The sequence below is a fragment of the Balaenoptera borealis genome, assembly GCF_965194805.1.
Source record: "Balaenoptera borealis genome assembly, chromosome: 3".
Taxonomy (NCBI): Eukaryota; Metazoa; Chordata; class Mammalia; order Artiodactyla; family Balaenopteridae; genus Balaenoptera; species Balaenoptera borealis.
This window is the reverse complement of record NC_138866.1, coordinates 82,426,850-82,571,028: the sequence shown is the minus strand read 5'-3', so window position 1 is coordinate 82,571,028 and position 144,179 is coordinate 82,426,850. Positions and strand designations below refer to the sequence as shown.

The following is a 144,179-nucleotide window of genomic DNA, read 5'->3' as shown; positions in this document are numbered from 1 at the left end:
TGTGTGAGCTTCCAAAATGCCTTCTACTCTGACACAGTTCTATCTGGAGGATAAGCGTCAATGGGGCAGGACACATGGACAGCATTTCCCAGAAAACACACTGCAGATTCACTGTCTTTGTCAAAGGTGGCGGCACGTGTGAAAACCGTGATGACACATGTGGCAGGCTTTGGCAGTTGCTTAAAAATAGCTGAGGGTTTGGTTAACCGCAGGAAAGTCAGGGTGGGGGGGCGGTCCCTCCCCTCTCATGTTCCCTCCCAGATGATTCAGGGTGGTCCTGAACTCGTCAGAAAGCCAGATCTCTGCAGGCCACCTGTTGCCAAGTAACAAGAATCATTTGACACAAGTCACGCGAGTCAAGGACAGTGACTTGAGAAGGCAGGGCAGGGAGGTGGAGCCTGGAGGACTCAAGGAAACTGCCGCAGCCTCATGTGCACAGCCTGACGCTAGAGCTTTGTCCCTGATGATCCAAAGAGGCATATGGTTGACAGATGCTATTTACAGCCAGCACCAAACCAACTCAGAGAAGCAGAATTCTGTGTAGTACAGTGAGAAAGAAAACATTTGAAAACACCAGCAATTACCAGGCTCACGCCATTTACACATTTGTGTTTGGGGTTCACTTCTGAAATTCACTTTTCCCCGTGCGCTGGTGAGTGTGAGAAATGGAAGCGAGCTTGGGTCACTTTCACCTCGTCTGCCTCAATGTGAGCAACTTTGACAGCATGATTTGTAGTGCGGTTAATAGAGAGGCCTCTGCCCCACCACATACCCTTGAAATGCAAGCTCCTGGAGGGCACCAGCTTGATGAGTCTCTTTTAGGTCTCACCCACCCCACTCCTCCCCGCATCCCTCCCCGGACCCCGTCCACACACACTTTGTCCAGCACAACACTGGGTATTTTCCGTGTTTGGTGAATGTTTGCTGGACTGAAAAGCCTTTTTTGCTTGTTTGTTTGTTACCGTTTTTACTTGTCTTCTGCTGTCGCTGCTCTGTATCTTGTGTTTTTATAGGGGAGTTTTTCTCCCCTTCTCCTCCTAGGTGTACACGTGGCACACGGAGCTGGCCTTCTGTTCAGGGTGGTCCCAATCTTGGCATTAGGAGGTACTTTCGTGAGAGGAGTTACTGGCACTAGCCACAGAGAGGGACGAGAACAAAGACAGAGGGGCTGGGGTCCTGATCCCAAGAGTGTGGACGCTGCTCTCCGGGTTGTGGTCCTTCAAGCAGACGTTCCCCACAGTCCTTCCTCTGACTCCACCGGCATCTCTGGCGGCCCGGTCAGCCTGCAGGAGTGGAAAGGGTAGGACCAGAATCGGGATCCCCAGGGCCTAGCTGGGGCTCTGCTCTGTGACTGTGCAAGCCCCATCACATCTTTGGGCTTCAATTTCTTCAATTATGAAAGGAAGGCACGTTGATGACCATGGGGTCATCAAAGGGGTTGATGACCATGATGGTACTTGGTAGCTCAGTACCGAGTCTACCATCCCCTATCCAGTACTATGCTTCCTCCTTGGATGAGTGTCTGCCTGCCCGAAGCCCTCTGGCACAGTGACCTCCTGTAACAACTGTGGTGACTTTTAGAATTGTCTAGCACATAACATGATTCTCTTCCTCTTGTGTCTCTCAGGCAAGATCCAAGCTTACAAACGTAGGGGCTTGGGGTCGGGAGAGGATCTAGGGGGTAGGAAGAGAGTCTTACGCAGCATGATGTGCCCTTCCTGTGGGAAGAGCTGTCACCCAGCAGAACAGCTTCCAGAATTCTCAGGGCTGCCCTCTTTCAGCTTCAGAATCTGGATGTACAGAATCTGACTGGGGCCTGTGATGCTGGCATGAAACAGACTGATGTACGAGATGGCAATTCATAGGAACAATAAGGTAGAGACTTTGAATCCACATGACTATTTCCTCTTGTTAGGCTTAGAAAAATAAGCCCAAGGGGATTTAAAATAATACAGCCTTACAAATGCAGACTCTAATTATTCTGTGCGTGACCATGATTTGCAATTTTATTTCAATATGTCCATCAGGGTCTTCTGCAGTTGGTATTTCCCCAGGGACTGGTCAGTCCACCCCATGCTCTCCTCCTGCGTAACTGCCCTATCATCCTCCATCTGACAAATGGAAATGCAGTTGAGGGTGAAGACCCAGAGACTGGCAGCTTTCCTTTTCCCTGGGCCTCACCCTATTCACCTGGGGAGGAGGGGTAGATAAAATTCCTTCCCTCCATGACTCTTGTTGTGAGTAGTTTACTCAAAGCCTGCAAGGCAATTGGCTGTGATCCAGAGCTTTAATCTGCCCATTTTGACTAGTAAGGACCATTGCCAAGAAGCACCCATGATTTGAAATATTTCAATGCCAATGCAGAATGGCTCATCAGAGAACCCACGTGGATGGCTGGATCAGGTCCACGTGTGCAGAAAGGTTTAGTGCTCATTCCCCTTCTCCAGCGGCATTCCTGGCTCACCAAGAGAGAGAATGTGCATTGTCACTGAATTGTGAGTGAGGGGCTGAATGTGCTGTGGCGTGGGGGGGAGGGTGGGGTTCCTGTGCAAGGTAAGAGTCATTCCAGGTACTGCTTTCCATATTAAGTACCATGAAGCTCAGCATTTGATTCCATAATTCTCTTTGCTCCATTAGGACACCTGGCAGGGATGTAGTGAATGATCGTCTTATTTTGAGTTGATTAATTCCATAAGCCTCAGTTTATAAATGTTTGCAATAAAGAGCAAGCAGATAAAAGTGAGAATTGACAGATGGAGCATCAATCTTTTGATGTCAAGGGCCGAACAGCCAAGTCCTCGTGAGTGACTTTCCAAATGAGCCCTGCCATGCCTGGTGGAGCTGGGCACTGGGCGTTTAGACGGGACCACTGGCCTGTTTTGCAGGTCCCCACCCAGGCCTGACTCATATCCAATCTCTGGAGACCTATTGGAAAGTTCAGACTTGGCAATCACTTAGACATAAGGTTGGGGTCTGTTTTAGACTCTTCTGGAAGTCAAGGTGGGTTTCTTGGTTTTTGAAATATTAACTTTTTAGAGAAATGAGAAGTTATGCAACTTTAACATACACACACACACACACACACACACACACACACAATCTGGAAACTATATCTAGGTTGGCAGAAGAAACTTGCTGTCTCATCTTTGAGGTGTGGTCTGCCTCTGCATCTGGAGGTTTTTAATTTCTTGCAAGGAATTCTTGTTAGGTGCTTGAGAAAGCCATCTGTTCATTTTGTTTGTGCCTCGTCTTCCCATCTAGACAAGAGCCTTCTTGAAGAACAGTGATTTTATCAGATGTTGATTTGCACGCTCCATTGTACTGAGCGTAGTGCTTGCCAGAAATGGTGCTCCGTGATGTTTGAATTGATGCACAATAAACCTCCTGTTTCTCAGTATCCCAGTGGGTCCGGGCAGATGCACGAAATGGATGACTAGAAGACATCTTTGACACTCTGTGTGAGTTGAATTCCCTGGGAAGCAGATGCTGAGATAGAGTTAGAAGTGCAGGAGGTCTAGGGAGTGGAGGGATAATGCCTGTAAAAGATATAAGCGGGGAGGAACAGGATTGGGCAGGGAAAGCATTCTGAGACCAGTGCACATCTCACATCTGTGTAAGGAAACGTGGGGGAGGCAGGATGGAGCAAGGGCAAGTCTCAAACTACAACGCAGATCTGACAGAGTCTTGGAAAATCCAAAAGGGAGTTCCCTAGAAAGAGATGGCCATTGCAGGAGTCCCGTATTGGGCAGAAAGGAGCAGACCCTGGAATCCCTGCCGTGTGCCATCGTGGCTGAGGGCTGCCTGCGAACATTGGGGGCTTCAGCACAGAAGTGGAAGCACAGGCCCTGAAGGTGCCAACAGTTGGAGGCTGTCAGCTTCCCGCACTTCTTACAGCTGAATCCTTCCTTGAAGGGAGGTCCAGGCAGATAGACCTCCACAGGTGCACACTTTCTGTCCCTTGACAGAATGGAATGGTTATGAATTTGGTCTGGATGGGTAGAAGGGCACACCTTGCCGCATCCTACCCATCCCGACCAAATTCATAACCAACTGCCGTTAAATTTATCTCGAAGATATTTTAAAGGTTGGTTTACTTCTGCATGACTCCTCAACTGGACCAGGTAGCGTCCTCTCTCTTAATCTCATGGCCAGTTTCATGAACACGTGACCAGTCACACAGGATCCCACACTCTAAAGAACCCTTCACTTGGGGTTTAATGCTCTGCATTAGCTGTCTTGAAATTCTTAGCAATAATTTTATATTTGAATTTGTATTTTGTAAGTGAAGTCCAGTGGGAGAGTGGAGCAGGTGCTGGGGGCTTGGAGTCTTGGCTTACACGTGATCCCATCTCCTGCTGCCTCCCTGCCTCCTCAGACAATTATTGGCTACTAACTCCCTGGTCCCTGGCACCCCAGACTCTGCCTAGTCTCTTCACCACCTTCTGCCTCTGATAGGGACCTGGGCACGTGTGGGGAGGTTTGGGATTGAGTGTGGGATCTCAAGACAGGGAATGGAGATGCCCATTTCTGTCCAGGGCTGGCAGTGCCAAGGTGCATTTGGCAGGTGACTCAGCGAGGGTGAGCCTACCCACCCCCAGTCCGGGTACCTAGAATGGCCTGGCACGGAGGTTGCAATATTTTTGAAGGTCACCCTTTGCTATGGGTTGGGAGATAGGCCTATGAAAAGGGGAGATACCTGGCTCACTTCCCCATTCCTAGCTGAGGTATAGCACTTTAGTCTGGAAGATGGCAGGACAGGACCCCCAGGCACCTGTGAGGGTCGCCCCATGCTATCCCCATGCCCAAGGGAGCACGACACTGAACAGGAAATACAAACCACCAGCACAGATTGAGAGAGAGAGAGGCTGAAGAAGAAAGGAAACAGCTTTGTACCTTTAAAAGCACTTAAAATACATATCTTTAGAAGCACTTTTATCCTGCTTTGTGAACAAGGGGCCTCACAGTGTCATTTTGCACTGATTCCTACAAATTAAGTAGCCGGTCCTGCCTGGACCACTACGGTAACTTCCTAGCTGTCTCATGACATCCACCTAGGCTCCCTCCAACCTGTTCTCCACATCACAGAGAGTCAGTGCTCCAAACCCAGATCTGATTAGGTTGCCGCCTCCCCCAGTGAGGGCCCCTGACTAGCTCCCCAGGGTCACAGGGTGGAGTCCTGTGGGGCCTGAAGCAGATGCTGGCCCTGCTCTGCCCGTTTACTACACCTGGGGTGGTTCCTCTCCCTGCAAACAGCGCCCTGCTCTCTCTCTCCCTGGAGGCACTGCCAGGTCCCCAGGAGCACCCTGAACCAGTGGGGGGTCAGGGATCAATGGTTCGGTTCGCCTTTCTTTCCCCGCAGAGGGGCAAATCTGAGGTAGGTTCTGTACGGTCTCTCGGGGGTCCTGGTTGAACTGGGCTCACAGCAGAAAGTCACTCATTACTGCCCTATTATTGCTTTCCTCCCTTCTCTCTCTCTCTCTTTCTTCCTCCCTCACTGAGTGCTCTGGAATCATCTCTTAATTAAACAACCTGAACCCAATCCTTGCCTCCAAATCTGGTTCTCTGGAACCCAAACTAGACCGGCCCCATCTACCCTCATCCTGTTCTGCTCTCCCACTACTCCGTTAAGTTTGCTGACTGTGCCATGCTCCTTCCCTTCATGGCCTCCGTACTCACTGTTCTTTTTGAAATGCTTCCCACCCATTCTCCATCCCAGTTCCCCAATCCTAATTAACTCCTATCCATCCTTCTTCAGACCTCAGCTGAAAAAGCTTCCATAGGGAAGACTTTCCAGACTCAGAGTCCTAGGTAGGTTCTTTAAATATACATTCTCAGACCCTCTGTTTCTTTTGCATCTGACAACTTAGCTTGGTTTGTTAATTTGTGTCAATTATAACGATAATTTCATTAATACCTATCTTTTTCTGTAGTCTATAAGCTTCCTGAGAGGAATGATCGCATCCCTTATTGCTTTCCATTTTTTTAATCCAAGGCCTGGCTCATTGTTGGTACCCAACAAATATTTACTAAAAGCCAAATGAGTTTAAAGATATCTTAAAATTGTTACAGAGGCCACGCACACTGACAAGAATGCTGAGTCATTTAAGATGTGAGAACTTGGGCCAGTTTCTCAAACTCTCTGAGCCTCAATTTCCTAATGTGAAAATGTGGGTATTAATAGCCCATATGTTTGGGGATTTTTGTAAGAAGTAGATGAGATAATGTATGTAAAGTGCTTAGGAGGGTGTCTGACATACAATAAGTGCTAATTAAAATGTTAGATTTGTTTCTACCCATATAATTTGTGAGGACTAGGGATTACGTGGAAGGATGATTATGAGGCGGAAAATAGAACCTATGAGAAAAGGTAAAAATGATGGAATCTGTGTGTCTGGAACAAGAAAGATGAAGGATTATGAAATGCCACATCGAGAATAGAGGGAGTCTGCAGGACATTATGAGGGGCTATAGATTTCCATCTTCACTCAGTATGGGATGTGAGAAAATTTTGATAAATATCAACATGTTAGATATGTCAGCTGTTAGGGACCCAAGTTTAATGCTGTCTCCCTCTCATTTCTTAACTATTGTCATGATGATTTGGTCACAGTTACTCTACTTATTGGTATCTCTGTGTTGCAAGAGGTTGATAACACGTCACTAAAAACTGAAATCAGTGTTTCAGGGCAATGTAGTGGTTTCTATTCAGGCATAGGCAGCCAACGGCACATCCCGTCTTTGCGTGTTTTCTGTTTCATGTGTTCTCCAGATGAGCAATTAACATTTCAATGTGCATTTCAGTGCTTTTTAAAGAGGAGGAAATGTAAGACATTGGAACATACTTGTGACATGAATTCTCTGATATAATTAAAACTTGAGATGGGTGAACTCTTGCCTAGGACTTAAATTTCTGCAGCCTGAAACTTATTTCATTTTTGCCAATTTATTTCAGTTATGTGTTTATTTAATATATACTGTATTTATTTTTTTGCATTTAAGCATTTAATATTTCTATCCAAATATGTGTGTACTTATTAATTATTCAGACATTTAGTGAATATTTATTAAGCATCTTCCAGGTGGAAGGGGTAATGCAAGGATTCAGGGAAGAACTGGAGATGTTCATTCTGATCGGAGAGCGAAAAACCTAGAGCATAGATAATTCCTTCTTTGATTAAGTGTTATTTAGCATTTGCTCTATTCCAGGCACCGTTCTAGGCACTGGTGATACGGCCTTCAAAAAATACGGTCCTTTCTTGGAGCCTACAGTATATAATTCCAGATTATATGTGGTAAATTTCATAAAAGAGGACTACCAAAGCACTCTTCAAATTTAGAAAAGAAAGAGCACATCCATCCAGGAATCTTTCAAGGAGGAGGTGGACCTTAGAGAAAAGATAGGTATCTGCCAGCAGACTAAAAGGCCTGGGGCTCTCCAGGTGGAGAGAGGGCATAGAGGGGATAAGACTCTGATTCTCAGTTCCACCAAGAAATTCTCTGATGCTAGCTGAGTATCCTACAGTTCAACTCAATTCTGACACTGTCGACCTGGAGGTAACATCAGACCCCACAGGTTAAGGGCTCAATCTCACAAGACTGCTCCCACTTCAGATGCCAATAGCAAGTCCAGGTTGTTACCTGTGCTTCTGACCAACTGGCTATAAATCAGAGGTTCCCCTGAACCCTTCCTTGGGTTTGATTGATTTGCTAGAATGGCTCACTGAACTCAGGACACCCCTTTACTCACTAGATTACCAAGGATATTGGTAATCCTTGGTATTTATTACAAAGGATATTAAAGGATACGAAGCAACAGCCAGATGAAAGAATACATAGGGTGAGGTGCGAAGCAAATGAACTTCTGTCCTGTGAGGTTTGGGTCCAGCATGGTGGCACATGGAGGTGTTCTGTTTCCCCAACCTGGAAGCTCTCTGAACCCTGTCCTTTTTGGGTTTTTATGGAGGCTTCATTACACAGTCATGACTAAGTCATTGGCCATTGGCTATTGATTCAACCTCCAGCTAACCCACCCCCACCCCCCCCAACCCCCCCCCAACCCCCCCCCCCTCCCGCCCAAGTCACTGGGGAGGGACTGAAAATTCCAACCTTCTAATCACAAGGTTGGGTCCCCTGGCAACCAAACCCCATCCTTAGGTGTTTTCCAAGAGTCACCTTATTAACATAACAAAAGACAGCTTTATAGTTCTTTTCACTTTGAAAATTCCAAGAGTTTTTAGAGCCCTGTGCCAGGAGTGAGATGGAAGACCATGTGTGTGTGTGTGTGTATATATAAAATAATATATCACAGCAAGCTGGAGGGTTTGAACACATGAGCCACATCTAGGAGATTGCAAGTCATCTATTAAAGAGTTGGACTGCAAAAAAAAAGAGAAAAAAAGTGGAGAGAAAGCTACAGAGCAGGGTCTCTCATCCTCTGCAGTACTGACGTGGGCTGGATAAATTTTTGTTGTAGGGGGCTGTCTTGGGCAGAGAATGTTTAGCAGCAGATGCCAGTAAAATGCCTCCTCCAGTTGTGACAAACAGAAATGTCTGCAGACATGGCCAAATCTGCCCCCAACCCTTGAGGACCACCATAGTCCAGTGAGATCAGGTTGTGGGGGAACTTAACTACCGCAGTAGGAAGGACTGATTTCAAGTGGATATCAAGGGCCCAACAATATCAACTAAAGAATTAAGTTGTTGGATTTATGTATCAGATTGAAATCAGGAGATATTGAAAGGGTGGGTGATGGGGAGGTTATTGAAGAAGAGCTGGTAATAAGGGATTAACAAAGTCGTGAAAGGAAGAGAAAAAAAAGGAAAGAAGATGGTAGAAGTTATGTTAGTTGTCTACATTTCCTCAGTTGTTTCCAAGTCTTTTACATCTGTTGTTTGTTTGATTGATTTTTCTGATTGTTGAATGCTGAATGCTAAAATTTGTTCTTTTTGTAAAAAAAAATTTATTTATTTATTTATTTTTGGCTGCATTGAATCTTCGTTGCTGGGCACGGGCTTTTCTCTAGTTGCGGTGAGTGGGGGCTACTCTTCGTTGCAGTGCGTGAGCTTCCCATTGCGGTGGCTTCTCTTGTTGTGGAGCACGGGCTCTAGGTGCGTGGGCTTCAGTAGTTGTGGCTCACGGGCTTAGTACTTGTGGCTTGTGGGCTGTAGAGCGCAGGCTCAGTAGTTGTGGCGCACTGGCTTAGTTGCTCCGCGGCATGTGGGATCTTCCCGGACCAGGGATCGAATCTGTGTCCCCTGCATTGGCAGGCGGATTCTTTATCACTGCACCACCAGGGAAGTCCCTAAAATTTGCTGTTTGAGGAGAGATACTACACAATGTTATAAAGGTCACCTCAAATCATTTTTTTATTGTAGGTGGAGCAGGTTTCTTAAGGGACACTTCTGCCTTGGAGAAGTGAAGGACAGAAAATTGTATAATCATCCGGGTTGTCTTGAGATTATAGGAAATTGAATAGCAAGTGATTCAGTCCCTTCCGGGCTCCCTGGTGGTAGTTCCAGGCTGGCAAGAGCTGAAAAGATGTGTTTATCTTTCCAACTGTAAATTCAGCCATCTTTATAGAAAACTTGGGAAGGGCAACTCTACATCCATTCCATAGTATGTGGGGTCAGTGTGTACGCATGCGTGCGTGCATGTGTGCGTGCATGTGTGCGTGTGTGTTTGTGTGTGTGTTTCCTTCCTCCAGCCTTACACCAGTAGGGCTTGAACTTACTGTGTGTGCCCCTTGCAGGGTTCTCTGTTTCAGAGTGGTCGTAAGCAGGAAATATGGAAACCTGGTCGTTTCCAAGACCCGTACTTCTGCTGATATACTGTAGGATGTTGGGCAAACCACTTAACCTCTCTGTGCCCTTGCTTTAGGTCACTGAGAACGAGGAAGCATGATTGATTCCATGAAACATGTAACTTTCAAAATTGGTTGTGTTCAAAGAGATTGAGTGTCCTGGCTACTTGGCTCTCCCTTAGTTAATCTCACATTTCTAAATCATGATCAAAGCAGACAATTAGTGCCTCTCTGTGAATTTACCACAAATCTGATCTTGAACCTGGACATGAAGGTCCAAATCTTAGCCTTTAATATGCTTTCTCAAGTCCTTCTCAAGGCTCTGTTAGTGTGGAACAAAGTGCCAGATGATAGGAAAAAAAGAAAACACCTGAACAATCTGGAGGGTAGGACCAATATTGAGAAATAAGACAATGGATCTCTGGACTTAAAAGCAACTTGATTTGTCTTATACTTTTTGTGGGGTTTTAACTCAACATATACTGATTAAGTGCTTCCTAACTGCCAAGACCTGGGCAATCAGCAGAAAACAAAAAGCATGTGAAGTTCCTATTGTCATGGATATTACTTCTAGTGGGAGGAGACAAATTAAACAAATATTTGTGGGGTTTTTGGTTGGGATAGGTGATAAAAATAAATTATGGTAGAGGAGAAAGGATGGAGAGATTTAATAGTTTAGATAGGGTGGTTAGAGGATGCATTTCTGATAAGGTGATATTTGAGCAGCAACCAGAAGGCAGTGGGAGAAGGAAGCTCACAGCCGTGGAGGAAAGGCACCCCAGGCAGAGGGGAACGCCATACGAAGGTTTTGAGGAGGAGGGAGCCTGGTGTATTTGCAGACCACAGGAGAGTCTTTGCTTGAGGCTCAGACTATGACCTTGAACAGGCTGAGGAACATCCTGTGTTTCTGGGTTACAAGCAAAGGGGCCCAGCTATTTTGCTGTCCCTTTCTGCTTTTTCCATTCCCCGCTCGGAAATGTGCAAAAACACCAGTTGTCCTATAGCCCACTGGAGAAAGCTGGATTGTGGTTCTAAGTAGGTCATCCAATTTGAAATGAGAAATTCATGGAGAAAATTCTTGGAATGATGCAGCATTGTACCTACTGGAATGGGAGCCAATACAAATGGATTGGGGGTGAAGAACTGATGACTGAAAGAAATTTGAGACTTATGGTTACCATCTGTGAATATCAGCGCCAAGACCCTGTGAGGCTTTGGAGGATCCATGGACTCCAGAGAAAGTTGACAGTAAATAACACGTGTCTCCAAGTCCATGATGTTTAATTTCCTCTTAGACCAGGGGGACCATATCTTCACTTACTATCACCTCTCACTGCATAGAGCACAGTACTAGGCAAGTCATCAGCACATATTCAGTGATTATTGAATGAATGTGTTGTAATTGCATCATATACCCAGGAATCTTGGGAAGCTGGGAGAATCTTTGGGGAGCTTCAGGTTCTGGCTTTTGCTTGTTAAAATATGACTTTGCTTTAAGGCCAATATGAAAAATATCTTCTAAACTCATGTCAGGATGAACTCAGTAAGCATAAACCAAACATTTACTATAAACTGAGATTTTGTCCTGAAGGAGATTTGTTACCAGAGCTGCAGTAGTCACAGGATTCTGGTCTCATATTAACAGTGACATTTTGATGACCACATCCATGAAACATCTGTATACTTGCCAAAATTGAGAAACACATTAGAGAACATGGTTAACTCCTATGCTTGTATAGCCTGTAAGATCTCACTATCTGGTGGAATATTCCAGCTGCCTTTCTTGGGAGATGAATATATTTTACATTTATCTATCTCTCTTGGAAGATCTCAAGTGAAGGGGGTTCCACAAAAACACATGGAAAAAGTCTAAGAAATTACTAGCTCTTCTTTATTTTCCTTAATTCTTGTTGCTATCATTACACTACCATCATCATCATTATCATCGTCATCACTACTGCTATTTTGATTTTTTAATTGTTTATAGTGACCTTTAGTTCTTTTTCTTCCAGATATGTTACTGAATATCCTTTGCCATAGGGTAAGTTAATGGATTGCTAGTTTAGTTTCAAGGAAGATTAATGATTCAAATTTTTGTTTATAGGAGTAATAGTCCATAGTCATACAGAACTGATACTACAATTCTCTACCGTTCTGCAAAAGTAACATTGCATTTGTTTGCCATTGTCTGAAATCTCTTATATGTTTTGTGACCTTGGGCATGCTACTTAGCCTTTCTGAACCTCATTTTTGGTTCAGTCATGTAAAATGGGGAACATAATAGTAACCATGTCAGAGTTGTTCTTAAAATTGCCTAAGATGATATTTGCATACCTCCAAGTCCTGTGCCTGGCACAATCTGAGGTTCAGTAATCAAGATCTGGAATCGTTAGCTATGATAATAAATAGAACTGGAAAAAAAAGAGAAACTGTAAGATGCAGTATACCAACATTAATTACACTGCTTAAACGTGCATGAATTCAAAGAGCTCCTAAGTAGATAAGGTCTGAAGAAATAAGATTGATCTCCACATGTTTAGACGACTGCAGGCTAAGTAGCTTAAAAAAAAATTTTTTTTTAAGCCTTCTAAACACTCCTCACATCTGATATCCTGGTTACTCATTTAGCCTTCCCTTAGCATTATCACCCAGGTTTTGGTTTTAAAACTCTACATAAGGAGGAATGATCTCTGCAAGTATAATTAGAAGGTTGTACTGGAGAATTTAAAGACCTCACTTAACTCTGAGATTCCATGACCCTCAACCCTTATGTGGTACTCTTGGTTGGTATATTGAATCATCCCTATCATTGTACCCATTTTATAGAAGAGCACACTGATATGTAGAGGTAAAATAGTCTCTCAGTTTAAGTTCACACACTTCATAGGTGGTATTCACACTCAGATTTACGTGACAACAATGTTGGTTTCCTTAAATACTACATTATACTGCCCATAACAGAAAAAATTGTAACCTCTCAAAATTTCACAAGTTTTATTTTAAAATATCAATATAGTATCAAGTCATAAAATAATGGAGATTTAAAATAAAGCAACAACTATCTTATATAATATCTGGGGATATGGGTGTAGGATTGGATATTAGACAAATCAAATAACATCAAGGTTTCTTAACTACTGTGGTCTTTTATTACTTTAGATACAATCTGACAACCACGAGTCACAAGCTAAGAAGACTGAGAAGTTCAGCTTAGCATTACTACACAGTAAAAGCTACAATAAATTTGACCACATTAAGATATACATAATTTCTATTGTATTTGCTCCATAATTGGCCATACATTCATGGATATATGGTTACATTTAGTATTCCAATGATTACGTTTAGTATTGCCTTTACAGGAAAAGTATAACTTTTCTTCTCCCATTGCTTAGTTCATCAGTACTAAGAATTGGTCTCATCATGAATAGTTTTTCCTGGTGCTGTGGTTTGTTTTTGTTTTGTTTTTTGTTTTCTTTTCCACTGTTACCATCATTGCCATACATATAATCACACTCAGATCTTAGATCTTACTCTCTGGTAAGGGTCTCTTGTGCTGGGCAGTGCTGGGCTTTTCTGTACACCAACCTAATGCTTCAAGCTGCCTGTGCTTCTATCCTGTTGGAGCATCTCCAATGTTATGATGCAGGTCAAATTTCAAATACTTGTTTATTTTTTTTTTTTTTCCAGATTATGGGTCAGTCCCTGGATCTTGTTCAGAAAAATAGAGTTACTATATAAGGTTGGGGTTAGTCTTAAAGAAGTGGGTGATCAGGAACCCTAGAAACTGAGGTTGCCTGGGGGGGGCAAGGTTGGGAAGAAAATAGCCCATGACTCTTTTTGAGGAAATTGAGACTATCCTGTATTGTACTGGCCTCAGGAAGGGGAGAGGGCTCAGTCAGAGGGATCCCTGGACCCTGACCCTGGACGTGTGTGGCAGGAAGATGGGAATAGGTCAGACACCTCCCTATTCCTAAGTGTTCTGCCACCTTTCACTCCACCTCAACCCCCAGACCACCAGGCAACCAAAAAGTTCCCATAGGAAGTTTAGGTTTAAGATCAGTTTTAGGTGTAGTGGAGCGTGAGAGGTATGAAGATCTCCCTGCCTTCCACTGAACCCTCCTGCCAAAGATCTCCCCATCTGTTTTCTATTGCCCCAAATTCCTTTAACATATGTCTTTAATTGCACAATAAGAGACTAAAGTCTTAAACTTGCAATTACGATAAATAATGAGTCCTTTGTTGAATTCGGGGAAGGGGTTAGAAAAGGGACTTTGGAAATACAGAAAAAATGCCTGACCTTCAGAATTTTCTTGTGCCAGCCCTGTCTATTTTTATCTTTGGAAGAACTCTGTGTAACAGGTTGTCTTTTGTTTTTCCTTTTTTGCAGAATGGTTCTTCATGTTCTGAACCTAATCACAAGTCATCACTGGCTATCTCAAAGGTTTTTTCAGTGACTTACTTTGTCATCAGCGAATAAGTCTGATGCATTGGATTATTCACAGATTTTTTTCCTAAAAGTTCTTGTTGGAGGATTTATGTTACCTCTGGTAGGTGACAATGCTATTCAATGCACCAGCTAAGTAAATCTAGTAAGGGGGCTATTTAGGGTCTCATCTAGGAAACTGAGATAAAAATGAAAGGGATTTTAGTCTTCGAGGGAAAAGAGGGGTGTTTTGCTCTGAATTATATGAACCAGCTGCATATTTTGGATTGAATTCAGCATTGTATTTGAGTGTTCATACATTAAAAAAAAATACCCATTCGACACCTGTTATGTTCTAGAAACGTACTCAGTGCTGGAGTTAAAGTGGTGAACAATGAAGATGTGGTTCCTCTTTGCACAGAGCCATCAACTAGTAGCTTGAAGTGGAGCCAAAGGAGACCCTGAGATCATCTGGTCTAAACCTCCTCATTTTTCAGATTAGAAAATGGAAGCACCAAGAGGTGAAGGAAATTGCCCTTTGTCCCAGCTGGTTAGTGGCAGAGCCATTAATTTGACTCTTGGAACTTCCAGCTCGATTTTCTGGTTAAACTAACCGAGTGAGTTAGGACAGGCCCACAGTCTTGTGGCAACAATCTGCTCCCACTTCCCTGTGGCCTGAAAGGGTCCCTGCCCTTCTGCAAGTCTCATGGATGCCCAGAAAGGGACTTGACTATTGGGGTGAACTTTGTTCATGACATTAGCGCATGTTGGGTTGTGATGAGGAAGCTGAGCCACGGAGTATTGTTCACTTTGGGGGGAAAGTCATCTCCCCGCCCCCCGCCTCCCCCACCCCCACCGCCGCCTCCCCCGGGGAATTTCTGGGTCTGCCCGAGCAGAGGAGTTTGGCCAACTACTGGATTGTTATTAATATGATAATTAAAGAGGTAATAGGAAGGGAGCGCGTTCCAATACCATACAGAAGAGTCAGCACTTTCACTGGATAATGAATTCTTTATACCTCAGGTTATTACTCAACTGAAGGGAACCTGCGATGCCGTTGTGTCTGGAATCAATAAAAATATGTTGCAGGAAGGGGGACCCCTTCCAAGGCCCAAGAGCGGGCTCTTTTCTAACACTCGGAAATGAATTGTCCGAGGAGACACACGTGCTGACAAAGCAAAAGACTTTATTGGGAAGGGGCGCCCGGGTGGAGAGCAGCAGGGTAAGGGAACCCAGGAGAACTGCTCTGCCATGTGGCTGGCAGTCTCAGGTTTTATGGTAATGGGGTTAGTTTCCGGGTTGTCTCTGGCCAATCATCTTGCTTGGCCCATATTAGGTGACTCAGAGTCCTTCCTGGTGGCGCGTGCATCTCTCAGCCAAGATGGATTCCAGCGTGAGGGTTTCTGGGAGGTCGGCAGGACATATGTCTCCTCCCTCCTCTTTTGCCCCTCCTGAATTCCTCCAGATTAGTTTTACAAGACATACTATCGGCTGGTGTGTCCTCCCTCCTTTCGGTCCCTCTCAAATTCTCTCGGTTAGTTTTTGGTGGCAGCACCTCGTTCTTCATCGGGACCTCCTGTTGTGAGACAACTCATGATAACATGAGACATGATGATAACAGGCAAGTGGTTATCCTTATGTTTGGCCAAAGCTGGCAGTTTCGGTCAGTGGTTCCCTAACAGGTATATTCTCAACCAGTGAATTTAATAACTGACTTGTCGCTTATAAAACTATATCTTAGAACAATAGGAAGGTAGGTGATGGTCTTGAATCCTCATACAATACAATCATATTGTATCTGCTGCTGCTATTTTTCAAGGTTTTTGCAGGCAACTTTCAACCTTTTTAAGAAAAATAGTCTTTTAGAGACATCCATATTTCTGGAATTTTCCTGGAAAACAGGAGTTTGAAGAGTTTGTTGGGAGTTTTCTGACTTGTTTCATATGGCACCAAAAATGCATTTTAATATGGAGGGTTGGGGGTTGCTCCTGCAAGCCACCCAAAGTCACCAGGAGGGAGGGTCCTTCCCTGAGTGGCCCTGACACATTTCATGGATGACCTTCGCTTGTGTGTGCTGCCCACTCCAGGGGGTGAGTCCAGGGTCCATGTGATCACTGGACTGAGGCAGTCATTCCCTCCTTTCTCTCCCACTCAAGCAAGCATACTCAAATGACTTTCCCAAACTCACTTGACTTCTGAATCCTTGTTTTCAGGGATTTCCTATTAATAATTCAATGGAATCATGATTCTGTAGAACAAAACTAGGGAAACAGTAACAAATAGACCTGAGACTGGGTGAATGTGATGATGTCGCAAGATTAACCTTGCAACGGTTTAGTTTTTAAATGAAATATGTAATTCATAAAATTCTGCACTTTAATTATTACTGTCAGTCCAGCATTGGCGCTGGCACAGACCTCACAGGTGAACGAAGGTGTTAGGTCTACCCCTTTTAGTTCTGAAGACCAGAAACAATGGTGAGCCCCCTAGGCTGAGGGCAGTGTCAACTTCTCCTCCACAGGACTTGCCCCAGGGAGGATGTCTCTCATATTATCAGGGCTTCCTCAATTCTGTGCATTCCCTGATGCCTCATTTCCCATCAGCATGAGGGGCAAAGCAGGCAAAAATATAGTCACTCAATAAGTTAGTCATGTCGGGAAACTTATCTGTTTCAGCCAGTGGTTCCTCTCAAGCGAGGGGTGGTAGATGTGTGGTCCAGCTTACAGACTAAAGCCATTTCCCGTTACTATCACTAATACTCAGTGTGTGCTATTTCCAGCTTGTCATTTGTCCATTGGCTTGCGAAACTACCATCTAAGAGAGCAAAAGCATTTCTACTCCCTTGGGCCATTTCCTCCTGACATTCTTTGCTGATTACCTCTGAAGCAGCTGTGATCACTTCTTTGCATGGTCAAAGCATCAGCCGATGGCTCTTTGTCTCACCAGAAACAGACCAGCCTTGGCTGGTCCCAGCAACAGGCCTGTGGGTGAAGTTCAGAGATACAGGCTCATGGTCTGCCTCCCAGCTAGGCTGTGCTTTACACAATACCTTTACATACCCTCCTAAGTGCTTTTTACATGTGTTTAATCATTAAAATATAACACTATAAGGAAGAAAGAGGAGAAAACTGAGGCATAAAGAGTTTAAGGAACTTGTCCAAGGTCACACAGCTAGTTAATGGTGGGGCTGGATTTAAATGGAAAGCAGAACCATTTTTTTTTTTTTTTTTTTAGATTCCATATATATGTGTTAGCATACAGTATTTGTTTTTCTCTTTCTGACTTACTTCATTCTGTATGACACACTCTAGGTCCATCCACCTCACTACAAATAACTCCATTTCGTTTCTTTTTATGGCTGAGTAATATTCCATTGTATACATGTGCCACACCTTCTTTATCCATTCATCTATCGATGGACACTTAGGTTACTTCCATGTACTGGCTATTGTAAATAGAGCTGCAATGAACATTGTGGTACATGACTCTTTTTGAATTATGGTTTTCTCAGAGTATATGCCCTGAAGATCTTAGGGGCAGGACACGAATAAAGATGCAGACGTAGAGAATGGACTTGAGGACACGGGGAGGGGGAAGGGTAAGTTGGGACGAAGTGAGAGAGTGGCATGGACATATATACATTACCAAATGTCAAATAGATAGCTAATGGGAAGCAGCCGCATAGCACAGGGAGATCAGCTCGGTGCTATGTGACCACCTAGAGGGGTGGGATAGGGAGGGTGGCAGGGAGACGTAAGAGGGAGGGGATATGGGGATGTATGTATACGTATGGCTGGTTTGCTTTGTTATACAGCGGAAACTAACACAACATTGTGGAGCAATTATACTCCAATAAAGATGTTAAAAAAAATAAAAATAAAATAAAATTAAAATAAAATGTTTACCAAAAAAAAAAAAACAAAAAAAGGAAAGCAGTTTGATTGCAAAGTCCCAGCTCCTAGAGGGATTTTAGTCTGAGCAGAGAAGAGTGAGGCATTTGGTGATGGGGGACCCTGGTCAGCAGAGCAGTGGTGGCTGCAGTGTTTAAGTGGAAAAGGCCTGGCTGGGGGGGTGCTCAGTGTAATGATTGGCATGATCCTGGAAGAGAGTAAGTGCTTCATAAATGTTTGTTGAGTTATTGACTGCATGGTTAGAGAGAGAATGCTGGGGAAAGTAGGCTGTTATCAGACTGTGTAGAGTTTTGAATTACAGTCTAAGTGGTTTAAACTTAGTACCGTGGATAATATCTTCTCTAGAATGCATGGATTTCTGGAGAGGCCAACATACTAGTTCATAAACATGTGTCATTCTAATCTGTATTTTCTCTTCTTCAGTGCTTTCTGTAGAATGTCAAGGAAAAAATAAATCGAAACTATGTCAATGAAGCCTATTACAAAATCATGTTTTCTATGTTTGGTTGAGCCTTCACTGCAAAAGTAAGATGCTAGCTAGACTTGCCAGGTCAGTCTTTGCTGTTATGCCCTTACTCCCTTTTAAATGCATGTCAGTGAGTAAATCCTCAGGAAGCCAAATTATATCAATATATATGTTGTGACCCCCCTCTCCCTGGCTGTAGATGACTGGATTTCTGGTGGGTATTGTGACATGACAATGCACTGTCTTAGGAAATATCAAGAGTACAAAGCATTTAGCAGAGGGTGTAGGAACCGAAAGATCATGTTGGAGAGAAGAGCCAAAGAAGATGCAACAAACTCCATATGTACTAAAATTATTAGGGAGCAGGAATAATACATAAGCAGAAAGTATGATGTAAAGAGAAATTATTTTATGCATGCCTTGAGCCCAAATCTTTGGATTTCAAATTCAGTTCTGGATACTTTCTGAAATTTCCCATAAAATGAAAAATCCTACCGCCCTTTCCCAATAGTCATTCTCATTGATTTTTCTGCTACATTTTATGTAATTGCTCATTCACTCTATTCTCAGACTCTTTCCACTGAATGCAGTCCTCTCCTGGGTCTCTTCCTCCTTCTCCTACCACTCCTTTTGTCTTCTTTAGTTCCTCTTCCTCTATAACCAAGGCTTTTCTGAAACATATTTCTCTTCTGTTTTTCTGTCCATGTGATTTTATCCATCCTCAGGCTTTAAACTTATATCACTTTGCATATGGTGCCTCCAAATACGTACACAATCTGGACATCTTTTCTGAGCTCTCACAGGGCTCACAGTTCCAGTTGTTTGCCCCATACCTCCAACCGGCTGACACTCAACCAATTAGAAAAGGTTCCATGCAGTCCCATGGTCATGCCTTGCTGCCAGACTTTATTACCTCTTCGCTGACATCTCCATGTCCAATGGATTTTACATGCCGCTGCAAAAATAATCCCTAACACAGCTCTACCCCTAAATCTTCATTGACTCCTTTTCATCTACCAGGAAAAATTCACATTCCTTAGCTTGCCATTTTTGCCCATCTTTAATATGATCCCAGTAGGTGATTACAGAATATTTACATGCCTTTTAGGCTTTTGCAAAGTAGAATTCTTTCTATACCTCCTCTAGTTTTCAAAATTCTATCCATTTCCCCTAAATTTCCCAAAGTGCTGCCTCTTTCACAAAGCACCAGCAATTCTAAATTAAATTGTTATCTATTTTCTCTAAATTTTCATGAATTTTTGTTTGTAGCTTTGTTAAGGCAATTATTGAACAGTTATTTTACTTTTCCTGTGATATTGCTAATTTGTATTTGCTATTACACAGGTGTCAAAGCTTGATATGTATGGTCTGCTTGCTCTCAGATCCATTCTTTGCCTTTTCCTGCTCTGCCCTTTATCACAGAGGCTGAACATGTGGGCTGTGCAGCCCACACTCCTGGGTCAACTGGCTTCATACTGGGTGGTTTCATAATGGGTGGGTTTCATACTAGGTGATACTGGCGTGGAAACTAGGGTCTTCTCCCCACCCCCATGCCTTGGGAGATGTCTCCAGGAGAGCTGTATTTCCTTTGAGGCTCCAACTCCCACCTGATAGTTCCAGATTTTGATGGGTGGTCCTTGCCCTTGGGCTCTGGGAACACAACCTCCTTGTTTTTCCTGCTTAGGGATGGTGGTGGTGCCTGCTACTGTTTATTTCTGGATTGCTTCACCATCCCCTGATGGGCTTCTGGTTCTTCTATCACCTGCGTAACCTATTCCCATATATTAAATTCATTTTATTTGAAGTACAAATGGTTTCTGTTTTCCCAGGATGGATGATGATAGATGTACTCCATCCTAATTTTTACAGTAGACTATGTCTTATCCTTATATCCTCCATAGTGTCTGGCTCAGTGACTTGCACACTGCACGTGCCAAATAAACGTTAACTGAATAAATGCATAAATTAAGGAAGAATTTTGCTTTGTTTAAAGGTAGCATAGTTAATTTTTAGAGAAATTACAGTACTCAGAAAAATTTAGGAGGCACTAACTATATTAGTCCTCAAGACATACCTGAAACCAAAAGTTGAGGACAGTATCCTTGCTGTTAAGAATTAAAAAGGCTACTGGGAGACTTAACAAGGGCACTGAATTTTGTGTTAGAAAATTTAGTGGACTGGAAAAATACCTACTTAAAATATTTCTTTTTCACTTTTTCTTCTCCTGCACTTTGAGGAATGCTTATAAAGTAAAGGAGCTCAAATTGTTCTTAAAATTAGCCATCCAGTCTCTTTTCCAATCCCAATGTTGATATTCTCCACCTCAGCCCTAGGAGGTGTTAAGAAGAAGATGTTATAATAGTTGGCATGTTAATTGCTGTGTTGATTTTGAATATTTTCTTCTTTGAGGTTCTGAGACCCAGAAGAACTCATAGGTTCTTTGAGTCCCTGTCCCTGTTCCTGCGTGTTAGGGCTCCCACTCCTGAGGGCTGAAGTAACATGGATCAGTATGTGGGAACATGGTGGACACAGCTGGAGTGATGAGCCAGTGCTTTTGGAACTACGCCCACTGCCAAGGAAAGTGAACTTGTGGTTTAAGTTCTTAATAGAACTCCCTACTCTGCCTCTGGATTGATACAGGGCCTTGAACTTTCTCTCCCAGCCTTAACCTCATTCATCAGAAAGTAGCTCAGGTGATAGAAGGAATTCTGTGGAGAAATGACTTGATAAAGTGAAGGATGAGCTGGAAGCATGAGATAATTGAACCATTGCCTTAGATGGACCCTGCCACACAAAGTCATGAAAACTAATGAATTTCTTTAAATTTCATTTTTATCAGCAATTTCTATTGGAGGCCTATTATGTTACTGGAACTGTGGTCAGCATGAGAAATTAAAAAGAATTTTCTGGCAATCTTCTGCATTTCTTATAGGAAAATAGTATCACGCCTGGTTTCCCCTGTTAATCTCCATAGACCGAAGATCGGAATAACTGCTTTGTTTGTTCATACTCTTGGAGTTGAAAGCAAGGGGAGAAAGCACACATTCTGCCTCCTGAAGTTAGTATTTCTTACTGCTTTGCCTGCAGAGATGGCCAACTTTTTAATCCTTGTAACAATGCAGGTTGTCTAAAGTCTGTTTAAGATGTCTCCCTGCATCAACAGGGAACATAGACATTTAAAAATAATTTTATTTCATCTGGAAAGAGGGTACCTTGGGAGGGAAGTCAAGACCTCTGCCTGGAGGGCTGGCCCAGCAATAATTTGTTCATTGCTGAGTGCATCTGGAAATCTGCTGAGGCTTTAGTTTTAATAGGATTTTTTTTGTTTTTCCCCCCAAAGGAGATTGGGTCCATGGCTGTTCACCTTAAAGGCATATGGCTTTGATATTAGATATTTCAGAAGGCTTGCTATTCCCCACAGCTGAGGAATCTCACTGCCCTCATCATCATGATAACAGTAGGCTCAGCTCAGCAGCCTGGGACTTCATACCTTGCTTGGAATCTCTGGTTTTCCCCCAGCGACTTCGGAATGGGTCTGATTCCATATCTACAACAAGATACAGGTTGCATGTGCTTATGCAGAATTGCTTATGTTGAGATCACTGGATCTTCATGGCACTCCCAGCTCAAGGGAGGAGACCAAAGGTCTCCAAGACACCCAGGCAGGGCTTGGCTTTTCCTCTGTCATATCATCCATTTAATGAACACCTCCTGAGTACCTGCTATATACCAGGCCAGCACTGCCATTAAAGACAAGTAAGTCAGAGGATGTAGACTCAAGGAATTGTGACAATTATATGAAACTGTCTTTAAATTATAATTAATTAAATTACATAGCCTGATCAGGCTAACAGTTTATAATTTTCAGCATATGCTACAGGATAATGGGTTTAGAAATCTACCCTGTAAATAATACTCTTCACATGGTAAGGTAAACTTTATGAAGAGCTTAAAGAGGTAACCCCCATGGTGGGGCAAGGGTACGTGTCATTGGTGAAAGACCCTTTTCCCAGAAGTGTCTCCTTTCACCCCTCACATTCCCACAATACTTTTTCAATTTCTATTTCAGGCAATAAAAATATTTAACTTTGCAGATTTTTTATTTTCTTTTTTTGGAGTGGCCAATTCATTAAGCTTATTAAAATGGCAGGTCAAACCACTTTATCATCCTAAAGCCCTTTAATTTCATCCTAAAGCTCTAGAATTTTCCTTTATGAGCCTGGAAAAGTTTTCTTCTTCCTTCCTATCATGTGGTTCTGCTTCCCTTAGGCTCCTACTTTCTGCTATGTAAGGGAACAAAAAACTAGAGGTGGTGGGTGGGAGCTTCCCAAATCCTAAGTGGAAGGGGAGAGAGTTGAGACAGTTCGTAGGGTGGATTCAGTTCCCTGATTTCAGAGCTGAGGAAATTGGAATCAAGAGATATTGAGGTGACTTGCTCAAGGCCATGCAAGCAGCTCATGGCTAAATGAGGACCACGGAGACGGCATCTTGATTCCATGACTAGTGCCCCCTCCTCTCCACTGCCGTCCATCAGTGAGCACTGGTCCATCTCATTCTTCTCATCTCATGTGTCTGTTCCTCATCATATTTATCTCAGCTGTTTCAGTTCTTCCTGAATTCTTTACCTTACTCTCACATCTGGAACAGTTTTCTCCCTTTCCTAAGTCACACATCTTACTGAGCACACATCATCCTTCAGATAATGCACTCAGTCCAGACCTTACCAACATGAGTAAGACCATGCCCTTCTCCAGGCTCTTTCCACAGCCACTGGCCATTCCTATCTTTGGAACGTAATTCATCTCTGTGACCTCCTGGCCAACTCCTCTCTTACATTCACAGTTCTACTCTCATGCCACCTCTTCTGAGAAGTAGCCTCATCCACTCCCTCTTTTCTGGCACTTAAATTTAACTCATGGCACTGCTAGTATCTGTGTACGTTCATCACTTAAAGATGAACGCTCAACCTCTAGCATGATTCCTATCACATTGTAGGTTTTATTTTAATAAATGCTTGGTGAGTGATCGAATAAGGGATGGTAAAGGAATGAATCCATTGTGTGGCTGCATTTGAGGTTGTTTGCTTCCCTCTCTCCTGGAGTTACCTCCCAGCCACTTTCAGAAAATCAACACATTTACTACTGCTTCTGGAGTGCCTATGACTTGCCAAAAGCTAATTTAACCCCCATTTGACAGGTGAAGAACCTCAGCTACAGAATAAACTAACTTGCCCAAGGTCACATGGCCAGCAGATTTGTGCTGAAATTTGACCTCAAGACTGCCAACTCTAAGTGGGTGAACTATGCTGCATTACCTCACATGTCTTATGCTTATATGAATATATTCATTTATTACTTGTAAAATTGAGATGTTTAATTAAAATTCTATATGAAAGACATTTTCTTCTCCAAGTCATACTCATCCCTTCTGCTGTAAATGTAATCACTGCCTTTCACTTTATTTTTTTATGGTACTTAGATGTTCACCATGCTCCTTATGCTATATGACTTTCAAAGATTAAGGTAAATATCATGTTTTATATTTTCTGAAATGTATATGCATACAATGAACAGTTTTTATGATAGCGTGACATTGGAAAAAGATTGAAATCTCTGTTTTTGAAAGAGAGCCAAGTTGAACTCTGTGCAGTTAGGTAATCCACCCAAGGTCTCACAAAGTACGGTGGCATAATTTTGACCACAACTAGGAAAAAAATGGGAAGTAAACATGATTGTTTCTTGACTTACTTATCTCAGTATCAGATCTTTCTGGATCTTAAATATTGAATTATATAATCTAATGGAGCTGTAAACTGTAGTCTCTCCTAAGACAAACTGCATTTTTAAAAGGGTATCTTTAAGATCAAAGAAACTTTAAAACTCAACTGTTAAACCACAATGGTAGTATGACAGGTAATCCCATCAGTAATTTGGGCAGCAAGAAACCACTTGTACTGAGAAGTGATAAAATCAGGCTCATCCAAGAGTGAGATCTAAGTTTCTCCCATTATCTGACTTCTTAGTAACATCCAATGGGATGTTGATGCCAGTTTCCACTCTTGATTTTCAATTTTTATTTCCTTATCTACGAAAGAGCTCTGAGGTGACCACTGAAGTAGACCCAGGGCTGTCCAAGTCTAGCAAAGAGAGCTAGACTGACATGGAAGTTGTGAAGCATGGTCCTGTTGGAGGAAACCACAGTGCAGACAAAGTTTAACTTAAATATTTGGATCCTAAGAGTGACTCATATTTTATGTGGAAGACAAACCCAGAGATAAGGCATTTGAGGAGAATTTGCTTTGATAGATCCCCAAACTGTAGCTGGTCACATGATTCCAGGAAAAGCACGGAAACTCTTCAGGTCTTTAAATGTGTGTGTCCAACAGGGAGAGGGAGAGAGACAGAGAGAGAGCTGTTTTTTGTTTGTTTGTTTGTTTTTAATTGTTAAATGGATTAAACCTTGGTGCTTGACAACGTATGGAAATAATTGTAGTTTGGCTAATGCAACGTAAAATATTCCCTAATTAAATCTTATGTGAATGAATCTATAAATCATTTGTAAATATTGCTGAAGAATATACTCCCTTTTTGTGCCAGAATTCTTTTTTGTCTATTTATTTATTTATTTATTTTTTATTGAAGTGTAGTTGATTTACACTATTGTGTTAGTTTCATGTATACAGCAAAGTGGTTTGGTTATACATATATATGTATTGTATACATATATATGTATATTGTATATATCTATATTCTTTTTTTGATTCTTTTCCATCATAGCTTATTACAAGATATTGAATATAGTTCTCTGTGCTCTACAGTACATCCTTGTTGTTTATTTAGAGAGAACTGTTTCAATCAGTACCTTTCTGGTGTCCAACACTAAGGTACTGTTATTGTTGTCATTTTGGTGGGTGTTTCAGTTGACTCCATCAGATGCGAGGTCAGCAGGTTCTAAACAAGGATGATACATCTGTGAATACTAACAGAGGGGCCTCCTGGCTGTGGTCCCGGAGTGGAGTGGTGGACACTCAGCAATGGTTGCTGAGTGGGGAGGACCAGGGGGTCTGAGTTCCCTGGAGGCATTGGGGCTGGAGGGTTATATGCAGGATCTGGGCATTATTAACTTTCTAGCCTATGTGTGCTCCATGTGTGTAAGTGCACATGAGCATGTGTGGGCTTTGTCTTTCTTCCTTTTAATATTTTAAATGGCCTTTTGCATTCTGTCCCTGGAATTGTCATAATCGCTGAACTTATTCATCGGTTACCTGCACTTTAGATCATTGGGTGCTAGAACAGGATGAAGATTGGGGTGTTTGTGTATCATCTGCCCAGTTAGATTACTGCTTTAACTCCTTTAGGGGCTTGTCCTTCACTTATTTGCAGTTTTTCCTGTCATTTTATGTCATTGCTTGAGCATCTGGCAATTAAGTGCAGGATTGGGAAATACTTTCATGATATATACTAAGGAACTAGTAACTTTGCTCTTAATTGCTGTTTTCATATTTCAGTGCTGTCCCTCCATTGTTGCATTGCAATGATATATCTGTAGACTCTGCCACGGTTACCACTAAGTACACAAACAGTGCAGAGAGCTGTGGGCTAGAAGCCTATTTGCAACACTGCCTACACCTTACAGCCTTCTCTGGGGCTCCAGATTCCTGGGATAGAAATAGAAGTTTTTGCCCCATAAAAATAGGTTAAATCTCTCAGAGTGCCGTTCTGTTTTGTCTTGTTTTTTCATTTGGGAGAGTAGAGGTAGATTCTAACTAAGATCATGGTATTTTCTCTCTCTCTCTTTTTTTTTTTTTTTTTGCATTTTTTTTCTTTTTTATAAACTTATTTATTTATGGCTGCGTTGGGTCTTTGTTGCTGCATGCAGGCTTTCTCTAGTTGTGGTGAGCGGGGGCTACTCTTTGTTGCGGTGCATGGGCTTTTCATTGCGGTGGCTTCTCTTGTTGTGGAGCATGGGCTCTAGGCATGCGGGCTTCAGTAGTTGTGGCACGTGGGCTCAGTAGTTGTAGCTCGTGGGCTCTAGAGCACAGGCTCAGTAGTTGTGGCGCACGGGCTTAATTGCTCCGTGGCATGTGGGATCTTCCCGGACCAGGGATCAAACTCGTGTCTCCTGCACTGGCAGGCGGATTCTTAACCACTGTGCCACCATGGAAGTCCCTGTTTTGCATTTTACTTTATTTTATTTTTTAAATTTTTTCATGGTATTTTCTTAATCAACAAATGAAACATGGGTTTCCCTGGTGGAGCAGTGGTTGAGAATCTGCCTGCCAATGCAGAGGATACGGGTTCGAGCCCTGGTCTGGGAAGATCCCACATGCCGCGGAGCAACTGGGCCCGTGAGCCACAATTACTGAGCCTGCGCGTCTGGAGCCTGTGCTCCGCAACAAGAGAGGCCACGATAATGAGAGGCCCGCGCACCGCGATGAAGAATGGCCCCCACTTGCCGCAACTAGAGAAAGCCCTCACACAGAAACGAAGACCCAACACAGCCATAAAAATAAATAAATCAACCCAAAGTTTAAAAAAAAAAAAAAATTAAAAAAAAAAAAACAAATGAAACATGCTTGGCAAATATACATACTCCTGTGTGAAGGATGGATTTCAATATTTGAAATCATGAACTAAGCTTTTAGATATAAAATGTGGGGCTTTTTCATAGGTCTTGTTCAACACTCAGATTCCAATGCAACAAATGTTTATTAAATGGCTAATTTTGTGCAAGGCAAGAAATTTGCCTCTTATGGTCTGGTGTCATGTGCTGAGGACATGAGTTCTGTGCTTATAACCCAGACTGTGGCTAGTGCCATGAGACCCATCTTGCAGATGAGAGGCTATGACACCAGACTGGCAGTGGCAGGGAGCACCTGCTTGGGCGCAATGGGTCATCCTGTGACCCAGGAGAGATAATTTGATGTGCAGGGACAGGCCCTCAGTTTGAAAGGAAACCTGTTTTGGATTATCTCTAGATTATTAGAGAACAGAGTGTTTCAGGAAAAGAGTACCCATGTTCATTCATTCTTTCATTTGTTCAACAAATATTGAATGAACAACTTAATGTAGAAGGCACTTAGGAATAGAAATGAATGAGTCATTTTCCTGTGCTCTCCTGGAGTTTACATTCTAGTAGGAAAAACAGACTTTAACAAAGACTTAAATACTTAATTGCTACATTCAAACTGTGATTGTCCTGAAAGCAGAACAGTAGGGTGCTATGAGAAAAATATAAGAGGAGACACTTAATTTGGATATTCTGAAAATGTGACATTTAGGCAGAAATATGAGGAATGAAATTAGCCTGGTTAAGGTGGTGGGCTGGGGGTGGGGAGAAAGGTCATGATTCAGACCAGGACAAGGCATGTGGTAAAGTCCTGAGGCAGGCAGGTGTGGTTAGGAAACTAAAAGAAGGACAAAATAGAGATTGGTGGGTATGAGAGAGAGTGGGTATGATCAGGCTGAGGAGGTTGGCTGGCTATGGTCACGAATTAAGTAACTTTATACTAAGAACAATGGAAAGGTTTTGAGCAGGGACACAACAAAATCAGATCTATGTGTTTCAAGAAGAGGGTCTGGCTGCTGGTGGGAAGTGGGTTGAAACATGGTGAGGAATGCAGGGATAGCAGGAACAAGGCCATTTCAACAGTTCTAGGTATGTTCATCGAAAGCCTCTTTGCCTCAAGCATTTTTGCCTAAACATACTTGCTGCATAACTCATTGGCCATAAGGCAATTCTGCCATAAAAGATAAAATAGCAAAAAATAAAAGAGGGGCATGGAAAAGGACATAATGAAACATGAACAATGAATTATAAAATTAAAAAGAAATTATTGCAATATACAAATTATTTGAATACATTTAAAATGTGCATAGATTCATGGCAATACTGCACAAATAACTGATTTTATTTTATGGATTGTACCTAAATACTTGTCTTCAGAGTTTTTCAATCATAGTATTTTATACATTGTTTTGCTTGTTAATTCATCTCTTTGTTTGGCATCACACATTTTCTTTTTTTTTTTTCCTTTTTTTCTTTTTCCACTAGTCTTTATTTTTTATTTATTTAATTTTTACATCTTTATTGGAGTATAATTGCTTTACAATGGTGTGTTAGTTGCTGCTGTATAACAAAGTGAATCAGCTATATATATACATATATCCCCATATCTCCTCCCTCTTGCGTCTCCCTCCCACCCTCCCTATCCCACGCCTCTAGGTGGTCACAAAGCACTGAGCTGATCTTCCTGTGCTATGCAGCTGCTTCCCACTAGCTCTCTATTTTACATTTGGTAGTGTATATATGTCCATGCTACTCTCTCACTTTGCACACTTTTTCTTTTTCACTAAAATTTCCTCCTTCATTAAGAGAGGTAACAGCTCCAAAGGAGACATGCAGATGGCCAACAGACACGTGAAAAGATGCTCAATATCACTAATTGTTAGAGAAATGCAAATCAAAACTACAATGAGGTATCACCTCACACCAGTCAGAATGGCCATCATTAAAAAGTCAACAAATAATAAATGCTGGAGAGGGTGTGGAGAAAAAGGAAACCTCTTACACTCTTGGTGGGAATGTAAACTGGTGCGGTCCCTATGGAAAACAGTGTGGAGTTTCCTTAAAAAACTAAAAATAGAGTATGATCCTGCATTCCACTCCTGCGTGTATATCTGGAGAAAACCATAATTCGAAAAAACACATGTACCCCAATGTTCAAAGCAGCATGGTTTACAATAGCCAAGACACGGAAGCAACCTAAATGTCCATCAACAGATAAATGGAGAAAGAAGATGTGGTATATTGTATATGTATACCGTATGTGGTATACTGTATATGTATATGTATACTGTATATGTATATGTATATGTATACTACTCAGCCATAAAAACGAATGAAATAATGTCCTTTGCAGCAACATGGATGGACCTAAAGATTATCATATTAAGTAAAGTAAGTCACACAAAGACAAGTACCATAGGATATCACTTACATGTGGAATCTCAAAAAATGATACAAATGAACTTATTTACAAAACAGAAATAGACTCACAGACATAGAAAACAAACTTATAGTTACCAAAGGGGATGGGTTGGGGGACAATAAATTAGGAGCTTGGGATTAACATATACACACTACTATATATAAAACAGGTAAACAACAAGGACCTACTGTATAGCACAGGGAACTATATTCAATATCTTGTAATAACCTATAATGGAAAAGAATGTGAAAAAGAATATATATATTAGAATATAAAGAATATAATATATATATTAGAATATATATATATTAGAATATAAAATGTATATTAGAATATTAGAATGTGAAAAAGAATATATATTAGATATATAAAGAATATATATATTAGAATATAAAGAATATATAAAGAATATAAAATAGAATATATATATAGAATATAAACTATAAAATAGAATATATATGTATGTGTGTGTGTCTGTGTCTGTATATATATATAACTGAATCACTTTGAAAAAAAAGAGGTAACAGCTTCCAAATACTAGGATGTATATTTGTAACTGAGCTTTGACTTGTGTTGTGAAAAGCCTCTACACGGTTGTTTGTTCTGGGCATAATGTCACTTTTGGACAGACAGTCCAAAATTCTGTGGGACATATGCGTTCAATCCTGTGCCTTTGAGACCCTCAGCGTTTTTCAGGTTAATGCAATATAAAAATGGGAGTACTGCATCAATGAAGAAATGAAACCAAACTGTCAACCAGTTATTTTATCTTTTACGGCAACAATGCTTTACGGCCAATTAAGTTACGCAGGGAAAACATTTGCGGCAGAGGTGTTTGTAGCAGAGAAGCTTATGGCGGAGGAACCGTACACACATTTCAGCAGTGTAAGCTCGGGATGATGGCGGTTTCTGTGTGAGTTGATGCTTTACGTGCCTACTGTGTTTGGGGTGCTCCATCCGGATTAAATGGTACTAATTGAGCTGCAAGTTTCATGGGTGGTTTCTCAGTGTTAAAGTGAGGGGGTTAAAGGTTTGGCACTCAGTCCTCTGAACCACCTGTGCATCTCTCATTTTGGGTTGTGTTTAAGGATGGTATGTGTGGTGCTACATGTTTCCTTAGAGCTTAGCACCCTGCAAAATTTAAGGCAGCAGCTCCTATGAGCTCTGGCTTTTGTACTAGGCAGTGAAGTTTTGATTGTTTAACAGCCATCTAGCTGCCAACATTCTTACTATCTTTTTGACAGTTAGCCTGCCATGCTTTGGAAATGCCATATCCGCTGTGTAGCATCAGGACTCCCCACGCAGGGGAAACGCTCCCAGCTCTGGAGGAACATTCTACATGTGAGTGTAAGGATCAGATGCCCCCTGACTTTGCAGGTCAGGTGCCCTGTCTTCCTGCCGCTGCTCTGAGCGCTGCTGCCCATGATGTGAGCCACGCAGCTCCGCAGCCACTGACATGCCCTCCCTGAAGACAGAGCCATCTAATAGTGGGCAAGTCTTTTCACTTAGTTGCTTACTATGTTGCATCAGGTTTTTTTATACTTGGGTAGACTGTGAGAAATATAGTATAGTGGAACGACCACAAGCTTTGGAGATAGCTCTGGCTCAGTTGTGCTGTGTGGAGCTCTGTAACCTTAAGCCTATTGTTGAACCTCTCTAAGCCTGACTACCCTCACCTGTGAAAAAGGGCTAATGATACTACTATCCTTCTGGGATTCCTGTGAGGACAAAATGTGATGGCATATGCAGTGTCTTACACAGGGCTTCCCCCACTGCAGGCATCCGATAACTGTGAGTTTCCTTCCCTATGTTAATCATGTAATAACTAGCTTGCCTGATGTCACCCAGAGGCCCCAGGCCTTCTGCGGTAATGGGATCATCTCACCACATCCTCATTTTTGGTAGCTGATTTGTGAGAATTTCACTTATCTGTGCTGTTCTTTCTGAGGGCACAGATAATCAAATTTTCAGTAGAAGTATGAGGCAGATAAGACTATAAACTCTGAGGATATCTGACTATAATTTGTAGGCTGTCAGTAACATAATACAACCAGTCTGAAAAATGCACGAGAAAAGAGTGTTGCTCTCAAATAGTCGAGAGTGTATCCTTCACCTATAAATGTGTTTAAATCTCCTTCGAACCTTTGATGATCATCTACTATGGCTTCGGGTTAATAAGTCCATGTATGCATTAACTACATTCAAAGAACTGCTTTTTCATTGGGCCTAAATTTACCCTTTGCTACTCTCAAGTCATGCTTCTTGGTTCTAATATTTTCTTGGATTGAGGAATAAATTCTTACTCACTTACCCCTGTTTTCATTTTAGGCAGCTGAGCTACAGTGAAAAAACACTGGACCTGGGCTCAGGAAATCAGCTTAGAGTCTGAATTCTGCTACTTGTCATTTGGATAGAGGTGTTTCTTTGAGATCAATTTTCACACGTGTGAAATGGTGATAATTCTACGTTCTCTGCTCCGTTTCTAAGCTGGCTGTGAGGATGGAAGGATAACGTTGAAAGGTATGTGAACTGTAAAACGTCGCTCACGTGATTTTCATCACGCACCTGAACCACCACAGAGATAAAAAAATAATTCTGATGTCAGGGCCTCCCCCCCGCCCCAGTTTTACAGAGTCAGAGTCTCTAGGGGGGGACCCAGGCACCTCTATTAAAAAAATACGTCAGTATGTGCAGCAAGGATTGAAATCCACTGCCCTTTAAACATACAGGATGACATCACTATTCACAATATTATAGACTTCATTGGCTTAACAGATGAGCTGGAATCCTTTGGGCTCATCTTCAGCTGCAGCTCTTTACCCCTCCCACTTTAAGGGATTATTCTCAGACCTAGCTCCATCCATTTCCTCCATGCTCATCACCTGTATCTCCTTTCTACAGCCCAGTTCTCCAGCCACACCAGACTAGCTGCCGTTCACTGAATACCCCATTCACTTCCCTGCCTTTGTGATTCTGCTCAGTGATTCCTTGAGAGGAAGTTCTTACTGGGTGTGGGGACCTGGTCTTCTTGTAGCACTAATGGAGACATAGACGCTTCAAATAGCAAGTGATCTTATGACCATTCAATTTATATAGGAAAACCTTGTGACTAAAGAAGCTAAGTGACTTTCTTGAAGTGACAAAGCTAGTTAATGATAGGGTCAGGATTAGAATCCAGGTCTCCAGACTCCAGGGCAGAACTCTTTACACGACTTACCCTTCTAAAAATATTAATTGAACACCTATTGTATTCCAGGCACTGGCTTACAGTTGTACTATAAATATGCAGAACAGTCTCCTGTATCTATCATGCCAAATACAGAGCATTTGTCTCTAGCACTTATAATTTAAAAACATTATCCCTTTTACTATACGTAAATATACACTCAATCTTTAAATCTTTTCAGGACAGTATACTTTCTCCTAAAGTATATTCTTCTACATTTGCCTTGCCTTATGCATTTGACCTGAGTTCCATGAGGTCAGGGCCTTCTCTTCGGGGATTTCAACCACTCTCCTCAGCCAAGCTCAGATTATTAGCAGAGGTGGGGCTGCTTCTGGCCCCTTTTCCTCAATCCAGGCGCTCACGTGCCGCTGCCTCACTGTCATTCCCTTAAATTGTAGTAGTCTCTACATCTTTTAGCTTCAAGTCTTGGGTCCCGACACCAGCTCTGCAGGATTCAATTACCTGAAGTTTGTTCTCAGTATTTCACTTTGGGAGAAATTTGTCAAACAGAAAAACCAAAAAAATTTGATATAAGGATTTTGTTAGGATTTACAGAGCCTAGATTGGGCCAGCGCATACTCAGTCTAATCTTCAAAGTTATCCTGTTTACAGCTACGGAGTCATGCAATTAATCTGACTCTCAGCTCAGATTGCAACAGAAAACCATTAAGTATATAGATTAAATGTGTAGAAGGGTAAGTTCAGGAAACTGTGATTTATCTTCTCGTCCCTTCTGATTCAGTTTGGTTTAGGAACAGAGATGCAGGGGTTGGAATTGCTGATCACTAGAGAGTTCTTCCTGAAAATGGAAAGAGTGGCCTGCACTTCCGTGTTTGACAGCCCAGTATCTGAAGGACTCCATTGAGCAATGTGTACCAAGTTCATTGTCCTTTCAACATTTCCTCTGTGTCTTTGCATTTATGAGGCCCCTTTATTTCCAGCACATCAGCAACATCAGTTTAGAAAATGAGCAGTAGTGATGGATCAGTACTACATGTTAAAAGATCACTTGTTGACTAATGTCTATGGTAGTGAAGAAAAATTAGCAAACTCATGATTTCTATGTTTCTAATACCAGAGCCTAAAAAGTGTTGTGTAAAATAAGCCTGCTTTCATGAAAACCACTAGAACTAGATTGTGAGTTTTAAATCTTGAAAGATCTATATTTCCATCTAGGGGAGCAGAATTAGGCAAATACTGAAGATTGGTGTAAACAGAGGACATACTAACTTTTAAGCTGTTATTTACTTTTTCTTCTTGAAAGAAAGATCCGTGCATTTGTAGTTATTGTTTTCTGCTATGGCACTTAGTTAAAACTTGGTCTTTAGCCACATTCTCTTATGCTTTTTCCATGCAGCTTTTAAATTCAATAAATACTTAGTGAATACTTAGAGTGCTCTAGGCATGATTCTAGGTGCTGAGGAAACCACAGTGGACAAATGCGTTCCAGCCAGTGCAGGAGACAAAGGGGTGTATCTTTATTTATTTATTTTAAATTTATTTATTTATTTTTGGCTGCATTGGGCCTTCATTGCTGTGCATGGGCTTTCTCTAGTTGCGGTGAGCAGGGGCTACTCTTTGTTGCGGTGCGCGGGCTTCTCTTTGCGGTGGCTTCTCTTGTTGCAGAGCACAGGCTCTAGGCGCACGGGCTTCAGTAGTTGTAGCACATGGGCTCAGTAGTTGTGGCTCACGGGCTCTAGAGTGCAGGCTCAGTAGTTGTGGTGCATGGGCTTAGTTGCTCCACAGCATGTGGGATCTTCCCAGACCAGGACTCGAACCTGTGTCACCTGCACTGACAGGTGGATTCTTAACCACTACACCACCAGGGAAGCCCAGCAAGGGGTGTATCTTTAAAAAGACTTAATAACATTGACAAACTTATGACAGAAGTGGTGAATGGAAAACAGAGAGAACGATATTATGTCAATATTATGACATAATATGAGTGTGTTTCGTGTTTGGTGATTGCAATCATTGTTGCTTTTGTTGTGGTCATCCATTTACAATGCTTGGTGTCAGTTTATTTATCTCTTGTAAAAATAAAATAGAGTGTGTGTGTGTGTGAAAAAAAAAAAAAAGGCTGATTACACTCAAACCCTGGAATCCATAGGGCTACAAATGTGATAGTGACATTTGCAAGGTGTGTGGCTATAAAACAGTAATTTACACATTTGAATTATTTTCATGAAAACACTGAACCATCTCTCTGCTAGATTTTAAATGCTATTGTCTTAGTGTTGAGAAAGTACATGAAATAAAATTAATTACGCTCTGCCAAGAAAAAAAAAAGAAAAAATTGAATGAAAAGGGAAATATAACCACAGATTATGCATTTACTAAAAAGATAAGATGATATTTTGTAGACCTATATACCATCAGATTAGGATAAACTAGATAAGATGTATGAAGTTTTAGAGAAAAAATATATCAAAACTGGCTCAAGAAGAGTTTAAAAAGTCTAAATGATCCTGTAACTAGTAAAGGAATTTAACCCATTATTTAAAATCTTCCTGCAAAGAAAACATCAGCCCCAATAATTTTAGAGGTGAGTTCTACTAATAATCTGGGGAGCAGGTAATTCCAAACTTTCAGATAATAAAAAAGAGAGAATATTTTGTCAGTTGGTCTCACGAGGTGACTAAAAACTTGGTGCTAAAACCAGACAAGGACATATAAGAAAGGAAAATTACATGGCAGTTTCACTCATGAACATAGACAAATGAATGAAAATGCTAAATGAAAATGTTAGCAAATGGAATCTGGTGATATATTAACAAAATATAATAAATTACGACCAAATTAGATGTTTTTCAAAATGCAAAATGAGTTAAACATTAGAAACTATATTATTGTAATTCACCATTTTGAAGTTTGAAGTGAATAAAAATATGGTAACCTTGATAAATGTAGGACAAACATTTGATGAAATCCAACAACCATTTATTATAAAAATGTATAGCTAACTGAGAAAGCAAACTTTCTGAACCTATTTAAGAGTAGCCACAAAAAGACCTACAGCAAACATAATACTTAATGGCAAAATGTTAAAAATGCCATTCTGTTTAAAATCAGGAACAAGACAAAAATGCCTGGTATCACTGCTTCAAAGCAAATGGTAAATCAAGAAAAAATGATAAAATGTATAAGGATTAGAAAAAAGGAGCCAAAATATGTCATTATTTGCAGATGAAGGAAATTTTTGAATAAAAATATGAAGAATCCATAGACACCTCAGAAATATCAAGGGTTCAGTTCTAGATCAACACGATAAAGCAAATATTGCAATAAAGTGAGTCACACAAATTTTTTAGTTTCCCAGTGCATATAAAAGTTATGTTTATACTATACTTTTATTAAGTATACAGTTGCATTATATCTAAAAAAGCAATGTACATAATATAATTAAAAAATACTTTATTGCTAAAAATTGCTAGCCATCAGCGCTTTGTAATCTTTTTCCTGGTGGAGGGTCTTGCCTTGATGTTGATGGCTGCTGACTGAGCTGCGTGGTGGCAGGCAATGCTGTTTGATATCATTTTACCCAAAGAAGAACTTGCTTCAAAATTGGAGTCAATCCTCTCAAACCCTGCCACTGCCTTATTAACTAAGTGTATGTCATATTCCAAATCCTCTGTGGTCATTTCAACAATCTTCCCAGCATCTTCACCAGGAGTGGATTCCATCTCAAGAAACCAATATCATGATTGCTCATCCTTAAGAAGCAACTCCTCATCTGTTGTGATCATGAGATGGCAGCAATCCAGTCACATCTTCAGGCTCCACTTCTAATTCTTGTTCTCTTGCTATTTCCACAACATCTGCGGTTACTTCTTCCACTGAAGTCTTGAAGCCCTCAAAGTTATACAGGTTTACTGGATATTTGAGGGTTGGAATCAACTTCTTCCAAATTCATATTAATGTTCATAGTTTGACCTCTTCCCATGAATCACAAATGTTTTTAATGATATCTAGAATAATGAATCTTTTCCAGAAGGTTTTCAGTTGACTTTTCCCAGATCCATCAGAGGAATCACTGTCTATAGCAGCTATAGCCTTACAAAATGTATTTCTCAAATAATAAGACTCAGAAGTCAAAATTACTCTTTGATTCATGGGCTGCAGAATGCATGTTGTGTTATCAGGCATGATAACAATGTGAATCTTGTACATCTTCATCAGAGCTCTTGGATGACCAGGTGCATTGCCAATGAGTAGTAGCGCTCAACAGCAGGCTTAAAATATTCAGTAAACCATGTTGTAAACAGATGTGCTGTTTTCCAGACTTTGTTGTTCCATTTATAGAGCACAGGTAGAATAGATTTAGCATAATTCTTAAGGACCCTAGAATTTTGGGGATGGTAAGTAAACATTGGTTTCAACTTCAAGTCACCAGCTACATTGACCCCTAACAAGAAAGTCAGCCTGTCCTTTGAAGCTTTAAAGCTAGGCATTGACTTCTCTTTAGCTATGAAAATCCTAGATGACATCATCTTCCAATGTTTTGTTCTACATTGAAAATCTGTTGTTTAGTGTAGCCACCTTCATTACCTTAGCTAGACATTGCACTTTTATCTTATGGAGACAACTTCTTTCCTTAAACCTCATGAACCAACCTCTGCTCGCTTCAAACTTTTCTTCTGCAGCTTCCTTACCTCTCTCAGCCTTCACAGAATTGAAGAACATTAGGGATTTGTTCTAGATTAGGCTTTGGCTTAAGGGAATGTTGCAGCTGGTTTGATCTTCTATCCAGACCACTAAAACTTTCTCCATATCAGCAATAAGGCTGTTTCGCTTTCTTATCATTCATGTGTTCACTGGAGTAGCAGTTTTAATTTCCTTCAAGAACTTTTCCTTTGCATTTATAACTTGTCTAACTGGTGCACAAGACCTGGTTTTTAGCCTATTTTGGCTTTTGACATGCCTTCCTCACTAAATCATTTCTAGGTTTTGATTTAAAGTAAGAGATGTGCGACTCTTCCTTTCACTTGAACACTTAGAGGCCACTGTAGGGTTATTAATTGGCCTAATTTCAATATTATTGTGTCTTAGGGAATAGGGAGGCCTGAGGAGTGGGGAGAAAGAGGGCAATGGCGGTTGGTAGAGCAGTCAGAACACACACAACGTTTATTAAGTTTACCATCTTGTGTGAGCGCGTTTCATGGCACTCCCCCTACCCCCAATTACAATAGTAACATCAAAGATCACAGATCACCATAATAAATATAATAACAAAGGAAAAGTTTGAAATACTGTGAGAATGTGACACAGAGATGTGAAGTGAGCAAATGTTATTGGAAAACCAGCGCCGATAGACTTGCTTGATGCAGGGTTGCCACAAACCTTCAATTTGTAAAATGTGCAACATCTCTGAAGTGCATTAAGTAAAGCATAACTTTGTACAGGCATATCTGTACAAAGTTTATGGTTACATCTCAGGTATGTTAAGGTCCTTGGACTCTGAAATGTAACTTACTTGAAGGGAAAGAGAAGTTTCAGGGTTCATATATGTTGGACATTAGCCATTGGCAGGCTCAGTGCTAGGTTGTTTATTTAGAATAATAATAATGATTATTATTACTGTAGCTACCATTTATTGGACACCAACTCCCCAGCCAAGAACAGGCTAAATTTTCACAGTTAATATTTCTAATTTTCACACAAACTGCAAGTTATTATTCGAGGTAAGATTCTCCTTATTTTACAGATGAGAAAACAGATTCAGAGAAGTAAGGTAACTTACTCGAGTTCACACAGCTAGAAATGGACAGAACTAGCATTTCAAAAAGGGTTTTTTGTGGTCTGAGCCTGTCTACAGTAATACAGACAGCTTCCCTAAGGTACCAAGCTTGTGTCCTGTTGATGTCCTCAATGCTCAAGAAATATCGGTGGGGAATAAAGACGCAGACATAGAGAATGGACTTGAGGACATGGGGAGGGGGAAGGGTAAGCTGGGACAAAGTGAGAGAGTGGCATGGACATATATACACTACCAAATGTAAAATAGATAGCTAGTGGCAAGCAGCATCATAGCACAGGGAGATCAGCTCTGTGCTTTGTGTCCACCTAGAGGGGTGGGATAGGGAGGGTGGGAGGGACACGCAAGAGGGAGGAGATATGGGGATGTATGTATATGTATAGCTGATTCGTTTTGTTATACAGCAGAAACTAACACACCATTGTAAAGCAATTATACTCCAATAAAGATGTTAAAAAATAAAAAAAATAAAAATCCCTTATTTTTCAAATCCAAAAAAAAAGAAATATCTGTGGACTGTTTCACTTGGAGCCTGGATCAAAAACCTGTCTCAGAAAAGGATCAACTTGTCTTAAAAATCAGGAATATTGACTTGATTAAAGCAGCTATCACATTTCAGCATTTTTTGGTTCCTTTGCTCCTTCTCTCAGGACCAGAAGGGACTTCCTAGGTCTTTATGCTGTTTGGGTGCTAGAAAGAATAGAAGACATCAATATTAGTTTTCTAGGGCTGCCATAACAAAATAGCACAGACTGGGTGACTTAAAGAACAGAAATTTATTTTCTCACCATTCTGGGTGCTAGAAGCAGAAGATCAAGGTGTTTGCAGGATTGGTTTCTTCTGAGGTCTCTCTCCTTGGTTTGTAGAGGGCTGCCTTCTCGTTGTATCCCTCACATGGTTGTTCCTCTGCGTTGTCAGTGTGCTAACCTCCTCTTCTTATAAGGACACCAGTCATATTGGATTAGGGCTCACTCTAACAACCCATTTTAACTTAAGTATCTCCTTAAAGGCCCTAACTCCAAATACAGTCACATTCTGAGGTACTGGGCCTAGGAGTTCAACTTAAGAATTTGGCAGGGGGGACACAATTCAGCCTATAACATCTAAGGGGAATAGTAGGGCGGATTTGCAGTCTCAGAAAAATTGGATACTTTAAGGGTTTGTGTGGTAATGAGTCCTTAAGGGCATTCCTCCTTGGACAAAGAACGGCAGTAGGCAGCCCTCCAGGCTCCTAGGCAGTTAACAGGAGCGTGGGGGCTCACACTTCAGCCCCAGAAAACTACTCTCACGGGACTCACTGATGAAAGCACAAATGCAAGGTCAGCTCGGCATTGAGAACAGAAGCCACCAACAGGATATCCCTGCCTCCTTGTTTTCCCTTCATCTTTTAGGAACCTGCCAAGGCCTGGTGAGTGGGAGCTTCAAAACGCCCACCCAGCTCACCATGCATTCATCAATTCATCAACTCTGATAGGACAACAGGAATTTAGAATCAGTCCCAAATTCCCAGATGGGTTTAGAAAATAATAAATCTTGGACATTTCATGAAGAATTCTTTAAGGTCATGTTTTAGCATCAGAAGCCATACAGGGCCTACGCAGAGGAGAGCATGGGAAGAAACCTGCTAATAAAGCCACATTTGACAACATCCCTCTTGCTGCCTCTCCCCTATTCTTAGCTTCTTCCCATGTTCTTTATAAAACAGAAACAGAGCTTTCTCTTTGGAAGATAAATCTGGAGGCAGCCTTGAACCCAACCCAAGGGGAATTTTCTTAAGAGCCAGGCCACCATTTAGTCCTAGCCCAGTCCTTTAAATTGGTCAAGAGATGTGGAAACTGTCTTTTCCTGCTGAGTGAAGGCCATGGCTCTCTAGGGAGCTCCTGTAGTCTTCATTTGAATTTACATTGACCTTCAATCTCAAATTGGTAAACTTGTGCATAGTTGTATATTTGTTTATTGCAGTTTTTTTTTTTTTAATTGAAGTATAGTTGATTTATAATGTGTTAGTTTCAGGTGTACAACAAAGTGATTCAGTTATATATATATGTGTGTGTGTGTGTGTGTGTGTGTGTGTGTATATATATATATATATATATTCTTTTTTTTTATAGTTTCTTCCATTATAGCTTATTACAAGATATTGAGTATAGTTCCATAGTTCCAAAGGTTATTACAAGATATTGAGTATAGTTCCTATATAGTAGGTCCTTGTTGGTTATCTATTTTGTATATAGCAATGTGTATATTTTAATCCCAAACTCCTAAATTCATTGTTGTATATTTAAATTGCCTTAGCATTGTGCTCACAGAAAGACTCAAAGAATTGAGGAATTGGGAGTTAGGTCTCGAGGGTTTCAATGGGGAAAATATTCAGTGGTTTGAGTGATGGTTGGGTAAGGTTAAATGATGAGCATTTAAAGAATAATATTATTTTTTAACCTTACATTTCTGGAGTACACCACCTTTGTCATGATTCATTGGGTTTTTTTGGCTTAGGGCTTGGACTTAGAATATTAACTGTTCTTGAACCTTAAAATTTACTTAAAGCATCACTGTGATATTTAAAGGAAAATGGTTAAACTTTCATTTTATGGAGAGGGTGTGGAGGGCAGTTAGCATTTATCAAATATTTGCTGTATGCTTGGCACTGTGCTAGTAACTTTATATTATTTCCCCATTTAATAAAAAAATAATGTGGTGGTAGCAACATTTAGCACTAAGATAAACCTCTAGCATGGATTCAAGGCTTGGAGGGAGCCATGAGAATTGCAGGATGCCTGATCTGCTTATATCCTTTAACCTCTCCTTTTTCTCCCACCTCAATTCCCACAGGCGTGGTGGCTATACTTCATTCACTTTTATTAAACAGTGATTTGGAACAGACAGCTTTTAGGAGATGCTCTGAATTGAAAATCACCTCCAATGAAAGTCCTTACCTGACCACCCTATCTAGAGAAGCCACCCATATCACTCCATCAAATCCTTCTATTTCATTACCTTATAGCATTTCTTACAATCCTGTATTTTTCATGTTTGTTATAATCTGGATCCCCTTCTAGAATGCATTCTATCTTGTTCTCTGCTGTGTCCACAGTGCCTCAAACGTGATGGGCACAGAGTAAGTTTCAATGGTTATTTGTTGCATGATCTATTAATGAACAGATTCAGACAGATGATAGTAACCCCACTAACTGGCTGACTGGTTTGGATGAGATCATGTTGTTTGGAAGAAATCAAAGCTCTTGCTGACGGTGACAGAAATCTCAATCTTTTGCCATGAATTCACAGTAATATAAGACTGGACTTACTTCCAACATGCCATTGTCATGTCTGATGTATTACTTAGCTCACCAACATATGCTTCCATTTTCTCATAATTAATATTTCCTGAGTGGGGCACCACCACCAGACACAATGCCAGTCACTGCAGAACCTGGAGTAAAACAGTGAATGGGGCTAACATTTATTGAGCATTTTCTATATGTCTTGAACACTTGTGTAACTTGCCCTGCTATGTAGTATTTTATTGCTTGGATATTACATAATTTTTAAGTATATTAATCTTTTGTTGGACATATGGGTTGTTTCCATTTTTTTGCTATTCATACTTATGAATATTTTAATGCATGTCTCTTGGTGTACACAGAGAAGTATTTCTCTAAGGCATTGATTCTTATATTGTGGTCCTCGGACAAGGCACTTAGCCTCCATCCTAGACATACTGGTTAGAATTTCTGTGGATAGGACCCAGTAATCTGGGTTTTAACAAGCTCTCCAGATGATGATGATGCACATTAGAACCACCTGGGGAGCTTTCAAGAAAAAACCAATAGCTGAGCCCTACCGAGGAGTGGTTAAGTCATAATTGCTTAGGATGGGGCCAGGTGATTCTACTGTGTTGTCAGAGTTGAGAGCTACAGCTCTCACGTATGTAAGTAGGAGTGGGATTTTCATGTTATAGCGTACAGGTTTGTTAAATTTTACTACGTGAAATCAAAATTACTTTTCCAAAAGGGGGACTTAAAAGCTTTTGCACAGCAAAGGAAACCATCCACAAAATGAAGAGACAACCTACTGAATAGGAGAAAATATTTGCAAGTGAATTGACCGATAAAGGGTTAATACCCAACATATATAAACAACTCATACAACTCAACATCAAAAAATACCCGATTAAAAAATGGGCAGAAGACCTGAATAGACATTTTTCCAAAGAGGAAATGCAGATGGCTCACAGGCACATGAAAACATGCTCAGCATTGATGATCCTCAGAGAAATGCAAGTCAAAACCACAATGAGATATTACCTCACACCTCTCAGAATGGCTGTCATCAAAGAAACACAAATAACATGCTGGGGAGGGTGTGGAGAAAAGGGAACACTTGTGCACTGTTGTTGGGAATATAAATGGGTGCAGGCACTGTGGAAAATATTGTGGAGGTTTCTCAGAAAATTAAAAATAGAGCTACCATATGACCCAGCAATTCCATTCCTGGGTTTATATCAAGAAAAAAATCCCAAAACACTAATTTGAAAAGATACATGCACCCCAGGGTTCATAGCAGCAGTATTCACAACTGCCAAGATATGGAAGCAAGCTGAGTGTCCGTCAACAGATGATAGGATAAAGAAGGTGTGGTATATATATATACAGTGAAATACTACTTAGCCATAAAAAAGAATGAAATTTTGTCATTTATAACAACATGGATGGACTCAGAGGGTATTAATGCTAAGTGGAATAAGTCAGGCAGAGAAAGACAAATACTGTATGAAATCATTTATATGTGGAATCTAAAAAATAAAACAAACTAGTGAATATAACAAAAAGCAGCAGACTCACAGATATTGAGAACAAACTAGTGGTTACAAGTGGAGAGAGGGAAGGGGGAGGGGGCAATATAGGGGCATGGGGTTAAGAGGTATAAACTATTATGTATAAAATAAGCTACAAGGATATATTGTTCAATCAGGGGATATAGCCAATATTTTATAATAACTATAAATAGAGTATAACCTTTAAAACTTGTGAATCACTGTATTGTACACCTGTAACTTATATACTATTGTATATCAACTATAGTTTAAAAAAAAAATTTAAAACTCCAAACCACCCTCCCAAACCCAAAAATTATTGTCCCAATTTATGCTGACAGCCGCTCTTTATGAGTGTTCCTGTTGCTCCATATCTTCACTAAAATTTGTATTTTTTGATAAATAGCAAAACAGTACCATTTTGATAGGTGTGAAATATCTTATTATAATTTTAATTTGTATTTATTTGATTAGTAATGGCACTGGGCATCTTTTTATATGTTTAAAGGCCAACAATATTTTTACTTCAGTGAAATGCCTGTTCTTCTGCCATTTTTTTTTCTACTGGGTTGTCTATTTATTGATTTGTGGTAATTCTTTGTGTATTCTGGATGCTAATCCTTTGTTGGTCCTGTATATGGACCAACAATCTTCCTTCTAATTTTTGGCTTATCTTTTTATTCTCTTTAGGGAGTATTTTGATTAACAAATTCTTTTATGTCATTGAATTTCTCTCTTTTCTGTTAGGGTTTGTGTTTTGTTTTCCTGTTTGAGAAATCTTTGCCTACCCAGAATCCGAAAGATATTCTCCTGTACTTTCTTCTAAATGTTTAAAATTTTTGCCTTTCACATTAGTACTTAACCCACCTAGAATTTATTTTTTAATCAGTGGTCTAAAGTAGATACCTGTTTTTACTTATTTTCTTTGTGGATAAACAGTTGTCTAGTACCATTTGCTAATTAACCCATCCTTTCTTTACTAAACTGCCATACCAGCCTTGTTCATGTGTCTATTTTAGATAAAAGCATGGGTCTGTTTCTGGGCTATCTATTTTATCTATTGGTCAGTTTTTTTTTCATCCATGAGCCAGTGCTTCACTGTTTAATTTTTATAGTTTATAATCAGTCCTGATACATGACAGAAGAACAAGTTCCCTACCTGGTTTTTCTCTAAAAACATCTTTGGCTATTTTTAGTGCTTTTCATTTCAATGATTTAAGAATTAGCTTGTTAGGTACTCTGAAAAGTCTTGCTAGCATTTCTATTAGAAATTCATTGAATCTTTAGATCAATTTGAGCATGTATATCATCTTTAAAAATGTTGACCCTATTAATTAAGAAAGATAGTATGTCTCTTTATTTGTTATTTGTTTTTCGATGTCTTTCAACAAAGTTTTATATTTTCTACATACAGTTTTACAAAAGTTTTATTGAGTTTATTTTCTGGGTTCCTTATATTTTTCTTGTTATTATAAATAATATCTTTACTTTTTAGTTGCATTTTCTAACTGTTGATGTCTGTATATGGAAATGAAATTGATTTCTGTACATTAATCGTATGCCTGGTAACCTATCTAAATTCTTTTATTAATTCTAATAGTATTTCATAGATCATTTTTAATTTTCTAGTAAACAATTTTATCATCTATAAATAATTGTTTTCTTTTTCTAACCCTTATACTCTGTGTGTGTGTGTGTGTGTGTGTGTGTGTGTGTGTGTGTGTGTGTGTAAGCCTTATTACTTACTGGAACACTAAGTTGCATAGAAGTGTTGGTAGTGGGCATCCTTGCCTTGTTCCTGATTTTAAAGGTACTGATGTTTTCAACATTTCATCATTGAGTAATGTATTTGTGGTAGGATTTTTGTCTCCTTGTGTTTTAGCTACTCTTGAGGGGTCTAAGAAAGTTTCCTTCTATTTCTAGTTAGCGAAGAAATTTATCTTGAGTAGTTGTCAAATTTTAACACTTGCTATCTGATCTGTTTCAAAATAATTATTCAGGCCCCCCCCCCTTTAGTCAGTTAATATGGTGAATTATATTAATAGATTTCCTAATGTTGAATCAACTTTGCTTCCTAGAGTACATCCCACTGGTCATGATTCATTTTCTCTTCCTACAGTCAGCATTCCATTTTCTAATGTTCAGGATATATTTACGTCTGTTTTAGTGGGTAAAATCACATAATTTTCCTTTATACAGTCCTATCTTGTGTTGGTATCAAGGTTTTACTCACCTCACAAAATATGTTGGGTGAGTATCCCCTCTTTTCCTAGTCTATGAAAATGTTTGTATAAATGATTCTTTATAATTGCTAGGGTTTGCCTCTAAAATAATGTGGGCCTGTTACTTTCTCTTTGCAAAGATTTTGCTCTGTGCATTTTACTGACGTATAACACACATTCAGAGAAGAGGAATCCTGATGAATTATCACAAACTGAACACACCCCCTCAACCAGCACCCAGATCAAGAAGGAAAACACTGCCAGCACCACTTAAGCCCCTGCCGTGCCTCCTTCCCATCACTCCTCCTACAAGATTTTAAAAATTAGAAGTACTCCAATTTCTAATACCGATAACATGCATTATTAGTTGTGCTTATTTTTGAACTTTAGATCAGTGAAATTCTAGAGAATATAAGTCAAATGTTTTGAGAACTCATAGATTTTTTTTAATGGTTATAAAGTTATTCTCTTTATTTCTTTATATTCTTTTTGAGAATGTATATTTTTCTAAAATTTTGTCTGCATCTAAATTTTCAAATTTGTTGGTGTATACTTATTCAAAGTATTTTAAATTCTCTTTTTAATCAGTGCAATATCAGTGGTTAGGTTTCCATTTTATTATATTTCTGCCATTTATTTTACTAGATCCATCTTTTTAAGCGCTTGTCAATTTTTATTAGTCTTTTCAAAAACTAACATTTAGCTCTGTTTTCTTGGTTTAGTTTCTATTACATTACTTTATTTCATTTTTATTATATTTTCCTACTTTCTTTGGGTTTATGCTGTTATTTTCATAACAAGTTTTATTCTTATATCAGTAATTTTTAGTCTGTCTTTTTTTTAGTTTATTTATTTTCTTTATTTTTTGGGCTGTGTTGGGTCTTAGTTGTGGCATGCGGGGTCTTCGTTGCGGTATGTGGGATGTTTCGTTGCAGCACGGGCTCTTTGTTGTGGCGCATGGGCTTCTCTCTAGTTGTGGTGTGCGGGTTTTCTCTCTCTAGTTGTGGCGTGCATGTTTTTTCTCTCTAGTGGCGCGTGGGCTCCAGAGTTTGTGGGCTCTGTATTTTGTGGCATGCTGGCTCTGTCGTTGAGATGCGAGAGCTCAGTAGTTGTGGTGTGCGGGTTTAGTTGCCCCGCGGCACATGGGATCTTAGTTCCCTGACCAGGGATCAAACCCGTGTCCCCTGCATTGGAAGGTGGATTCTTAACCACTGGACCACCAGGGAAGTCCCCTTTCTTCTTTTCTTATATATGTACTTAGAGATTATTTTAAAATAATGACGTTTGTTTATCAACAAGCTAAGTATTATTTTAGCTGCATCCAATGTTTTAAGGAGCAGCATTTTCATTATAATTTAATTCTATGCTTTTTCCCCCTAAATTTCATTATATGTTCTTTGACATATGAATTATTTCAACTTTTTTTTCCAAAATCGAGTTCTCTTTTTGGTTTTGATTTCTAACTTTATTGTATTGTAGTAAAATACGTCTTCTGTCTAACACTGATTTTTGGACTTTTTGGAGACTTGCTTTGTGATGTAGAATGTATTTGATTTTTATAAATTCTTTATGTCTACATGAAAGCATATCTATTTTCCAGTTATTGGGTGCCATGTTCAAAATATATACCCTAATTTAACTTTTAATTCATGTTGCTTAATTTTTCTCTATCCTTACTGTAATGGTGAGGATGAGTTAGGTTGTAACAAACAGCCCCATAATTAAAGTTTACCTTTGGCTCATACTCACATCATCTTTATTGAGGGATCCAGCTGACAGGATCCAACTCTGTGTTTCCATGACTGCAACAGCAGGGAAAAACTCTTCTGCAATATCTCACAGTGGCCACTAAATGCTTTTGCCTGGAAGGATACACATAACTTCTGTACACATTTTGTTGGCCAAAGCAAGTCATCTGGCCAAAAAAGCCACACCTAACTTCAAGGGTCAGGAAAGTGTATTCCTACCCTGTAGTATGAGGTAGGAGAACTGGAATTTTGGTGAACAGCACTAATGACTACCACATTTTCTGTTTTATTTTGCTTGCTTTATTGATTACTGGAGAAAGGGGTTTAAATCTCTATCATGATGCTGAACTAATCCATATATCCTTATATATTCTGCTAATTTTTTCTGCATGTGGTATAACCCTATGTCCTGATTCTATATGTTAAAATTCTACTACTGTCAGGGGAATTGTACAGTGATCATCTTTGCCTTTCAAAATCTTCTTGACTTAAATCCATATTGTTTGTTATTAATAGAGATTCACAACTTAGTGTATTTGGAGAGCCTTGTATATAGTCTCCCTCTTTTGATTGTCAACCCTTTAATTTCCTTTTGTCTTAGGTATATCTCTTATCAAAAAGTAAATTTAAAAATACATATACATATGCATATATATGAAAGATATATATGGATATACATATGAATACATATATGAAAGATATCAATCCCAAGGTTCAAGAAGCCTAATAAACTGTGTGCTGATTACATATCCGTTAGAATTGTTGAACCTGGGCATTGGTGTCTTTCATCAGTTCTGGAAAGTTACTAGTCATTAAATCTTTTTTTTTTTTAAATCTACTGATTTGTTTATTTTTATTTTTTAAAATTTTTGGCTGCATTGGGTCTTCGTTGCTATGCGTGGGCTTTCTCTAGTTGCGGTGAGCAGGGGCTACTCTTCATTGCAGTGCGTGGGCTTATCACTGTGGTGGCTTCTCTTGTTGAGGAACATGGGCTCTAGGCACGTGGGCTTCAGTAGTTGTGGCATGCAGGCTCAGTAGTTGTGGCTTGCGGGCTCTAGAGCGCAGGCTCAGTAGTTGTGGTGCACGGGCTTAGTTGCTCCATGGCATGTGGGATCTTCCCGGACCAGGGCTCGAACCCATGTCCCCTGCATTGGCAGGCGGATTCTTAACTACTGCACCACCAGGGAAGTCCGTCATTAAATCTTTGAGCATTGTCTTTCCTCCACTTTTTCTCTTTTCTTCTGAAACTCTCATTATGTGTATGTTGAATCTTCTACTCTAATCACCATATCTCTTAAACTTTTATATTTTCCATCTCTTTGTGTGCAATTGCCTTCTAGGTTGTTTCTCATATCTGTCTTCTAATTCACCAGTACTCTCTTCACCTGTGTCTCCTAAATGGAGTCTATGGGTCACTCAGAAATGCAAATGCCGTCAGAGAAAATATTAGCTAAATCACTGGCTTGTTCTTCTGTAATCGCACTTTCATGTTATTTCTGGGCTATATCTTCTCTTTATGTGCCAGTTAGCCATGATTTTGAGAAATGTTTATAGTTTTTATCCAGTATTTTGATATATTCTATCCCAGGATAGAATAAACATCTACAGATCTATTTCACCATATTGCCAGAAATGGAAATCTGAATTTCTCTTAAACTTACCCTGTTTTGCCTAGTATTTTGTTTATTTTTAAAGTGTGATCTATTGTTGTTAGGTTTCATTCTTTGTCAGCAAAACTTCAAAATCTGATTTATTTTGAAGTCCCCAAATTAACTAGTGTACTTAAACCTTATTTATTGAATATATGATTTCAGTAGTTAATGGAGCCTTCTCAAATTACCCAAGACCTGACTGTGGGGAAATACCAGAAGAGGTAATGCCACGAATTTAACCATTAAGAACTCAAGCACACAGCCAGTTCAACGGGAGAAAATACCTGTTCAATTCCCAATCTTTGTTTTACTTCCTATTAGACGGTTTCTTAGGTTGAAGAAAAACAAAATATTTTCTCTAGATGCTGATGGAATTGTACAAAAATTTGTTTTCCATGAACTTTTTCACATTTAAAATTATATTTAAAGGACTATGAAGATTGTTTTCAAGTTCTAGACCACAAAAATTAAAATGCAAATAAATAATATAATCAAGGAAGACACTGAAAATGAGATGGCAAACAATCTTAGAAAATTATCTTCCCTCTTCTCTTCTATGTCATCTCATCACATAACAGCTCTTGGTCATATAAATTCCACTTGAATGTGGGCTTTCCAATTTTTCCATATTTAGTCAATTAAAGAGTGAAATTCCAAAATCTACATAATGTTTGTTCCAAATATGAAGATTTATTACAGTTAAGAAAAGACAGGGAATTCCCTGGTGGTGCAGTGGTTAACAATCTGCCTGCCAGTGCAGGGGACATGGGCTCCATCCCTGGTCCGGCAAGATCCCACATGTCATGGAACAACTAAGCACGTGCGTCACAGCTACTGAAGCCCATACGCCTAGAGCTTGTGCTCTGTAACAAGAGAAGCCACTGCAAATGAGAAGCCCACATGCCACAACGAAGAGTAGCCCCCACTCGCCGCAACTAGTGAAAGCCGGTGCACAGCAACGAAGACCCAACGCAGCCCCCCAACCCAGAAAAAAAAAAGAAAGGACAACAGATTAGCAACATCTTCTAAAGATGGCCAAGCCACTCAGAGACTAGATTAGATGCACCAGTTTCCTCATTATATGATTTACAGACCTAGGATGAGGCTTACCCCAAAATGAGTGTCCACTCTCAATCTCAAAAAACTGCCACACTTGGAGCTCTTTTCCATGTATGACAGAGCAATAAAATGTCCAAGACTATAGTTATGGCAAAAAAAAAAAAAAAAAAGAATCCCTAAGATTGGGAAGGGTTGTTACCCAGTTTAAGGATCAGCTTTTGACCTAAATGAAGCACAGGGTGAAATATTCATTACGACTTAAAAGATATCAAATTAATATTGGTGAGTCTGGTGATGATAATAATATTTATGTTTATACTTACTGCCTTCTGGCTAATTAGAACAACAAAAAAATAACCCTTCATTATGTTAAGACCGCTTAGGAAGTGTGGTTCAGGACTCAGTTGACAACATTGAATCTTCGGTATCTTCTATTCAATTTCTGCAACATTTTACAATATTGACCAGGACCAGCTCATCAAAGATACTGACTCCTCCCTTGATTTCTGTGACAGTAAACTCTCCTGGCTCTCCTCCTATCTTTCTGTCTGCATCTTTTCCCTCTCCCCTATCTCCACACCCTACCCCAGCCATTAAATGTTGGAATAATGTGAGATTTTACAGTTTGCCATGAATCATCTCATTGGATCTCATACTTGAACTAACTCCAAGTCTTTATTTTTGTTTATTTTATTTCTCTAGGTCATGTTTCTAATTGCCTACTTAATACTTCAAGCAGGACATCTGACAGATAACTTTAATTCACTATGAAAAAGAGAAATCATAATTTCTCCATTTCACACCTATTCACCCAATCTAGAAATCTTAGCTTTCTTAATGTCTCATTTCTCTTTACCACTCACATGTATAATTATGGACAAAATCCAGTTAAATATACAACCAGCTGTTGTACTTCTCTGCCTTTGCTCATGGTGTTCCCTCCTCTTGAAATTCTGCTAAAAAATTGAACTCATTTTTCAAGAGCTAACTCCAAAACTGACACTTCTCTCAGTACCCCTCAGTGAAATTATTCCTTTCTTATTTTTAATTTTCCTAGTTTTTAAAAGCTCTCTCTTATTAAAATATAATTGACACACTTTAGGTATGCAGGCACGTGTAAATCCTTTCCAATATATATAAGGTTGAGGGTATGGCTTGTCTCCTTTTTGTGTATCTACCACTGAACCTAATCTAGTGCCATGCAGTGTTTGTTAGACTTTCAATAAATACTTCCTATAGTGAAAAAGAGTTGGGATTGGATGTTCTACCTGTTCCAAAGTCAAATAGCAAAACCTATCTCTACTGAAAAAACGGAAGACAATCCCCAAAGAAAATTATCATGTTTACTTAAGCTATTAAAATGAAAGTTGCTTAAAAAAAATCCTTTTATTTACTCTGGTCTCTAAAGTCAATAGAAAAGGCAACTGTAAAATGTATCATCTCTTAAATGGTGATGAAACAAGCAAACAAAAACCAAACTCTCGCTCTCTCTCTCTCAGTCAACTTGGTCAGTGTAAGAAAGACCCCATATCAATTTCAGTTCAATGTAATATATATTTAGCCTTTACTATATACAAGGCATTAAGGGAAAAAAAGACAAATGAGACAGTTTTCAAAGGAGTTCTTCTAGCACTCCATTTGCTTTATCAAAAAATGTTCTCTTTAACTTGGAATGACTCATCTCTAATCAAGAAAATTTTTAAATGATATTGTTGGCTACTTGCAAGATAATTTCATTTTCATTAATAATATTATTGGCTACTTGAAACATAGTTGCGTTTTCACAGAGACAGGCTTGAAGGTGCCATGGTAATAGAATGGCTAAAGATAGAAATCATATGGATAATCCTGATAACTTTAGGACTGTTTCAAGATAACACAGAGTGATATTCACTCATTTTTTTATACAAGCCCTAAATATCAAACTTAATTCAACTTGAGCCCTCCTTAAACGAGTTGTCCAAAAGTGGTAATCCACAAACTTTCTTCAGTGTGTCCTAAATTATGAGCACAGTAATCTCTCATACAATTCTAAATTACATGCAAGATCAGAAATAAAAATAGTCTTCTTAAATTGACTGCTTTTAGATTTACTACCCACTTTCGAAATCTAATAACATAGTACACTTTCATTGCCTCTGGGAACCACAGTGTACATTCTGTAATGTTTACCTCCAAAAGGAAAAACATACTTCTTGACACATGCAATTTAACAGTAATAGCTGGGACCATTCATGTCTGAGTCCTAGAACTGGAATTTCCTGCATTATGTATATTCCATGTTGGAAATATTGATGGTTTGGCAGAGTGAAAAATAGCTTTGGCTCTGTTGGGAAATAACACTCTGAGCTGGATCACTCTGACATCCTGGAGGCTCAACATCTAAGTTTGGTGAGTTGGACTGAATTCTGAAGGATGAGCATCTTAGGTAGACACCAGTAGATGTGCTAGAAAAGGCAGTTATGAATTGGCTGTACATTTCTTAATACCTTTTTGTAAGAAATGGGTAAGAAAGGGGGAGAACATCTAAGCCATGAATTTATCATGTAATAATTTACCTTACACTGTGGTCATAATACCAGTGATCCAAGAAGGGAGAGCTGTGTCTCATGTCATATCTGTCAATAACCAACTAAATCATTCAGTAAATGCTTGTGATATGATGGGGCTGTGCTAGAGATGAGGACACAGTGTCCCATAAGCCATGGAGCTGTGCTTCACAAAGTGTCATGGAAGTGATCCTCTAGTGACTTTAGTCTCTCCAAATCCTTTAATGGTCATCAAATTAGATACTGGTTGTGAAGGTGTGTTGCATTTCAAGTGAAAAAATAATTGAGCTTCTGAACTTGCACAGTAGTATGTCAACCTACCTTCTGCCCATCAGATATTTAAAACTAGGGTGACCATAATTTATCACCTAAACTGGGGTAGTTTTGAGAGTGAAAGGAAGAGCTACTTATAATTATGCTGGGATAGCAAGCATAAACCAGGAGAGAACCTAGTTTATATATGGTTCCCGTATCTAAAACCAGAGATTTTTTCTCTCTCTATATATATATTTAATTTTTATTGGTGTAGAGTTGATTTACAATGTTCTGTTAGTTTCAGGTGTACAGCAAAATGGTTCAGTTATACATGTCCTTCTTTTTCAGATTCTTTTCCCATATAGGCCATTACAGAGTATTGAGTAGAGTTCCCTCTGCTATACAGCAGGTTCTTCTTAGTTATCTGTTTTATATATAGTAGTGTGTATATGTCAGTCCCAATCTCCCAATTTATCCCTCCCCCCATCCCCTGGTGACCATAAGTTTGTTTTCTACATCCGTGACTCTACTTCTGATTTGTAAATAAGTTCATTTATACCCATGTTTTTAGATTCCTCATATACGCGATATTGTATGATACTTGTCTTTCTGTGTCTGACTTACTTCGCTCAGTATGACAATCTTTAGGTCCATCCATGTTGCTGCAAATGGCATTATTTTGTTCTTTTTTATGGCTGAGCAGTATTCCATTGTATATATGTATCACTTCTTTATCCATTCCTCTGTTGATAGGCTTTTAGGTTGCTTCCATATCCTGGCTATTGTAAATAGTGCTGCAATGAACATTGGGGTGCAGGTATCTTTTTGAATTATGGTTTTCTCCAGGTATATGCCTAGGAGTGGGATTGTTGGGTCATATGGTAGCTCTAATTTTAGTTTTTTAAGGAACCTCTATAATGTTCTCCATAGTGGCTGCACCAATTTGCACTCCCATCAACAGTGTAGGAGGGTTCCCTTTTCTCCACACCCACTCCAGCATTCATTTAAAACCAGAGATCTTAATAATGTATACTGCTCAATTTGGAGATCTCATTAGGGGAACTCCAATATACCCACTTTCCTTAATGAATGGCTAACAGAATTGGTATTAAATGGAAAGAGTCTGTAAGACATGTTATTCATTCACTCCTCCAGGTGTTTCAAGTTCATCATTTCCTAATGATCAGGAAAGATCAGAAACCCATACATATGAGTCATGTTAGCCTAACTTCGTGTGGAACCCGTTGGAAAAGAAGCTGTGAAACACCCTGACCCCTTCACTGTACACGCTCTGGCCTGGTACCATTATCCTTTCCATATGGGAAGCCTCTCATCCTGTAAAATTTACCTCTTGAGTGAGCAGAGACCCATTTTTAATGTTTTTTTCCCCTGGTGTGGGAGAAAGTGAGTGGCATGGAGCTGACACAAATCATGTGTTGGCACAGGCCTGCTAAAGCCATATGCTTCTCTTTGGATAGTAATTCAAACCTCTTAGGCATTTGCCACCTTAGCCCCCTGTCCACAAAGCCAGAAGCCAGGGCATAGGCCCTAGGAACGGGAGCACAGGAATTTGCCTCATGTTTATAATCCTATAATCTTCTTGGGTGGGAGGAGAGAATGGGAAGTCCTTGGGGTCATTCCTGAATATGACTGTGCATTCAGGGTCTAGAGGTTTCTGTAAAGAAAGATGTAAAAAGAAAATGTGATGTATGGGGCAATATTCACAAGCCCTAATTTTTTCCATAGCTGCTGCTTTATTTTTTTCCTACTTTTTTTTTTTTTTCTTCTTATGCATTTTGTAGGATGGGCTCTTGGCTGTAGTTCAAGCACATTGCAGAGGAATGGTGGAAAGGGATTGTGGTTAGCTAGGTTTTACTGAAAGACAACAAAGAAATCAAATACCCAACCTGGCACTGGCCCAGACCCCTTCCATTGGATACTGGTTTGCTATGAGTACAAAAGACCCATGCACAGGGGCTTGAAAATGTGGTCAGACCTATTTACTTTTCAGCAGAGAAGGAAATTGGAAACAGAAGTCTGGATTGCCGTTGAGAGGCAATTTTGAGTTAATTAATCAAGTGAGGGAATCCAATGGCCAGGAAATGGGGGCAACAGAGTCAGTTTTGCACTTGGGGCCTGCAAGCAGAGCCTCAGGAGATCCCAGTAATCTGACTTTTGTGTGGTCCCGGAGGGAGTGGTTTGCCATCTCAGCATACCTGGTTGCAAGGCTGTAGAATGCAGTTTTTTTAACCTGTTTTTGTGTTGTGCTGTCATTGGTGGCTAGAAAATATTATGCAAAGGTAGCTGTATAGTGACAATGGTAATAGGATAGAAATACAGATGTATTAATTATAATGACAACAATTAGGATGATAATAACATGTTAGGAAAAAGTTGTAGAGACTCTGAGAATGTGAAATAAGGTGATACGGTTCTATTATAATACGGAAAGAAAATCCTAAAATAATCTTTCTACTAGTTGGCAAGTTCATTAAAGGCAGAGAACATGTTTTACTCAGCTTTGAGAGCACCCTGAGAGCATCAATAAATGAATGAAAGACTCTTCTAATACATTTCCTTGCTCTTTGCTATGGTCTGAATGTGTCCCCCCACATTTATACTGATTCCTAAAATGATGGTGTTGGGAGGTGGGGCCTTTAGGAGGTGATTAGGTAATGAGGGCAGAGCCCTCATGAGGCGTTGGTGTCATTATAACTGACACCCAGAGGGCAGGCTTCCACCATGTGAGGACACAGCAAAAAGGCACCATCTATGAACTAGGAGATGGGCCCTCACTAGACATTGAATTGGTTGGCACATTGATCTTGGCCTTCCCAGGTTCCAGAACTGTGAGGAGTAAATTTCTGTTGTTTTGACCACCACCCCCCCACCCCAGTCTATGGTGTTTTGTTATAGCAGCCCGAATGGACTAAGACACCCTTGAACTGTCCTTTAACAGATGTGTGCCTGATAATATTCTTAAATATTATTCATCTTTTAAAGGTCTTTGTGAGAGAATATTCCACAACCAACTCAGTAACTTATATTCCCAACTATTTTATTTTCAAAGCCCTTTTTTGCATTCTAACCTAGTTCCTGCTGTTATTCAAAACCTTTGTTTTGTTCTGTCCTTCATAAAGCTAGAACATGTTACCTTCTTCCACATAAAATGCTCTCCTTAAAAAGTGAACGTCCCTACTGAGCCACTGCTGTCCTCAGGCAGGGAGAAGACAAGAGTGCCATACATAAAATAGTCACAAGACCGTAGGAGGTGGATTAGGTGCCTACATGAATGGCATTATGCAGAGTATGCTAGGGAAGCAACAATGAAAATCATTCATAGGACTGTCTACATGGATCTTTCCTTCGGCTAGAGTGTCATTCCTACTTTCGTTGACGCTTTGCCTCTAAATATATATGTTTTTTATTCTTGCAACTTTTTAACTTGAAAAATTTCAAACTTAAAGGGGACTCATATATCCTTCTTTACATGGATCCAATTTGATTTTGCTTTCCTTCCTCCCACTTCTCTCTCTCTTTCTCTTTCTCAACTTTTGTTTTTTTCATTATCTGTTCCTTCAGGAGACATTTTAGACATTTTTTTTCTAATCATTTACCCCATGAAAATTTAGGACTACAGGTAAACAAACTGTGCACCTGTTTATAACCATTGTAATATCTAAGAACTTTTTGCCCCCCACCCAGTGCTTGCTCTCTTATTTTCCTGTGCCATTGGCAAATGAGTTGGAGACACTGCACACTTTTCCCCTAAATATTTCAGTACTTTTTTCCTAAGAAGAAGGACTGCCTTAGTTTTAGCATCCATTAATGCTGTTTCAACAGTGTCAGCCCTGTTAAAACTACAGAGTTTTTACTTGGAATTCTACTGTCAGGAGGAACTTTCTCTTCATCCTCGTTTATCCATTTTATTTATTTATATTAGTATGGACTCATGGATTCTAATTTTAGTCATTGAGTCTTAATCCATTACTATCCTTGTTTATTTCAGTGCTCAAATTGTGCTCACTTTGGCCCATGGAAGCCGCTTTAGGCTGGCTCCTATGGTCTCTGACTCTCAATTTTGAATAGTAGCCATCATTTTCAGTACCTGAGATAGCTCTTCAATGCATTTCCCCCTTTGTGGAATTCCACCATGGTGGGAGACAAGAGAAGGGGGGCACTGAATCTATAATCAGTAGATCAGGCTCTGTCATTGTCAGGTAGGTGACCTTCAGCTTTTGAGCCTCAGTTTATTCATTTGTAAAATGCAGCTGATAATAGTGTCCTAACTATTTAACTGGGTTGTTGGGTGATATCAAATAAAATATTGCATAAGAAATGCTAGACAAGCTGTAAAACTTCAATCCTCTGTGAGATTTATTATTATTATTATTAAATTATGCTTTTATGATGATAATGGTATAAGCCTTATGTTAGCAATAAGATACTTTGAATGATGCAATAGGCAGTGGCCTAGAAACAGGCATACTTTTGATAAATACTGAGGATCTGGATATTATAATGAAGTCTTTTAGATCAGTTCCATATTCCAGAGGACTTCATATGCACTGTTGTCATTCCTTGGATGAAATACTACATCTCGAGGCATGGAATTGTCTTTGTAGAGTATTATTCCCTTAGTAGATCCCTGCCTTTCATTTAAGCATTGGCCCTGCCTGATGTGCAGTTCACTAGAAAGGCATCCACACACACGTTATATTATCCTGTATCCTCATTTATCCTGTAATATCTGGAAGCCCAAGAGACTGCACTGCAGATGGGGCTGCTTGGAATAGTATACTCCCCTGAGAGGAGAACCTTTTTTGTTGCTTCTTTTTTCGTTTGCTTGTTTTCAGTGTGGTCCTTACTCTGTAGTCTCAGAAAATCCTTGGAATTTTTGCCACTCTGGGGAAGAGGCATTTGTGTCTTAGAAGTTAAGCTTTTCCTTGCAGAGTCTTGGGCTAACTTACTATCCAGTGAATAAAACTGTCTTTTACTTGGGTGCAAACATTTACACCATTACCAGGGAAAAGGGAATTAGTTTGACAAGAGTGCATCACAACCAGAAATCTTCCTCTACTTGTGGGGGTCCTAGTAGGACTGAGAATTTGTTTCATATCACCTGAGTTGTACTTTGAGTTCTGGCAAACCTAAAAACCGAAGAGCAAATGGTCCTCAGTACAGCCAGGGCTTATTGGCTGTCAGGTCAGCATCTTGCTAGATCTCTAGGTTCTGGGCTTGAGTTGGAGAGGTCTGAGCAAACTTTAGGTCAGGTCTTTCACTTTCTCAATTTGCCTAAGCCTAGTAATTATTCTTGCAACTAATCTGAAATTATATATTAGAGAAGTTTAAAGTAGGAAAAACCCAAACAGCATTCCCAGTCTGGAAAAGATCCCTAATCTCCAACCTACCTACCCCTCACCAATGCCATGTGCTAGTTAACCTGGTAGAGGGGCAGTGATAATCAGGCCAGGACTGTGGTGGTGTTTCTCAGATTTAATAACCATACTGAATGAGCATGAACTGTCTGTTTAGGGCCCGTGAGGGATACCAAGAAATGTCAGCTGTAGTCCCATCCCTGAAGGAGCTTTTTGTTTAACTTCTCACCTTTCCACATCCTCACTTTCATTAGGCCTGACCTAGACAGTTTTAGTCTTTGGACCTTTTGAGTCTCTGGAATAAGTCCTTGAGGATAGGAAATTTTCTGCTACCATCTTGTGCATGCTTTAAGAAAACATTTCTATTCCTTCCTTTTCTCCACATACTTACTGTCATTCAGGATTGGGAATGTATGAGAAATGGTCACTAGCAGATTGGAGAAATGAAGCCTTGAACTTCCAAGTCAGTTTCTTTCTCCACTACTCAGAAGTACACTGTGGCTGTGGTAGAATGAGAAACAATAGCCACAACATTTTGCACCTCCTCCCACCATAGCTGGAGTCTATTTCCTCACCCTTGGAATTTAGGTTTTGCAGGGTAGGACTCTATCAACTTGATATAAACAGAGACTTATGATGAGCTTGTGCATTGGACCTTACTGTCTTGCTGCTTTTGTAACCCTGTAACTGCCACCTACATGGTGGCAGGGCTGGCCTGCTGAACAGGAGAGACGTGTGGCCTAGTGGCCCTCATCACCCCAGCCAGCCAAGCCCCAGAAGCAGAGACACCTAACTGACTGGAGCTGACTGCAAAGACAAGAGTTATCAGAGCGGAGACTGGCTGAAGAACTGCTCCGTTGACTGCAGCCAGAATTGCCAACTGGTAATAATGGTGTGCTAGATAAATGAGTGTTGCTTTAAGCCACAGTTGTTTTAAACGTTTTATTTTGACTTGAAAAAACTGAAAATACAGTAAAATCAGGTGTACTCTTCACTCAGCTTTCCCTAATGGTAGCATCTTATATAGTTGTAGTATAATATCAAAAGCAGGAAATCGACATAAGTACATTACTGTTAACTAGAGTAAACTTAGTTTTCAGCATGTTTTTTTAAAAAAATCTGCATGTATGTGTGTGTGTGTGTGTGTGTGTGTGTGTAGTTCTATGCAGTTTTTTTCCACATAAAGATTTGTGTAACCACCACCATCTCCACAAAAGCACTTCTTCCTGCTCCCTCTTTGTATTGGCATCTACCCCCACCATACTCCTGTCTTTGTCCCCTTGCAACCACTCATGGTTTATCATTTCTATTGTTCTGTCATTTCAAGAGTGTTATGTTAATTGAATCATACAGTATGTGTATACTTTTGAGGTCCGTCCAAGCTGCTGTATGAGTCAGGAGTTCATTCTTTTTTACTCGTGAGTAGTAGTTCATTGTATGGATGTACCAAGTTTGTTCTAGAAACTTGTTCTTTGATGGAACTTTGGTTTGCAAATACTTTCTCCCAGTATTTAGCTTATCTTTCCATTCTCTTAGCAGAATCTTTTGTAGTACAATGTTTTTAAAGTTGATAACGTCAATTCAAAAAAATAAAGTTGATAACGTCCAATTTATTAATTTTTCTTTTATGTATTGTGCTTTTGGTGTCATATCTAAGAATTCCTCACCTAGCCATAGGTCCTGAAGATTTTATTGTTTTCCTCAAAAGGTCTTGTAGTTTTATGTTTTACATTTAAATCTATAGTCCATTTTGAATTAATTTTTACATTTGGTATGAGGTTTAGGTTGAGGTTCATTTTTAGTTTACACTTGTCCCAACACAGTTCATTGGAAAAACTATCTGGCCTCCATTGAACTGCTTTTGCACCATTGTAAAAAAATCAACCAAATCATTGTAAATGAAATCAATCAAATTTCTTGGTTCTCTATATTGTTCTTTGATCTGTATATTTTAATTCACCAATACCACACAATTATTATTAAGTTATGTGACTATTATTATTATTAAGATGACTATAGCTATATGGTAAGTCTTAATATGAGGTAAAATATTTCTCCCACTTAATTCTTTTTTTTTTTTTTTTTCAAAATTGGTTTAACCATTCTAGTTCCTTTTCCTTTCCATATAAATTTTAGAATAAGTTTTTCTATGCCTACAAAAATTCTTGCTGGGAGTTTGATAGGAATTGCTTTAAATCTATGGAACAATTTGGGGAGAATTGACCTCTTTACTACAATGAGTTTTCCAACCCATGATCACAGTACTGTAGTCCCTCTGTATCCACAGGGGATTGATTCCAGGACTCCCGCAGATACCAAAATCTGTAGATGCTCAAGTCCTTTATATAAAATAGTATAGTATTTGCATATAACCTGTACACATCCTCCCGTTTATTTTAAATAAGTAATCACTAGATTACTTATAATACCTCATACAATGTAAATGCTATTTAAATAGTTGTAAATATAATGCAAATGCTATGTAAATAGTTGCTGGTATGTGGCAAATTCAATTTTTGCTTTTTGAATTTTCTGGATTGTTTTTTCAATCTGCAGTTGGTTGAATCTATGGATGTGGAACTGATATGGAGGGCTGACTTTCATCAGAATTTTATAAATTTTAGTTTATGGAGCCTGTACAAGTTTTGTTAGATAAGCTACTAATTTTTACAATGGTGTTCATACAAAAATTGATGACTGATAGCAAGAGCAGGAAATTGACATAGGCATATTGTGGCATTGACAAGGTAGATTGCATAAGTCAAACATTGCTTAGCTCTGTGGGCCATTATACTTCATTATCACCAGTGAGTAAATCAGAGGGAAAAATGAAAAAAAACTGTAAATCACATGGGGAGGGGGGTGTGGTGGTGGAGAGGGTTACAGGTATGTCCTGAATTCCACTGAAAGTCCAAATTTAGAAAGGATCTCAAGGCTTACACTAGGCTTCTATGAAAAAGGCAGGGCTTTACTTTTAAGACCAAAACTGGTCTAGAACTTTCAAACTAGAGTTTAGATTTTCCCTGTGATAAAATCTGTACATTGAAATTTGCCTTAAAGTTCTCCTCAAGATGGTAAAATGAGCACATACATAATCTCGTTGGCCCTTAGAGAAGGATGATAAAATACGTACGTGTATGTAGACTGAGTCTGGGTGGCACTGACCTCATGTCTATGAATGTAACTGCACAAAGAACACTTTACTGGGACTCAACTACTCTCTTACAATGAGTAGTTGAAAGTTAGCACTGGTGATAAATTATATTTTTCCTTGTCATGTTGATATAGCTGCTTTAACCCCTGTTTTTACCCTGTTTCTCATTTTTAAAAAAGAGAAGGGAAAAACCCAAAAGACTTATGTTTAATTTTTTTGTGTGTGTGAACATAGTCACACTCAAAAAAAGAGGCTAAGATCCAATGATCTGGAACTAACAGAAACCTATGGTGGGGAAAAGAGGCCAAAGGCAATTGGCTCATAGGCAACAGATGCTATATACAAACAGTGGAGGCTGAGCTTCAAAGACCATTTGGTGATGAAGGCATTGCTCATCCCAAAAAAGGCAGAAACTTGAGCTGGGCTTCACAGATGAAGCTGAGATCAGTGTTTACAGCATCTGACAGTCAGTAGATGTGAAAAAATTCCACTAACTACCCATCATTGGATCCTGCTTTCCTGTGGTTCTGGTATGGAGAAGAGACATCTGGGTTAGAATGGGGACCAGACCTGCTGCACGTAGCCATGGTGTCAGCGTGACACTACTGGTAGTGGCTGGGAATGAGATACATTTTGGCTTGGTGATGCACATCTGGAGTGCCAGCGTGAGATAACCAACCATAAAACCACTTGAAAGGGAAGGGAGTCAACCAGAAAAAAAATCTCCCAAGCAAGATAAACTTTCAGACAAATGGACAAATACAAAAGGATATTTTTTGTCATGAGACTAGTTAGCAGACCGAATAATCTACAGACTCTACACATAAGGAGCCAGAAATCTAATAAATTTATCTATAGATTTTACAGTGAGGAACTAGAAATAATGGTGCAATATGAAAATATGTTAAAATAAGTACTTTGGAATCATCAAGTACGTCAGAGAAAATGAGAATGAAGGATTATTAATCAAAAACGGTCAGGTATTAAGAAGATTCATCTAGAAACCTTGGAAATAGTGTATTCATTGAAATAAAAATTGTAGCTGATAAGGTAAACTATAGTCATCTGGGTCAAGACTAGGATGAGGCAAGGAAGACACCCAGGATGCATAATTTAAGGAGGCACTCACTGTCAGGTACAAACATGAGCCTACAAGTGAGTGCCTCCTTAAATTGTGCACTGTGGGCACCATGCTTGCTTCACCATTGTCCCAGTTCTGGTAAACATGGTTGAAGAGAAAGTTAAGAGTTCGATGATAAAACTGAAGGAATGACCTGGAAGGCAGATGAAGAGGTTTAACATATGAAAAGAGAAGTTGAGAGATATCGAGGAAAGCTCCAAAAAAATGTCTTAAGAGTTCCAGAACTAGAGAATAAAAAGAACAGCAAAGAAGAAATATTACGAGAGATAACCTGAACATTTTCCAGAATCAGAGATATTAATCCTTTAGTTGAAATCCTTTTGTCTTTATAAATGAGACTTTAAACTATTCATTATTCGTTGATGAAAACTACGAACGGCCCAGATTTCTGATTGTCCCCTGACCCTGTTTAATTGGACTGGGAAAATTCTGTTTAATCTCAGGGCATTGGCACATTAAAGAGGATTGTGGATGGCTCAGAGAGATTAAGTCCTTAGTTTTATTTGTCTGACCGGTAAACATTCCACAGTATTCAGTTGCTTCTGAGCAGCAGTGGCTCAACAGTGAGTCAACTGTCTCATCACTCCTTGGGGAGGTGAAAGTCTTGTTTGCAACTAGTAGTTTGGAGTTAGGTTGGATGCATGCTTGGGAACCATTTCATCTATAGGTCTTTCTTACTTGCAACTGTATATGAAATGTTTTCAGCCCCTTGTTCCTCCTTGCTGTCATCTGCCTCCTCTGGCCAGGGAAATGTGTTTTTCTTGTTAGACTGCAACACTAAATAGCACAGATTGCTCAGTGGGGAGAGTAACACTCTAGTCCTTAAAGCTCTTTGCTTTTCTTTGCTCCTTATCACAACTAAATATGTAGCTAGAGACAGGAAGTCTGACCATTTTGGTCCAGTCAATGCACAGTTAAAGAAAGAGATGGGTTATTGATCACTTCTGTGCTCACTTTAACCCTCATGCAAATTTAGGACTACTGATGGGTGCAAAGATTTCTTCCTCTTTTTAATGGGTTCTTTACCACAGCAGGGGTAGAGTAAACAAAGGCTCAAGTCATGAACAACTTTAGGGCAGATAGAAATCCTTAGCATTCAGGAGAGGGAGAATTTTGAATAAATGATTTGGTTAGCCTTGCCAAGGCTCTTTGTTTATTTCAGGGTAATTAAAATGTTCTGGGTGTGGAGGAGAAATAATACTTTGGGACTTACTCATTTGGTATTTTTAAATTAGAGGTTTGGCATCTCTTTCCAGGAGTGAGTAATTTCTTTTGTCATGTCTGTATACAGATAACACAACAATCAAAATAATCCAGAGCCTGCTGTAGAAACATGCCTGGGGAGAACTGAAGAGTGTCACGTTGTACATTGGGGCTCAGCAGATGCTTACTGAAAAGAACTGAAGAGTGTCACGTTGTACATTGGGGCTCAGCAGATGCTTACTGAAAAGAACTGAAGAGTGTCACGTTGTATATTGGGGCTCAGCAGATGCTTACTGAAAAATCTTACATGAAAAACGTAGAATCTACATTAGGACACTGTAGCATATGTGCACATGTGTGTATGTTCCCATGAAAGACAGAGATACAGAGGGACAAAGTAACAGAGACAAAGAAATAGGGAGACCAAAAGACCAAGAGAAGGAGACAAAAACAGATTATTCTTGAGAGTTCAGTTAAAAATCAGGAAACTGAACTAGGTGAGAGAAAAATTGCCTGGTCATCATCAAAGCACAGATATAAGATGTAAAATGAAGATAGTTCACCATGTACCAGGCATAGTATAGAGTGTAAAATGTATACAAAGACATGACTCTTTTCTAAGCAGCAAGGCTGGGATATGAAGAGAAGTAAGGTTGGTTGTGGTTGTGTAATATGATTACACAGGATTAAAGGACAGCATATTGCAAGGTCAACCAAGATCAACTAACTTCTCTCAGTTAGATCCCAAGACCTTACTTTGGCTGCCTAGGGTGCTTGTCATGCAGGGATGCAGCAAGAATCATCTGAGGAGCCTCACAAAAACTTAAGAGATAAACATGTATCTAAACGTTCATCTTCCTAACTCATGCCATCTCTAATAGAAAATAGAGTGTGTGCCAACTAAGGAGTATACTCATTTTGGACTCAGTTAACATGATATTAATATTTATATTAGGATCAAGCTTTTTCATCTCACACATGGTTTTCACTTACAGCATCTAGTTACATCTTTGACACGTCTGTGTGGGGGAGATATCATTGTTTCACAAGCAAAGAGACTGAAGCACAGACATATTGAAGTATTGTACTTGCCCAAGGTGACAGAGCTAGGAAATGGCCAAGCAGGGCTTGAAGTCAAGTTCAGCATTCTTCCACTGTGTCATGTGTCTGATTGCCTGCCACATGAAATGCTATTTATGATTCTGCATTTTGTCCAATTTCCTATTACAACTATGTTAACAAAACAATGCTAGAGGCCAGGTTTATAGAAAATTACCATATCTAAATTCTCTGCTGGAGGTTTATAGCAACCTATAGTAAGTGGCGTTTTTGTTTTCTTTTTTCTAGTCACAACTTTTTCAGAGGGCCGAGAGGTTTGGTGACCTTATGCGTTAAAAATCATTGCTGCATTAATCATTTCAACATAACAGATTTTAGGGAGGCTTTTCTGAGTCCCGTTTAAGATAGTTTCTTTTAGTGCTGAGTGAATTGGTTTGACATCCTGTCACACCCCGTCCAACCAGAAGCAGAATGAGTTCCCTGGCCAAACACAGAGCAGTGAGTTTGGACTTGGCTTGGCTTTTCTGTGGCTTGTTTCTGTAGTTGCAGGAAAATGGCTCAGAATGTAATGTAAGAAGAGTGTATTGCATGTTTTTACCTCAACAGGTTTCTTTGGGAATTAGAGCCTCATTTCATTTGAAACTTTTAGCTCCATAACCTCAACTTTTCCATTTGAGACCCAGTAATAGACTCAGAAACAGAGGTTTTGAGTGTCAGAAGTAATTCAAGGGAGGCATAGTCACTTTGAACTTGGGCTTACATTTCACATCTTAAAGATGGAAATAATGGATGAAAGGCTGACTAGGTGACTAAAGATAATCTTGGTCTCTTTTTTGGCACTACAAATTAAATTCCACATGTATTTATCCCATCCATGGGTGGTTGTTTCATATTGATGGAAATTCATGATAAATAAGATCGGATAGTTGTTTTTCTCTTTGCCTCAGGTGTATATTCTTGGATAAATGACTCAGGGAAACAATTTTACCTATTTGAATCTCCTACGGGTAAGGCTTTGGCAGAGCCATCTAACTAACTAACCCTGGCACCGAAGACCATTGTGCTTGCTGCCGGATACTTCTTAGAAGATGAGATTTCAGAAGCGTGGCAAATTCCATATATCTGAGGAGTCTGAATACATTTTCTCAAGAGGGCTGCATGAATGTTAAGGCATCTCAGGCCTGTCTTGCCAGAAAGCTGAATCAGGAGAAATAAGTTCATGCTTTTCAACTCAATATCAGTTGTGTATCTGGATCTCCACTAGGTAATTTAACATTATCTTATAGGCGTTATTGCCTTCATTGCACAGACTGAGGACAAGGACGCTCAGAGACGTGCCCTCTGTGACAGCTGACAGGTAGCAGAGGCCCAATTCCTTTAGACATGAAGACTTCACACTCCCTGCTACCCCTGGGGAATCAGGGAACTCCATGTGGTCTGAGGCCAAACGAGCTCTAAGTCACTAGAGAAGCTTTGCTTCTTCCAACATTATTTTTCTAGAAGGCTGGAGAAGAAATATCCCTAGAACTTGAACATCACACCATTGGTTTTCTAAAAAGCAGGCTTCTGATGCAAGAACAGGGAGAAAGGTTTACAGGTCCCTATCTTTCTTACCTGAGAGGAATTTAAGCCATTACAAAGTATGATCTAAAATGCTCCCTAAGGGATGCTTCTAGGGGAAATATGGAGTTGGTAGGTTATCTGTTTTTTCAAGTGGCTGAATTGAGAGGCATTTTACGGAGCTATTTCAGGATGTGGCAAGTCTTGCTTAGCTGGTGATTTAAATAACCAAAGAGGGGGAAAAAAAGTCAACAATGGGGGGAAAAGTCCAAGAAACAAAAACACAATCATAACATGCTACTTGGCTTGGCAATGAACTACACTTCCATAGTCATAATAATAATCATGATAATACTCTACTGGGAAGCTGGGAGAAGGGGGAAGGGTGTAGTGATGGAGAGGAGACGGTGAGGTTTGGGTCTCTGACATCATCACTCTTGCCCAAAGTCACTGGACTGTGAATACAGTTTCTGGGTAAAATTTCACCCCCAAAGAGCAAGCAAAAAGCCCAGTCTCTAGATGGCTCAGGAAAACTATTCTATTTTGTTTTTTAATACTTGAGGTCATTCAATCATTACAAAAGAAACTGTACTTTTCAGCCTATGTTCTGAAATTGGAAAATGCTTCTAATATAATTTCTCCACAACTTTAATTTTAGAAAACTAACCAAAGAGATCTTACTATAAGATTTTTTGTTTCTCTGTAAAAGAATGTTAGATCTTTAGTTAATTTTTTAATTGAAGTATAGTTGATTTACAATGTTGTGTTTGTTTCAGGTGTACAACAAAGTGATTCAGTTATACATATGTATATTCTTTTTCAGATTCTTTTCCATTATAGGTTATTACAAGATATTGAATATAGTTCACTGTGCTATAAGTAGGTCCTTGTTGTCTATCTATTTTATATGTAGCAGTGTGTTATCTGTTAATCCCATACTCCTAATTTATCTGCCCCCATCCCCTTTGGTAACCATAAGTTTGTCTTCTATGTCTGTGAGTCTGTTTCTGCTTTGTAAATAAGTTTATTTGTACCATTTAAAAAAAATTCCACATATAAGTGATATCATATTATATTTGTCTTTCTCTGATCAATGTAAGTTAGATCTTTAATAATTGACATGGATAAAAAAAAATCCATTTTTACAAATGGATTGCCCTGGTCGAGGTCAACTTTTCTAGATGGGAGTTTGAGTGATGAAGTGATCGGCTACAGAACAAGTTGTCTCTATGTAGGCAGGTCACTTCCTCTCTCTGTTTCTCAGTTTCCTCCTCTGTGGAATGAAGGAATTGAACTCCAAAAGCTTGACAGTTCCTTCCAACACCACAATGAATGGTGGCAGAAATGGAGACCGGCATGTTTATGCAGGCCTGACCCCTGACCTTAGTACTGACAGAGTCTCCCGGTCCTCAGGGATACTTCCTGAAGTTCAGGGTTGGGGCTGCTTCTGTGGGAGTGCCCTCCAGACCTGGTCGTTCCCAGCCAGAGAGAACAGGGACTCTATAGCAGGCCTCTAAGGATGAGGGGCTCCAAGAAGCTGGATCTGGGTCTCTACCACAGACATGAGTATTGTGTGAGGGATGCTTGCGTCCCAGCAGGCTGACTTCCAGCAGCATTATTCTGGGGAAACAGTCTTTGTTGCTATCAGGAAAAACAGGCCAACAGTATTGTTGCATGTTCGCACTTGGCCCTCCATCTGGACAAGTGAGTAATTTGAACTTGCAGAGAGAGTATTTACAGAAAACAGCCAATGAAAAGAGTCTCTTGGAACCAGAGATAAACACAAAATGGCAAAAGGCAAAGCTATTCAGAATTCCACTGTCAAGCCAGGGGCCAACTGATGCTGCTGGGAATGCTTCCACCTACCAAACCGAGCGCCTGCTGGTTTCCCAGACAGACTCTTTAACTGCCTGCATCCCACCCGGGGCCTGAAGAAGCAGTGTGGTTGGTGGGTACCTACAGTCTGTGCTGTGCTGATCCCAAATCTGCTAGCCTCTCATCATTTGAACATTGTGGCTCATTTTAGTACTGCTTCCACACTGCTTAACAGAGGGGAGGGCTCCCCTGGCGCTATGACTTGAGGTCTTGGAGAGCCGAGTCCCTCTCAGCGATGGCATCATCTTGATGCAGATGCTTAAGGGCTGGTGTTTTGGTTTGTAGGGTCATCCATGGTGGTGGAAGGAGACAGGTGAGAGGCTGAGAGACAGTGAGTGGGATACCCACTGTTCTAGGACCAACCATCCTGGCTCAAGACTTTGAAATGAGCCTCTATTTAATTTTCCTTTTTACCTTTCATATCCAGCCTCATTTTCCTGCATTATCCTCTCTGTGCTTCACCAAAACAGGACTACTTCCTGTGGCCAAAGGCCCCCAGCCTTTCCCCATGTCTGTACCTTAGCTTAGGTGGGCTCTGTTCCTGAAATGTCTGTACTTTCTTCTTCAGCCACTAAAGTCTCTGATTCCCTCCAAACATTAACTCTTCAGGGTTTTTTTTTTGTTTTTTGGTTTTGTTTTTTTTTTACAACCCATCGTTTCCCCCGTTCAGAAGCCATGCCCCTTTCCTCTGTACATCCTTGTGTAGCCTTTAATTTTAGTGCTTCTAGCAATTGGAGTTTGTGTCAGGTGGCCAGGCTAATGTCTTGCCTCAGCCCGCACTCCCTGCACTGGCTTCTGGCAGTCCTTCAAAGGGATCACGTTACTGTTGATCTTTTGTGAGAAATCTTTTGCTTTACTCATGTGGTTCCCCCACCTAGAATGTTCTACCCGCTCACCATCCCATCACACCCCTTTGCCTGGGTAATGGCTACTTATACTTCAAGTGTCATCTTCAACATTACTGTATCAGGGAAACCTTCTGGAACCCCAGACTAGCTCATGTCCACCAGTTATGTGCTCTCATAGGACCCTGAATTTCCCTTCATAGCATTTATCACTGTTTTAATGAATTATTTAATTCTATGCCCATTTGCTTGATGACTATTTCCCAGGCTACGTTAAAACCTTTAGAAAGATAGTACTATGGTCTTCTCTGAATTCTTAGTTCTCAGTGCAGGGTTTAGCATGCAGGAGACTAAATGTTTGCTGAATTAATGGATGTGTGAATTGTGTTTCCTCTACTTGACTCTGAGTTCCATCACAACAGGTGACTGACCTCTGCTTCCAGGGTCAGGGCTGGGGGCCATGGTTGGACCTGGGATTATTTTTTTATTGTGGTAAAATATACACAACATTTATCATTTTAACTATTTTTAAGTGTACAATTCAGTGGCATTTAATACACTTGAATTTGAAACCATCACCAGTCTTGGGATTTTTGTAGCCAGAGATGAGTGTGAGAGAAGCTGGAAGCAAAGGGGAATCAGAGTGCAAGGTCAAAGAGAGCTTTGGGAATTAAAGGAGAAATGAAAAATGTGAAAGGTCACCTATGAGGTAGGGGTTGCATAAGAAAATCTAGATGTCTAGGAAAAGGACTTGAAGTGAGGTCAGAGAACAAGTGGGTACCAGAGAGATCCAAGGGGCAACTGTGGCTTGTTGTGATGGAGTTCATGGACGGAGGTGTTAGGATACTGAAGCTCTTGGGACACCAGCAACCATGTCTTACTCGTCTCTCTGTACCTAGAATCTCCCACCCTGTTTGGCATATGAGAAGGCATATAATTAACATTTTAAATTAAATTGAACTTGTGGTTGATGGTAATGGGGTGGGATATTCAGGATAGAATGGATGTTAGAATGTGGCTACTGCCTCCTTGGACCATAGGTAAAGGATGTTTAAAACGATCAATTGCCTCTAGCTTTTCTCACTCACCTCAAAAACTTAGGCTCTATTATTCTTGAAGGGCTGTTTCAACCTCTTTATTTTTCAGATAATAACAAAGCAGAGAGAATTAAAAGGGTATTGAGGATGAGAAATCAGGTTTGCAAAATGCCCAATTTTTACCCAAGGAGTGGGTCAGCTAGGGAAGCAGGAGGCAAATGGATGCTTGTGTCTTTTTGCTAACCTCTGGCAAATGGGAGAGTCTGTGAACTTCCTTGCTCCCTTCCCCCCACCCACCCCGCTGAACTTGGGTGTTGCAGGAGTGGTGCTAAACGAAGGACCTTTTCGTGACCTCTGATAGATTTTACTTTCTGCCCTTTGACTTCATTCACATCATTGATGAACTTGAAGTTACTTGCCATAACCTTAGGATGGAAAGATCGTGTCCTTTCACTGACACGGGGAGCACAGAGGGGCCAGTGAATGCTTCTTGGTGGCGGTAGGGAGGGAAATGACTATCACTCCTCAGCCACCCCTCCCTCAAGTTGGAAAAGCTGCCACAGCTAGGTGCAGAGTCAAGACCCTCTGAATGCGATGGAAAAAAGGGACACTCTAGGCAATAGACATTGGAGATAATAAGCATGTTAAGTTGGAGATTAGCACGAGCATTTTAGAGCTAGGAGGAACTGAGCCTGAGGCGTGTAGAAGAAGCAAGTGGCAAAACAATGAGAAGTAGGGTTAAATAGACAAATTTTGGCCAGACAATGAAGGACCGTGAAAGCTAAGCAGAGACATAGAGGTTTGATGCAAGCAGTTGTAGGGAGCTGTTGAAAGCTTTTGAGAATTTATTAAGCAAATTTTCTTGGATGCTATTACATTTCAGACCCTTACGTAGCCTCTGGGGATACAATTACAGGCGAGCCTGCCCTTAAAGAGTGTACAGTCTAGAGAGGGAGAATATTAAGCACTGGGCAATTATAATGCAGAACCTACATGAAAGTGATAGGTTAAAATTAGTCTAAAGATATGAGTGGATTAGGAGGAGTAAAATCAGAATTATGGAGGCCTTATATGAAGCTTTTGAAATAATCGAATACATAAGTTAGAATGTCTTGGATGTGTGGTAGTGGAAACAGGAAGGAATGGACAGAGAGAAAGTGTATTTCAAGGAGGGTTGACAGTACCTGCAACGTAGTTTGACACTAGTTTGCATTCAATATGATATTTAAATGAATGAATGCAGATCTTTGTGATTCTAGATTTCTAAGGAAGTGGCAGAAAAAATAGCTAAATTTTGAACGGTGTGATAGAGAGGATGTAGATATCAGTGACTGAACAAGAAGTTGGGGAGAAGGGAAGGAAGGAGAGTGATAGGAAAGGAGGGAAAGGAAGATATTATGTTTGGCTTGAGAAGGTGTGTTGAGTTTAAAATTATGGTGAAACGTCCCATAGGAAATATCTAGTTTGTAGTTAGAGAATAAAGCAAGCAAGCAAAGATAAAAACAAGCCCTAGAGGGAAGTACTGGAGAATGCATGTTAGAACAGGCATGGAGGTCTTCATTTGGAGTAATTAGTCAAGTAATAATAATGGAATACATCCAATTGAGTTCTCTGAGAAAGAAAAACAAAGCTATAAAAAAGGAGTGAGGGTTTAAGGATCATGACTTAGAAGTTACTCACACTCTTCTCCTGACGACTGACACCTGGTCTCAGTCTTGCTGCTGGACTTCTTAGTCCAGTGAGACTGGAGTGAGTTTTCCCCCTGGTTGCTCCCAAGTTCAGCCTCTCTCCTACACCTTCAGAGGTTGCCTGCTCTATGCTGGGGCTGCAGCTTTCAACCCAGGTTTACACACAAGCAGCTGAACCTCAGCTAGTGACTTCCAGCCTCTCTTTCCAGCAGCTAGACCCTGTTCCAGGGTCACTTAGCTTTTGATAGGATCCTAATTTAAATTCGGTTGAAACCCTCTCCTCAAAAATGGCCTCAGACCATGCCCATTCCAGACACCTGTATTTCACCACTGCCTAGAGATTTCTGCTACTGTTCTTTGCACATCAGACCAGATGGCCTGGACCCAGAGGCTGGGATGCAGAGACATGATCTACCTGCCTTAGGGCACTGTGTCCCTCGCCCCATTGATGTTAACATCCCAAGCTCTGAACTGCCTGGCTATTATCTTCTGCCTCTTTCCCCATTGGCCTCCAACTAAAATGCTGGCATACCTCCAAGGCTGGGGAAAAACAGAGAATGTGTAATTCTTGCCATGACCTTCCTCTGGTCCAAGAGAGAATTGAGTCCTAACCAAGGATGACATAAGTTCATCTAAATTATTTTACCTCAGTTTGTTTTCTGTAGTCATCTCAGCAGGCTTTGAGGAGAACAACCTTTTCTGTGATGTCCCCACCCACCCTGGAACTAGTGCAGGCCTTTGTGAAATTTTGTCCACTTCTTTTCAACTCTTTATTACCACTGGAAAATTCATGAAGGCCTGTCGCAAATGAGGTGACAGTCTAATTTGGAAGCTTAACTATTCTAAAGAAGTCAGCATTCCAGAATGGAAATAAAGGAGATCATCATGGAAACTAAGAACTGTAATGTTTTAGATTTTATGAAAGAGAAGATGTAATAGAATTTTTAATTAGTTGTGAAATTTTCCAAGTGTTCTAATTATTAACAGTCTGTGAATTGACCTGAAACTGTAATAGGAAGATTCATTTGCCAATTGTGTTTACAGATAATTATTTTTTGGGTAACATATATTTCTGAACCAAAATTCAGAATGAATAAAAGAGTATACAGTAAAATATAATCCTCTCACATCCCATCCCCCAGTTTCCCAGTTCCCTGCCTCATGCGAACCATCTCATATAACTATATAACTATATAATTATATACTTACCTCTAACTTATATAAGTTTTCCAGAGGTGCTCTGAATGTGTAAGCACATACACGTGCACAAATAAACATACACATGTCATCACTTTTTACTGCAAGTAGTAGTATGTTATGCAATGTTCTCTCTCTCTCTCTCTCTATATATATAGATATATATATATTTTTTTTTTATGGAGCAATAGGAACTCTCATTTATTGCTCATGGGAATGTAAAATTGTACAGCCACTTTGGAAGACAATTCTTACAAAATAAACACATTCTTACCATACAATCCAGCAATAACTCCAAAAGTTAAAAACTTATATCCATACAAAAATCTGCATACGAATGTTTATAACAGTTTTATTCTTAATTGTCAAAATTTGAAAGCAAAGAAGATGGTCTTCAGTAGGTGAATAGATAAATAAACTGTGATACATCCACCCATTAGAATATTACTCAGCACTGAAAAAGGCACTATCCAACCATTGGAAGACAGAGGAAATTTAAATGAATATTATTAAGAAAGAAGTCATTCTGAAAAGGTTACATACTGTATGATTCTAACTATATAACATACTGGCAAAGGAAAAACATTGGAGACAGTAAACAGTTTAGTGGTTCCCAGGGTTTGAGGGGAGAGAGAGATGAATAAGTGGAGCACAGGATTTTCAGAGCAGTGAAAATACTGTTCATAATGTTATAATGATGAATACATGTCATTAATTATACATTTGTCCAAACGCATAGAATGTACAACACCAAGAGTAAACCCTAATGTAAACTGTGGACTTTGGGTGATACAGATGTATTAATGTAGGTTCATCAACTGTAACAAATGCACCACTCTGGTGAATCTAAACCTGCTCTAAAAAATAAAGTCTTAAAATCTTAGGATTTTTTATATGTGTGTATATATATTCATATACACATACACACACATATGTAAGTGTGTTTGTGTTTTGGAAAAATATTAATTTCAAAGGCAGCAAATAAAATCCCATTCACTAGGATGCCACAATCAGTGCATAATATTACTGCAGTGAATTGAAATTAAAAACAGTAATTTAATCTACTACATGTGGTGAAACATTATAATCAAAATGAAAACATCCCTTTACTAAAATGTAATTGATCTATGTCTTATAACCATGAAGATATTCACTAGGAGTATATGACAGGTACTCAAAAGCAGTTAGCAAACCTCAACTTTAGAAATATTACTGACTCAAAACTCATAAAAGTTAATTCAAAATGAACCTTTATATCACCATCATGTTACAAATTCTTTCAATGGAAACATTAGAATTTTATAACACAATATTGATTCTTCTAATCCAAAAGTTCAACATAACTAATTATTAGAGAAATGCAAATCAAAACTACAATGAGGTATCACCTCACACCAGTTAGAATGGGCACCATCAGAAAATCTGCAAACAAAAAATGCTGGAGAGGGTGTGGAGAAAAGGGAACCCTCTTGCACTGTTGGTGGGAATGTAAATTGATACAGCCACTATGGAGAGTTATATATTTTATAACTGGTGGCATTTTTAGGATTCTCTATGTATAGTATCATGTCATCTGCAAACAGTGACAGTTTTACTTCTTCTTTTCCAAATTGTATTCCTTTTATTTCTTTTTCTTCTCTGATTGCCATGGCTAGGACTTCCAAAACTATGTTGAATAATAGTGGTGAGAGTGGACATCCTTGTCTCGTTCCTGATCTTAGAGGAAATGCTTTCAGTTTTTCACCATTGAGAATGATGTTTGCTGTGGGTTTGTCGTATATGGCCTTTATTATGTTGAGGTAGGTTCCCTCTATGCCCACTTTCTGGAGAGTTTTTTATCATAAATGGGTGTTGAATTTTGTCAAAAGCTTTTTCTGCATCTATTGAGAGGATCATATGGTTTTTATTCTTCAATTTGTTAATATGGTGTATCACATTGATTGATTTGTGTATATTGAAGAATCCTTGCATCCCTGGGATAAATCCCACTTGATCGTGGTGTATGATCCTTTTAATGTGTTGTTGGACTCTGTTTGCTAGTATTTTGTTGAGGATTTTTGCATCTATATTCATCAGTGATATTGGTCTGGAATTTTCTTTTTTTGTAGTATCTTTGTCTGGTTTTGGTATCAGGGTGATGGTGGCCTCATAGAATGAGTTTGGGAGTGTTCCTTCCTCTGCAATTTTTTGGAAGAGTTTGAGAAGGATGGGTGTTAGCTCTTCTCTAAATGTTTGATAGAATTCACCTGTGAAGCCATCTGGTCCTGGACTTTTGTTTGTTGGAAGATTTTTAATCACAGTTTCAATTTCATTACTTGTGATTGGTCTGTTCATATTTTCTGTTTCTTCCTGGTTCAGTCTTGGAAGGTTATACCTTTCTAAGAATTTGTCCATTTCTTCCAGGTTGTCCATTTTATTGGCATAAAGTTGCTTGTAGTAGTCTCTTAGGATGCTTTGTATTTCTGCAGTGTCTGTTGTAACTTCTTTTTCATTTCTAATTTTATTGATTTGAGTCATCTCCCTCTTTTTCTTGATGAGTCTGGCTAATGGTTCATCAATTTTGTTTATCTTCTCAAAGAACCAGCTTTTAGTTTTATTGATTTTTGTTTCTATTTCATTTATTTCTGCTCTGATCTTTATGATTTCTTTCCGTCTGCTAACTTTGGGTTTTGTTTTTTCTTCTTTCTCTAGTTCCTTTAGGTGTAAGGTTAGATTGTTTACTTGAGATTTTTCTTGTTTCTTGAGGTAGGCTTGTATAGCTATAATCTTCCCTTTTAGAACTGCTTTTGCTGCATCCCATAGGTTTTGGATCATCGTGTTTTCATTGTCATTTGTCTCTAGGTATTTTTTGATTTCCTCTTTGATTTCTTCAGTGTTCTCTTGGTTATTTAGTAACGTATTGTTTAGCCTCCATGTGTTTGTGTTTTTTACGTTTTTTTTCCCTGTAATTGATTTCTAATCTCATAGAGTTGTGGTCAGAAAAGATGCTTGATATGATTTCAATTTTCTTAAATTTACTGAGGCTTGATTTGTGACCCAAGATGTGATCTATCCTGGAGAATGTTCCGTGCGCACTTGAGAAGAAAGTGTAATCTGCTGTTTTTGGATGGAATATCCTATAAATATCAATTAAATCTATCTGGTCTATTGTGTCATTTAAAGCTTCTGTTTCCTTATTTATTTTCATTTTGGATGATCTGTCCATTGGTGTTAGTGAGGTGTTAAAGTCCCCCACTGTTATTGTGTTACTGTCAATTTCCTCTTTTATAGCTGTTAGCAGTTGCCTTATGTATTCAGGTGCTCCTATGTTGGGTGCATATATATTTGTAATTGTTATATCTTCTTCTTGGATTGATCGCTTGATCATTATGTAGTGTCCTTCCTTGTCTCTTGTAACATTCTTTATTTTAAAGCCTATTTTATCTGATATGAGTATAGCTATTCCAGCTTTCTTTTGATTTCCATTTGCATGGAATATCTTTTTCCATGCCCTCAATTTCATTCTGTATGTGTCCCTAGGTCTGAAGTGGGTCTCTTGTAGACAGCATATATATGGGTCTTGTTTTTGTATCTATTCAGCAAGCCTGTGTCTTTTGGTTGGAGCATTTAATCCATTCACGTTTAAGGTAATTATCGATATGTATGTTCCTGTGCCCATTTTCTTAATTGTTTTGGGTTTGTTTTTGTAGGTCCTTTTCTTCTCTTGTGTTTCCCACTTAGAGAAGTTCCTTTAGCATTTGTTGTAGAACTGCTTTGGTGGTGCTGAATTCTCTTAGCTTTTGCTTGTCTGTAAAGCTTTTGATTTCTCCATCGAATCTGAATGAGATCCTTGCCGGGTAGAGTAATCTTGGTTGTAGGTTCTTCCCTTTCATCACTTTAAGTATATCATGCCACTCCCTTCTGGCTTGTAGATTTTCTGCTGAGAAATCAGCTGTTAACCTTATGGGAGTTCCCTTGTATGTTATTTGTGATTTTTCCCTTGCTGCTTTCAGTAATTTTTCTTTGTGTTTAATTTTTGCCAATTTGATTACTATGTGTTTCGGCGTGTTCCTCCTTGGGTTTATCCTGTATGGGACTTGCTGTGCTTCCTGGACTTGGGTGGATATTTCCTTTCCCATGTTAGGGAAGTTTTCGACTATAATCTCTTCAAATATTTTCTCTGGTCCTTTGTCTCTCTCTTCTTCTGGAATCCCTATAATGCGAATGCTCTTGCGTTTAATGTTGTCCCAGAGGTCTCTTAGGCTGTCTTCATTTATTTTCATTCTTTATTCTTTAGTCTGTTCTGCAGCAGTGAATTCCACCATTCTGTCTTCCAGGTCACTTATCCGTTCTTCTGCCTCAGTTATTCTGCTATTGATTCCTTCTAGTGTAGTTTTCATTTTAGTTATTGTATTGTTCATTTCTGTTTGTTTGTTCTTTAATTCTTCTAAGTCTTTGTTAAACATTTCCTGCATCTTCTCGATCTTTGCCTCCATTCTTTTTCTGAGGTCTTGGATCATCTTCACTATCATTATTCTGAATTCTTTTTCTGGAAGATTGCCTATCTACACTTCATTTAGTTGTTTTTCTGGGGTTTTATCTTGTTCCTTCATCTGGTATATAGCCCTCTGCCTTTTCATCTTGTCTGTCTTTCTGTGAATGTGGTTTTTGTTCCACAGGCTGCAGGATTGTAGTTCTTCTTGCTTCTGTTGTTTACCCTCTGGTGGATGAGGTTATAAGAAGCTTTATGGGAGGGACTGGTGTTGGGTAATGGCTGACTGTTGCTCTGGTAGGCAGAGTTCAGTAAAACTTTAATCTACTTGACTGTTGATGGGTGGGGCTGGGTTCCCTCCTTGTTGGTTGTTTGGCCTGTGGCGACCCAACACTGGGGCCTACCTGGGCTCTTTGGTGGGGCCAATGACGACTCTGGGAGGGCTCATGCCAAGGATTACTTCCCAGAACTTCTACTGCCAGTGTCCTTGTCCCCACAGTGAAACAGAGCCACCCCCTGCCTCTGCAGGAGACCCTCCAACACTAGCAGGTAGGTCTGGTTCAGTCTCCCCTGGGGTCACTGCTCCTTCCCCTGGGTCCCGATGCACACACTACTTTGTGTGTGCCCTCCAAGAGTGGAGTCTCTGTTTCCCCCAGACCTTTTGAAGTCCTGCAGTCAATTCCCACTAGGCTTCAACGTCTGATTCTCTAGGAATTCCTCCTCCCGTTGCCAGACCCCCAGGTTGGGAAGCCTGATGTGGGGCTCAGGACCTTCACTCCAGTGGGTGGACTTCTGTGGTATAAGTGTTCGCCAGTCTGTGAGTCACCCACCCACCAGTTATGGGATTTGATTTTACTGTGATTGTGACCCTCCTACTGTCTCATTGTGGCTTCTCCTTTGTCTTTGGATGTGGGGTATCTTTTTTGGTGAGTTCCAGTGTCTTCCTGTCGATGATTGTCCAGCAGCTAGTTGTGATTCTGTTGTTCTTGCAGGAGGGAGTGAGAGCACATCCTTCTGCTCCGCCATCTTGGTTCCTCGCAATGTTCTATATTGTTATTTGTTTATTTAATTTTAATTTAAGTATATTTAATTTACAACATTATATTAGTTTCAGGTATACAACATAGTGATTTAATATTTTTATTCATTATACTCCATTTAAAGTTGTTAAAAAATAATCACTATTTCCCTGTGCTGTACAAGGTATCCTTGTTGCTTATTTATTTTATACACAATAGTTGGAATCTCTTAATCCCCTACCCCTATCTTGCCCACTGGTAACCACAAGTTGGTTCTCTATACCTGTGAGTCTGTTTCTGTTTTGTTATATTCATTATTATTTTTTTATTTTTTTGATTCCACATAGAAGTGATAACATACGGTACTTGTCTTTCTCTGTCTTACTTAAGCATAATATCCTCCAAGTCCATCCACGTTGTTGCATATGGCATAATTTCATTATTTTTTATGGCTGAGTAGTCTTCCATTATATATATATCCCACTTCTTCTTTATCCATTCATCAGTTGACAGACACTTAGATTGCTTCCATATCTTGGCTATTGTAAATAATGCAGCTATGAACGTTGGGGTGCCTGTATCTTTTCAAATTAGCATTTTCATTTTTTCTGGGTATATACCCAGGAGTGGAATTTCTGCGTCATATGGTAGTTCTAGTTTTAGTTTTTAAAGCAACTTCCATACTGTTTTCCGTAGTGGCTACATCAGTTTACATTCCCACCAACAGTGTACTCTGGTTACCTTTACTCCACAGCCAACATTTGTTATTTGTAGGCTTTTTGGTCATAGTCATTCTGACAGATGGTTGGTGATACCTCATTGTGGTTTTGATTTGCATTTCTCTGATGATTAATGATGTTGATCTTTTAATGTTGCTGTTGGTCAGCTGTATATCTTCTTGGGAAAAATGTCTATTCAGGTCTTCTGTCCACTTTTTAAAAAATTTTATTTTATTTATTTATTTACTTTTGGCTGCGTTGGGTCTTCGTTTCTGCGTGCGGACTTTCTCTCATTGGGGTGAGTGGGGGCTACTCTTCGTTGCAGTGTGCGGGCTTCTCATTGCAGTGGCTTGTCTTTGTTGCAGAGCACAGGCTCTAGTTGCATGGGCTTCAGTAGCTGTGGTGCTTGGATTCTAGAGTGCAGGCTCAGTAGCTGTGGCACATGGGCTTAGTTGCTCTGCAGCATGTGGGATCTTCTCTGACCAGGGCTTGACCCCATGTCCCCTGCATTGGCAGGCGGATTCTTAACCACTGCGCCACCAGGGAAGTCCCTTCTGCCCTTTTTTTAATCAGATTGTTTTCTTTAAAAATATTGAGTTGTATGAGCTCATTATATATTTTGGATATTAACCCCTTATTGGTCATAGCGTTTGCAAATATTTTCTCCCATTCCATAGGTTGTCTTTTCATTTTGTCAGTGATTTCCTTTGCTGTGTGAAAGCTTCTGAGTTTAATTCCCATTTGTTTATTTTTGCTTTTGTTCCTTTTGCCTTGGGAGATAGATCCAAAAAAATATTGCTACGATTTATGTCAAAGGGTGTTCTTATGTTGTCCTCTAGATTTATGGTTTCAGGTCTTACATTTAGGGTTTTAATCCATTTTGAGTTTATTTTTGTATATTGTATGAGAAAATGTTCTAATTTCATTCTTTTACATGTAGCTGTCCAATTTTCCCAATATCACTTATTGAAGAGACTGCCTTTTCTCCATTGTATATTCTTGCCTCTTTTGTGGCAGATTAACGATAAGTGCGTGGGTGTATTTCTGGGCTATCTATTCTCTTCCACTGATTTTTGTGTCTGTCTGTGTGCCAGTGCCATAGTATTGAGTTGGCTAAAAAGTTCGTTTGGGTTTTTCTGTAAGATGTTATGGAAAAACCCAAACGAACTTTTTGGCCAACGCAGTATTTTGATTACTGTAGCTTTGTAGTATAGTCTGAAGCCAGGGAGTGTGATACCTCCAGCTTTGTTCTTTTTTTCTCAAGGCAATTCAGCGTCTTTTTTGTTTTCATGCACATTAAAATTTTTTTTGTTCTCATTCTGTGAAAAATGCCATTGGTATTTTGATAGGGATTGCATTGAATCTGTAGATTGCCTTGGGTAGTATAGTCATTGACAATATTGGCAATATTTTAAGGTATACTTTTCTTTTTTCTTTTTAAACATCTTTATTGGAGTATAATTGCTTTACAATGGTGTGTTAGTTTCTGCTTTATAACAAAGTGAATCAGTTATACATATACATATGTTCCCATATCTCTTCCCTCTTGCATCTCCGTCCCTCCCACCCTCCCTATCCCACCCCTCTAAGTGGTCAAAAAGCACCAAGCTGATCTCCCTGTGCTATGCGGCTGCTTCCCACTAGCTATCTACCTTACATTTGGTAGTGTATATATGTCTATGCCACTCCCTCACCCTGTCACATCTTACCCCTCCCCCTCCCCATATCCTCAAGTCCCTTCTCTAGTAGGTCTGTGTCTTTATTCCCATGTGGCCACTAGGTTCTTCATGACCTTTTTTTCCCCCTAGATTCCATATATATGTGTTAGCATACTGTATTTGTTTTTCTCTTTCTGACTTACTTCACTCTGTATGACAGACTCTAACTCCATCCACCTCACTACAAATACCTCCATTTCATTTCTTTTTATGGCTGAGTAATATTCCATTGTATATATGTGCCACATCTTCTTTATCCATTCATCCGATGATGGACACTTAGATTGCTTCCATGTCCTGGATATTGTAAATAGAGCTGCAATGAACATTTTGGTACATGACTCTTTTTGACCTATGGTTTTCTGAGGGTATATGCCCAGTAGTGGGATTGCTGGGTCATATGGTAGTTCTATTTTTAGTTTTTTAAGGAACCTCCATACTGTTCTCCATAGTGGCTGTATCAATTTACATTCCCACCAACAGTGAAAGAGTGTTCCCTTTTCTCCACACCCTCTCCAGCATTTATTGTTTCTAGATTTTTTGATGATGGCCATTCTGACTGGTGTGAGATGATATCTCATTGTAGTTTTGATTTGCATTTCTCTAATGATTAATGATGTTGAGCATTCTTTCATGTGTCTGTTGGCAATCTGTATATCTTCTTTGGAGAAATGTCTATTTAGGTCTTCTGCCCATTTTTGGATTGGGTTGTTTGTTTTTTTGATATTGAGCTGCATGAGCTGCTTGTAGATCTTGGAGATTAATCCTTTGTCAGTTGCTTCATTTGCAAATATTTTCTCCCATTCTGAGGGTTGTCTTTTGGTCTTTTTTATGGTTTCCTTTGCCGTGCAAAAGCTTTTAAGTTTCATTAGGTCCCATTTGTTTATTTGTGTTTTTATTTCCATTTCTCTAGGAGCTGGGTCAAAAAGGATCTTGCTGTGATTTATGTCATAGAGTGTTCTGCCTATGTTTTCCTCTAAGACTTTGATACTGTCTGGCCTTACACTTAGGTCTTTAATCCATTTTGAGTTTATTTTTGTGTATGGTGTCAGGGAGTGTTCTAATTTCATACTTTTACATGTACCTGTCCAATTTTCCCAGCACCACTTATTGAAGAGGCTGTCTTTTCTCCACTGTATATGCTTGCCTCCTTTATCAAAGATAAGGCGACCGTATGTGTGTGGGTTTATCTCTGGGCTTTCTATCCTGTTCCATTGATCTATATTTCTGTTTTTGTGCCAGTACCAAACTGTCTTGATTACTGAAGCTTTGTAATATAGTCTGAAGTCAGGGAGCCTGATTCCTCCAGCTCCATTTTTCATTCTCAAGATTGCTTTGGCTATTCGGGGTCTTTTGTGTTTCCATACAAATTGTGAAACTTTTTGTTCTAGTTCTGTGAAAAATGCCAGTGGTAGTTTGATAGAGATTGCATTGAATCTGTAGATTGCTTTGGGTAGTAGAGTCATTTTCACAACGTTGATTCTTCCAATCCAAGAACTTGGTATATCTCTCCATCTATTTGTATCATCTTTAATTTCTTTCATCAGTGTCTTATAATTTTCTGCATACAGGTCTTTTGTCTCCTTAGGTAGGTTTATTCCTAGATATTTTATTCTTTTTGTTGCCATGGTAAATGGGAGTGTTTTCTTAATTTCACTTTCAGATTTTTCATCATTAGTGTATAGGAATGCAAGAGATTTCTGTGCATTAATTTTGTATCCTGCTACTTTACCAAATTCATTGATTAGCTCTAGTAGTTTTCTGGTAGAGTCTTTAGGATTCTCTATGTACAGTATCATGTCATCTGCCAACTGTGACAGCTTTACTTCTTCTTTTCTGATTTGGATTCCTTTTATTTCTTTTTCTTCTCTGATTGCTATGGCTAGGACTTCCAAAACTGTGTTGAATAATAGTGGTGAGAGTGGGCAACCTTGTCTTGTTCCTGATCTTAGTGGAAATGGTTTCAGTTTTTCACCATTGAGGACAGTGTTGGCTGTGGGTTTGTCATATATGGCCTTTATTATGTTGAGGAAAGTTCCCTCTATGCCTACTTCCTGCAAGGCTTTTATCATAAATGGGTGTTGAATTTTGTCGAAAGCTTTCTCTGCATCTATTGAGATGATCATATGGTTTTTCTCCTTCAATTTGTTAATATGATGTATCACGTTGATTGATTTGCATATATTGAAGAATCCTTGCATTCCTGGAATAAACCCCACTTGATCATGGTGTATGATCCTTTTATTGTGCTGTTGGATTCTGTTTGCTAGTATTTTGTTGAGGATTTTTGCATCTATGTTCATCAGTGATATTGGCCTGTAGTTTTCTTTCTTTGTGACATCTGGTATACTTTTCTTAATGCACAAAATATTCTAAAAAGTTGAAAGTAAAAACTTGATGAATTGAGTCAAAAAGTAATGTACTAGGGTTGCTCTTTTTTTAAAAAACTACCACAAGGAATATAGTAAATCCTCTCAGAAAGAAATGTTTTTCGAAGAAAAAATAAAGCTCATTATTTTACCTGTCATAAAATCTGAGTTATTATATATGTTTGCTTAAAATAAAATATGCTGGCTAGTCTTTTTCCGTGCTTTTTCCCCTAACATCACAAATATAGCATTCAGAAAACAAAAGTAGTATCTTAGTAAATAGTAATATCTGACTCTATGAATTATTTTATGGTTGATTATTCTCTATTTATGTTTCTAATAATTCTCTATTCTTGTGCTCCTACATATACTTGGCTTTTGGGACTATATAGTACATTACTAAAAATCTGTTATTCACTTTAACATGATGATTAGGAAAACATCGTATGAACAATCCAGAAAAAAAAAAAAACCACACCATTTGCCACAAAAAAAGGGATTCATTAACTGGTAAGTATTGTAGGCTACCAGAAAACTGATATGGAATCATTTGTGATGCTATACCTTGCTTTTTATTTTCCAGAATAGATTCTGATTTTACCATTTATTTCCTATGACATCTTGATATTTTATGTGTACCATGTCATGTGGTGAGAATGAATAACATTACTTCACATTTATGTTTAAACAGTAAGTTTTGGGTTTCTGCAAATTACTTTATATGTTATGAAAACATAGACACTAGAATTCTTACTAACAAGGGTTTCCTTCTTAATGGAGAGGAAGGATGATGGAAATTGAAAACAAATATTCCCTACGCATTTTACTGCATTGTAGAATTTCCATTTGGCTGTACATTGAATTGTTGACCAATTTGGCTCAAGAGTTAGGGATTCTTCATTTTAATAAGAAAGACATTAGGATGGCTGCATGTGAGAAGCTCTTTCTTATAGTCCAGACATCTTCTGAATTGCCACAATTAACATTCCACCTTGCCTGAATTACTCTATTATTTGAGTTCAGTGAAATTCTGTTATTTAAAAAAGAGGCAATGAACATCCTGAAATTCAGGAAAAAACTTAACCAAAGTCTCTGACGAGAAGGGGGAAAGCTGGACAACACAAGGTGATTCAGAAATGAGTGTCTGCTGAAGAGATGAGGTCCTCGCATTGTGACCTTTGACAACAGACTTGACTGTGCTGCCTCAAGAAAAAATTCAGAATCTTTTTTTGTCACCAGCATCTTCATCTCTGGTACTATCCTTTATTCTTTTAACCGGACACTGGATGAAATTTTATTTGCATAGACTTCCCTGTGGTGGATGCATTCTGGCTACTCTCCAGTTATTTAGTGAGTATTGTGTTTTAGAGCAGAGGTTGGAACACTTTTCCTGTAAAGGACCAGATACTCAAAATTTGGGGCCATAGTAAATATAGCATTGTTTACTATTACTATATAGATAGTAAATATTTAGACCCTGTTTAGGGGCCGTATGGTCTCTGTTGCAACCATTCAACTCTAACAGCAGAAGGAATTCAACTCTAAAAGAGACTCTGTAAACAAATTAATGTGGCTGTGTCTAATACACATTTTTTCAACAGTCAGAGAGTGAGCTGAATTTGGCTCATGAACTATAGTTTTCCGACTCTTAATTTGAGGATGGGTAACTTTCCAGTCATTCATTATTAATTTATTAATAAATTCAACAAGAGTTTGTTGGTTACTTTTTCATTGCCAGGTACTGTGAATAACTGTATTCTAAATTTTACTTTGCTTTAACAGAAGAGACCCAACAAAACATACTTACCAAGCAAATAACAGTGGCAACAGTATCTGAAAGAATTAATGTTCATTAAAAACTGAGTATTAGCTTGCATTTATACTGAAATCAGTTGACTTGAAGCATAAAGTAATTCTATGTATAGTCAGAATACCATTAGTCTGTATAGAAGGTCTGCTTGAATATATTAGAGCAGGATTAAATACTGTGTGTGCATCTCACATAACTCAAGGGTATGTGTACTGGTCAAAAGAGGTAGTAGGTATGACGATGCTATATAAGAATATTTATTCAATATAATAAAATACAGATCGATTTAAAGTCTATTCACACATTAATATTAAGGATAAATTATACTTATACATAAATAATTTGTATGTGGAACTTACATTGCAGGGCTGGTACACATATTACTGAGTCAAGTTTTTGAGAGTGTTCCAGGTCCTTGAAGTTGGTATTATCTAAGCCAACTTACCCTTTTATTGTTCAGTATGTTCTCCCCTCAAAGGTAAGGTGTTTATAGGAGAAGAAAAGGGGAGAAACATCTATTTCTGGCTAAAATGGAGAGGGCTGGATCACAGACTTTTCAGAGTAGAAAAGACAGAACATTTGTCAACTTTTTCCATGAGTCCAGCAAAACTTGATATCAAAATTTGACAAAGATACTATATGAAAATAATCTCACAGGCTAACTTCTCTCATGGTCATGGATATAAAAATGATAAATACAATATAGCAGAATGAATCCAGTGACCTATGAAAATGATTTTATATCATGACCAACTTGAGTTTATTTTAGGAATGAAAGGTTGGCATAATACTTGAAATTAACATAATTTACATATAGCACAGGGAACTATATTCAATATCCTGTGATAAACCATAATGGAAAAGAATATTAAAAAAGAGAATGTATATTTAGGTTGCTTCCATGTCCTGGCTATTGTAAATAGTGCTGCTATGAACATTGGGGTGCATGTGCTTTTTTGAATTATGGTTTTCTCTGGGTATATCACCAAAATCTAGAATAATGGTATAGATGCTCTAATTTGAAAAGCAGAAATAGAGACACAGATGTAGAGAACAAATATATGGATACCAAGGGAGGATGGGGGGTGTGGGAAGAATTGGGAGATTGGCACATATACACTATTGATACTATGTATAAAATAGATAACTAATGAGAACCTACTGTATAGCACAGGGAACTCTACTTAATGCACTGTGGTGATCTAAATGGGAAGGAAATACAAAAATGAGGGGGATATATGTATACATACAGCTGATTCATTTTGCTGTACAGTAGAAACTGACATAACACTGTAAGGCAACTATACTCCAGTAAAAATTAATTTTAAAAAAAGAATGTATATATGTATATAACTGGGTCACTTTGCTGTACAGCAGAGATTGCCACAACATTGTAAATCAACTATACCTCAATTTAAAAAAATTTAAAAATGAAACAAAACATAATTTACCACATAAGCATTACAAAGGAGAAAAACGATATAATCATATCAGTGGATACAGAAAAAATTTGATAATATTCAACACCCATTCATGGCTAAATACTTTTAAAAAGACTCAGCTTTTACAAAACTATGGGAAACATTATTATTAGTTATGAAATATTAAGGCATAGTCTATATGGCATGGGGAATAAAATAGTGATGTCAATTATCACCATTTTGATTCAACATTGTACTAGAAGTCACCAGTGCAATAAGTCAAGAAAAATAAAAGAATTGGAAAAGAAACAAACTGGTATTATTTGTGTGTACAGAGGATTTAATGAATCTACAGATATTAATATTTAATATTAAAATTCAGTGACTTCATCAGGGTCACTGCATACAAGGGCAATATACAAAAATTAGTTGCATTTCTATGTATCTTGAAATATGAAAAAATAGTTAAAAGAGTATCAAAAACGTTAAATACCTAAGAGTGAATGTAAGAAAAGAGATGCAAAACCTCTAACCAGAGTATTTAAAAACCTACTGAGAGAAATTAAAGACCTAAGTAGATGGAGTTAAATTCTTTGCTCATGGGTTGAAAGACTCAGTCCCAAATGGCTTCCTTAGAGGTGAGAGGAAGGAGTAAATGTTTTTTAAAAAATAGACATGTGTAGGGAAAGACGTTACATGTTTCATCTGTACAATTTGAATAGCCCCCGTTCAGTGTAATATTTGTTGAGCACTTACTAAATGTTGGGTACTTGGAACTGAGAGGTGGGTAAGATACAATCCATTCCCCCCAAAACCTCAAGAAGCACATGTAGGTGTATAAGTACAGGGAGAGCAGCCATTTAACACAAATTCAGTACTGTGTACAATGGGGATTAGTGAAGGAAAATAGAAAGTATACAGTGCTATGGAAACACAGTAAGAGAACAGTGAATTTTGCCAGAAGTTGAAGTGGTCTAGAAGATAAGAAGATAATGATATTTGTTCTGGTTTTTAATAGGTGAATCAGAATTTTCCAAGTGGATTTTGTGTGTATGTGTGTGTGTGTGTGCGTGCATGCGTGTGTGCACACAAGTAGAGGTTTGAATGGGAGAGGAGGGTTGGGAATTCCAGGCAGAGGGATTTGCGTAAAAATGGCACAGCAGAGTGAAAATTTCTAGTTTGTTAGGGAATATATCTGTGTAACTAAGACATAAAGCTTGGAGTATTATAATGGCTTCAAATGACATTGGAAAGGTGGGCTAGGATCCATTATGAAGGGCATCCAGCCCTGTCGATCAACTTTTGTATCCATGGGCTACCTTTCAAACTGGGAATTAGAATTACTAATGAATAAGTGTGAGTAACAATTACTCTAATATGTGTTTAGCATGCAGGTTCCATGGCTTTACCTGCAAAAATCCTGATTTGGTAAATATGGAGGCTCAACTTGACCTCCAGGGCTCTTGAACAGTAGTTTGAGAACTACCCCTGCAGGCAGTTTTCCAGGCAGGTATTTTACAAATAACCCTAGCACGGGTGTGGAGAATTAATTAGAGTGAGGGTTGAGGGACAGCAGGGGGATCTGAGGCAAGAAGGAAAATGAGGAAATTGTTGCAGTATCTCAAGTGAGAGATGACTTTAATGAATCGCTTCTCCTGTAATTCATATTTTCCTGTGTCGGTGGCTCCCTTTGTGGTGAGCACCCTGAGTGTGGGAAGCTAACCTTTTGGTGTTTTGTAGCCTCTGGTACCCAGCGTGATGCTTTATCATTCCACAGCTGGTGCTTTTGAGTGAATGAGGAATGTGGCCTATCCACCTCAGCAAAGTTTGGGAGGCATATGTATTTTATTTCTGGGATTTTCTTTTCCCATCATGGATCTGGTGACACCACCTTCCAGGTGACAGTGCTCCCAGGACTCCCTGAGCCTTGCCAGGCTTGCTTTTCTGCTAGCATTCTCCCCCAGTGAAACTGGACAACCAATGAGTGCTTCCAGGGCACCAATACAGCAGTTGGTGCTGATGTAATCGTGTATTTTAATCAGCCTTCTGTTGGGCAGTGTGTCAAGATGCAATCATGATGAAAGATTGAATAAATCTGAGGGCTAAAATTCTGGTGACTACTTGTTCACTGATGTACCCTCAGAGTGTCTAGCTTCATGCCTGGCACATAAACATTCAAAGAATAGTTGAAGAATTCGTGATGAAATATATGAATGAATAAATTAATTTGAGGGCAGGCAAGCCTTTGAGCACGCTGAGCATTCACCCAGGAAACCAGCAGAAAGTCTGCTCTCAAGGCAGTGAGTGAGAGGATGAATTTCAAGCAGTGAAGCTACCAGCGCCCCCAGAGCAAGGGAGCGGAAAGAGCTCCTGTTCGCAAGGTCGATCTGAAATCCAGAGCAGAGGGCATTCATTCTAGACTGTTCCCTGGACATACACACCCTCCAGGCTTTTTGGAAATGACAACTCATATTTGAGGCTGGACATTGCTTAATTTATGGAGATCTGTTGGATTGGGTTTCAGATATTTCCTAGGATTTTGGAGTGCAACATTAGTTCTTTGGATTTAAGGATGAAATAATGAAGATATAATCCAGGGCAAAGCTCGGCCTCTGGGAAAAGATATATGCATAGGATCCCTAAGTAAGTGCTGGAGACCGCAGGGGTTGGTGTGCTGACTCTTGGCAAAGCCGGCTTGGCCCTGGTTTGGTGGATGGGCAGCCAGGGAGACCTGTGTAGGGTCTCTGCATACATGGACCGCAGCTTTCACAGGAGGGGCCTGAAACTCCCAGGGGCCTCTGCTGAGCATTCTCTGTGGTCAATTCAGGAAAGGGATTAAGTAAGAGTTTCTTCCTCTTCTCCCTGCTCCCCAATTTAGACATCGATATGGTAAAACGATCATTTGAAATGAAAACCCCTTAATGAACGTTTAACTTTCTCTGTTTTGCCACAGATTATTTTAACATTCCTTGGAGTCTCTACCCTCCTCCTTATTTTAAGAACTTTCACATTTTAATGTCAAAACAACTCCAGGAAGTAGGAACGGTTTGCACGTAGAGCCTGGCTCTGGGAAGCTAACCTCTTTTGCAGTCAGACTCCTGTGGTTGTGGTGTTGAGGGTCAGTTTTAATGCTCTGTGTCTTGCACCAGCATGGAGTTTGGTTTTCCATTTCAGAACCTATCTCCAGTTTCACATACGTTTGAAGTCACCCATCTTTGGTATTAGCTGACTCTCCCTTTGCTTTGCAACTTATTTATCTTCTCTTGATTCCTACTTGTGATCCTGGGGATTTTTTTTTTTTTTTTTTTGGACAGATGTGAGCCCCGATTCTCCATCTGTAAAATGTAGACAATACTGCTACCTTCCTGGTGAATTTGCTATGAGAGTTACTTTAAATTAATACATTGTTTGAAAGCACTTAGTACAATACCTGGCACACCTCTGTCACTCAGTAAAGTTGGCTATCAACTTGGTTCATTCCTTCCTCATAGAGTTGCTTAGCCAAACGCAATACTAAATATAGACAGTCACCACTCTTTCATGAAGATAAAATTCTGTAAGGTTTTAATTGTGTTATATTTATTTGCATAAATGTATGCATGTGTATGTGACCCTTTCCTCCATTAGACTGTATTCCTTCTGGGCAAGATGGCATATTAAGCCTGGCACCCATCATGGAGCCAACCACGTGTTCACATTTTATAACAAGTATTGGGTTAAAAGCAGAAGTGCAGGAATCAGAAAGACCTGGGCTGTCGATTCCTTGGCAAGTTAACTCTCTGAGTGTAGATGCCCAACTTGTAAACTGGAGCCAATAATGCCTACCTCGCTGGATCAGTCTGAACATTAAGGAGGCAGTGGATGGCAATGATTAGTCAGGCACTTGGCCCTTGGGCTCTGTGCTAAATAAATTATATTGATAGTTTATAACGATTAAGGAAGAAGTTGAGAGCATATCATTTTTTTAAAACCACTGTGCTTTTCTCGCCGCTGCATAACCACTTTATTTTCATTGATACGAGGAACTTGTCAGAGCCTTGTCTTACGGAAGGGAGCTCTTTCGTCCCAGGATGAGATCAGAGCCCTGAGGAACACACTGCATATATAGGATCTTAGGGGTCCCTGGTGTCGACCAGTGAAATGTCCACCACCAGCCTCCTACTTCAGGTGCAGCCATTTCCCAGGCAGCAGTCAGTACAGTCTTTTCAAAATGTTAATCTGGTAATGCCACCTCACTGCTTTAAATCATTTAATGATGGGCCATTGTTCTTGGGATAGATAGAACTCCTCAAAGCCCCACATTGGTCCCTATACACCTTCCTCCTTCCTCTTAAATTACTCTTTCTTTTCCTCTCTCTCCGCTCCCAGTTCTCCATGCCCCAGGACTTTTGCACATGTTGTTCCCTCTGTTAGGATGCTCTTCTATTCCCTCATTGATTTGCTAACACCTACTCATCCTTCAGATCTTAACCTTAACCTTGCTTCCTCAGGGAAGCCTCCCAGATCCATCTGAAATGGTCAGATTCCAGTATTGTAGGCTCTCCTTGCCTTGGATACTTATCTTTGTAATGGTCTTTACAGACACAGTTTTTATACGGTAGTTTTTAACCCAGCTGGGATCTTAATATTTGTTTGTATGACTATCTGATTGCTGTCCTTCTTAGTCATTATGGCTGCTGTAACAAAATATCACAGACTGGTTGCTTATAAACAACGAAAATGTATTGTGGAGGCTGGAAGTCCAAGGTCAGGGTGCCAGCATGGTTAGGTTCTAAAAAAGACTAGAAAGGGCTCTCTTTCTAGTCAAACACTTCTCACTGTGTCCTCACATGGTGGAAAGGGTAGGGGGCTCAGTGGGCTCTCTTTTATAAGAGCACTAATTCCATCCACAAAGGCTCTACCCTCATGACCTAATCATCTCCCAAAGTCCCCACCTACTAATACCATCACCTTTGGGGCTTAGTATTTCAATAGATGAATGTTGGGAGGATACGTTCAGAGCACAGTACTGTGTATCTCCTACATTGTACTGTGGGATGCATGGGTATTTCTATATTACACATTATTGTATCAAAGACTCCTATCCAGCGGGCTGGTCCTGGTATGGCCCTGTCAGTTACTAAACTGCTATATGTGTACTGGCATGAAAACAGTTGCATACCACTAGACAAGTATCTGACCCCTGAAGACCCTGAGTGTCCCTTCTGCCACCCAGCTGCTTTGGCCATTCACCTGAAAGCTCTGGACCTCCCCACAGTCTGGTAACAAAAGAAATAAATCCTGGTACAGAGGAGCCTTTCAAAAACCTGGACTCTGGCAGGCACGCATATCATGCTTATGTTGTGTTCATTCTCGACTATTTTGAATGACACTGTGTATTGTTCCTGGTAACCACAGAGCAGCTACATGCTAAGTGCTTGATAAACATTTAGTTAGTTTTTTTAAACATCATTATTAGAGTATAATTGCTTTACAGTGTTGTGTTAGTTTCTGCTGTATAACAAAGTGGATCAGCTATATGTATACATATATCCTCATATCCCCTCCCTCGTGTCTCGTCGTACAGAGTGAAGTAAGTCAGAAAGAGAAAAACAAATACTGTTATGCTAACACTTATATGGAATCTAAAAAAAGAAAAAAATGGTTCTGATGAACCTAGGGGCAGGACAGGAATAAAGACACAGATGTAGATGAACATTTATTGAATGAAGTGGATGGTCATTGAAAAGAGACGCAGACGTGACTACAGGTGGGGCTCAGCTTGCCCTGCAGCTGTGGCTTGGGCTACCCAGCCTCACTTCTCTACCCCAAGGGGTCCTGGTGCTTCCCCACCAGAGGCCTTTCTTCTGTGTCCACCATCCCCATAATGGCTGGGTTTTGAGGCCTAGGATTCAAACCAGGAACTGCTACAACTGGGGAGGAGAGGAGATGAGAGAAGAACGACCCCAGGACAAGTTCAGATGGGTGAGTTGACAGGGATGAGGAGAAATGCTTCCTCCAGACAGCTCTGCCTTAGCCAACCCTGTTATTTCCATATATAAAATAATTAAATGTTGAGACAGTTTAACCCATTTCTTCGTTTCTTGGGTCAGGAAGCAGGATAAACTCAGAGCCATAGCAGGCCAGGGGACGTGGAGGAGAGGACAAAACAAAGTGCAGTGTTGGGCCTGTGTTGGAAAAGTGTGCTAATTATGAAGGTGAAGACAGAGGGCAGGGAAGGAATTCAGGCTGTACCTCAAAAGAATCTCTGTTTCACAATTCCATGGGGCCGAGTCCCTTTAGTTGAGCCCTGCTGGCCTGCCATGGCATCCGGGAATCCTACAGTGACAAGGCTGGCATCAAGGCAAGGGAGTGGCTTCCCCCAGCTCTCAGGACCTTACCTACGGTTGACCAACATGGGGAGAAGGGATTGGAAGACGTAGGGATGGAGAAAAAGCTTTTGAAAGTCAAGCAACAGCATGCATACAGGGGAGTATGCCTCAGGTTAAAGCTTACTTGAATTTTATTCGTTGATTTATTTATTATTTTCAGTGGGGATAAAAAGGTGGATAACTACCTTTCTTGCTCTCAAGGACTTTGTTTGAAAGGGAAGGTAAAAATGCACAGAAATAATAATATCAATGACAGTAGGGAAGAGTCAAGTGCCAAAGGCATTTAGAAAGAAGGGGTTACTTTTCTATAGGGAAAGACAATGCTTCATGGGGAAGCTACCATTTGGGGTTTGAAGCATGTGTAGGACTTGGTCATAGTACAATGGAGAAGTGACTGTTGAAAGAGTTTAGCAAAGGAGTGATCTGACCAGACCTGTGACAGTCATATGCTGGAGGTGTTCAGGGTGGAATGTGAGAGAAATGTAGGGCAAGGGGAGACAATTCTATGGGTTGGGGCCACAGCAACTGGAGGACTGGAAAGGCTTTGAAACATGACTCAACTTGGGAGCAGCCATAGAGAAAGAAGCAGTTAAAAGGGGAGTCTAAAGTCTAGGTGAAAGACTGCAAGGATAACAGCCATTATCATAAATCTGGCATGCCAAAGAAAGACACAAAATAGGTAAAGAGGTAACACTGAGTTTGGTTTAGTCACTGTTGAGCTTAAGAAGAAAACTAGATGGAGGACGAAGACATCAAATGGACAGAGTGAAAGACTGATGCTGAGTGTGAGGGTCAGGACTGAGCTACAGATTTGGGGGTGAAATATATGAAGGTGAAAAGAAGCCACGGGCAATGATGAGGTCACCCAAGGATAGAAACTGGGCAGTAAGTGGGAACTGATGGCAATCCCAGCGGAAGTAGGCAGAGTGATCCAGGAATTCCCTGGGCACTGGTAGTTACTGACTGTGAATGCAATGAGCCACGTGAGGTGAATTGAAAGAAGCAGGTTTACTGAAGGTGTGAAGGTTGACTCTTGGAATCTAGCCAGTGTCTAGTGTGAGCTTGTCAAGAACTTTGCTGGTTTTAGCATGAAAAGTCCAGGAAACCGCATCAGTCCCAGTGAATTGGGACAGTTGGTCACCATCTATATGTCAAACCTCACTGATTATAACCCTTGCCATAAACTTCTGGCATATATAACTTTTCTTACTTTTTTTTTAACCAAAGGATCAAACCTTTTCTGCTGAGGCAAATGTGCGTGAGAAAAGCAACCTTATCCACAGGCTAATCAGCAGCCCTACTCTGTGTCCAAAGGGTGAGGTTTTACTTGGATCAGGCTCATCAGATTTGCTCCCCAAGGGCCAGTGTTCATACCTGAAATTAGTAAAATGGACCCCAGGTTTGATGAAAAATGGACAAAGCATTCATGTTTGTATGTTTGCACCTATTAGCTTGTCACTATTAGGTGTTCTTCCTTGGTTGTGCATGTCACCTGCTCAGAATATGGGCCTTGGGAAAGGGTGACTGACAGAAGAAACACCAAGAAATGTCAGGTTTGATATGTATTCAAGGCTTCAACTTGAAACTGAAAACAGGTGGCCCTCAGTCCAAGCAGATGTGCTTAATCAAGTCCCCCCCTAAGTTAATGTAAATAAGCTGTCAACTCTCCTGGTTCTTCCATGGGTAGTGGCTCTTAGGAAAACTCCTGTCAAAATCGTCTACAGAGATACACACTAGATGCTCTTGACATGTTCAGCTCCAAGCTAGGCTGTGTGGGAGAGCCAAAAGAAAAAAATAGGACAGACCTCTTGTTCTAAGGGAATCAAAATTCAGCTGTGAGATAGAGGTGAAAACACCTGAATCAACTAGAGAAAAGTCAAGGAAAATCTGAAAAACCTCCATGTTGTAAGGCATAAAAGTAGGTGCTCCAGGAATTTAGAAGACAGGGTGTGGGTGTGGGCAGGTGAAGCCCATGAAGGCTTCAAGGAGGAGGGTCCTTTTGCTGAGCCTTAGAGAAGAGAGAGAAAGCAGTGTCCGGGCAGAGTCACAGCATCGGTGAAGGCTCAAACCTCATTCTCTGGAGGGACCCAGCTTCACCGCTGTCACTGTGCTTTTTTTTTTTTTTTTTTTTTTTTAAAGATTAATTTTTTTAATTTATTTTTGGCTGCACCGGGTCTTCGTTGCTGCACACGGGCTCTCTCCAGTCGTGGCGAGCAGCGGCCACTCCTCTTCGTTGCAGTGCGCGGGCCTCTCCTTGCAGTGGCCTCTCCCGTTGCGGAGCACGGGCTCTAGGCGCGCGGGCTTCAGTAGTTGTGGCACAAGGGCTCATTAGTTGTGGCTCGCGGGCTCCAGAGCGCAGACTCAGTAGCTGTGGCGCATGGGCCCAGTTGCTCCGCGGCATGTGGGATCTTCCTGGACCAGGGCTCGAACCCGTGTTCCCTGCATTGGCAGGCAGATTCTTATCCACTGCGCCACCAGGAAAGTCCCCGTCACTGTGCTTTTGCTTTATCTAACAACGTGTTAGCTCCCATGCTAGGCAGAACAGAAGTTTCAGCTCGCTTCTCTCCCCTGCAGTCACTCCCAGACTGATAGCACCTCTAGTTTGTTTCTCACTCAATTTCCAAATTTTCAATCCAGCCATGTGCCATTGGGTAGACATTAATGTCGTGAGTTTTTGTGTTATATTAAAGATGATGAGAGCTGTGAATGTTTATTTTTGTTTCTTTTTTCTCTCTCTTGTATGTTTGCTGAGGCAGAGGAGTTGCAATAATTTCCCTAAGAATTGTTTACTTTTCCTACTACGCTCAAATGAGACACAATAGACTTTACTCTTCGTCCTGTCAGTGTTTGGTCATTTTCTCAAATTATACAACAAGAAACACAGGATTCGGCTTGGCCCTGTTTGGCTAATGTTTCTTTGTGATCTGATGTTTAGGGAGGGACCCTCTCAGGCCCTCAGCTGGGCCAAATGGGCTTGAGTTGGGCACCGTAGGGCTTGCATTTAACAGCCTGAAAGGCAAAAGTGAAGAGCTCTGAGTGACTCACTCTGATTTCCTTGTGAGGGGGCCCAGTTTACAGCATTTTCTTGGTAAAGCAAACCTTTTTAGAACATGTCACAATCACTGCATACTTAATTCTTTGCAGAAAAGGGGAAATGCAATTGGACCTGTAGTTGATTGGAGGAGGGTTTGGAAACAGGGAACGGATATGCCAAGGTGAGTGGCAAGAGCCTGCTTGGGGGGTGCGTGGGGATGGAGATGGGGCTCTGAGGGAAAGTGGTAAGGCCAGGCAGCACCCCTCTTTCAAGGCAATGGAAAGAGGCAAGCTGAAGGCTCTCGGGCATTTTGCATGTAGTGATGAAATACCATCTACTCCTTGTGCGTGTCTTTGACTGAACTTGCACAGCTGTGGGGATGTGGCACAGTTCCTCCCTGAAGGCTGATGTCCCAACTTTTGTGTTGGTTTAGTTTGGCTGACATGGAGAAATGTCAGAAGTGAAAGAACTCTGGAGGGTCTAGACTCATGCTTGAAAACCACCAGGGCCGATTTCCCTAGTTTTGACTTTGCGTATCCCGTCCCGTTCATGCTCAGCGCCTGTTGTGTAATGAATGTTTGCTGATCAAATGAATAACTGCATGGGACTCACTAAAGAACTGTTTCTTGAGGGAAAGGGGATGAATAACAGACTTGCCCTGGTCTTGACAGTCCTTACCATGAGAAGTCTCAGACGTAAAAGTCAATCAAATCTTTCAGCCCTTTCAGCTGCACGTCACCACTTTCCCCCTCACCCCCTCCTCAGTCTCCAGAGTTAAGTGTGGTTAGGTTAAGTGAGGATAACTTGCAATATCTCAAAGCAGGACAGAGTGGGTCTTTGATGTAAATGTTTTTGCTGAGCCAGCTTTTTTTTTTTTTTTTTTTTTAGCGAGTCCAGTGAGTGTAGCTATGGGCACAAAGGATGGGTTCAAGCTTCGCCTTCTGCGTCTGACTTCTGCACTGCTGCCTACCATGGGGGAAAGCATTAGGAGTTCACCGCCCTTTCTGTGTACTGCAGGAGCCGTCCTTCTGCTACATTATATTCCTGTCTAGAACTGCAGGGAAGAGAGGTTGGGACTTGAAAAGTTGCATATGCCTGTGTGTCCTGGGTTATGTTATCGCTTTGTGGAAAGTCTTTCGCTGCTCTTAAAGTTCGTGAAAAATTATGTTTTCATCACCCCAGGGGGACCAAGCCAAACAGTTGGTAAATTTCTGCCTGAGTCTCTTTGGAGGCTTGTTATGGATGAAAGGTGCATGCTTCACAAACTCATCACTGCTGGACCTGGGTGGTAAGGTTTTCTTTAGCTTAAACACAGACAGACAGACACACACACGTAGTGGAAGTGGGGGGAATCCCTGACTGAGATATAAAAATATTGACAAAAAAAGATCTCCTTGTGCAGAAATAACTCCTAAAAATAAATAAATAAACAAAGAAATATGTAGCTTCAGACCAATTGGAGGTATAACCTTGACCCAGTCAGTTCTGACCTAGCCACCAAGAGCTTGCATTTAATTCTGGCTGGATTTAACTTATCTTTGTGATGACATGGAGTGGATATGAGTGTGTTGGCTGGCTCATGGTAGGAGCCTTGACTCCTGCATCAAAACCTTAACCAGGAAGAATTGAAAGCTGAGGCTTGAAGTTTAATGTCCAGGCTCAGGCTCGATATATGAATAACACTGAATTCATGTCTACATTTTGCCAGAGAGAGTCAGTGCTTTTCCAGTAAGGGCCAAGCAAAACAAGCTCATGATTTAGGGTCTGTCAAGGTGCCCCTACCCCGCTTCACCTCTTCAGAAAGGTCTTCCTAGACACTGTTCAAATAGGTCCTATCCCATTGGCCTGAAGTTATCACATAGGTAGCGCTTCGGCCAGATTATATTATCCTTCAGGAAATGTATTAGCTTCTAACAGAACAAAACGAAACATACATCCAGTGCCTGAAGGCATCCACTTAGCAGGTAATCATAGCAATGGAAATTAATCTCTACCTTAGCAACCTTGGACTATAAAAGAAATGGCAAGAACAATGCCTCTGAAGGCTGCCAGACCAAAAGGATGAGTCTGTTCGTTGTGAAAACAACATCCTCCCTGTCTGGCTGTCTGTGTTTATTAGGAATCATAGATTTTTCTTATATGAACTGTGATAATAAACAACCTGGCTATTAAATCCACTTCCTATCCTGAACCTTTCACCTAGGCCAGCCGTGGGGAGGCGTACCTCTGCCAGTGGCGAAGCCTGCTGCCTGCCCTAGCCGTGAATGTTTGTTCTAGAGCACGGCAAGCACCCTTCTGATGCCATTTTGAACTGGTGTGGCTGGCTGGAGCGTGGGTGACAAAGAGCAGAGAAAACCCTACTCTCAGCTGCCTCCAGCAGGGCTGGTTCTGATCCATGTTTACTCTTTGGCTCATGAAGGATGGATGCTTCGTGAGTCCAGCATAGCCTTTCTATGTGAGCATGACCTGAACTGCTCATGGACTCTGGTTTGCTCTGTGCCATTCACTGGAGGGGGTTCCTGTGCAGGGGTCACAGAAGCCCATGTGGACCCTAAAACATGGTCGCTACGAAAAGGCCTCATATGTATTTCTTTCAGGCCAGTCTCTGTACCCCTGAGGTGTGCACATCTGACCCAGGCTCCAGTAACTTCTCCTGTTGGCCTCTCAGACACCTGAAGATTTCTCATGCTGTTCCCTCACCTGGAACAGCCTTTGCTAGCTACTCGTCTCATGGCTGGATCCTTCTTTTCCTTCAGGTCTCAGTTTCTTCTGAAAGGCTTTCTCTAACAAAGCTGCCACCACACTGTTTGTAATCTTCCTATCAGTACACTATACTCATTTTCTTTGAAACATTTATCACAGTTAGTTATGATGTATGTGTTTACTGGCTCACTGTCTCTCTCCCCAGATAGAGAATAAACTACCACATCTCTATTATTCATTGCTTTACACCTAGCACCTAGCATACGGTAAGTTGTCAATACATATATGTTGATTGAACGAGGCTACTGTTGGTTCCTGAAAATGACCAGAACCCTGCTTTAGTTTTCCCAGAAAAGGTTAGAAAACAACCTCGCCTCTTTTTCCCCATGGCAATTAGGAGAGTAGAGAGAAGCGTTAGCATGAGAGGGGATAGAAAGAGACTTCCAGCAAGACTTTCATTGTTGTACAAGAAAAATATTAGGAGGCTAAGCTAACACCTTTGTGCCCAGACGTGCCAGCCCCCACCAGCCACCTTGCCAACATTTCTCACTCTGCCTGGCTGGGCAGCTGGTGCCAGAGCCCCTGTTTCCCTGTATGGGTAACTCTTAGCGTTAACTAGACAATTGTTGGCACCTCACTTATCCCCGGGCATCTCCACAGCAAGGGTTAATCATTCTCAAGAGACTTGTTTAGGGGCTTGATTGGTTTTGATAACCCTTGGTACCTTCAGCAGGGGCAGGCCCTTTGCACGGAGCTCGTGGAGGGCCAAGTGGCTTCCCTGTCCTGTAACCTAAGTTGCTCTCAGTAACATCAATTCAGTTCCTTTAAGTTCCGTTCAACCCAATCCAATCTTTACTGAACTCCTACAGTGTAGATAAATGGTGGTTGATGAAGCTGTTCACTAAGCCATGTGAGGCAGCTCTTCCAACAGGTGGCAGTGAGCTTGACTGTTCTCCTTGGGAACCTCTGGTTGCTGCCACATAGCTCTCTGGATCCCTGAGTGTTCTCGGTGGGGGGAGTGATGCTGGGATGACTTGTTCACTTGCACCTTCCAGAGAGACCAGTCAGGACACCACCCAAGTAATCATCTGAGCCAATGGACTGTTTTTTTTTTTAAAGGTATATACTTATACGGCTTTTTAAAAAAATGTATTTATTTTATTTTTGACTGCATTGGGTCTTCGCTGCTGCACACAGGCTTTCTCTAGTTGCGGCGAGCGGGTGCTACTCTTTGTTGTGGTGTGCAGGCTTCTCATTGCAGTGGCTTCTCTTGTTGCGGAGAACGGGCTCTAAGCATGGGGGCTTCAGTAGTGTGGCACGTGGGCTCAATAGTTGTGGCTCGTGGACTCAGTAGTTGCGGCTCAAGGGCTTAGTTGCTCCGTGGCATGTGGGATCTTCCCGGACCAGGGCTCAAACCAGTGTCCCCTGCATTGGCAGGCAGATTCTCAACCACTGTGCCACCAGGGAAGCCCGCCAATGGACTCTTGAATCTTTTTAGTACCCCTTTTCTTCCTCTGTTCTCTCTCACTTCTTGTCTCCAGCTGGGAGGCTTTCTTTCCTTCTCTGCCTTCTTTATAAAGGCACTCATCAACACATTCAAGGGTCTCAGTCCCCACCTGGGTTTTGGGGTCTATATCATGGTGAGATCTGTCCCAAGTCAGGGATACTGCCTCAATGCCTTACTCATATTTTCTTTATTTCAGTTCATTTTCAAGGGATTCTTTGTTATAAATTTACTGTGATTTCTTTCAAAAGCCTTAACTGAGCACCTACTATGGGCCAGGTACTCTGAGCCTTGCCTTCAAAATTACTCATACTGCATTGAAGAAAACAAATGCTTAAATAAGTAAACATGAAGCAGAGTAAAGTCTCATGTTGCTGTTTTACATATGTGTGTACATCTATGTATATCTACATACAGCAGTGTTCTATGGGGTTGCTGTCAGACCCTGAAAATGCCCAAGTCCTTGAATTCGTTCTTCCTATTTTATTTCTGACTGGTAAGTTGTAGGGCTTTGGTGTATTGGAGAGAGCAGGCCCAGTTGAAGGAGGTCAGTGGCTAGTCCAAGCTGTCGGATTATTGCTACTCAAGAATGAGGAATCACTCTTGCCGGCTCTTTTGATTGTTCGAGAGAACTTGGAAAAATCAGATTTCTCATGTGACATTTTCCAACATTATAGCATGCTATTGGCTCCCCCAAAACCCCACCTAGAGCTGAATATAGCTCCTAGTCACCAATTTGTAAGACTGATTTGCACCAGGCATGCAGACTTCTTTGTGAACATTTTAGCTCAACTGGAAACCATGTGGGCTGATTTTATGGGCTTTCAGTCACCATGTGTCAGTTCATCTCCTGTGGTGCTGATGGCCTTCGGTCCTCAGCTACCATGCATCGCTGTCTATCCTCTGATGATCCATTATCTTCTGGAAGGTTCACCTGACGTGTTGCTATTCACACGGTAGGGGTTCCCAAGATGTCTCCCCAAATCACCCGGAGCCCTGTTGTTGCTTTGAATACCCCTGGTTTGCTCTGGGTTCCATTTTCTCTTCCTTTCCTTATGTGAATTCTGCTTTCCCTGAATTCTGCTGTAGGATCTCCTTTCCTTTGTCCCCTTTCATCTGTTCTCCTGACCTCCTGGCAGAGGCTGGTTAGCTGTTTATGAAAACTGTTCCTTCTTCTTCCTGGGCACATGGTGAGATTGCATTTCCCAGCTTTCCCTGAAGGTAAGGGAGACCCTGTGGCTGACCAGGTTCCACGAACTGACCCCAACTACCTCCTGTGTCCAGCACTCCCCCCTGCCCTCTGCCTCCGCCTTGCCTTTCCTCATCCAGTGGCTCAATGCAGATCACCATGGCAACCTTAAAAGCCAAGTGTTGAATATGGCAAAGCCACAAAATAGAAGAATCTTGGATCCCTGCATCAATACTTGGGGGAGAGCTGCCTGCTGCTCAAAAACTCCTGTTTTCTACTTTATATGAGTGAGAAATTAACTACTCCTGCATTTGAGCGATTATCTATTTTGGTGTGTGTTAGTGACTCTTAGATGTCTGCTAGATTATGTGCAACATAAAATCAGGGAGACTGCTCTATTTGTCTTTTCCTAGCTGGATTCCTAGAACCTGAGCATAGTGGTGGACGCACCAGAGGTGCTCAGTTGATGCTTCGGGAATGAAAGAAAGGCAAGGAGAGGGGAGGGACTGGTACCATGCAAGCGATCACACATGGTTGCTTTACTCCTAAGACTAAATCAAATGCTGAGTCCCACACTGAGAGTCTGAGTGAAGGGAACCCTCTCTGTCCCCCTTCTAGGAGGATTGCTGTCATAGGTCACCCGAAGCATAATGTTGGTTGAATTAAGTGCGTTAAAACGTAGCTCACCAGATCCTCAGAGTACGTAGGACTTTCCTAGGAGGAGCACCTGAAGAGGTAAACATGGTTGAAATTGGGGTGAGAAATACAAAAAGAGAAGCAGGTCTATGCGATGCCGTGGAAATATTTCCAGCAGCCAGTTGCTCTGTGCTTATCTGTATCAGGTCACATGTCCACAGGAAAGTTATCTGGACTATGAATGTTTGTCTTGACTTGTTTTACTGGGGGAGATGAGGTGGGGTAGGGAGACCAGAGGAGTAGAGGATCTTAGAAACCATATTTTAAAGGGAGTTTTTCATATCTGACTTTTACTAAATTGCATAGAAAGTCATCAGATTGCATAGAAAGTGAGCAGCTTGCGTAGAAGGAAAGGGGAAACCCCTCTTGTCCTTGTGTCATTGTGGTATTGAGCAAATTTGTATTTCTGCATTCTCAAGCGGGTATAAACCAAGCGCTTCTCTCTTAGTAGGGGACAAAAAGCTGCTTCCCCAGCACCTTTCTGAGTTGCCCCGTAGTTTTCAAGCACATTTCTCCCTCCCCCATCACACACAAGCTTCAGCGCTGCAAGGTTGTGCAATGACCTTGTCACTCTTTCGAGTCCTGCTGGGCATTTCACAATTACAGTGTAATAGAGAGCATCTGCGTCAAGGTCTGTTTGGAGCCTTCCCGTTTGGTTGAGCTTCAAACAGCTCTTTGGCTGTTCCTTTCAACGAGTAATATTTAAAGTGTACAAATAAGCATCTGAAGTTATTTTCACCTAAATTACTTTTAAAGATTGATTCTTTTTTTTTTAAGAATCAAGTTGAAAAAAAAAAAAAAAAGTACCTTTTCCCACCCTTACCTCATGCCAAAACACTTCAGACTTGCCAGGGTAATCTGCAGGTGGGCACAGACTGAGCTTGAGAAGGTTGAGCCCAAAGGGAAAAAAAGGTTTGTGAGAGTTATGAGCAGATGGTGGGAGGTTTTATTTTTAATTAGGGGCTGATCAAGAATGGAAATCTGTATGTAATCTGAACCTCTGTGTGCACGCTGGTGGACACTCTATGGGGGAAACAATGGGAACCTCTGTTGGAGCTTTATCTGAACTGCAGCTCTGTTTTCCATACCTCAGTTGTCCAGGTAACTGTATTGTTAAAGGCAGTGACTTAACCGTAGGGAGTTCTCAGCCTCAGGGCAGGGAAACTGTCTACAACCTCCTGATGATGATGGGGAGGTGGGGAAGAGGGAGGGGGGTGGGGAGAGAGAGAGAGAGAATGAATCACCTTTAGAAACTGAAATGCCTTTGTCCCCCAGCACTAAATGCTTGTTTCCAAATCTGGAGCAAGTACCCAGAATTCTTCTTTCTCTTCCTTCTGCCTGAAAGGATGAAACTTTGCCCTGTGCGCTCTCCTAGTTCCTGGTCATCTTACAGCTTCTTGGGGGACCAGTTGGATATCTAGACTAAAAAAGGCTTCCTCTTCTCCCTCCACAGCAACAAGCTGCACTTGGTCGTCATTGTCATAAACGCGTGCAAACTCATTTGCTTTTCTGTCTTGAAAATTCACATAATTAATTGTCTTAACCTACTTTGTATATGTAAGACTAGAGCCAATTATGTACATTGCCTCATCAGATAGGGGCTTTGCCTGCCTGGTCCTGACTCTTTTCTGTGTATCAGTATTTCTTGGCAGAGGTACTTGCATTACAGGCTGCTGTCCTGGGACTGGAGATAAAAGCACCCCGACACTTAGCAATAATGGATGAGCTAAGTCTAACAGAGAGAATAACTCAGTGATTTAGGGTTGGGGTGAGAATGATAAACATATAGTTGTGCTTTGCTCAAATCCAATCCTCTTGCCTACCCTTCTCTCCTTTTGAAATAGATGAGTTCTTTCTAAATAATATGGGATGTGGGAAGAGAGCATGATAAGACATCATCTGAGAGAAATCCATCCATGTGCAGACAATCCTTGAGAAGGATTAAAAAGGATAGTTTCTGGATCGTTGCAAATTTATTAAATAATTTTCTTCCAAGGAGTTTGGGAAAGATTTGTAACTGAATGTGATCTAATTCTTTCTTGAAGATCTGAGAAGAAATTCAGTCTGAGTTCTGGGAAGGAGTGTGTCCCTTCTCTTGGGGAAGGAGGTAAATAGGAAGGCAGCCTTGAATGTAGTACAGGGATGGAATCAGTGAGAAGGGGAGAAGAAAGGAGAGGATCTCTTCCAAAAGGAAACCAAGACTCAACATGCTTTTACAAATGGCTTGCGGGGGCTTCCCTGGTGGCGCAGTGGGTGAGAGTCTGCCTGCTAGTGCAGGGAACGCGGGTTTGAGCCCTGGTCTGGGGGGATCCCACATGCCGCGGAGCGACTGGGCCCGTGAGCCACGACTGCTGAGCCTGCGCGTCTGGAGCCTGTGCTCCGCGACAAGAGAGGCCGCGATAGTGAGAGGCCCACGCACCGTGATGAAGAGTGGCCCCCGCTTGCCACAACTAGAGAAAGCCCTCGCACAGAAATGAAGACCCAACACAGCCAAAAATAAATAAATAAATAAATTAATTAAAATGAATAATGCTTTAAAAAAAAAAAAAAGGCTTGCGAAGGTTTTTTTAAAAAGCATTCTTATTTTGTAACTTATTGTCAGTAGACCGGGGCCAATTAAATTATGATAGGTAACAATAAGTATGGGTTAAAAAAAAAAAAAAAAAAAAAAGGCACTAGAAGAAAAAACCCTCGGGAAGGAGAGGAAGACTGTGATCACATTCATCCATTAAATGTTTTTCTGTTTATAAAATTTAAAAACCTTTCTCACATTGTTGCTGTCTTTGCCCAGCTTAAAAACAATGATTGTTCCCTGTGGTATCTGAGAAAGGTGGGCCTGAAAGAGGTATTCCAGATGTAAAATTCAGATTGCCTTGGCAGGTAATTCAACCGAAGGCTTTTATTCTGTCTGGTTTTCCAAGCCAGAAGGACATACCTGGAAGGACACACCTGAGAGGAGGCAGATGCAAAACTGAGGAATAAGAAAACGCAAGCTGCCCTCTGAGAGAAAAAAAATAGTCTTTTAGAGTCCTGTTTGGGCATCTATAAGGGCAGCTGTACCCAAAGAGGGAACTTCAGGAGGATTGAGTCGAGGAGTGAAGAGTGGGTATTTTCATGTGGGAATACATCCTCAGGAGCAAAACTGATATATCTTCTTGGATTTGTGGTTATAACATGGGTTATACTCAAATATCAAACAGAATTTCATGGATCAAAGCCCTATTCTGATGCATTAACAAAATAATTAAACATTTTAAACAGTGAAAGTAGAGGCTATTATTTTCACCTATTAATCAGTCCACAATGTTTATTAACCTAGTAATGTTTGGAGGCTGGGAAGTCAGTGGGTTAGAGAAATTTAGATTTCAATTTTGAATACTGTGTTCTGCTTTATTATGATCTAATTAAGTCTTTCAAGGCTTCTTTAAGTGTTTCCTTCATAATCTGGACACTTATGTCTACTGCTCCTTGCATTTATTATGATTACTAAGAGCTGTTCACTTTAGTAAGAGCTTGTGCTAACCCTTAGAGAAAAAAAAAAGAATGGGACCAAAGAAGAGATCCTTGTCTGCAGGTCAGACCCAGGTCAGCACCTGGGACTCTTGTAACCAACAAACTGAACTAAGTTTGGAACTGGAGGCTAAAGATGGCTGTAAGAATAATTATGAGAGTCAATATTAATTGGGTATTTATTATGTGATTAGTGCTAAGTATATTACCTATTGTGATAGTTAGCTTTATGTGCCAACTTGACTGGGCTAAGGAATATCCAGATAGCTGGTAAAACATTATTTCTGGGTTTGTCTGGAATGGTGTTTCTGGAAGCAATTAGTATTTGAATCAGCAGACTGAGTAAACATGATTCACCCTCACCAGTATGGGTGGGTATTGTTCAATCCATTGAGGGTACAAATAGAACAAAAAGGTGGAGGAAGGATGAATTTTCTCCTTGAGCTGGGACATCCATCTGCTCCTGCCCTTGGACATGGGGGCTCCTGGTTCTTGAGTCTTTGACCTTGAACTTGGAGTTACACTATCTGCTCCCCTGGTTCTCAGGCCTTCAGACTGGGACTGAATTATACCACCAGGTTTCCTGGGTCACCAGCTTTCCAACAGTATATTGTGGCATATCTCGGCCTCCATAATCACATGAGCCAATTACCATAATAAATCCCTTCTCATATATCTCTATATGTCCTGTTGGTTCTGTTTCCCTGAAAATGCACGTGTACTTTCTCTGTTAATCCTTAAAGCTGTCCCATAGATAGAACCATTATCCTTTCTATTTTACATATGGGAAAAGTGAGCCCGAAAGGGCTTGGCAACTTGTATGAAGATACTGCTGGCAAGTGGCAGGATTGGGATTAGAATCTTGCTCCGTCTCACTTTAGAACTTGAGCTGGACCCCAATGTGTGAAATTACTTCCAATTTTATGACAGTTGATGTAGAAGACACCATTTGCCCATAAAAACCCTTCAGATAAATCCTCTAAACTGGAGGTTGAGTTCTGTGCTGAAGTTCAGTCACTCAGTTTACAGAGTGTTAAACTACTGACATAATCCCTTCTTGAAGAAACTCTAAAGGCAAGTGAGAACCAAATAAAATATTAGCACCAGAATGAGCCCCAGTTGACTGCTTCACCTTTCTTTCTCCTGAGAATGTGCCTCAGTTTAATTTACTTCTACAAATGTTAATTTAAAAATAAGTATATAGTCCAGTACTATAAGTACTATGGTAAGTACTGTTAATTAAGGCAAATTAATAAAAGCAAAATATGCTTGAAACCGTTAAGAGATCACATTTGAATCTAAATAAAAAATATAATTCACTTAGCTCCCCAAACAATTCTGTGTTGAAATGTCCCACAAGAGGAGTAACTTTGGTTTCTGGGTGATCTGATAAAGGGATACTTTTCCAAGTATCTGGCTTGAATATTTGCTTTTGCCACCTGTTGGTCTGCACCGCACAGGCCTTCAAGCTCTGTACTTGCGAGCTTCAAGACTGAAGAAAGAGCTCAGAGTTGGTGACAGAGACACTATTGGTTTAATGGATAAGGGAATCTTACGTGTCTGAAGCAAAGTCTTGGAGTGACACCCCGCTGTATGTGGTGGATGGTGGGGCAAGACATGGTCGCAGTCTTGGCTTCCGGTGGGGGGGTGGTAGGGAAGGGAAGATTACCAGTTATAGAGGGAATGTATGTCAGGTTGGCTCATGGGTTACCAGGGAAACTAGCAGAAGGGCAAGCCCTTCACCGCCCCTTTGGTAAGAACAATCACTAGCTGGGGCCTGGGGCAAGTACATAGGAAGGTCAGTTATGTGAGTAGGGTGTAGGTGAAACAGGTACTGGTCAAGGAGAGGATGTACAGAGAGCAAGAGAATAGCCATCTTGGGTGGTCTGACCATATACCACCACTGGGTCCACCCCAGAGAGAACTAGCTGAACCATTCTCTGAGCCTCATACTTGGTGCTCAGTAAATATGAGCCCAAGAAAGGACATCTCCTAGGTCAAATTAAGGATATCACTGAATGGCTCCACTGAATCAGATAAATCAGGAAGAAACAGCTGAGGAATTTTGAACCTTCCAAGAAAGAAGTGTAAGCAAGCCCTGGTAATTTATAGGAGATAGTTGTATCTGCTGCTCATATTAAAATAACGTTTGATTAAGATGTTTAAAACTTAAGCTCTTATTCCTGATTTTTAAAATATCCTATTAATAAACTACAATTTGGTCTGTGAAGTGACACTTGAAATATTTCTGGATTATCCTCTAGGTCATCATGCGCCCGTTCAAGTATACAACCCCTGAAAATCTTCAAGTGAGTTTATCGGAAATAGAGCCCACCCTTGGTTTGGGATCAGTGTCAGTCCGTAGGGGTTGTTATGAAGGTATTTGGCTTTTGTTTTCGTTGAAGTCTCTGTGGGTTGTGATAAAGCATCATTTGGATGGTCAGCTCTGTGTGTCAAGGAGAATGGACTATGAATTCAGACCCAGCTGTTGGCAAACAGACTTGTGTGGGTACAGCTGTGATAAATTCAAGAGGGGATGTAGTAACAATTATGACAACTGACAAGGATGGTTCTTTTTATATTGTGGCCATGATAATATAAAGGAGGGAATCCACTGCAGGAGGAATGCCCATTTGTTAATGAAATCTGTGTAGACGTGATATGCTGTATAGATTTTCAGTTCTGTGCTTCCATTTTCTCATCATGATTGAATGAATGAAGTGTACAACCTTCTTTGTTTATTAACGAGCTTGTTTGGAATAAAGTTTGAACACCATTTATGAGCAACACCATCTCCTGCGAGTGGACATTATTTCAGAGTTTTCTGTAAATTGAAAGTCAGTGAGAGTTTACTTCTGCCTTTTAAGGAGAGGTATTACTAGGCTCAGCCTTTGATTGCCATTTCCTGAGAAAACTTTCTGTTATTATAATCCTTGTTGACCAGTAAATGGGCCGGGGACCTGGAGCTCTCGGAGGCTCACCTCTACTCTTCACCCTCAGATTCCCCTGAGCCCTTGATAGGAGAATTCTTCAAGGAACGAGAGAGAACCTGAGGGCAGGAATGGTTTCCTTGTGATGTTCCTGGAAAGGTTATAAAAAGCCAGTGTGTGAAATAATAGCTTTCCAACTTAATAATTATAATAAAAATAAAATAGATCTAATTTATGGCACTCCTCCTGAGTTCCCCGTACTTTATGTACATTCTCTCTAAATTTGACACAATTCCTGTAAGGTAGTTGGTATTATTGTGATTTCATGCATAAGGAAGATAAAACTTGTAAAAGTTAGGTAACTTGCCTAAGACCACAGCTAGTCTGCCTCCAGAGCCTTTTCCTAGTCTAAGGATACTTATTGCAACAACAAAACCTGCTGCTTTTTGAAAATGGTCACTCGGACACACACACACAGTCTCTCTTGGGTCTAACAGACATATTCACATCATGATAACTATGGCACATGTCCTCTGTTCCTATAACACCGGACATGGGTCTGATGTGACACCACCAGAATCTGGGTTGAGAGGTACTATTTATGTGTAGCAGCAGCAGGATACAGAAAACCACCTGCTCAGAGCAAAGAGAGGGAGCCCGCTGGATTGAAACAGAGAACAATGCACTGTACCTAGTCGTCTTATAGCTGTAAAGCAGCTGATCAAACTCATTGGGAAAAAGCAGGGCATACCATCAGAAGCATCACAAAGTATTCTCTTTTCTCTTTGGGACAGTCAGTTCCTGACTCTGCTCAGGTCACACGCACATCATTATGATCAAAATCAGGCTCCTCAAAGGAGCAAAAATCCATCCCCTGCTGCAAATCCAGGCAGTATGGAGTAGCTGCTTTGTGTACTCTTGAGCTGAGTTATATGCGATACAAACAAGCTTATGTTTTCTCTATGGCATGGAAAAGGAGTTTTGCGAGTATTTCCTTATCTGTTCTCCGTTTCAGCAGGATTATGTTCCTTTCCATGTCAGGCTGCAATTACTTTTTGTAATTTATGTAGTTTGCCTTTCCAAATTTCTCAGATGACTGCACCTTTCACATTCCAGTTGCCTTTTCATATATAGCCCAAGACTCCTTCAATCAGCTCTTCTATCAAAATGTTCAGTTGACATTTATCCAAATGTCTTCCTCCCAGGGCAAAGGCAGCTAACCTTCTGATATCTTTTAGAAGACTAGACAAGAGGACAGAGGGAACCAGATCCCAGTAAGAGAGAGACGGCAACCAGCTGGATTAGTGCTTTTCACACAGAAGGGCTTGGAGTCAGAGCTGAGCAGCTGTCAGGGTGTATCTTCACACTCTGCAGGGCTCTGTGATGCTGTCGGAAATCCCAGGAGCTCTATTGGAGATGAATGAGTCACTGGGAGCCTATTTCCGATGCTGGGGTCCCAACATGGCAGGAAGTTTGTCGTCACACAGGCATGTTCCTAAGCGTCCATCTATGATTGAGCCCCCAGGGGGCCCTTCACTAAGTTCCTGTCACACAAGCCAAAAATAAGCTGAGGATCCACATTGCAAACTATGTGAAAAATGCTCCAGAGAAAGCATTTGCATTTTTTGTTCATAAGTTCAAGTGGAACCAAATCTCCGGCTTAGCTTTTGACCCCAGCTGAATTCCTTGCTTCAGGGTTTGGGCATCTCTGGCATGATTATTGGAGAGACAGATCATTAGAGGTTATCTTAGCAATGAGGAGTTCTGCATTTGTTTACATTGTATAGTCTGTCAAAGTAGAAGACAAAATTGTCTATATTTTGGATTTCCCATCTATTCTTTCTCAGCAATCTGATATAATGTGCATTTAAGAGTGTTCTCCTTGGACTAGAGTTTAGTCTTAGCCATCATTCTCAATATTCAAAGTGGCTGGAAGAGCTTCTTCTTTTCCCTGCTCTGGTCCAGTTGACCAAGGCTAACTGGTGCTTCACTCTGAGCAGTGATATCCCATAAGGCATGCGTTGGAGGCACTCAGATTGACTTTGGCTTTCTATTGTTTTGATATGTTGACAAACAGTTAATGAATGACTTTGTTGAACCAATATGTAGATGTCCACAATTGTGAATCCCATTGATATTCCTTTCCAAAACAATTATGGAAGGAACTGAAAGTCAGATAAAAGTAACATTAGATCCACTGCATTTAGGGAAAAAATGGCATAGGCTATGCTGGGGTTGAGGATATTAAAAATAAATAAGGTGTGTTCCCACTTTCATAAAGATAATAGTCCACATGAAGTGGTATCATGTGAGTTGCATTGGTGGGTTGAGACATATAAATAAACAACACTAGGACAGAGGAATAAGCCACAAACCAGATAATGGATAAGCCAGATAGGGGTTGATTATGCTGGATGGAGAAAGAGTTTGGGGATGACCAAGAGGTGACCAAGAGATTGAATTTTAAAAAATAAATGGGGCCCTAGCAGACACATAATGTGATGAAAAGAGAGGAAAGAATATAAACAAAGGCACATATAACATGCATAGAGAAATGTGAGCATTCAAACATTGCTAAGAGCATGAGGTGTGTGGGTAAATAGATGGAGATGAGACCCAAGAAGTCAGTGAGAGCAAGATTGTGGCAGGTTTTCTATGATGGTACTGGGAATTTTGAACTTCAGCTTCTAGGCAGTGCGTGGTCATGGTGGGCTTAGGTAGGAAAATTTTGTGACTCCAATTGCAGTCTCTGTTGCTGACTCGCCATCATTGATTTTCAAGGCAGAAAAGACTAGAGGGTGCATCTGACCCCACCTTTCACGCCATCTCAAATCTGAATGAGATGTAAAAACTGTGGAGACTCAGCACAATAAAATTTAAAAATAGCCTTTCTCATATGATTTCCTACTCACTTATTTTCCTTTTCCTAAAAATTATAAGCCAACTCTATTTCATTTGGTAATATTGAGGCACTAACTAAAATTAATATTGACAACACTGGACTATACACGCAGCAGGCAACCTTCTATCTTGTTTTTTGGTTCCTTCCAACTTCACCAGTGAATTATAAAAAGAAGTTGAGAGGCCGCCTGATGCCAGAGGTAAAGCTGCTCTAGGTGGAGGCAGAACTGAAATGCAAAAAAGGGCTCAACATTTCCCCACCCTGGAAAATACAAACGAACCCTCAAGACCTTTGATTTGTAGAGCCGCCACAAGGCCTGCGGCGTGTCCCTGTACCAGTGTAGGGGAGAGAGCACAGGCTGGGAGTTGAGGCTGGTATCCTAATCCGATTTTTTACCTTGTAATATTGTATAAACTTGCCAAGTCTTTTGATGTTTTGGAATCTATAATGTTCTTATATTTAAAATAGATGGAATACTAACTGCCCTACTATATAAGTTTGCCAGGGCTGCCATAACAAAACACCACAGACTGGGTGGTTTAAACAACAGAAGTTTAGTTTTTCACATTTCTGGAGGCCAGAAGTCCAAGATCAAAATGTTGACAGGTTTGTAGATGGTCACTTTATCACTGTGTCCTCATATGGTCACATCTCTCTGTCTATGTCTGTGTCCCAATCGCCTCTTCTTATAAGGACAACAGTCATATTGAATTAAAGTCCACCCCAATGACCTCATTTAACATTAATTACTCCTTTAAAGACCCTATCTCCAAATGTAGTCACATTCTGAGGTACTGGGGGTTAGGACGTCAACACATGAATTTTGGGGAGACACAATTCAGCCCATAACACCTACTTACATTCTGGTGGTGTTTTGAAGGGACCAGTAAGATCATGTCAACTGGGGAAGCATAAATTTTATTGTGACTACAGAGTATTTGTGATTATGGTTGCCTGGGTCAAATATAATTGACTGAGTCCTCCTTCTGGTCGGATGGTCTATTTTCTTTACTAGCCTAGAAAGCCTATGGAGGTCTCTGGGGTTAATCTTTCCTTCCAGGGTATAGAGCCACCTACTTCTGATTATCCACACATGCATGTTATCCATTCTCCTTTTTTATTTTAACCTTCATCGCTAGATTTTACCAATTTCTTCTCTGCTTGTGAGCACATGGAATACTATACTTCTCAGTCCCTTTACATCGTCCCCACCTTATGAAATATAATGTTCTTCTAAGGAGATGGACAAACTTGTGAAGGAAGTAGTGAGCCTGAGAGCCTTAGAGAAGACGATGCGTTAGTAAGAGGTTAGAAGAGATCATGCATTACTGTGTCTCAAGCTTTGGACACAGGGCCGCAGCTGCCACTCCTGGGATCTCAAGAGCCAGGAGAAGGCTGTCTACCAGTTCTTTGCATTTGGCCGTGGGTGGACCTCACACATTCACTGTTTCTATCTTTTACCAGCTGGTTCTTGGTCACCTTCACCTCCCATCAAGCAATCTCCTCTTGCCGACAGACGTCACTCAGGTAACTGCAGTCAGTAAGCAACTATTTGTAAAATCTGCCTTGCTCTTTAAATTCCTCTTGCAATTGTTGTTTGTGTTCATTGTCTATCTTCAAATGGTTGCTTAACAATTTCTTTATATTAGGGTATATATTTGTTGCATTATAGAAAGAAAATGTAATAATATCCGAAACTATACAGTACTGTTGGGTCTGGCATATAACAACACCCACTGAGGTGTGCAGCAAGTATTAAATAATTAGACAATGGGGGAATTGTTAGGTAGATGTTGCAAAGTGTTTTAGTGATACTTGGGGAAAGTGGTTGGGAACACAGTGCACTGTTTTATTCCTATTTAAAGTAATGAAACCTAGGGTCCTACTATAAAAATTCACTAGCAGGCTTTTAGGAATGGATTTGATTTGGATAACAAGGGATTCCTATATTCAACTTATAAATTTAAAATTTGTGACTAGTTTTGACTTTTCATAATGACGTATGCAACTCAATTATGTCAGAGGGAGGCTAGGAGAGAATGCTCATCTGTCAAATATCTTCCTTATTTTCTCATCTCCTGAAGCATATTTAACAAGATCTGCAGTTGAGGAAAGGAGAGAGGAAGAGGAGGTTGGAGAAAGGGAGTGATTTCTGGTAACCATCCTCAACATAACTAAGGACAGCCTTGACGTTATACATTTTCAAGGATATTAGTGGAGAAATAGATAGTGGGCCCTTTTCAACAAATCAAATATTCAACTTGATTTTAATATTAACTTTCTCTAGTGAAACATACTGTCTTAAAAAGTATGGTCCTGCATCTTCCGTTTGAGAACTTCATGGAGTTTATACTATTTATAGTCTCTATGCTTATTTTGCTTTATCCTTTCTGTGTACGTTCCCCAGTCTCCACTTGTGGAAGACACTTATGGGAAGGTATGGTAGCAGTAAATATATTCAGTGCTTCTCACATGACTAATAAGATAATAACCTATTTTGAGTAGTTGCAATTTTGAGTTTTGCCAAGATTTTTCTTCCTCTCTCAGTCTTGCTTGGCTTCAAAACAGACTTGTTTGACTTTGAAGAGATGGCTCCTTTGACATACATTTTAAATCAAGAATATAAGCTTCTCAGCTTCTCAATGAATGAGATGTTTTTGTTGAATGTGTTTGAGGTCAGATTTTGTCTGTCTGCATTTCACTGGTTTTTGATTATTTTCTATCCCACCTCAGCTTCAATTCTTCTCCAACCGATAGACTCAGCAACAACCTTCTACACTGCCCAGTGAAGGGACTCTAGGGAGGGAATTAAGCAAGTATCATAAAAGGCTCTATGAGGCAAGATTTGTGGATAGGAAGACTGGTTATGAAAAATCAAGTTTTAAAAGGTTAGGTAGTTGCTTGGAGAGGAATGTATGAAAGACTGGATTAATTTCCGTTTAGGAAACCGACCTAAGAAAGCATCCTTTGCCATAGGAAAGGGTACCTCTAGGCAGTTCTCCTGATTACTAGGCTGGTGTTCTCTTTATTACACCACGTGGCTAAGGAATCTTTGTTTCCAGCTGCAAACAAAAAATCTTATTGAGTCAGAGGTGAAATAGTCATAATAGGGCATTATATTTACATTTCCTTTTGTATTTACTCAGAAATTTCGTATCTGTCATTCCTTTATGAGCCAGTTTTGTGAAGTGGAAAGAACATTGGACTTGGAGCCAGATAATCTACTAAAACCAGCTAACATATCTTTCCCTGAAGAATCTTGAGGAGCCAATGAGATATTGTAATTGACAGTCCTTGCAGTTTTTATCAAGGTAGGAACTTTTCACAGATCCCTTTAACTCTGAGCCTTGATATCTTCCTCCATAAAACAAAGGAGTTAGGTAGCAACTGAGCAATCTCTAACTTTCTCACTCTCACATTATTTTTTTTTTTTAAACTTTGGGAGGTAAGTGGAGTCAGATCTGTGGTATTGAGATTTATAGGAAGAAGTATATATTTGGTCTTCCACCAGGTTTCTGGCACAGAGCTCCTAAAACCCCTGGAGTTTCCTGTGCTGAGAGTAATAAAGATGTCTTCTGTTATGTCAGTGAGGTGACTTCCTTAGGACTGTGCCAGTTGCCAGGGAAACCAACAAAGGGATTACAGGGTTGGAATTTTCATCCCCTCCACACCCACCTCCAGGGAGGAGAGAGTGGCTGGAGATTGAGTTCAGTCACAATGAACAGCTAATGATTTACTTAATCATGCTTATGTAATGAAGCCTCCATAAAACCCCCAAAAAAGACAGGGTTCAGAGAGCTTCCAGGTTGGTGAACACATGGAGGTGCTGGGTGGGTGGTGTGCCCAGAGAGGGCAAGGAAGCTGCAAGCCTCTTCTCAAATATCTTGCCCTATGCATCTCTTCCATCTGGCTGTTCCTGAGTTATATATCCTTTTATAATAAACCAGCAATCTAGTAAGTAAATTGTTTCTCTGAGTTCTGTGAGCCTCTCTAGCAAATTAATTAAACCCAAGGAGGTTCTATATAGGTTCTCAGATCTATAGCTGATGTGTCAGAAGCACAAGTTACAATCTGGAGTTGTGATGGGCACCCAAAGTGGGAGGGGGTGAGCCCTTAACCTATGGGATCTGATGCTATCTTCAGGTAGATAGTGTCAGAATTGTGTTAAATTGTAGGACACCCAGCTGGTGGTATGTGAGAATCCCTTGGAGGTGTGGAAAAAAACCACACATTGGAACTGGGTGCAGAATCCCAAGACAGTTAAAAAAAAATCCTTTTCACAAAAGAGGAACTGGAGGAAAGAGGTAAAGTGAGTGGCCTGACTGACTGGGGATGAGAGATGAGCAAACACTTTCCCCACTCAGCGGTGTTTTCCTCATTTGTCTTAGATGCTGGCAGGGTCAGTTGTATTCTATGAAGAGCTTCATGTGGCCCTCATACTTGGACAACCTTTCACTGAATGCAAATGATTTTAGGATACAAAACAGCAAGGTCAGACCTCAGCTGCACCCCAGAGGAGCTCTGATCTCAAAGAAAAATTAGCAAAACTGCTTCTCTGGGTAAAATGGAAATGTTGGGGGTCTGAGCTGCTAGCACCTGTGAAGAGCTGCATGACCCATGGGCAAGGAGGAACATTATCCTTCCAAGACTTGTTAGTTGTCCAGTAAGTGGGTCTATGGGTCTATTTCCTCTTAAAACCAGAGGTTCTTATCATTTTGATTTGTGAATTTCATGATGGGTAATATCACTTTACAAAAATGCAGTTTGAACCATCACAGATAATTTTTGCAAATAATTTCAGTGGGTCAAAAAAAAAAAATCCCCTGGAAACTGTACGACAGCCCACTTAGGTCATTGGTCCTGAAAATTTAGTACACAAAGGAATACCACTGGGACAACATTCTCAGAAATTCTGATTCATTAGATATTAAGGAGCTGTTCCTAGTATTCCGAATTTTTAAAAGCACCCAAGAGAATTCTGATTCGAGCGAGCAGGATTCAATACTAAAAAAACATTGTCATAGGGGTCCCTGGCTTTTAGTTAAGAGACACTGCCTTGGACTGCCTTAGAATTCCAGTGTTCCTGAGTTCATTCCCCAAATTGATATCATCTTTCTCAAATTCAGTCTGAAAAGAAAACCCAAGTCCCCATCAAATGAATTAGGCACACTGGAGCAAAAACCAAACACAATGTAGATTTTTGTCCTGACTGAGCCAGTTTGGCTGGCTTCCTGGTCTGGCATCACCAGTTGCGTATTCAGTTTCCAAGTCCCTGGGTGACAGGACGCCTGGCTTCATACCAGTATGGGCACTCATCAGCTGCACTGTACAGTACAAGAACTGTCACATAAGAATGGGCTAGTCTCTGTGAGACCATTCTGGGTTTGCTCTGAAGTAGCACCATCAAAAGAGTGGTTACAAATGGAAGTTGAGATCAGAGCCAGAGAAGTGGTGTTGACCAGCAGATCTCTGAACAAGGCAGTGCTGTCAACAAAGGGTAAAGCAAGTTCTCAGCAGGGCTGGGACGCGTGGTAACAACGTTTGAGTTGGATGGAGGCAAGCAGTTCAGGAGGGAGGCTATGAACAAAATGAAGTTGTTGGTCTTATCACACCCTGACCAGCTTAAACACACTGGACTTGACACAAGATACTCTCTATGGACATTTGCTGATGAATGCTTACTAATAGAGGTCCAAGAAATAAAAACCCTGTGGATGTTAAAATTTGTCCCTCCATCTTCTTTCTGATGACTATTTCTTTTTTATTTTTTTAATATTTATTTATTTATTTATTTGGTTGCACCAGGTCTTAGTTGCAGCAGGTGGGCTCCTTAGTTGTGGCATGTGAACTCTTAGTTGCAGCATGCATGTGGGATCCAGTTCCCTGCCCAGGGACCGAACCCGGCCACCCACATTGGGAGTGCAGAGTCCCAACCACTGCGCCACCAGGGAGGTCCCTGATGACTATTTCTTAACAATGAATTTAGGCAGAAACCATGAATAACTCTTTGTATGTAGTTTTTGTTAGCAATCTTCTTTATTAGGGTATTGTCTAGTTTGGGGGTTGGAAAATGTTTTATCTGCAGTGCCAGATAGTAAAATGTTTTAGACATTGTGAACTACAATACTGTCTCTGTTGTATGTTCATCATTTTTTTCCTTTTTACAATTCCCTAATAATGTGAACACTATTTTTGGCTCTCTGGCAGTACGAAAACAAGGCATGGACTGGAGTTGGCCCTCAGGCTGTAGTTTGCTGACCCTCCACTAGATTGTCTCAACAATAAAATAAGATTATTTTGTTTTTACATGGTGTTTGATATTTTCTGTCAGCAAATATAGTCAATGGGAAAAAATTCACAGTTATCTGTTCCCCACTGAGAACATATCCCCTCCATTATGTACTGATAGGAGAGCCTAAAGCCATAGTGTGAGAAGTAGTGTTTTCTACACTTGAGTCCTCCTGTAGCAATCTAATATTATAAGCTGTAAGGGAAGAGATGAATTTTAACTGGGTTTCGTTTGACATAAAAATTCAGACTTGATGGTTTTTCCCTTTTGGGCTCTTATTTTTAAAATTAACTCCTATGATTTTGGCTTATATTTTAAAAATATATGCACATTATGGATTATTTGGATGATTAGTTCACATCTGAGTACTACTATGAGATTTAAATCCAAGTAGACATTTGAACATAAGATCTTTTTTGATTCCAGTAGTGCTGCCTTAACTGTTGCCACATAATGAGACTAAAACAGAGGTAAATTTAGTAAAGGCCAAGTGATTTCATGGTTCTGGGGTCCTTTAATAGAGGAAAAATAGTTGGATATTGGATCATCACATAACACATGCTATATATAGTACCAAACTAGAACAGTCCTGTGACAAAAATGTTAGTTCCATATCCTCACTGGAGTAAAAGAGGTTCAATTTCAGCACTACAGTATTTCGGTCACATTCAGTTAATGCTGTTAATTTGAATTTTGGTGATGATATATTAGTAAATTTGTGTATAATTTGTCCTGTTATGAATATGTGCGTGTGTGTGCGTGTGCGTATACTCAATTTAGATCAATCCCAGAGGTGTTAGTAGACTATCACAGTGGTCAGTATGCAAATGGGAAGACTCAGGAAAAATGCAGGTGCAGTCAGGATGGTTAGAGCAAGTCTGTGCTGGTCCACGCAAAGATGCCCTTTCCTCTGGGCTGATGCATACCTGAGCTGAGCCAGGGTACATGACCAGCAGTGACTGGCTGGATTTTACCCTCACTTGTCCCCTCGGCTGAGCACTCTTGTTCAGAGGTATGTTCCTGCCCTGAGTGAAAGAAAATGAATTTGAGAGATAATGTGTAAATATAATCTTTGAGGCCTGCTAGCCAATTAAATTTGGAGATCAAGGATTGCTCCCAACTTCTGGCTTTGGTGACTATTGTTTTAAAACAATATCTGATGCATTGGCTCCTTCAGAACAGTCACAATAATTTGGTATTAACTTTGGAAAAGCTTCGGTGTACTCACGAAAAACAAAAGCCAAGAAAAGAGTATTGAAAGAGGGAAGCAGTGGCAGCAGTAGGAATGGACAAGACGTCCACTACAAAGTAGAAACCTGAAGGACTTAACCACTTATTCTTTCCTATGTGTGTATTTATTAGGGGGTGTCATAGGCATGAATCCACAGTGCCCCCTACTGCCTCAGAGGGCGTCTGTGCCAACACGGAATAGCATGGCCTATTGTAATGCCAACTTCACAGGAGGTGGACCCACAGCTGTGATGCTGGGAAGCAGGACTCATGGTTGAGTAGAAGAACGGGGAGATGCTTCCTGGGGTACAGGGAAATGGGGGAGGGAGACCAAATGGAATTTTGCTGGTCATCCCTCTCTTCACTTTTCAACAGAAGCAGATAGAAATATTTATTTTGTGCTGGATACTTCCTAGGTCTTGCAAAAGAAAGATGGCATGAGTATAAGAGAACCGAAAGCAATATTCTTCATCCTTTGAGAGCTTATCAAATTGGGGAGGCAGAACATGTGTGCAGCACACTGAGAACACTTCAGGATGCAAATACAGACAAATTAGTTTATTACAAACTGGACGTTGCTCTAGATAGCGGTGTCTTTTCACAGTGAGAATTCTGTCCATAGAAGGAATGCCAAATAAAGACGAAATCAGAGTACAAGTATGGGTTCCTAGAGTGCATGTGTGTGTGTGTGTGTGTGTGTGTGTGTGTGTGTGTGTGTGTTTTCTGTTGCATTGGGGGTGGTGAATATTAACTTGCAAAGAGGCCTTAGAGGAGGATAAATTAGGTCTGTATATTTGAGTATGGGCAGGAGGGGGCAAGAAATGCTTAGTGGAAAGGAAAGCAAATTCAGAGGCAAGAATAAACAAGTGGAGTTCAAACATAGCAGAGGAGAGGTTAACAATATCTCACAGCTGGTGAAATACTACTACTTTCTTACAAAATGTTTCCATACCAGAAGCCCTGAAGTACCTAGAGCCTGGAGGTGTCCTGCCCCATTAGTGGGGGCTTCTTAATGTCTAGCCAGCCTTTTGCTTGCTTGAGGCCTGATTACTATAATACTTGGTCTAATTCTTTTCATCTTGAGCTCACAGGCTTAGGCAAAGCTGAGCAGCTGGTGTGTATTTTTGTCCTCTTGTGATGGTGAGCACTTTAGCTACTAGTCTTTGAAGCCTAAAAACACATGGCAGTAGCTATTACCCAATGTCCTGGCGCTCTTAATCAACTTGATGTTTTATTTGGTTGTATTATAATGAGACTCAAGGACAGTTTGCATGGCATCCTTTACCTATAATTGTAGTTGTTAAATGCAGCCCCAGACAAGGTGTCAAACGACCTTGGAGACAGTTTAGTGACGAAATGCCAGGTCTTTCTGATATGAATGGTTTTTGGTGGGATTGACTTAGTAATAGCTATACAGTGCTGCATCGTAATGGACATACCTTTAACATAATGATACATCGATCCCTTTGTTGTGTTCGTATATATAGAAATGCAGGATACTCATCATGGCAATGGCGAGACTAGCTCAGGGATCATGTGACAGCTCTGCCTCAGAAATAGAGGACCTGGGCGCCATTGTATTAGTGAGCCGGTGGGCCACGGAATCAGGTTATCTGTCTGCATCTTGGTTGCACCACTGGCTGAACAACCTTGGACAACTGACAACTATTCTCTGAACTTCGATTTCTTCATTATAAAATGAGGTCATACTGGTGTGTTCCTGTTATGATGGGGATCATTAGAGAGAGCCATGTGTAAATTACATGCAAGTGTTAGGCATAAAGTAGGTGGAATATTAGTTTATTGTTGTTGGACCTGTTATTCGCTTGTGCTCTATCTGGAATTTATTTATTTTTGTTTTTAATTTGATTTTTATTATATATTTTTCAGATGTACAGCATTATAATTCAACATCTGTATACACTACAAAGTGGTCACCGCTACAAGTCTAGTTACCATCCATCACTGTATAGTTCCCTTCCCCTCTGGCAACCACTAATCTGTTCTCTGTATCTATGAGTTTGTTTTTTTTTTAAACATCTTTATTGGAGTATAATTGCTTTACAATGGTGTGTTAGTTTCTACTTTATAACAAAGTGAATCAGCTATACATATACATATATCCCCATATCTCCTCCCTCTTGCATCTCCCTCCCTCCCAGCCTTCCTATCCCACCCCTCTAGGTGGTCACAAAGCACAGAGCTGATCTCCCTGTGCTATGTGGCTGCTTCTCACTAGCTATCTATTTTACATTGGGTGGTGAATATATGTCCATGCCACTCTCTCACTTCATCCCAGCTTACCCTTCCCACTCCCCGTGTCCTCAAGTCCATTCTCTACATCTGCGTCTTTATTCTTGTCCTTCCCCTAGGTTCTTCAGGACCATTTTTTTTTTTTAGATTCCATATATATGTGATAGCATACGGTGTTTGTTGTTCTCTTTCTGAGTTACTTCACTCTGTATGATAGACTCTAAGTCCATCCACCTCACTACAAATAAATCAATTTCGTTTCTTTTTATGGCTGAGTAATATTCCATTGCATATATGTGCCACATCTTCTTTATCCATTCATCTGTCGATGGACACTTAGGTTTTTTTCCGTGTCCTGGCAATTGTAAATAGTGCTGCAATGAACATTGTGGTACATGACTCTTTTTGAATTATGGTTTTCTCCGGGTATATGCCCAGTAGTGGGATTGCTGGGTCATATGGTAGTTCTATTTTTAGTTTTTTAAGAACCCTCCATACTGTTCTCCATTGTGGCTGTATCAATTTACATTCCCAACAAGAGTGCAAGAGGGTTCCCTTTTCTCCACACCCTCTCCAGCATTTATTGTTTGTAGACTTTTTGATGATGGCCATTCTGACTGGTGTGAGGTGATACCTCATTGTAGTTTTGATTTGCATTTCTCTAATGATTAGTGATGTTGAGCATCCTTTCATGTGTTTGTTGGCAATCTGTGTATCTTCTTTGGAGAAATGTCTATTTAGGTCTTCTGCCCATTTTTGGATTGGGTTGTTTGTTTCTTTGATATAGAGCTGCATGAGCTGCTTGTATATTTTGGAGATTAATCCTTTGTCCGTTGATTCGTTTGCAAATATTTTCTCCCATTCTGAGGGCTGCCTTTTCATCTTGTTTATGGTTTCCTTTGCTGTGCAAGAGCTTTTAAGTTTCATTGGGTCCCATTTGTTTATTTTTATTTTTATTTCCATTTCTCTAGGAGGTGGATTAAAAAGGATCTTGCTGTGATTTATGTCCTAGAGTGTTCTGCCTATGTTTTCCTCTAAGAGTTTGATAGTGTCTGGCCTTACATTTAGGTCTTTAATCCATTTTGAGTTTATTTTTGTGTATGGTGTTAGGGAGTGTTCTAATTTCATACTTTTATATGTACCTGTCCATTTTTCCCAGTACCACTTATTGAAGAGGCTGTCTTTTCTCCAGTGTATATTCTTGCCTCCTTTATCAAAGATAAGGTGACCATATGTGCATGGGTTTATCTCTGGGCTTTCTATCCTGTTCCATTGATCTATATTTCTGTTTTTCTGCCAGTACCATACTGTCTTCATTACTGTAGCTTTGTAGTATAGTCTGAAGTCCAGGAGTCTAATTCCTCCAGCTCTGTTTTTCTTTCTCAAGATTGCTTTGGCTATTCGGGGTCTTTTGTGTTTCCATACAAATTGTGAAATTTTTTGTTTTACTTCTGTGAAAAATGCCAGTGGTAGTTTGATAGGGATTGCATTGAATCTGCAGATTGCTTTGGGTAGTATAGTCATTTTCACAATGTTGATTCTTCCAATCCAAGAACATGGTATATCTCTCCATCTGTATGTATCATCTTTAATTTCTTTCATCAGTGTCTTATAGTTTTCTGCATACAGGTCTTTTGTCTCCTTAGGTAAGTTTATTCCTAGGTATTTTATTCTTTTTGTTGCAATGGTAAAGGGAGTGTTTCCTTAATTTCTCTTTCAGATTTCTCATCATTAGTGTATAGGAATGCAAGAGATTTCTGTGCATAAATTTTGTTGGATAATAGTGGTGAGAGTGGGCAACCTTGTCTTGTTCCTGATCTTAGTGGAAATGGTTTCAGTTTTTTACCATTGAGAATGATGTTGGCTGTGGGTTTGTCATATATGGCCTTTATTATGTTGAGGTAAGTTCCCTCTATGCCTACTTTCTGGAGGGTTTTTATCATAAATGGGTGTTGAATTTTTTCAAAAGCTTTTTCTGCATCTATTGAGATGATCATACGGTTTTTCTCCTTCAATTTTTTAATACGGCGTATCACAGTGATTGATTTGCGTATATTGAAGAATCCTTGCATTCCTGGGATAAACCCCACTTTATCATGGTGTATGATCCTTTTAATGTGCTGGTGGATTCTGTTTGCTAGTATTTTGTTGAGGATTTTTGCATCTATGTTCATCAGTGATATTGGTCTGTAGTTTTCTTTTTTTGTGACATCTTTGTCTGGTTTTGGTATCGGGGGATGGTGGCCTCGTAGAATGTGTTTGGGAGTGTTCCTCCCTCTGCTATATTTTGGAAGAGTTTGAGAAGGATGGGTGTTAGCTCTTCTGTAAATGTTTGATAGAATTCAACTATGAAGCCATCTGGTCCTGGGCTTTTGTTTGCTGGAAGATTTTGAATCACAGTGTCAATTTCAGTGCTTGTGATTGGTCTGTTTATATTTTCTGTCTCTTCCTGGTTCAGTCTTGGAAGGTTGTGCTTTTCTAAGAATTTGTCCATTTCTTCCAGGTTGTCCATTTTATTGGCATAGAGTTGCTTGTAGTAATCTCTCATGATCCTTTGTATTTCTGCAGTGTCAGTTGTTACTTCTCCTTTTTCATATCTAATTCTGTTGATTTGAGTCTTCTCCCTTTTTTTCTTGATGAGTCTGGCTAATGGTTTATCAATTTTGTTTATCTTCTCAAAGAACCAACTTTTAGTTTTATTGATCTTTGCTATTGTTTCCTTCATTTCTTTTTCATTTATTTCTGATCTGATCTTTATAATTTCTTTCCTTCTACTAACTTTGGGGATTTTTGTTCTTCATTCTCTAATTGCATTAGGTGTAAGGTTAGGTGGTTTATTTGAGATGTTTCTTGTTTCTTGAGGTAGGATTGTATTGCTATAAACTTCCCTCTTAGAACTGCTTTTGCTACATGCCATAGGTTTTGGGTCATCGTGTTTTCATTGTCATTTGTTTCTTGGTATTTTTTTATTTCCTCTTTGATTTCTTCAGTTATCTCTTGGCTATTTAGTAGTGTATTTTTTAGCCTCCATGTAGCTGTATTTTTTACAGAACTTTTCCTGTAATTGATATCTAGTCTCATAGCGTTTTGGTCAGAAAAGATACTTAATATGATTTCAATTTTCTTAAGTTTACCAAGGCTTAATTTGTGACCCACGATATGATCTATCCTGGAGAATGTTACATAAGCACTTGAGAAGAAAGTGTATTCTGTTGTTTTTGGGTGGAATGTCCTATAAATATCGATTAAGTACATCTTGTTTAATGTGTCATTTAAAGCTTGTGTTTTCTTATTTATTTTCATTTTGGTTGATCTGTCCATGGGTGAAAGTGGAGTGTTAAAGTCCCCTGCTATGATTGTGTTACTGTTGACTTCCCCTTTTATGGCTGTCAGCATTTGCCTTACATGTTGAGGTGCTCCTATGTTGGGTGCATAAATATTTACAATTGTTATATCTTCTTCTTGGATTGATCCCTTGATCATTATGTAGTGTCCTTCTTTGTCTCTTGTAATAGTCTTTATTTTAAAGCCTACTTTGTCTGATATGAGAATTGCTACTCCAGCTTTCTTTTGATTTCCTTTTGCATGGAATATATTTTTCCACCCCCTCACTTTCAGTCTGTATGTGTCGCTAGGTCTGAAGTGGGTCTCTTGTAGACAGCATCTATATGGGTCTTGTTTTTGTATCCATTCAGCCAGTCTATGTCTTTTGGTTGGAGCATTTAATTCATTTACATTTAAGGTAGTTATCAATATATATGTTCCTATTACCATTTTCTTAATTGTTTTGGGTTTGTTATTGTAGGTCTTTTCCTTCTCTTGTGTTTCCTGCCTAGAGAAATTCCTTTAGCGTTTGTTGTGGAGCTGGTTTGGTGGTGCTGAATTCTCTTAGCTTTTGCTTGTCTGTAAAGATTTTGATTTCTCTGTTGAATCTGAATGAGATCCTTGTTGGGTAGAGTAATCTTGGTTTTAGTTTCTTCCCTTTCATCACTTTAAATGTGTCCTCCCACTCCTTTCTGGCTTGCAGAGTTTCTGCTGAAAGATCAGCTGTTAACCTTATGAGGATTCCCTTGTATGTTATTTGTTGTTTTTCCCTTGCTGCTTTTAATATTTTTGCTTTGTATTTAATTTTGGATAGTTTGATAAATATGTGTCTTGGTGTGTTTCTCCTTGGATTTATCCTGTATGGGTCTCTCTGTGCTTCCTGGACTTGATTGACTATTTCCTATCCCATATTAGGGAAGTTTTCAACTATAATCTCTTCAAATATTTTCTCAGTGCCTTTCTTTTTCTCTTCTTCTGGGACCCCTATAATTCGAATGTTGGTGCTTTAATGTTGTCCCAGAGGTCTCTGAGACTGTCCTCAATTCTTTTCATTGTTTTTTCTTTATTCTGCTCTGCAATAGTTATTTCCACTATTTTATCTTCCAGGTCACTTATCCGTTCCTCTGCCTCAGTTATTCTGCTATTGATTCCTTCTAGAGAATTTTAAATTTCATTTATTGTGTTGTTCATCATTGTTTGTTTGCTTTTTAGTTCTTCTAGGTCCTTGTTAAACATTTCTTGTATTTTCTCCATTCTATTTCCAAGATTTTGGATCATCTTTAATATCATTACTCTGAATTCTTTTTCAGGTAGACTGCTTATTTCCTCTTCATTTGTTTGGTCTGGTGAGTTTTTACCTTGCTCCTTCATCTGCTGTGTGTTTCTCTGTGTTCTCATTTTGCTTAACTTACTGTGTTTGGAGTCTCCTTTTCGCAGGCTGCAGGTTCGTGTTTCCTGTTGTTTTTGGTGTCTGCCCCCAGTGGCTAAGGTTGGTTCAGTGGGTTGTGTAGGCTTCCTCATGGTGGGGACTGGTGCCTGTGTTCTGGTGGATGAGGCTGGATCTTGTCTTTCTGGTGTGCAGGACTGCATCCCGTGGTGTGTTTTGGGGTGTCTGTGACCTTATTATGATTTTAAGCAGCCTTTCTGCTAATGGGTGGGGTTGTGTTCCTGTCTTGCTAGTTGTATGGCATAGGGTGTCCAGCACTGTAGCTTGCTGGTCATTGAACGGAACTGGGTCTTAGCATTGAGATGGAGATCTCTGGGAATGCTTTCACTGTTTGATATTGCATGGAGCTGGGAAGTCTCTGGTTGACCAGTGTCTTGAACTTGTCTCTTCAACCTCAGAGGCACAGGCCTGATACCCGGTGGAGCACCAAGAACTTGTCAACCACATGGCTCAGAAGAAAAGGGAGAAAAAAAGAAAGAAAGAAAGAAAGAAAAGTAAGTAAGTAAATAAAATAAATGTATTAAAATAAAAAATAAAAAAATTTTTAAAAAAATTTTTTTAAGTAATAAAAAAAAAGAAAAAAAATAGAACGGAAGCATGAAGAGAGCATCCAAAACAAAAATAGAAATCCACCGATGATAACAAGCGGTAAAAACTAAAGTTAAAAAAAAAAAAGACAGACAAAATGCTAGGACAAATGGTAAAAGCAAAGCTATACACACAAAATCACACAAAGAAGCATACCCATACACAGTCACAAAAAGAGAAAAAGGAAAAAAATATATATATCTTTTGGAAAGTCTGAGGTCTTCTGCCAGCGTTCAGTAGGTGTTCTGTAGGAGTTGTTCCACATTTAGATGTATTTCTGATGTATTTGCGGGGAGGAAGGTTATCTCCACGTCTTACTCCTCTGCCATCTTGAAGGTCTCTCCCTATGAATTTGTTTTTGTTTTATTTTTTTTGTCTGTTTTATTTTTTTAGATTCCACATATGAGTGAAATCATACGCTATTTGTCTTTCTCCTTCTGACTTATGTCACTTAGCATAATACCTTTAAGGTTCATCCATGTTTTTGCAAATGACAGGATTTCATTCTTATTTTTATGGCTGAGTTATCTGGAATTTAATATGGAGATAACGCTTCCCAGAAATGTTTAAAACCTGTAGAGCTGAATTGTTCCTGGAAGACAGAGGTAAAAAGACAATATTTCAGAAGAATTAATATATATTGATTAGAAACTAAGTATATAAATCGACTACTGCCCCACTTTGTAGGTGCTTCCCAATACACATTCTATGTGCATCCAAGCTTTCTTGCTCCATCTCAAGGAACATCTACATTTTGTAGCCCTTGTATTGAACTGCCTTATCCCTCTGGCCTAAGCCACCACTCCAGTTCCAAACTCAGTCCCCACATTCTTAGTCCATAAATATGACATAAATCCTTTTGGTAAGAGAGAATCTTTGAGATGTTTCTTTTGTTGGTTCCAAGCTGTGGCACTGACATGTGTCTGAGGCTTCCTATGATATGTATTTGTCCATGCAGGTCAGACTGTTTAAAGTGAGAATTATTCTGGATAATTTAGACCATATGGTCACATCCCACTCTTTTCATCATTGAAACTCAGCATGCATCTACTTATGGGCAGAGCTTTTTCCTCACCACAGGACAGCCAGCTCCTCTGCCTGCATCTGAGCTGACTTTGACCTCTTGCTGTTTCTGAATGCTTGAGCAGCTTGACTTCAGCCTCTTGAAACTTTCTTGTGCTGGTCATCTCCTCCTCCTGAGCCCTGGAGCACTCAAATATTAAGATGCCAGAAAAGTAAGTAGGAAGCAGCAAAGAGGACTGAGAAGGATCAACCAACTGAAGTAGGATGACAATAACCCTGAAGAGTGTGGTTTCCAGGAGGCCAAGTAAAAAAATATATCAAGGATAAGGGAGGGGCCAGTGATATCAGATATCATTAGTGGATGAAGTAGATGAAAGCTAAAAATTGGTCATTGGATTTGGCAGTGTTGATTAAGTTAGTTTTGTGCATGAATTTCCTTCTCTCTTTAGTTCTTGTAAAATCTCTATGAAGGTAACTATTTTGCTTTTTCCTTTTTTTTTTTTTTTTTTTGCAAACAACCTAAGATTCAGGATACATCACCTGTGCAGATTCACAGATAGAAAGTGGCAGAATTGAGGCTTGAACCTAGGTTTTCTGACCCTAAATCCTGTTATCTCTGATGTCAGATATTTACATTTTTGTTTGACTTTCAATTATAGAATTTCTTCTCCTAGGAACTCACATTTACATTGTGGATACAACATTTTATTCCACTTTTATGAACTTTAAGTATTAGGAATTTGGTAGGATAATATTTTTAGGAAGCACCTATCCTCTCTGGGAAGAAATCTAGACCTGAGCATGGTCGCCTTTAACCCTAGTCCTCTCAACATCCCTCAATATTCTGTCGAAAGTAGAATTGGAAGAGGAAAAATATTAAGAGAGAGAGTGGCCCCATGCATCCTCACCTGAATCCATTCCCCGGAGGCAGTTAGCTCCCTCCCCCACAGAGACTTCTGAGAAGGTCATCATGTATTGGCAATGGCCATTCAGTGTTCTAGTCAACGCCACAGGCAGCCAGTAATTCTGGGACCAAGGAACTCAAAGATTCTTGAAGAAACGAAACCTGGGTATAGTGTCTGGTTTTACTGTTTCTGTTTTGCTGTAAGCAAGCACATGTATGCAAACTATATCAGAGTCATCTCAACTCTATCGACTGCCTCCTTAGCTTGATATTGCAAAGACTTTGGGTGAGCATCTGTGCACAGCATTAAAGTACTGGAGTTCAGGCACTAGCATCAAGTGGTTCTTTTCCAACTCAATGATGAATGCCATGAAAATGGAAAACTAATTAGAATGTGCTTCTGGCTTTGGAACAATGTGAATACGACTTCTATGATAAGAAACTAATCTGTTCATGGGCCCAGATAGTTGGGTAGACTGAGAAATGCCATAGATATTAATTACTTGAGGATAGGAGAAGTACAAGAGGGAGACTGATTTGACTGACTCATTGTTCTCCAATTACTTTTGTCCAACATAGGGATTTCTAATTGTTCGTTTTTCTCACTGAAAAAACAAATCAGTAGTAATAGTAGAGATATAGTAATGGTACAAAATGATAGAAAAAAACAACCTGCAGGTAATTGGAATATGCATGAAAGTGGCTTGCTTCTCACAGTTATCAAATTCACAATTACCCACCAAATAATTTCAGATCTGATGTCTTCTTTGTGCATTTTCTTTGCTTTTCCACAAGCCACAAAAGACAGCTGTCGTCATGAGCTTTATCAAAACCTGAAAAAAGTCGTACTCAAAGTTTGGCACCATAGACATCAACAGTAACTTTTAGGATATTCAAGACTGGAAAGACTCTCTTAAAACTTAACTTCATTTTGAGACATAAGGTAGCAAAATTCTAGAATTGGAAAATTCTAACAGACAGAGAGTTTACCAAAAACCCAATGTTAATTAAAACAACCCAAGTCGTGAGCCGCTTCTAAGTTTTACAGGGTTGTTTCGAATAGTTTAAAAGCAGAGACTTATGCTAAGTCGAAGTGCCTGGTCCACCCTGAGTCCTGTTAGTGTCCAAAACAGCCACACAAGTGCTGAAGAGAGTCCATGGCCTTGAATTCAGAGCCTCCATGACTGTGCCTATTGTTTGTGAATGTGGTTGGAAACTAGAGTGCAAACCTCAAAGGAATGAAACCTGCCTGATAAAGAAAGTAGCTTCTGGAATGGGAGGGGCCCAAACAGATTCTAGAGGGTTGAAAAGGCTCCAGAATGTAAAGTTTATGGATGGATATTAGGCAGTTTATCCGTTAGTGTTTGACGTATTGGGCCAGGGTAAGTGTGGCAGGATGTAATGGCATCAGCTCAAGTAGAACGAGGAATTCATCCACCATCCTGCCATTAAGTAGCTGCACATCATCTTGACTCACTCTGAATTTCAGTGGTTCTGTTTCCTTTTTGGTCAAATGCGGAGAGAATGATTGTCACTGCCTCTCCCAGGATTAATGAAGTGGTATTCACAAAAAGCATTGTATTCTTAGGAAAGAATGCTCTGTGGCAAGATGTTATAGGGCAATAACGTTAAGCATGTTTAAAACATGTGCCTGCTGTTACCAAATGGATGCCATGGCTGAACAGTCTTGTCTGTCAAATATAAACCAATGCATATGGAACTGCTTATGGGTAACAGATGACAGGCTGAATAAGTGAAAGAGTTGATCATTATACAGAAGGTAGTTCATGCTTAAAAACATGCCTTATGCCTGCTATTTCAGCCTCAATACACTGAAGACATATTTGAGAAATCCCATTTAGATAATCACTGGCCATTGGTGGCAGAAATTAGAAATGGAGAAAAGGATTGGGTCACTGAGTCTGTTTCCTGGGAGACAATATGGAAGAAGCAATCCCAGCAACAATGCCTGCATGCTCCTGCTGTATGTTAACTCAGCTTCACAAACTTCCCTCTGCAGCTGTGGCTGTGATAAATGCCAGACTGAGTCCAGGAGGGCTGCCCCTGAACTCACCCTTCATGGTTGCCTGAAATCTTTTGTACAAGGACCACGTTGGAAACTTCCAGGACCCATAAGTAGGTAGCAAGGCTCTGTATTCAGAGTGGCACCTGTGACTATCCCACCTTGCTTGTGCTAGTTATTCACACATTTCCATTCATCAGGCAAATAATATGCCAGCTGATTGCTAAAGAGCATCTTTCCCAGTGTTTGGAGGTTCTAGGATTCATTTTAATAATGAATAATTTGCTGAAATCAGATAACCTCATTCCCCTAACTTAAATCCTCTAGTGAATTCCCATTGCTCTTAGGAAAGAGATCCCATCTTTTACCACTGCTTCCAAGGACCTGCCCGAGCTGGCCTCTAACCTCCTCTAGGACTAGCTATCTTGTTCACCATGATGTGCTTCATGCTCATTCCCACCCTGATCCTCTGCCCTTGCTGCCCCTTCTGGCTAAAGTGCTCTGTCCCAGTGCAGTAGGTATTCAGTACATTGTCAAATGAGTGAATACTATTACGATTCCTGTCTTTCTCTTCATTATCTCCTGTTTCCTCATTATAAACATTATTGACTTTGTGTCTATTTTTCACACACTCTTTTGTAAGCTATTGGACATTAAATAGAACAGTTTCATAGCAACATCTCTCACTTAAGTTAATTTTGGTGTGAATTTCTGTTATTACTGTCATTGCATATGGTCTGGACATGGGTTTTAGCATCCCAGGGCACTGTAGAGGAGAGAGGACATCTGTTCAATAAACAAAGTGAAAGGTGCAGATCACATTGGCCATGGCCTTCTGAGGTATAAACTCAGAATGTTTGAGACTTTTTATTAATCACAACCCCAGCCCACTCCATTCTATGTACTGTAACCATTGAGGAAACTGAAATCAAGACCTCACTGAATCATGTCCTAGTCTGTTGGGCAATCCCTTTATTTTGGGATTTGGGTTATTTGTAGATTGCCCTTTTTTGGTATAAACGAGGAGGACAATTTATTTCCATTTTGCAGTAAAAAGCTACTGGCTATTTAGCCAGAAAGCAAATATTTTCACTTTGAGTTTCTTTCTGGACATTTTTCCAACAGTGTTTGATTTGAAGCTGTGAAACACATTACTCTCCTTCCCTCCTCCCATCCCCCCCCCATTTCCTTTTAGGTGGGTCAAAACTAAAGCTTTAAAAAATAAAGCCAGTATTCTTTGATTGCTTCTTTACCATAGGAAAGGATCAGAGAGGCTGAAATAAATGCCTGTTTAGTCCCAAAATGCTGCAGTCAAGGAAAGTCTGCCAGCCAACCAGGTATTCCAGAATATCTTGCCTTAGGCCAGCCTGCCCAGAGACTGGCATTGAAGCATGTCTGGGCTTTGGTATTTTCTGTGTAGCTTAGAATGCTATCTTTGGGCACATTTATTAGGCTACATAAGAAATATTGTACAATCTGAATAGTGATGAGGTTATGTATGTCTTAGACATGCTCTCCAGTCATAGAATATTCCTTTTACAGACCTTTGGATCCCTTAGGTTGTTCCTAAACTTAATTTTAATTTTCTATTTTTCCATCTGGATGCACTCTCCACACTCCATTTATTTTACTAAAAATTTCCAGCTTGTTTGTTTCTGTATCCATTGAAAAACTTACCTCTAAACCTATGCCCTTTACATAATAACAAACACAGCACTCACCCCAAAACAAATTTTAAAAATCTTGAATTTAAGAGTTTAATTTCATTTCCAGCTGTAATTTACTATCTGTAGCCTGGCTGTCCTTTATTTTAGTCATTTCTGCCGCTGCTTGGTTCAGCTCAAGGCGCTCAATCCTGATTGACTCATTGTCTAGGTATTTAGTAGATTTGTATCTTTCCTTTTTATTTTGGTGACATTGCTTAGGTATGCCCTGCCATTCTTGACATAGCTGATAATGGGAAGACTTTGAAAGACATTTTTCTTACTCATTAATAACAGCAAATGACAGCAGTTGAATAAAGAAAGAATGAAAGAAAAATAAAAATAATTTCAAAAAGAATCAGCATGAACAAAACAGCAATGAACTGCAAATTTTCAGAAACAGCTTGAGTATTTTAATATTTCAGATTCCTCAAAAGTAGGTGAACTATTTTCTTCTGATTGTTCCATAGCATTCTTTAAGTAGAGGATGAAGGATGCTTTGCAGAGGTGAATAAAATGCATTGCTCTATTATTATGGAGGGCTGACTCAAACTTTCAAATATTTTGAGTGGTAGGAAAAGAATAAACACAAGACAATTTTGTTTTATGAGTTTAAAAAATGTTTAAACCCCAGGGAAAGAGCCAACTGGACCAAACCTGCTTTATCCCTCCTGGACCCATAATATACCTTGGCAAATTAAAGGCTTTGAGAAGTTCTGTAGTAAGGAATCTTATTTAATTTGGTATTTCCTGCATTTAGTAGAGCATGGAAAGAATGAGAATTAAGAGCTTATAGAAAGGTTCTGATCATTCTAGAAGTAGAGGGTAGGTGTTTTGGGGGCAGCATCTCTGATGTATGATCAGCTGGAGAGACAGAATAAGGAGAAGCAGCAGAGTTCCATGGCCACTGGCTGGAACCTCGGGATGAAAGCCCAATATGTGGTCTTGAGTGGTGAGCCTCTGCCTACAGCAAGGGCAAGACTGAGAGGAAGAAAAGGAGCTGAGAGGAACCATAAAACCTTGAGCAGACACTCAGAAACCCTCATCCTTCAGGTTAGCCAGGCTTTTCTAACTTAGTTGGATATTTGAATCATATAGTTGTTTTATCTTGCCTTGAAGACAATTGACTAAGTTTCTCTTTTCCAACATACGTGGAGAAAAAAAACCTTCCTGAGTCATTAATTTAATAATTACTCAGTGTATCCCTGGTGAGTATTAATAATCATACTTTAAAAAAAGGTTCAAATTATTTGTCATTGTTTTTAGTTAAAGCCACATCAGTTAGATTTCCTGCGAATTATACACACACACACACACACACACACACACACACACACACACACATTATCTGTTTTTCATTCTGTGGTGACATGCAATGAAAGGTTATTGTGAGTTTGGTCTGCATAAGACAGCTGCCCTGCAGGTGTTCCAGAACTGTATTAAATGCTCTACACGTTAATGTTGACTTATAGGAGTCTGAAGCTCTCACCCCAACCCCAAGCACTTTTACTCCTCATTCCTCTTCGATTTACTTTCAAACTGAGTGAATAAGGGACAATATGAAAACCACATGTAAAATGCCCACTAAGTTTTCTTTTCTTTTTTTCTTTTCGTACATAAAAACAATGGGGGAAAGCCGATGTAGAGATCCTGGGTGGTTTGTAGAGATCCAACCAGTGGTTTATTTTGAAGCTTACCAGGGACACCAGGGAAATTTGCCAATACATGGATCATGTTTGAAAAGTCAGCTCAAAGAAAGAAATATGGAGTGTCAGAGCCTGGCATCTTTTGGGCTTGCGTGTCCAAAGTGCAGTGTCCGAAGCACTTTTCATTCCTGGTCCATGTTGCATTTTGTGTCACTCTTTTCTTCCCAAAAGTCCTTGACATGGAAAGGCATACGCTCTGTGTAAACAAAGATGTAAGCTATCATCACATTTAAAAAATAGAATTGTCAACTAGCCTTGGATTTAGATTTCATTTGGGGTTCGTTGATCCCTGGAGAGGTTGAAATCCCCGGTAGTGAAGTATTTCATGTCCTTTACCCTTTCTAAGGATATCCTCTAATTTCATTTAACTTCTAATTATTTTTTCCTTAATTTTCCAGGGTCCCCAAAGGGATAATTTTCTATAACTTTACCCTTCTTGAAGGCAATGAGGGAAAGGTCCAAAAGGACTCTCTAGTGAGACTGGGTATGAGAAATGAACTAATACACTAGTGGCCTAGACTTTGTATCTGCTAAGATGTTATGCTTTTCAAGATAGTGCAGGGACTCATGGCAAACCTGTTATCTTCTGAAGTTCCAAATGGAGGCATGGAGTGCTCTTGATGGCAGTGTTTCATGGAGAGTGTGATTGATGTTCGTACTCCAAACTCAAAACCTAGCAAGGAATTTAAGTGTGATAAGATGGAGAAAAAAATCTGTTCCTTGATCATCTATGATTTTCTGCCCTTCTCCATGAATGAGTCGACCCACTTCATTTTGCCTTCCACTGCCACATCTCCCTTCTGTTTCTGCCCTTCAAAGATTCTGGGAATTTTCTAAGTCTGGTAAAAAGGGTGGATGCTACTTATGCTTCTGACTTTGATTCTTGTCATAACATTCCCCAAGATTTCCAAAAGGCCAACACCTTGAAGAAGTATGTCAAACGGCTTAGTGTTTGTTTTTTGAATGTTTTAAATGCTGGACGCAGCTTTGGTTGGTTCTGGGTGTGCATTTAGCATTTAATTGGAAATCAATGCCATGATTCTTTCTCACTCTGTTTTCTAGAAGAAGATTTAGTATTAGACAACTACGTCTGTGGTGCTGGGGTGACTTTTCAAAAGGGAACATATAGCCAAGGTTTTGTTTCTGCTTAAATACCAAGGCAAAGCTTGGCCTCATACAAATGAGTTGTGACAAGTCCATTTCTGGCTGTGTATTTGGATCCCGGAATACCATTTCCCCTTGTATTTCATGATTCTGTCACTCCAGGGTTGTAGTCACTCATTCTATTACCGTCTTAGATTTCAGTTTCCATAATGGGCCCATCTGAATTCCAGAATTAAATTTCTTTTTCCTGGGAAGAAAACACAAAATCATTTGCTTGACCCCTTGAGTTGTCAATTCATCAGTAGGCCAGGCTCTGTGCTTTGGGGCAGTTCAACAAATCATTTTGCCACTGACCACAGAGTTGGATGGAATGGTCCCTTTCTGCAGAGAGCACAGGGGATGGTCCAAGTCGGGGCATATGGGGAATGATTTCTCCTGCCATCTGCATTTTGCATAGGATCATGTAACCACCAGACCAGCAGGGCCACTCATTCACCCTGTCAACTCCAAATAGAGCAGATTTCAGAAAAAATGCAACTAAATTCAAAAAAAGAAATGGCTATGTTTTCTCTTATCTTCACATCCTTGGATCTTAGGCATTAAAATATTTCTCTTCTTTTTTAAGTCAAAAACCTCCTAAGATCTTTTCACTTTAAAAATTTCCAAAGCTCACAGTGTAGCAGCAGAGTCTCTTTATATGTTGTTTGTTTGTTTAAGAATTAAAAAAAATAACAAAAAACTTTCTCCCTACCCAGTTCAAACTCTTTACTGCGTTAAGTTTGTGTTATTACCCTTGTCACTAGGGTTTATTTAAATCAATCCTTAAAGATTTGGAATAAAATTAATTAATATATGTATATATGTTAAAGGTCACATCTATATAAAAATTTTTAGACTGTTTTGACTAAATATATGAAACTATTTAGTAAATGGAATGAAAGTTTGGAACTCAACAACCAGTTATTTGTGGATGTATACCTTGTTCAATAAAGTGGGTGAAACCTCCACTTTTCTGTTAGCTATTCATGTCCTATAGATAAGTAAACAAAGGACTTAGGAGGAAATTCAACTGAGAATAGTTATGCATTTTTTTTTTTTAATGACTAAGAAACATGGTATGGTGAGAATTTTTTGTTGTACTCAGTTCTTATTTGTGTTTCTTTTTCTTCAGAATGCCCAACACATTACTCTGGTAGATATTCTATTCATTAATACTACACTTGGTGTTTTAATTGATTACTTTAAAATTCATTCTCATTTTGTTTGTTACCAAGTCTAATCTCATACTGCTTGCCACACGACAGACAAATAAATCAAGAAACGAGTTGTTAGGGCAAGGAGTAGGAACTTTTTTCAGAAAGCCGGCAGACCAAGAAGATGGTGGACTCATGTCCTAAAGAACCATCTTGCCTGAGTTAGAATTCAGTCTTCTTTTATACTAAAAGGGGAGGGAGTAAAGTCAAACATTTCCTGGTTCCAGTCAGCCTCCAGAGGGGATGTGTTAATTTCTTCCTTCCTGCAGTTATTCACAAGTGGGGCTGGTCAGGAAGTTTCCTGTGAGCTAAACAAAGGTATTTTAGCTTAATGCTCATTGCCTGGGAGGCACGGTTCCCAGAGATGGGCCATTATGTATAATTTAAGCTTATAGGCAACATCCCTTTAGTGATTAACTTGTAGTGGAATACAAAGCTTCTTCCCTACTACAATACTGCACTTGGTGTTTTAATTGATTCCTTTGAAATTAATTCTCATTTTGTGACAATGCTGACTTCCACTGGTGGTGGTTGACATTGTGGGAAGAATGAATTGTGCATCTAGTCTGTAGTTTATAGCTTCATGCACTCTAATGAGTCAAAGTATAGAAGAGTGATAGGAAACCAGAGTGAGCTAGGAAGATTAGCAGAAAGTTATTGCCTGCTGCTTCCTCTGTAGAGTGTCACATTGGTGGCCCTTCTGGCCAGGGATTTTAAGTGATGCTTCATTTGTCAGGGTGGAAAACTTCAGAATAAGCATCCCCTCAGAAATCCTAGAACAACAGCATCTCTTTTACTTGCTATTTCCTTTAGGAAGTTCTAGAAGAGAGGATAGGAGAGCATGCTGATTTTGAAGAGGAAAAGAAAGCCAGTCTTTTTTTTTTTAATTTATTTTATTGAAGTATATTTGTGTTAATTTCTGCTGTACAGCACAGTGATTCAGCTATACATGAATATACATTGTTTTTCATATTCTTTTCCATCATGGTTTATCAGAGGATATTGAATATAGTTCCCTGTGCTATATAGTGGGACCTTATTGTTTATCCATCTTATATATAATAGTTTGCATCTGCTAATCCCAAACTCCCAATCCATCCCTCCAAATGGCATTATTTCATTCTTTTTTGTATGGCATTCCATTGTATATATGTACCACATCTTCTTTATCCATTCATCTGACAATGGGCATTTAGGTTTTTTCCATGTTTTGGCTATTGTGAATAGTGCTGCTATGAACATAGAGGTGCATGTGTCTTTTTGAATTATAGTTTTGTCCAGATATATGCCCAGGAGTGAGATTGCTGGATCATATGGCAACTCCTTTGAGGGCCCTCCATATTGTTTTACATAGTAGAAAGCCAGTCTTTTTACCAGCACTCCAGGAATCAACTGTAGTCTGTACCCTGTAATCTCAGTGGTCTCAGCAACCATGTGCTTCATAATATTAAGGACTTTGTGAGTTACAAAAGTTAAAGCCAGGTCTATAGTCAGTGTGCATCCATGGAGTATAAGACTCTTGGGGGAAGAATTTGTGCTTTGTTACCTCTAAATCCTGCCAGGTGCTTAATAGTGAAATAATGACAATACTAGTAATACCAGCAGCTAGCATTCATTGAATGTTCACTCTAAACCAGGCAATATACTGAGCACTTTATAGGTATTACCTTGCTTAATCTTGATTATGATTCTATACTGTAATTAGTATTCCCACCCTATAGATAAGGAAATTGAGGCTTAAACTCAATAACTTGCCCAAAGTCACACAGCTGGTGAAGTGGGTCAGATGGTAGTTCCAAAAAGATATGTCCAAGTCCTAATCCCCAGTTACTTGTGAATGTGAACTTATTTAGAAATAGGGTCTTCATAGATGTAATTAAGTCATGGATCTTGAGATGAGATCATCCTGGATTTAGGGTGGGCCCTAAATCCAATAACTGTCCTTCCTATAGAAGAAAGGAGAGGGAGATTTGTGCCTCACACAGAGAAGGCCATATGAAGATGGAAGCAGAGATTGGAGTGATGCATCTACAAGACAAGAAACATCAAAGATTGTTGGCTATCACCAGAAGCTAAGAGAGGGACATGAAATGGATTCACCCTCAGAGCCTCCAGAAGCAAGCAACCCTGCCAACACCTTGATTTCAGCTTCTGGCTTCTAGAACTGTGAGAAAATAATTTATGTTATTTTAAATCACCCCATTTGTGGTAATTTGTTACAGCAACCCTTGGAATCTAATACAGCTAGCAAGTGATGGAATCAACATTCAGAACCAAACACCAGGGACTTCCCTGGTGATGCAGTGGTTAAGAATCTGCCTGCTAATGCAGGGGACACTGGTTCGATCCCTCGTCTGGGAAGATCCCACATGCCACGGAGCGAGTAAGCCCGAGTGCCACAACTACTGAGCCCGCGCACCTAGAGCCTGAGCTCCACAACAAGAGAAGCCACCACAATGGGAAGCCCGCGCACCACAATGAAGAGTAGCCCCCACTGGCAAATAGAGAAAGCCCGCGCACAGCAACGAAGACCCAACACAGCCAAAAATAAATAAATATTTAATTAAAAAAAAAAATCAAAGCCCATGTTTTGATCCCTATTCTTTATACTTTCCCCATATTGAATATAAATATTTATATGGGTTTAAATTTATTTGAAAAAAGCAGATGGATGAATTTTGTTTCTTCTCATTTCTTTGGAAAAACGTTAGTGAAAGAATACATGTGGAATAAGAATGGCTGTGTTGTTTGGTGACAGCCATTTGGAACAACTATGAGCATGCTCTCATAACATCTCCCTTAAGTTCACATAAATAGCAGGTCATTGTAATCCCAGAGATTTAGTATTTTAGATTCTTTGATCAGATGTATGCTAAAAAAATCTCCTAAAGTGATAAGGGCATGAATTTAATGAATGCATCTTCAAGCCTCTTAGCCCAGTTAGCCCACTGAGTCAGTTCCAACGCAGAAAACTCCCCCAAAATAGCTCTCCAGGAGCATCCCTCCTCACTAATTTTCATATTTTTTCTTCAGTAGAGATGATTGTCTTAGTTTATAACCTTCTCATTTTAATTGTGCTTTTGGTTTACTCTGCATAAATGTAAAGGAGTGGAGAAAGTTAAGGATGAGTGAGCTTGTAGAGAAAAGAGGTATTATTACCCAGGACAAGAGGGCAGGTGTGAGAGGAGAAAGAATTACAGGAAAATGACTGAAGGAAAAGTACAAGATTATCCTTGTGTGCACATTGGAATAAATTAGTTGATTTGTACTTTTTCTGCCATCAGTGATTAAAAGAGTGGCTTTTAAAGGACTTATAGCAGAGGCCTGTATTGCTCTCGTTTTCGGTTCTCATTAGATTTTGGTATTGGTAAGAAGCCTTCTTTTCCTATTCCCTTTGTCAACACCATCCAATGGCTGCAAATGTCAAACAGAAAGGTCACTTCACAAGTCTCTAACCCATGAGGGTGCTGGCGATACCTCATCCCAATGAAGACTCTCCAATCTCATTCTGCTCAAACCAGTGGCTTTTCCAGAGTAGCATTATTGAAATGGCAGCACATTTGTATGGCTATTTCCCCCCGAACCATTTTCTATCCTTCTTGTAAAACTTATTTCTCATTGGAGTGTCCTAGGTTTGGCATTATTATCCCTATCTTTCAGGTGAAGAGTTGAGGCACAGGGAAGTTGAGTGGCCTGTCCTGGAGCACACGGTTCTCAAAGAACCCTGGGGTTTCTGGGGATATTTCTTGATCTTTTTCTGAGTGGATGAGTATTTGGGAGTTGAGAGTCTCTGCCTCACCACCCCGCAGAACATTCCAGGCCAGTCTAAGTCTGGTGCTATTGCTGACAACTAGCTGTAGAGATGCTTTAAGACTTGGATGCGACAGTAGACTAAAAGCACAGGGAAGGAAAATGGATTAAACATCCATTTTATTCCAGGAGAGTTATATGTGCCTAGTTATAGAAAATGCCCTGGAGCTGCCAAGGTTTAGCTTTTTTCCCCTCATCTCCTTGGGGGCAGATAAACTAGATTTTTTTTTTTTTTTTAATACTGTTGACATCGTTAAATTCTAAACCTCCCTTTGCTCATACCAGAAAATTTCCAATAGCTAAATATGAGCAATTTAGGCCTAGGTTCATAAGACAAAGTGAATCCACTAATACACAGTTGTCCATTTTCCCAGCTGTTAAAGTGCAGATTTCCAGGAACTAAATTAAAATTGAAGATTGCCAGCAACTATTTCCAACCGTGTCTTGGTGCTTGAACTTAAGGAGGATGTGGTTAAAGAACTGTAAGAATATTTTTTTTATCCTTGCAGAGAAGTGCCTCTTGAGAGACATAGATAAAATACTTTATTCCATGATAATTACCTTACTCTTTGTCTTTACTATTTTAATATCATTTTCTTCAATGAAAAATTGTCATCTTAAATCTACATAAAATTCTTTGGCGTTTATAAACTCATAAAAGCCTAAGGAAAGAGAATAAAAATTACTTGTAACCCCACCATTCAAACAATAACAATTGGTAGAATTGTGAAGTATAGCCTTCTAGTTAGTTGTGTATTTGTGTGTGTGTACGTGATTGCGTGTGCATGTGTGTGTGTAAGATTTTACGAAATCAAAACCATAATATTTTAAAATATGCTGTTTACACTCAGCCATATATTATGAATATTGTTACATATTATTATTCTGTGGCATCATTTTAAGTGGCTTTATAATATTTACTTAATTCTAATTATTGTTTTTTATTTTTTGAAGTATAAATAACGTGATTAATATCCACTACATAAATCTTGAAAAATGTCTCTAATTAATTTTCTTAGAGGATTTTATAATTAAAAGAGTATGCATGTTTATAGGGCTTTGGATACATCTTGTCATTCTATCTTACTAGAAAGTAGGAAACATTTATATGTTTCACCAGTAGTGCATTGATGCCCCCATTTTCCTGTGTCTCAGTGAGAATATTTTGTTTCAGTCATTGCCAATTTGGTTGGCAAAATAGTGTTTTATTGCTTAAATTTATATCTATTATTAGAAACAATAAGAATTCATCTGCTATCCAGTCTTTTTTTTTCTTTTCTGAATTGTCTGTTTATTACGTTGAACATATTTTTAGGCCTTTATTTTTGTTGTATTTGTTGCTGATTTTGAATTGTTCTATAATTAAGTAAAATCTTTTTCTGCCATTAATTACTCTTTGCGTGTATATGACTTTTCCATTTGTTTTTAATTTTGTGGATGGCATTTTTGACAGTCATTAGTTTGCCTTATAGTTCAAATCTGTTAGTATTGTCTTTTATTGATTCTACCCTTAAATATTTGCTTAGTCAGAACTTCCATGTCTCAGATCAGTTAAAAGTTGATATTTTCTACCGGATTTTTTAAATGGTGCTATTGTTTATATTTAGTTCCTAAGTGCGTGTGGAATTTAAATTGGTGTATGTTATGAGGGAAGAAGTTAACATTCTCCTTTATATCTATCTGAGTACCTAAATAATATTTCTCTAGTGATTTGACACGATACTCTTTCATATACCATATTTTATATGAACTTGCCTTTGTTTCTGAACTTTAAATTTTGTTCTCTTTATCTGTGTATTCCTAGCTTTCCACCACAGTTTTAATTATTATTGTTTTATAATATGGTTTAATAACTTGAATGAGTTCCCTCTTCTTATTACTTCCATCTTTATCTTATTATTTAAAACTTTTTTCTTGGCTATTTTAAGAGATCATTCTCCCAGGCAAATTTTAGAATAATTTTGTCAAATGAAATATAAAAGAAATAATGTTCCATTGGTATTTTGACTGAAATTGCGATTGCATTTAATGTGTTAAATTAACCTTGGCTGATCTGACATCTTTTCAGTATTTGCTCTTATTCAGACATGCTCTTTATTTGGGAAGTGTCCTTCTTCTGTGGACATTTCCTGAGGTCATAGCAGATATTTCCAATTTTCCACAGGGTGTAGACACCAAATGTTACATATTTACCCCATAATTTGACTTAGAAGCTGCCTAAACATGGGCATTATGCAGTGGTCTGGCCAGTGAGCAAAGACAAAGCAAGCAAGCCAAGCATACTCGGCTTTTCTTTCAAGCAAGGGACTTGAATTTGATTAAGCAAGGAAGAGGAGGAGTACAATTAAGGACAGGAGAGAGCAGGTGATTTTTTGTCCCTTCTTTAGTTGGTGGAGAGAGAAATTACCATAGAGTAGGAGGTAAATTTCCCAGAATCATGAGTAGTAGTATTTGTATCATAAAGACCGCTGGAGGTGACAAAGCCTGTTGCCGAGCTGAGCTTGTATCTCAAGGTAACCAGTATTCTGCTGTCAAAGATGGAAGTGGGCTGTGAGCTGAGCCTGAAGACTCAGGTCCTCGCAGACCCCTTCCCTGGCCCCTCTTGCTCTTCTCCTTTACTCAAGTCTGTCTTCCAGTGTGTGGCTAGGAGGGCGATGAAGGTGGATGCACTTTGATTAGTGATTTTGACTATCACAAACCTATTATTAACCTTATTCCTAATTAATGATGAAATCATCCAGTAAGAGAATTGTACAAAGGGTGCTTAGGAATGGGGTTACCTAAAACACTTGACATTAAAATATACAATTTGTTATTTCACTGATCTGTGTTGATCTCCACTTCAATCCCTGGCCTTACCACCTCACCCCCACCCCCCTGCCCCAAACAGAGCAGGTGCCATGGTTCCCCTCTGGCTACTTTCCAACTAACTTCTGGCACAATAATTTTTATCATGTATTAAACTACTGTTTAGAAAATAGAAAATAGATATTAATTTCTTCTGCTATTTAGTGGAAGCTATAAACACATTCTTAAGTTATTGTAAGACTTCTCCCCCTTCAGTCCATCCCTCCTGCCATCTGAAGCCTTAGGTTTTTGTAGTCCCTCATTTTCTTCTCCACTGAATTGCTCTCTTGAGGGGATGTCCAGAACACCACTCTGTGTGTCCACTACTGTCCCTGAGTCTTTCACTCCTGACTGTTTTTCCTGGAAGAAAGGTGCAACTGTTATTTTACCACCTGGCTTCTTAAAGGGGAAGGAACCTTTATCCTTCTGATAATTGTAAACACTTCTAACAACAACAACAACAAAACAGGTGGCAAAGTGAAGCATGTTCTTGGTGTATTCTCAAGAACTTCAGGAAAAAAATAAGAAAATTAGCATAGTTTATAGGATAACAGATTTCTCCCTGAACCAGAAGCTGTGGAAAGCAGTACTGCATTCTCAGTGCTCTCCAACAGTGTCCTGACAAACGCTTAAGTCTGTGGAGGAGGAGGAATGGCAGGGAAGCAGTAGGAAGTAAAGAGCATCATGTCGTTCAGATGGTGACTCTTACAGTTTGCATTCCCTGCACCCCAATCACCTTTCCTAATGATACAACTCTCCCTAGGATCCCTGGATCCTTAAAGATCCCTCTCCTGGGGAATGTTGCACCTGGGCACAGCAGTCACAGCGTTACCTGGTTATATGCCTTGTCCTCTTCAGAAGACGGCCTGTGCTGGCAGGTATCAAAGGATCCTATGTCTCTTGTGCCTTTTCCATGGGTCCTTACCCAGGGCTACCTGTTACAGGTGTTTGAGTAATTCTAAACAGTGCATGATATCAGGGGTTTTCCTGAATAGTCTCAAAAATTGACTCATTCTTTGCTTTTCCTCATCTGTTGTCCTACAAAATGGGAGTAAGTAGGCAGGATAGGGAAATAGAGTCCTGGCTTTCTACCTGGAAATAGTCCTAAAATTGCCCTACCAGTACCAAATTAGCCATCTCGTCACTTTTATCTTGAGGTGGGATTATGGAATGTTGAGAGTTTAATAAAGTGTAAAGATTGCTTTTGTTGCTAAAACAGTTATAAAAAAAGTAATGTGTTTTGTCACTAGGGAAGATGCATGTATTTGCACATCTCAGATTTGGTGCTCTGCTCTGA

At 40.0% G+C, this 144,179-nt stretch overlaps 1 long non-coding RNA gene across 1 annotated transcript; it reads left to right on the top strand.

Annotated features, from left to right (window-relative positions):
- Positions 1–29,459: 29,459 nt before the first annotated feature.
- On the top strand, positions 29,460–116,250 carry LOC309625516. Its single transcript, XR_014242555.1, has 3 exons — positions 29,460–30,506; positions 31,922–32,113; positions 112,843–116,250. It is a non-coding gene; the product is annotated as an uncharacterized lncRNA (long non-coding RNA).
- The last annotated feature ends 27,929 nt before the right edge of the window (positions 116,251–144,179 follow it).